The sequence below is a fragment of the Mytilus edulis genome, chromosome 7 (assembly GCF_963676685.1).
Source record: "Mytilus edulis chromosome 7, xbMytEdul2.2, whole genome shotgun sequence".
Lineage (NCBI taxonomy): Eukaryota > Metazoa > Mollusca > Bivalvia > Mytilida > Mytilidae > Mytilus > Mytilus edulis.
This window is the reverse complement of record NC_092350.1, coordinates 50773336-50912740: the sequence shown is the minus strand read 5'-3', so window position 1 is coordinate 50912740 and position 139405 is coordinate 50773336. Positions and strand designations below refer to the sequence as shown.

The 139405-nt window shown below is 32.2% G+C and overlaps 4 protein-coding genes, 2 long non-coding RNA genes and 1 pseudogene across 7 annotated transcripts; all 7 read left to right on the top strand.

Moving 5' to 3' along the window:
- The first annotated feature begins 19333 nt into the window (after positions 1 to 19333).
- LOC139482904 (uncharacterized) lies at positions 19334 to 20879 on the top strand. The gene is made up of 3 exons (XR_011654999.1): positions 19334 to 19464; positions 20068 to 20112; positions 20792 to 20879. It is a non-coding gene; the product is annotated as an uncharacterized lncRNA (long non-coding RNA).
- A 5906-nt stretch (positions 20880 to 26785) lies between these two features.
- LOC139483192 (neuronal acetylcholine receptor subunit beta-3-like) lies at positions 26786 to 30690 on the top strand (annotated as a pseudogene).
- A 16088-nt stretch (positions 30691 to 46778) lies between these two features.
- LOC139481729 (complement C1q-like protein 3) lies at positions 46779 to 48410 on the top strand. The gene is made up of 3 exons (XM_071265216.1): positions 46779 to 46918; positions 47564 to 47629; positions 47998 to 48410. Exons 1-3 carry the CDS (start codon positions 46834 to 46836, stop codon positions 48408 to 48410), a joined length of 564 nt encoding a protein of 187 aa, XP_071121317.1. The 5' UTR covers positions 46779 to 46833.
- Positions 48411 to 53868: 5458 nt separating this feature from the next.
- On the top strand, positions 53869 to 58445 carry LOC139481712 (uncharacterized). Its single transcript, XR_011654670.1, has 3 exons — positions 53869 to 54026; positions 55872 to 55920; positions 58300 to 58445. It is a non-coding gene; the product is annotated as an uncharacterized lncRNA (long non-coding RNA).
- Positions 58446 to 72047: 13602 nt separating this feature from the next.
- Positions 72048 to 84740, top strand: LOC139483191 (acetylcholine receptor subunit beta-like). The gene is made up of 5 exons (XM_071267225.1): positions 72048 to 72182; positions 72772 to 72816; positions 73500 to 73609; positions 74436 to 74572; positions 84589 to 84740. Exons 1-5 carry the CDS (start codon positions 72048 to 72050, stop codon positions 84738 to 84740), a joined length of 579 nt encoding a protein of 192 aa, XP_071123326.1.
- Positions 84741 to 96766: 12026 nt separating this feature from the next.
- LOC139483190 (acetylcholine receptor subunit alpha-1-A-like) lies at positions 96767 to 113986 on the top strand. Its single transcript, XM_071267224.1, has 7 exons — positions 96767 to 96792; positions 97383 to 97636; positions 110410 to 110555; positions 110999 to 111043; positions 111656 to 111765; positions 112250 to 112770; positions 113587 to 113986. The coding sequence occupies exons 1-7, from the start codon at positions 96767 to 96769 to the stop codon at positions 113982 to 113984; spliced, it is 1500 nt and encodes a 499-aa protein (XP_071123325.1). The 3' UTR covers positions 113985 to 113986.
- A 13189-nt stretch (positions 113987 to 127175) lies between these two features.
- On the top strand, positions 127176 to 132071 carry LOC139481711 (uncharacterized). 2 transcript variants are annotated; one of them, XM_071265181.1, is made up of 3 exons: positions 127176 to 127340; positions 130605 to 130767; positions 131776 to 132071. In XM_071265181.1, the coding sequence occupies exons 2-3, from the start codon at positions 130616 to 130618 to the stop codon at positions 131933 to 131935; spliced, it is 312 nt and encodes a 103-aa protein (XP_071121282.1). In that variant the 5' UTR covers positions 127176 to 127340; positions 130605 to 130615; the 3' UTR covers positions 131936 to 132071. The 2 variants fall into 2 exon arrangements, with proteins under 2 accessions (XP_071121282.1, XP_071121281.1); XM_071265180.1 differs by lacking the exon at positions 127176 to 127340 and adding an exon at positions 127934 to 128361.
- Positions 132072 to 139405: the final 7334 nt, after the last annotated feature.

Here is a 139405-nt window from a genome sequence, read left to right as displayed (position 1 = left end):
CGCGTATATTTTCAAACCTGATAAATAGTCTTATTCTATATGTCACATACGTAAGAAATGAACGGACTGTGGTCCCGACATAAGGAACATGTCCGATATCATCTATGAAACGGATATTCAATTACTGTCAATAAACTAGTTCGACCTTTACACAATCAAATGTTTCCATTCAGTTAAAAAAGTGGTAAAATTGATAATGTGTCTCCTTTTACATGCCATGTATTTTCAATTTGATTAAGTTATAATTGTTTGTATAAACACTGCACGACAAAAATATATGACGTGTACATTTTCTTACGTCAGACAGGCGAAGCAATAAATGTCTTTTCGATTTGATAGATGCTTTTGTGTTCTGTTAAATTGTGTCTTTTAAAATTGTAAAACGATGATGACTGCTGTACCCATATTATGTCTGTTTAGTTCATGCATCATTATAAATATAACTGAATTTGATGAGACTGTAGTACAAATTGCGGGGTTTAGCGATATAAAACATGGTTTAATCCACCATATTCTACATTTGAAAATGCCTGTACCACGGCAGGAATATGACAATTGTTGTCCATTCGTTTTTGATGTGTTTTGTCATTTGATTTTGGCATGTGATTAGGGACTTTCGGATTTGATTTTCCTCTGAGTTCAGTATTTTTGTGATTTTACTTTTCACTATTTATGTCAAAGAAACACTTTAACATGTTATATAAATTTCGTGGACAAACTTTTTCAAATAAGATTGTTATAACATTTAAAATAACTCTCGCCGAGATATAGACTTTTTATGTTAATCAGGCGTAAACGATCACGATCAATAAAATAAGATTTAAATTTTTTTATCAAAACATATTGACGGAAAATGTCTTTTGACTAATGAGTGGTAAGATTGTATATCCGACTGTCTTGTCTTAGTTTATGATTCAGATGACTAGTGGAGCAGATCGTTTCTTTGGACACCATTTATATGCTGTAAACATAAGTTATATTGATCTTAATGGTGTTTAAAATTACAATTGCATTTGTGTTATAACAGATCACGCCTACCAAAGAAACACACTCATGTTTTGTAATATCTTTATCAATTCTTGAGATTGAAGTTGATCGATCGCGCGCGAACAGAAACTTGTGTGACTTAATGTTCATAAATTTACGTAAAGAAAATCATAGATGAATTGATTGAACAAATTTTACGTCTTACAAAATTTCAAAATTGCTTCCTGGAATTGAACCCAATATGACACCTGGTTCTCATTCCAAGTTAACAATAGACGAGTACAATAAATCCCGGCAACATTTTTGTATTTAAATTTTGGAACTTTTTTTTTACTTTAACATTAACAAAAATGTATTCTTCTTTCGATGGCAGATTGTGAGCATAAAAGAACGGTGACCCCATTTTTTTTATTTCATTTTTCTATTAAGTATAAGATAAAGATCATTTATAGAAAAATATAGAGAAATCCTATATTAAATTAAAAAAAATTGATTTAGACGCGCGAGCCCCCTTAGGTCAATACTAGTACGTCTATTCACGTGTTTCAATCAAGCCAAATTTCCACAAGAAACATGATTGCAGAAAAGACATAAAATAAGACGACGCAAATAGAAGACAACAATCAAAAACAAAGTATATATAATCGGCATCATGATCTTAATTTTAATTTATAAATGCGAGATGAAAAAAAAGGTAAATGAAAATGATTTAATGATTGTTGTTTGCTTCACCTGAAATTACAAATACTTAAGGTTTGTGCAGGACGAGAAAAATAACAATCGATTTAATAGCAAGATGGAGCAATAAGGGTCGATTTGTATATCTTATATATTGGATAGGGGCACATGTTTAGTTTTAAAAATTACAAATGACGTGCACATAGCGTAACTTTGAATGAATCATAATTTGCACAGACATACTTTTGTTTTACTATCAGTCTCAGTATATGTAAACAAATCTCTTTTTGTATTTTTGTCTTTTCGACGATCAAATGTATTCGTTCAGTGCATGTTCACCTGTGTGAATATGTCTTTTGATTGAGTTAAGCCATTTCAATTGATATTTCAAACTTCTGTATATCTTTCTATGTTGTGATGTTACACTATAGTATCAGATAAGAGTGAATTTCTGGTACCATTAAAACGTTGAAACCATGCAATTGTTTGCACCTGTCCTAAGTCGGGAATCTGATGTTCCGTAGTTGTAGTTTGTTGATGTGGTTCATAAGTGTTTCCCGTTTCTCGTTTTTATATAGATTAGACCGTTGGTTTTCCCGTTTAAATTGTTTTACACTTTTTTTTCTAATTTTGGGGGTCCTATATAGCTGGCTGTCCGATGTGAGCCAAGGCTCCGTGTTGAAGACCACACTTAGACTTAAAATGTTTTACTTTTATCAATTATGACTTGGATGGAGAGTTGTCTCATTGGCACTCATACAACATCATTTTATATCTATACAATCAATGATTAGTAAAGAAGGCGAGTCATTTAAGCGTGTGCACTCTTTTTAATATATATACTAGAAAAGACAATTTTATACACTGGATAACCCGAGCAAAACATTTCAGCAAAAGTTTAAACTGAAGACAAATGTAATGTAAATAATGCTTTAAACAATATGTCTGAGAAAAAAAACTTGTAACTTACCCCCGATACAAATATTGTCATCAATACATTTCAGACAGTTCATACAACAAAAATCCACAAATAATAAAATAAACCGTCATAAACTAGTAGTCAATGAGGTGAGAGTTGTTTTATTTTGTTTGTTTCGTGTTTAAGGCCTAACTGTAATTTTGAGATGGAGAACAGCAAAACAAGCGCTGATCATTTGCTATGTGAGTTTGTTTTTCTTTTTGCTGTGTATTTACTAAATGTTTGACATGGATGGATCCCCAATGTTCTTTGATTTTCTATTAAATAAATTCAACTAGTACTAGTGAGTTTATAATTTATTCAGTATCAACACAGAAATACTTCTAATGCTACAAGTTTTACTGTCTGATTTGAAAAAAAATGTATTGAACTTAGAGAGTTGTAATGAGATATCCAGTAAATGTGCTATAGTCGCCACCAAGCACATGTTGTGTACCGATACCAGGATGGTGTTGAATCGTTACTATATCTCCTTTGTTTAGTTCCACAGTACCGCTCATTGAACCTGTATCAATTCTCTCATCGCTATACCCAATTCCTAATCGATTGTTATTTTTCATTAGTGCCAAATGGAGGCTTCCTTTCTGTGATAACTGCGTAGCAGAAAAGAAGTAGAGACCATTTACAGGGGCCTTAAAGTTTACGCTTTTATGATCATATCCGTTACCGTAATTTGTGTAAACTTTGTCGTATGTAACCGTCTGCGATCCAGATGGTGGCACGGTAGTATTTCCTGGCCCATAAGGGATAATGATAGCCTTTTTGGAATTTTCACCACTTTCTAACACTGCAAAAAATTCTACATTCACAGTTAACTGAAGTACTTTCATTTTACTATTCAGAAATTAATTTGAATATGTATCATGACCGTTTACCTTTTTTGCTATTTTTAAAAACCTAAGGCCACTAGTACTTTTAGGTATTTTATGGTGCAGTGAATACAAAATTTAAAAAAATTCTCAAAAATTCATTTTCATCTGTATGTAAAATTATTTCATATTTTTCTACACCTGATTCATCCCTCAGTTTGGGAAAGTATGTTCAGTATATACTGTATTTTTTGTCCAATCACACTGTTTAGATACATTTACCTAAGTAGGGTACACAAAAGAGCAACCTAAATTCAGGAATGCAAATACTACCGTGCCACCTTAACCAAGACATAACAAACTTGAAACCAGTCATGACACCTATGATTCATAGACTTCTTACTTTGGAACATATTACAATAAAGAATACTAGTCTGCACTCATTTCTTACCAAAAAAAAATGAAACATTACATCCCTACCCCATCTGGCAGATTTTCACTTTTTTTTCATTTTACCATTTTTACTTAAGGAGTGAACAAAACCCAAATATATTATGTTTCAAATCAACACAGAAGTCAAACATGGTGATTCAGGAGGAATTATTGGATTGCCAACTATGTTTATGGTTAATCTGACTAAAAGAAACAGTTTAAGCACCAAATCATGAAAACTGATATTAAAGTCCATTCCACATTTTACAGCATGCCTTATATTACTTTAAACATTTCCAGATTATGAGGACAATACAACAAGAGTCTTTAGATTGCAGTTAACTATTATTCCAAAATCTGTTTGACAATACATGTACTAGAATACATCTCTAAGTTGACTGTTTGTCTATTTCTCATGTATGCATTAAGTTAAATTATGTCCCCTTACATAATCAATTTGCCTTTATTGTGCTTTTCACTGTCAGAAAATATTAACAACTAATGGTATTTGCATAGAAAATGAATAAACCACTTAATCTTACTGATATAGCATCATAAATACATTCTTTGTCAAAAATAATGTCTAGTTAATGTACAGAAACCCCTATTTCTATCTCTTTTTCAGACCAATATGAGAGAAAAATGACTAAGTAAGAACCCCTTAACCATTTACTGGTTCCCCAAAAGCTCCTTCTGGTGTCATTTTACATTAGAACTACAAACTAAACCTCAAGAAAACTAGTATAGCTGTACTTGTGTTGAAAAAAATAAGAAATTATGCAATTTATTTATTTCGGTGAAAATAAAAGGATGTACATGCAACCGAAGAATGTCGCGTCTCAAATTACAGTGGTTGCACATGTGTCAGACACTGCGAAAAGTTAAAGCGAGCATTTATAATTAAAAATATTTTGCTAGTTACATAAAAATAATGAAGTTCTACTTTCTAGGTAAATTTTTACATTATTACCTACACATCAGCCAAAATTTGCTGAATCAGCAATTTTTACTCTCAGGGGTGGAATTTAAGGCTTGTTTTTATCATAGTTGCCCTTAATCAACTTTTTATTGATAAACTTACAAATTGCATGGGTAAAAAAAGTTCCTTTATTGATTTAGTGTAAAAATATATATCCCCCTTAAGGTGGCACGGTTGTATTTCCTGGCCCATAAGGGATAATGATAGCCTTTTTGGAATTTTCACCACTTTCTAACACTGCAAAAAATTCTACATTCACAGTTAACTGAAGTACTTTCATTTTACTATTCAGAAATTAATTTGAATATGTATCATGACCGTTTACTTTTTTTTTGCTATTTTTAAAAACCTAAGGCCACTAGTACTTTTAGGTATTTTATGGTGCAGTGAATACAAAATTAAAAACAATTCTCAAAAATTCATTTTCATCTGTATGTAAAATTATTTCATATTTTTCTACACCTGATTCATCCCTCAGTTTGGGAAAGTATGTTCAGTTGATACTGTATTTTTTGTCCAATCACACTGTTTAGATACATTTAATTAAGTAGGGTACACAAAAGAGCAACCTAAATTCTGGAATGCAAATACTACCGTGCCACCAGATAGCGTGATGTGTTTCGTCAATGCTGCATAGAAGGCGATTGGCATTTGGTGTCGTCCTCCAGAACCACCACCTTAAAACAATGGAAATACATATCATTTGTAAGGATGTATAGTTATCAAAGGTACCAGAATTATAATTTAGTACGCAAGACGCGCGTTTCGTCTACATAAGAGTCCTCAGTGACGCTCAATCTAAATATTTATAAAGCCAAACAAGTACAAAGTTGAACAGCATTGATGATCCGAAATTCTCCAAAAGTTGTGCCAAATACGGCTAAGGTAATATATGCCTGGAGTTAGAAAATCCTTAGTTTTTCGAAAATTCAAAGTTCTGTAAACAGGAAATTTTTAAAAATGACCACATTATTGATATTCATGTCAACACCGAAATGTTGACTACTGGGCTGGTGATGTTTAACTTTTTTCAGACAAAAATGTGATTCCGTACATCTATTTTGACAGTCTGATATTAAACTGCAAAAAGCGCGTATTGTTGCGAAATTAGTTTCAAAACACCATTAGCCAAGCAACACCAAAGAATTTAATATATATATATAAATCATTTATCATAATATCCATGTACAATTTTCAACAATTGAATTGAATTTAAAATATATAAATTCAAGATCAATCTCCCGTGCGCTTTTAAAAATCCACTAAAGATATTTGAAATAAATGTCGCGTTCACACTTGATAAATTTAATAAATGGTTTGATACTCACTGATTTCTTTGACAAGTTTTGACAAACTTTCCATTATAGTGGCAGTTTTGTCTGAAATGATATAGCAATACATCATTATGATAAGAAAAGCTTATGTTGGCCAGTTGTAGTATTAATAAATTAAAGATAAATGACTGAGCTCCCATTAAATAGAGATATGGCTGAAGGATGTCATATTTTAGAAAAAATAGAAAATAAAAATGTGTGTTACTTTTAGACTTCGTGTTGTATTTGTCTCTTTTTTGTTTTAAGGTTGGAACGTCATCGATGAGTCTGTTGTAAACGAAACTCACTAAATTTTTCTTGTTTGTATGATTAGTTTATTTATGTTAATTGCGTAAAGCGTTCAGATTTGTTTTCGGAAAGACTTATATACATCCACAGTCAAGTAATACCGAACCAGCCAATATGTGATTATTCCACAGTTAAAGATCAGATCGAATTCATTAAAGTTCGTGTTGGAGTAAGATCAATATATTTTTTATATTCCAATATCAATGCACATGTGCATGAAATGTATTTTCTGTGTCTTTTATGTTTTATTATTTGTATTGTGTATGATTATTATGTAAATGTATGTATTTGTAGGTTATAAAAGCTCAGAGAGCTTATGTTTATTTGTTATGTAACATGCCGACTATAGATAACGCTTTTAATTTGAATTGAATCTTAATGATAAACCAACCTAATATCTTTAGCAATTTTATATCGTTTAAGTACTCACCATTTGTAATACTTCTATGAGCCGAAACCAGAAATGGTGAATTCAGGGTGACCGTCAATGCACACAGGATTGTTGTAACAGAGGTAAACATTGTATGAAAATTTCCTAGAATAGTGAATCATTCAGTATGTACATGTATAATGAAAGTAAAAACACCTTCTAAATATTTCATTTTGTCATATGATAGTCTTGTTGATGGTTATATCGCGTGCCATAGAAAACATACATAAACAAACAAATATCATGTTTTCGTTTTAATTTCCCAACATGCAGAAGTTGTTGAATAGCGACAGACGATAGACAGGAACTGTACATAAAACTTCAGAAAGCACAGACACACAAATTACATTAAATTAATGTACCCGGCAACGTCCACACTGTTTTGTTTTACATGTATTTGTATCCATCTGATGAGTTAAGTCGTTTTCAACTGTTTTAATAGTTCATTATAATGTTGAACTGTTACACCAATGTCCCAGGTTAGGGGATTGTTGGAATAGCGTTAAAATGTTAAACCTCGCCACATTATGTATGCACACGACTGTTCCAGGTTGGGAGCATATTATCAATCGTAGTCGTTTGTAACTGTATATCATATTTCTCTTTCGTTCATGTTCTTTATAACATAAATCCGGTCGTTAGATTTTTCGTTTGGGTGGTTTTACATGTTTCGATTTCATTACAGGTCCTTTTAAAGCTGATTAACGGTTTTGGTTTTTGCATAATATTAAAGGCCATTAGTTGTTAAATTCTGTTTTATTTTGTTTCTTGAAGAAAGTTATCTCATTGCAATGATATCACATATAATTGTTATATTGGAGCGATACTACTAGTATATGGCACTTCGTATAATTATTTTTTTGGATTTGATAATGTGTGTGAAAAAATAGGGGAAATAAGTCCTACACCATTCCCCAGAATAAAACAAAAAAAGAAGCATTTCATCAGTGCTGTATTGTTTTAACATTTTAGCCTATATCTGTTTAATATCTCAACAAGTAATTGAATTTTTAGAACGACGTAAATTAATTATTTATCGGTATCATATATAACAAAAAGTGGACGAATAATATAACAATGTATAAGGTAAGTATAAAGCCTCAATAAAATATGTCCATGTAAATGTTTTGATATGTTGCTATGTACTGGTGATTTCATGGTAAAAGTAAATCAATAATATAAAAATTACTCATGCTAGCATATTATTTTACAGTCACTCTAGATCTCTGCATAATGACAAATGGTTTTGGTGATTTGTTTATTACAGTTAGTGGTTTATATACATGTAAATTATGTGTATCAGGATGGAAAGGATTATTGCAATGTCATTGATGAGATTAAAATTCAGATGAACAGACGCTTTATATACCTTTCGGAATCCTCTGAATGGTGTCGTAATAATACACATGAACTGTATTTTAATATCATTCGTATTATTATATCTTTCAATGCCTTTCAATAGTTTGACTTTCATACATAACTTACGAATACTAATCGTTCAAATATAAACTTATTGTCAAATTCTACTTTACAGCTCACCTGGCCCGAAGGGGTAAACTTTTTACATTTTGAGCTTCTTCTAGAAAACCTCTGAATGGAATGAAACCGAGCATAGTATGAATGTTCCTTATGAGGTGCTGAACAAGTGTTATTACTTTGTAGCCGATCCATAATCCAAGATGGCCGCAAGTGGGAGACTTAGTTAAACATAGGTCCCTAAGGGAAATGCATACAAATGATTTCTTTTTGAGAACCACTGAATGGAATGCAACCAAACATGGCATGAATGTTCCTTATGAGATGCTGACCAAGTGTTGTTACTTTATAGCCGATTCATCATCCAAGATGGCCGCCAGCGAGGGACTTAGTTTAACATAGGACCCAATGAGAAATACATATAAATGTCTTCTTTTAGAGAACCACTGAATGGAATGAAACCAAACATAGTATGAATGTTCCTTATGAGATGTCGATCAAGTGTTGTTACTTTGTCGCCGATCCATCATCCAAGATGACCGCAAGCAGGGGACTAAGTTTAACATAGAACCCTACGGGAAATGCATACAAATAACTTCTTTTAGAGAACCACTAAATGGAATGAAACCAAACATGGCATGAATGTTCCTTATGAGGTGCTGACCAAGTGTTGTTACTTTGTAGCCGATCCATCATTCAAGAATGCCGCCAGCGGGGGACTTAGTTTAACATAGGACCCTATGGGAAATGCTAAAAATGACTTCTTTTAGAGAACCACTGACTGGAATGAAACCAAAGATAGTATACATGTTCTTTTGAGATGCTGATCAAGTGTTGTTACTTTGTCACCGATCCATCATCCAAGATGGCCGCCAGCGAGGGACTAAGTTTAACATAGGACCCAATAGGAAATACATATAAATATCTTCTTTAAGAGAACCAATGAATGGAATGCAACATAGTATGAATGTTCCTTATGAGATGCTGACCAAGTGTTGTTACTTTGTAGCTTATCCATCATTCAAGATGGCCACCAGCGGGGGACTTAGTATAACATAGGACCCTACGGGAAATGCATACAAATGACTTCTTTTAGAGAACCACTAAATGGAATGAAACTAAAGATAGTATTAATGTTCCTTATGAGTTTCTGACCAAGTGTTGTTACTTTGTCGACGATATCATCAAAGATGGCAGACAGTGGGGGACTTAGTTTAACATAGGACTCTATGCGAAATGCATACAAATGACTTCTTTTAGAGAACCACTGAATGGAACGAAACCAAACATGGCATGAATTTTCCTTATGAGGTGCTGACCAAGTGTTGTTACTTTGTAGCTGATCCATCATCCAAGATGGCCGCCAACGGGGGACCTGGTTTAACACAGGACGCAATGAGAAATACATACAAAAGTCTTTTTTCTAGAGAACCACTGAATTGAATGAAAACAAACATAGTATGAACGCAGGTGCTGAGCAAGTGTTGTTAATTTTAGCCAAATTTTATCTTTTTTATATGATTTCAAAAACCCAAGTAGAATCAGGTGAGCGATACAGCCTCTTGAGAGCCTCTAGTTAGTTAAGATTATCAAATGCCCCCTTCCCCAAAGAATCACCATTGGACAGTGAACCATCACTGTATCGGTTTGTATGATGGTAATTTTATAATTGTATCAATATAAATAAGAAGTGTTATAGTGTCAATGAGACAACGCTCCACCCTAGTTACAATTTGTAAAGTAAACCTTTTTTAGTCAAAGTTCGGCCTTATACACTTAGCCATTAAGTCAATGTATATAAGGAGCATAAGAATGATTAGAGTAAAACAATTCAAACAGGTAATTTAACTGTCTAATCTATATACAACTAAAGAGGAACACTTATAAACCACGACAAGAAACAACAACAACTAAACGACAGGTTCCTGAATAAAAGTCTGATAAAGAACCAAAAAAGTTGCCATCAGTATAATTGGATCATGCCGTATAACACTGGTAAGAAATGCTCGTTAATTATAGTGATACTGAATTAATATCATTGTAGGCTGTCGGGTTGCCTTTTAATTAATTGCTTATTTTCATGTCATCTGAACTCTTGTTGAGGTTTGTTTATCGGCACCCATACACAATCTCCATATACAAAATAGATTATAGTGGTAAAATGCATTTTTGTATTATATTATATATCTTTAATACCATTACTAATATTATTGATAAACAGAACAGACTAACATGTGGACAATGTTTAGCTCTCTCTATAGTCTTAAGTTTTTTGCACCAAAACTGCCAGACAATAGGAGTAATTGTCCTTACAAATGACAATTTAATTATTTTTTAAGAACGTTTTTGTCTAAATAAGTATCCTATAAATTATAACAGGTAACCAGGACAGGAATTATTGCAAGAATGTGACTATTGCGAGCCAACGGTTAACATGAAATGATTACTGTTCAAATTACAATTCAATCGAACCTTGTTTCTTCTCTGTCGGTAAATCTCAGCAAGAAAACATGAAAGTTACTTACATGTAGCATAAAAAAAATCACAGAATAAAATAATTGTTGTCGATCATTCATATTTTGTAATGAATTAGTAATTCATGTGCAGAATCACGACTGTCTTTAGCCGATCTGTCTTCAGCATGTATACCTGTATAGGTTCAACAATTTTAAGAAACACGTTTCATATAATATTAACAAAAAGTAAAATCACAAAAATACTGAAATCAGAGGAAAATCAAATCGGAAAGTCCATAATCACATGGCAAAATCAAATAACAAAACACATTAAAAACGAATGGACAAGAATTATTACTGTAAATTCAGAAATTATTGCGTGCATTTATTATTGCGATTTTGTCATTTTAGACTTAAATGCGATTTTAATATTTACGATTTTGAGAAAAATCCTGTCAAATTCATATAAAATATTTCAAAATGCGAGTTTAAATTATTGCGTTTACAACTCAGTCGCATTTTTCGCAATAATAAAAACCTCGCATTAATTTCTGAATTTACAGTATTGATAAACAGAAAAAACTTAAAACTTAACTTTGTTGCACACTATTTGCTTTAGCATGTTTAGTAAAGCTCTTGCTAATATCTATATATACAAAATGTACATGTATTAAAACAAGTAAAATAAAACTAAGCTCAGAGAAAAATTCAGAACGGAAAGTCCCTATTCAAATGGCAAAATTATAAGCCCAAACACATCAAACGAATGGATAACAACATTCATATTCCGGATTTTGTCGTTTGTTTTCTCTTATTTTTGAGTGTAAATTGACATTGCGATAAGACGTGTCACGGTACTTGTCTATCCCAAATTCATGTATTTGGTTTTGATGTTATATTTGTTATTCTCGTTGAATTTTGTCTGATGCTTGGTCCGTTTCTGTGTGTGTTAGTTACATTGTAGTGTTGTGTCGTTGTTTTCCTCTTATATTTATGCGTTTCCCTCAGTTTTAGTTTGTTACCCCGATTTTGTTTTTTGTCCATGGATTTATGAGTTTGAACAGCGGTATACTACTGTTGCCTTTATTTATTGTGTCGATTGTAATTTGTTTTTTGAATTTCAAATTCAACAGTAAAAAGTGGCCTCTTCTTTTGTATTATTTACGATTTTGCTTGCTTCATTATTCACGGGATTTAAAATGTTGAAGGGGATATTTTTTATCCCGTTCTTAACAAAAATAAGGAAATTTATTACAATTGTCAATGAAACAACTGGCTCAATATCTTTAACTGTTTTTACATAGGCGGTAATGGTAACGTTTTTTCCTGTAGCTCAGTCCATATCATAAACTTGGATATGTATGATAGCTCGTTTCGAAGCTGTGACATTTTCACATATGTGGTTAAATTTTCGGGGTACGAAGTGAGATTACTTTTTCCGTAAATGAGCAAACTCCGAACATCCTTTTGTGATGCGGCTCCTTGTGGTAAAATATCCCCTTTTTAACACAATAAGTTCTTTGAAAATTTAATAATTTGAACACATTCAAAAGCTCCATAGTTTTTACACATTTATTCTATGTTCCTCTACTTTCCTAATCACCACAAATAATTAAGTTCAGTCATTTGTTAAAAATAGAAACATGTCCAATATCACTACACAGAGATTTTTCTTTACACGTGACTTTTGAGTTCCTCATTTCGAGGCGCATTAGGGATGTTGTCCAATATTGCAATCCATAGTTCTGATTTTTCCAAATATTTTTATGTGATCTTCATAGGTATGACATTTTGAATAAATCTGTGTATTTTTGTCCATTTCTGAAAAAAAATAAAGTTGTTTCAGCACTTTAAGGCAATGACACTTTTATCGCTATATTTATTTATTTTGAATACAAAGTGTATGCATAAATAATTTCTTCCAGTATACCTTCACTAGTCAAAAGAAGGACAAAACATCTGAATTTAACCTTAAATTACAACACACAGACCCTGTTAAAGCATTCAATAAAATTTTCTGGTGCCAAAAAGTGCATTTTGACAGAAAAATTATGCAAAAATGAAGATTTCATAAAAAAAACACCAAAATACTTAATTATTCTAGCCAGTGGAAACCTTGTATATTATACTGTAGAAACCGCTATAAACTACTGTAAAAGTCATTTGAATCATATAATTAGAGTGCAATGAAGTGCAAATTTTCAAAACTTGTTCTTTCACATAATTCTATTTGAGAAAAAATGTTTTTACATGTATTTCAGTGAAAATCTTTTATCAGTGAGATATCGGCATGAGGTTTTAAAGGAAACATTGTGGCATCACACGTAATATGGCGTCATTAACTAACGACATATCAAAATAATGCTAATTATAGTTTGCAGTGTTACATGAAGAACAGTTGCTGCAAGGTTTAACTTGAAATATGGAGTCGAAAAGATCAGTAACCAAGCATTTTCATTTAATGCCAAGACCATAGCAGCAGTTTTCATATCAGTATATTTTTAACATACCGACTGTAATTTGAATTGCATAAATACCATAAATAAACAATTGAGAGCTTGCCAAATAAAACAAAAAGCCTACCAGTTATTTAGGACTTTTTAAAACCTCTAGTTTGCCATCTCAGGTTAAAAAGTAATGATATGTCTGGAACTGAAATAAGACAAAAAATTACTCAGGCTGTGTTATTATTTGGTTTAGATACATAATTATTATTGAGAGAGCAAAACTCAAATTCTTGAAAGTTTTATCGCAAAGAAAGAAAAATGCTTCTCCCTTGTGGCTTATCAACCTTCATTTAAATCTTTTATATTAGCAGCAACGAGTGCTAGCTACCTAGCTTAATAGTTGAAAAGGTGCAGCAATATTGTTTTCAAAAGTTTTGTTGATCCTCCCCCTTTTTCACTGAGAAAAGACAATATCTTGTGATTTGCTAGTGTGCATTACAAATAATAATTCATGATTTCCTTAATACATGTACATGTTTGACTGTTATTAACTGCATATGATATCGACTGACCATGGGTCAAATTATTGGATAAAAGCACATGTGATGATGTATTTCACTTTACTTGTATGAAGTGTGTTATCTCCCTTGATTATCAGTTATTCCTGTAAACCGGAGTGATAATTACATAACAAAGACTATTGTGTCATGTTTACTTACAGCTATAACTATTATGTTAGTTCATGCCTTTTTCAATTCATAAACAAATTCCTTTCGGATCTCTCGGGGGTGTAAACAAAGTTAGAATTGTGCCTAAAAAAGTGTTCAGCCCCGTGCCAGTAATGCATTTTAAAAGCGAAAATTTCATTGAGTATTTGCTGGTATTTATCTATAATGGTTATCTAAAATCATCTGGGATATCTAGGTATAAATAAAAAAATACTAACCATCATCTTCACACTTTTTCCGGGTGTACAAGGTGAAATCATCCATAGATCACTCTGAAAACTACTGATTAATCTTTTTGTAAATTGGCTCAATATCTTTAATTGTTTTTACATAGGCGGTAATGGTAACGTTTTTTCCTGTAGCTCAGTCCATATCATAAACTTGGATATGTATGATAGCTCGTTTCGAAGCTGTGACATTTTCACATATGTGGTTAAATTTTCGGGGTACGAAGTGAGATTACTTTTTCCGTAAATTAGCAAACCCCGAACATCCTTTTGTGATGCGGCTCCTTGTGGTAAAATATCCCCTTTTTAACACAATAAGTTTTTTGAAAATTTAATAATTTGAACACATTCAAAAGCTCCATAGTTTTTACACATTTATTCTATGTTCCTCTACTTTCCTAATCACCACAAATAATTAAGTTCAGTCATTTGTTAAAAATAGAAACATGTCCAATATCACTACACAGAGATTTTTTCTTTACACGTGACTTTTGAGTTCCTCATTTTGAGGCGCATTAGGGATGTTTTCCCAACTATCCACCAGAGTTGAAATAAAGTAGATGTCAACAATTCAAAGCAACCGCATGGCCTTCAAGAATGAGACAACTCATACCATATAGTTGGCTATAAAAGAAAAACAAATATGACTGACATGAACCAACGACAATCACTGGACTAAATCTTGCATTTCTGGTAAACAACAGGTAGTAATATGAAAGTAAAAAAAGAATTTCATAAATGGATAATATTTCTTAAGTTTAAATATCCTATATTTGAATAAAGAAAAACACTATTGTATCTCTTGTTTGAAATGCAATAACTCTTATGTCATATTTTGATGGATATTGAAGTTATTCAAGCTGGTATACTTTGATGATTTTTGTAAATTATTACTGTTACTTCCAAATGTATAAGGTATATTAATAGTGTCTAAAGCATACATCAGGAACAAAATGTTATGGAAAGGTTGTAATCAGCCTTGTATTTCTACTCTTATTAACCTGAGTGTGGTTGTCTTAATGAACTTTTATCAAAATAGCTATGATAAACAAACATCCATGACAGTAACAATGATTCTGTATTGATCATAGCTTTCATCTGAAGTTACATAAATATTTCCTTTGCCCAAACCTTGTTTTGTTGAATTTCTGTTAATGGACGATCGAAAGTAAATAGAATAATAACAAAATCAACATAACAGTATTATTCGAATTTCTATGAATGCATTAATTGTAATCAATCTAAATAAAGATGACTATTTTGATGTTGATAAATAAGTATGGACAAATAGCTTGTTAAGCCTTTCAAAATGATTGTTTACTCGGTTGATTGCAAATTCCATAATATAAATTGTATATTTTTGATAGAAAAGCCATATTTGAATTGGGTTATAGTTTCAGATTGAAATCTATTAATACATTTTTTAATATTTTCCCCATTTGAAGTCTGATATAAATACCATATATTCGACAGACCAATTACTAGTAACAGAACCTCTGATCGATACAAATGAAAAACGTGTATATGCTGTACATCAAATGAATTCCTTTTGAACAAAAAAAATCGTACGATATATTACACGCTGCGCTTATAGCAATTAGTCAGTCAAATTACAAAACATAGAAAAGATAATAAAACAAACGAACAACACAAATTGAAGCAGTCAACAGCAAAAAGAAAAGAAAAGAAAGAAGACAGGCGCATAAAAAACCCTTTTGATATAAGGTAATAAAAATATATCAAGCAAAGACTTCGGAACAAAACGACCCACAAAAAATTGGACCGTTGAAGTTGCCCATTACACATACTGTGTATTCGTTGGATACCAATGTTCGTGGGTTTCGTTAGTATAGGTATACCACGAATTGAAATGTTCAACAAACTAATAAGATGTCTTCGATAGGTTTTGTATATAGAGATTAGCAAAACAACAAAATGAAATATCCACGAATATGCAAGTTTTCGGCAATCCAAAACATTTGATACCAACGAAAATAAATGAATCCACAGTACAAGGTATTATGTGATAACCTATCACAGATTTACATTAACTGTAGACTAAAACAAAATGTCATAAAATATATTCGTGATGCTGAATAAAATTACCATGGAAAACAATTACAGTCAAACCTGCTTTAAACATAAAACTTTGTTAAAGGATAATTAATTAGGTCCGTTTGTAATGCATTTCATATAGATTGAACCTGTATCAAAAGACCACCTGTATCATGAGACGACTTTTTTGCTCTCCCTTGAGTGGTCTCTTCAACAGGTTTCAATGTAGTTGCATTAAAATGATTACTTGTTATATATAACTTTCCATCATCGATGAAAATATACGTTGTATTGAATCAGACAGAAACGCTGATATGAGAGCCCACCAGCATTATGTGCATAACAGATTGAGAACGTAAAATCTAACATGCATACTAATAACTAAATACGTGTCAGCTTTAAAAACAGTTGGTATGATTAAAAATGAAACAACTCTCTACTAGAGATCAAATGACGAAGACGCTAGCAAAGTCAGCCAATTTTTGTTTTTTTTAAATTTCCGTGGATGAATTTTTAAATTAAAATAAAAAGTAAGATCACTTTAACCTGCAATTTTTGTTAGTACTGTATTATTTTAATTTTAGTTTCTTGTGTACAATTTGGAAATTAGTATGGCGTTCATTATCACTGAACTAGTATATATTTGTTTAGGGGTCAGCTGAAGGACGCCTCCGGGTGCGGGAATTTCTCGCTACATTGAAGACCTGTTGGTAACCTGCTGCTGTTGTTTTTTTTCTATGGTCGGGTTGTTGTCTCTTTGGCACATTCCCCATTTCCATTTTCAATTTTATTAATAAATGTGACGTTACATGGGTCTTGACACCTAATCTATTGGATGTTGGATGTGAACTGATCAGTAATAAGTTTTAGAAGCATAACTATTTATTATAGTTGTTATTGGCCTTGGACTAACTTTTAGTCACTGGGAGTACTTTCAGATCTGTTCTTAAGTGTGTTTTGTTGTTTTGGACGGACAAGTACTCAGGCACGTTGTAAATTATATCTCTATTTGCATCCATCTGATAAGTTAGGCCTTTTTAACTGATAACGGGGTGGTTGAACGCTAACTTACATATTTAACCCAGCCACTTTCTATATATTTGTGCCTGTCCAAAGTCAGGAGCCTGTGATTGAGTTCTTGTTGTTTAATGCTGTTGATCATAAGCGTTGTTTGTTAAATGTTTTTGTACAGTTCTTGTAGTGTTATGTTGAACCTCTGTCCCAGGATAAGAGAGCGTGTTAAGCGACCTTTAACATGTTCTACCCCACTACATTCTGTATGTGCCTGTCCAAAGTCATGATCATGTTATTCGGTTGTTGTCGTATTTTGATGTGTTACATATTTGGTTTTCGTTCATCATTTTGTACATTTTTAGACCGTTAGTTTTCTTGTTTGAAATGTTTTACATTTGCCGTTTCGGGGTCCTTTATAGCTGACTATTACGTATGGGACTTTTTTCATTGTTGAAGACCGTACGGTGACCTGAAATTGTTAATTTCTGTGTCATTTGGTCACTTGTAAAGAACTGTCATATTGGTAATCATACCACATCTACCTATTTATATTCACAGTTTGTGCAATTTTGGTTAAATAGATGTAGCTCCACAGTTCATGTATCAAACAGAGACCTGAGTTAATTTATACTGGGTAGTTGGGTTTGTACGTGTGTTTCTCGGTCTTATGTTTTCTATATAGTTTGTTAAAGACCGTTGTTTGTCTCTACCATTTTCCTATATTTTTCGTTCGTTGCATCGGCTGTGAGTGCCCCTTAATAATTTTTGACTATTTTTTAATGTATAAATGGTGTACAAATCGATTTTTACATGTACGTTTGCCCGAGAAATAGCATAATGTTACAAATAGGGTTTCACATTTGTTCTTTAAGGTCAAATAGATATTTTACAAAATAAAAAAAAGTTAAATATAATATAAGATAACTTTGAAGCTATATGAATGCAAAGAAAAAAAAACTATTTTTCAATATGCATCAGAAGACAATCAACCATTCTATACAAAGCTGAACGTCTGTGAAAATCGGAAATATTTATATGGAAAGTTGTGAATCACGTATTTATTCAATTGATTGATATCACATTATCGTAAAATATGAACAAATTGGATAAAGATTATAAAGAAGTTAATTTCATAGTCCAAACTTTCAGTGTAAATATATAAAATGTACAATAAAGATGTCAAACAATATTGACTTATAGAAATTAGTGCTAAATGTATTTAATCGATCTAACGGAATTATAAAACATCGAAACATACTAATTGTGAGTCACGTGACTTGACTATTTTTCGATACATCAAAACGCAATAATATAAAACTAGTTCTGTATGAAGGTTTTAAGCTCCAACTAGAAGTATGACGTCTGTATGGAAGACGTATATTTTGTCCTGTTTATCAATTTTCTGTAAAACTACATCTAGTAAGTATTAATTTGTTTCTTACGTTAATGATTAATCAATATAAAAAGGACGTGCATACATAGACAATAAAATTGACTTGATATATCAACGATATAAGGATGAGGCCTAGAAAAGCGCAGAAATATACAACACAATGAAATGTACATTACCTGTTGAAACCTACACTCGATGGTGAACAAATTTGTTTGGGAGTGGACTAAAATATCAACAATAAGCATAAAACATAATGATTTATAGTTTGTAAACCAAAGATATTAAGTTTGAGTCGTTGTATACATTGGAAAAAACAGGTTGAAGAGGTCGTATAAATAGTTAAATAAAATTTCGGCAATTTCTATTTAAATATTCATGAGAAAAAGTGTTATCAGGTCAGCGACAGCTGTATATGACATATAGAAATATGCAAAGTACTAGTTTATGAAGATTTGTATGTGCTTACCTTCCATGAGCATCTGCGATTATCCCAATTTGTGGTGGAGTTCGTGTTGGTCATCCTTATTTTCTCTGTTGTGTTTTATAAGCTTATAATTGTCTTTTTATTTTTTTCCCGCTTATAACTCTGTAACCTATTATTGTCAGGTTTAGAAACAATAAACCATGAGCTGATGCTGCGAAATGTTCTGTTCAACGAGTCCAGATATAGTTCCCAGGTTATTCCACGGAGGAACGTTACTGAAAATGTAGAAATTGTCATGAAGTGGAATTTTATAAGACTAGAAGGACTGGTATGTTTTATCATTTAAACGTAAATTTTCTTTGTCATTTTGGTCTCTTGTGGAGAGTTGTCTCATTGGCAATCATACCACATCGTCTCTTTTATATTTAATATTTTAGGGTTTGGTTTCGTAATGTAAGCGTGCTTACTCACTTTGTAAAAAAACATAAGCGTCTTTTATAGCCCTGCAATATTCAATTGACTGAATTTAGGTTAGGTTTTCACAGGGTTTGTACTTACATAAATAACACAACTGGTCTGCTTACCTAGAAATGTACTCCAGATCACACCCGTATTATTGTGAAGTTCGTATTGCACAGTTTTTTGTTTTCTATGTTTTGTTTTGTGAACTATTGTTTGTCCGTTTGTCACTTTGTTTTTTTTTCATCCATGGTGTTGTCAGGTTATTTACTACTTTTTGGTTTGAATATTCCTTTGGTATCTTTTACCTCTCTTTTTATGTAAACTTTACTTCGTTTATGTCCTTTCTCTCGAATATTGTAAAGATGCCTAAAAGAAATTTTGAAATTAGTTTATGTGGAGAAGATATCATTTAATTTTATAATATAGCTTTCATAGTTTGTGTATACATCATACATTTATTCTATTTCAGTTCGAAAAGGAAGCACGACTTTCCCAATCTATTGGAATGGATTTGGTACGACATTTATTAAATCAATCATTACAACGTATACATGTTATATCTGATAAAAGAAGTAGTACATGCATCTACATTTGTACAGTTAACACATTAACTATAATATGCATCAGAGGGGATTTGGAAATAGTCAATCGAAACAATAAGCCAGCGAAAACAAGTTTTAAAAAATTAAATAAAAAATCTACAGATACCAAAGAAAAAAAAATATATCAAAGACAGACATAAAACCCAATACAAGACCAACAATGAAAATATCACAAACGTTTTAACCATATCTGGATTTGATTCATCAGAATTCGGTTGTGATACGTGCTATGAAATGATAATCAGTTGTCGCTTAAATATTGGCCAAAATCATATTGCTTATGTGACGTGTAGTTATTTACAGTGTGTTCTTTTGTATTATTAGATGTTTCACAAATATGTAAACAGATATTCATTTCTCGTGAAATGTATAAATGTGTAGATATAGTGTTAGTATTTGCAAATATATACTTGACAATCGTACGACAATTGTCCCCTGTTGGTTTTTTTTTTAGGAAAGTCGGAAATCAATCCATTAATGAAAATAAAAACATTAACACGTTTAAAGCAAGACTAATAATAACTGAACGAGTTTATTGAATATGTTTAAAAAATAAATCATGAATTTTTGTTTTATTTCTTTTTGTCATAGACATGGAAAGACGACTATTTAGTTTGGGACCCCTCTTTATACGGAGGAAAAACCTACTTGACAGCAACAGGGAATGAAGTCTGGACACCTGATTTCACAATATTTAATCGGTTTGACAATTAATTTTATCATTTACATAGTTGTGTTTATTTATTTATTGCCAGTTGGTTCTATCATAAATATCTGTGATTTTTTGGATTTTTGATTTGATTTATTTAATAACTGGTTAACTGACACAATTTACTAATAAGACTTGTCATATTTGTCCTCTTTACCATAAAAGCTTACTGAGTAGGATAAAGCATTTTCAATAATTAACTCATGTAACCGAATCATGCATAGCATGTTGTTTACTTTCATATGCTAATTTGCATTTATATAATTATACTGTTTTTAGATTTGTAAATTTACATTAAAAGCTAAGGCTTTTATAGCTTAGAATTGGATTACCGTAGCTGTATTTGGCAAAACCTTTAAGAATGTTTGGCCCTCGATGCTCTTCTACTTCGAACTATTATTTGACCTTTTTAATTTTGTTTTATTTAAGCGACACTTATGAGTCTTTTCAGTACTAAGTTTCAATCCTTGTATATTGAGTTTATCTTAAAGAGGGACGAACGATACCAGAGTGATAGCAAACTCATAGATTGAAAACAAAAACTGACAGCGCCATGGCTAAAAACATAGAAAACTAAAGACCAAGCAACACGAACCCGGGTGATATCAAGTGCTCCGGAAGGGCAAGCTCATATATAAATATATCAATTCTAAATTATAACAACATTTTTTTCAGACTTCAATCAAGCTTTTTATCGGATGGACTTCAAGCTGAAAAACTTCTTGTCAAATACGATGGAACAATAAACGCCCAACCTTATGGGGAACTGAGCACTATATGCAACGCTGATACAGTATCATTTCCTGCCGATTGTACGAAATGTAATATAATTATTGGAGCATCCGGTGTAAGTCAACAACATATATTCATTTGGGACAAAAATGAATCGTTTACTGGATTTGAAGATAATAAAGATAGTCATGCGTTCTGGGAAATCTGGCGATTAGAGAAAATGCCTATATTTTCGTCTTTTGCTGAAATTCATATATATTTGCTGAGGTTACCCGCACATTACATTTATAACATCGTTATCCCTGCATCTGCACTATCCATACTTGCTGTTTTATCGTTCTTTATTCCAATAGAAGAAGGTGAACGTCTTGGCTTTGGAATGACGATTTTTCTATCGTTTATGGTCTTGATGCTGCAAGTAAGCAGTATTTTACCAGAAAACTCCAAAAGTGTATCCGCTGTAGGTAGGTATATTTGCTAAACAATTTCAACGTCTACTTAAATTTGATCGGCTGTGAATATGCACTATATACAAATTATCGGAAACATAAGATTGTTTTATAGTAGAATAAAATATATCATAGCTGACTATAATATAAGTCAATACGGTGTACATTGAATTCGGAAAGTTAACCCGAAATAAAGTTTGTAAATATAAATAAGGCCGTTTTAGTTTTTTGGTTTGTCATATCGGGGCCTATTATAGCTGACTATGCGGTATGGGCTTTGTTCATTGTTGAAGGCCGTACAGTGACCAATAGTTGTTTGAAAATTGCTGTGGCATTTGGCCTCTTGTGGAGAGTTGTCTCAATGGCAATATCACATCTTTTCTTATATAAAAAGAAGAAATGCAAAACAGGAAAATCTTGTTTACAATAATTTATCCCTTCTACAAATCACTCACGGGCTTTGTGAATACCTTGAATAAAGATTAAAACCCGATCTGTAGTATTGCTAAATGCTAAAATTAAAAGTGAACAGAACTGCAATATTAACCGTCAACATATAAAATGGCTATTTATCAACAAAATAGAAAATGATATATGTAACTTAATATAAATGTTTAGTTACCTTTCTTTATTTGAAACAGCCTGTGCCAAGTCAGGAATATGACAGTTCTTTTCCATTCGTTTTTGATGTGTTTTGCCATTTGATTTTGCCATGCAATTACGGACTTTCCGATTAGATTTTCCTCTGAGTTCAGTATTTTTTGTGATTTTACTTTTTAATAGCATTTTAGAAACTATTTTGCGTCACAAATAATGTAAACATGGGTCGTTTATTTATCAGCTAACCCGGACAATACAGCTTAGCGGTAAAAATTCGTATGTGAGACAGATTAAACATTTTTCTTTTATAAAAAGGAACACACGTACATGTAAAATTTAAAAGTTTAGTCATTCGATACACATTTGAACACACTTAATTACACAATAAAATATTTATATTAAAGCAACAAATATAATCATTACGTACCTAATTTGTTTATTTCGATTTCAGGGAAATACTTTTTACAGTTGATGTGCAGCAGTTTTGTAGCTGTTTGCAATTCTGTTGTTTTAAGTTATTTTGGCAGTAGATCAGAAATTCCAAAATGCAGATGTCCACTGCATTCGGTTCATCCCAATTCAGATGACAGTTTTTATAAAAGAGACCAAGTTATTGCTTTCAACGACCAACAAGTAGATACAGACGATACCAAACAGGAAACATTAGAGCAACACGATAACACAACAAATCACTGGAAGATTATTGCATATAGAAGGCTGAGGAAATATTTTAGACCTTTACAAATATTTGATTTGGTTACTTTACTCTCCTGTTTCATAACTACAATCTGTGCACATGTTGAGTTGTTTAATGTCATGAATAATAATACATGCGCTAATGTGGAATAGAAAAAGCAGAAAATGAGTTCCAGTAGTGCAATATTCAATGTTCAAAATAAACTTCAGTCTCCATGTGTGCATACATTTGATGACTCGTCCTTCTATGTAACATAAGCTGTTTATCGTGCATTTATTTTTTAGTTTATTTCCATTCTTTTTTTTTCTTTTTCTTTTTTAAACAGTTGACGAATGACGAAACATTTGTTCTCCAATTAGTGATAATGGATTTGGGTTTATTCTTCATATTTGATTTATAACTTACTATCAATTAAACATGTAGATCAGCCTTTCTTCCTGCATACAAAGCGTTTTTTGTTGGTTGATTCGAGTTCTGAAATGAAATGATCTGAAATGAGTTAACTTGGTCGTTCTCTTATTTCAATTTTCAATGTGTACATTCTTTTTCTAATACCTGAACACGTATGGCACAAGCGTAACCCATCTCCAGTAAAACTTAAGTTTTAGATGTCTGCGATATTAATGTATAAGTATAAAAAAAGAAGATGTGGTATGATTGCCAATGAGACAACTGTCCACAAGAGACCAAAATGACACAGACATTAACAACTATAGGTCACCGTACTGCCTTCAATAATGAGCACAGCCCATACCGCATAGTCAGCTATAAAAGGCCCCGATAAAACATTGTAAAACAATTCAAACGAGAAAACAAACGGCCTTATTTTAAATAAAAAAATTAACGAAAAACAAATATGTAACACAAAAACAAACGACAACCACTGAATTACGGGCTCCTTACTTGAAACAGGCACATACATAAATAATGTGGAGGGTTTAAACATGTCAGCGGGATCCCAACCCTCCCCTAACCTGGGACAGTGGTATAACAGTACAACATAAGAACGAACTATCAAAAGTGCTCACTTTGATTTGCGTTTCGTCAAAAGGTGAGCGGTATATTGCCATTTGTTCAACCTATCTCGAAGAGAGGTAAAACCACGATAAAATCACCTACAGGAAGCTGTACGTCTAAAAATATTGACAATTCTGGATATCGATGTCATAACGAAAATTGTTTACAAAAATAGAAAAAGTAATGAGATCTGGTTTTATTGCCAATAGAACATGTATACAAAAAACAAACAAAAAATACGTAGACATTAGCAACTAGTACTCAACGCATTGTCCTTAAAAATGAGCAAAACCCATACTTCTTACTCAACTATAACAATACCGAAATTACAAAAAGAAAACAGTAAAACAGAAAGATAACAACCTGAGTTTGTACAAAACAAGAAACGAAAAACGAACACGATACATGTGAACAGCAAAACAACAAACGACATCCAATGGATAATAGGTACATGTACATTGACACGGGACAATTCGTATAGTGGACATTGGTTGCACGGCGCACACCAGATTCGGTTGCAAAGGGTTTAACTCATGACATCGATACAAACAATAAAAAGTAACAAATGTTTAACATAGATAAATACTAGGATACTATAACTATAAATACCGGCAATTCTACACACTGGCATGAGAGTCGGAAATATGTTTGATTTGGAAAATGACTTAGATAAGAGCAGGAAAAATACTTTAAAACATAAATCAAATTAAACTTATATATTGATCATCTGTCTATTTTTATCAGATATATTGTTTGATCCTTATCATCTCTGTTCCTAATTGAAATTAAAATCCATATAACACTATACATAATTTTGATGAAGACAAAAAAATATAATTAATATATTACATATTAGACGACAGTTTTAGTAGAGAAGATCTAAGACTGCAAAAACATATGGTTGCGACACAGACCTTTATTGTCTGATGTCGGATAAACAAAACTAGCAGGAGGTTAACCCCCCCCCCACCCCCCACCCCCAAACTATTTGATTTAAGTTTTTTATCCTACATTGATCTTTTGATGTCGTCCCTTACAGAAGCCGGATATATTTGTCGCAAGCACTTATTTTCTAAATATCTTACACTGAAAACAACATAACCAACTTCATCTGCATATGGGAAATATGAAAAAAAAGTTAATAGGAATATACCAAGATCTTGTTGAAAATACATTCCGAATCATGTTTACAAATAATTCACGATGGTCTTTAAGTATAGACACAAGGTACTGACATTGTTTTTCATCGTTGATGCGAGTAAATTTGTTTTTTCGTTCATGTTCAAACTATATATATTCATCGCTAATTTGTTTTCCAGGCATACAAACAATTTTATGACACTACATGCTTTCACAATGGCTGATTCGAGCGCCACTGAACAATCATATGCGTCTGGTGTAACATATTATCAACCTGGTATTTTTGGTGAGGTTTTAAAATCTCAATCACGAATTGGATGGTGGATATATTAGGGACGACATCAAAAGATCAATGTAGGATAAAAAAAACTTAAATCAAATAGTTTGGGGGTGGGGGGGGGGGGGTAACCTCCTGCTAGTTTTGTTTATCCGACATTGATTTTTACATATATCCATATTGGTCAATCAATATTTCCCAAATTAAGTTAAGAGGGGGGTGGGGTTGTCAGTGAAAAAACTATGTGAATTAAGTTTTTTATCCTTCATTGAACTTTTGATGTTGTCCCTAAACGATAGCAACAAATGCGATAGGTTATTACTAAACTGGAGAAAATTTTGTTAATTTGTATTTATATAATTCCTCATTAAAGATAACACATTCTAATAATAATTGAACCTTTGTAGTTGTAAACTAGCTATCACGCGTCGTGAATATCATCGCCCTTAAGCGAAAGGACCATCGCACTTTGGTGTACCCATCGTTTGTCATCGCACCCATTTTACCGCTGTGACTAAAACATTTATCAATTAAGGTTTTAGAAATAACTTTATCATGTTTATAGATCGAGTCTATTTCCAGATATGAAGTTTGTTTCCTACTGTTACATATGTTAGAGAACTGAATTCAATGTCGACAATTTTAAGTCTGTATTTAAGTGACGTAGACTAATACTGATATTATATTACTTTTACTTCATCGATGAATGTGTTCCACTAATGTGTCTATTAAGGATTATGTCAATATACCCAATAGAAATACATATTTACTGTTACTTTAACGTAAATGGATACTAATGTAGTACGTATTGAAAAGTTGATTTAACGGAATTATAAACCATTGCAAACATAACAGTAAAAACCACATGGTAATCCACGTGACTGATTTGTAGACACAGAAGTTACAATATTATTAGAATGGAAAAGGTATAACAACACTGTGTGTTCCATGTATTCACGAGGACATGGCTTCTAGTTTGACTGTATTTGCTGTTGCGTATTTATCGTTTATTTATAAAGGTTTATCTTGTAAGTATAACGTATCTATTGTAGTTGCACTTTTTTTATATCGTGACCCGATGTTAATTTGCAAAATGTTTTTAGAGTTACATAAACATGTCTTAAATTTCAAACACAGTTGTAAAAGAAAAAAAAAACACTTCGAATACATCAAAAAAGTAAAGTGTACTTTTAAATGATTTAATTTCGTATTATATTTCTGTACGTTGTTTTACATTTCTTTTTTCCAAACAATTTACTGTTTGACTTATTATATTTTAATTGTTTAAATGAAATAAGAAGTGTGCCTTAATACTTCTGTTTACGTCATATGAAAAGACATTTTGTGATAATGATGTTAAAGAAATAGTAGGATCGAGGCAGGCGTATATATTTAAATAAGTCCTCTATAAATTCTTGTTTTCTAATTTGATACCAATCTATAACTTATTATAGAAACAAAATGTTTCATGCTGTTATTGTTGATCAAAGTGCTCATGAAATTGTGTGTTTCTGTTCCGAATAATAACAAATATGATCTTGATAAAAAAAAACACTGAATCATGGAGCGAATGATAAATTATAATTATAAATTAATTATATAAAGTATAAGTGAGATGAAAGAGTGACGTTAGTGATTATTTATTTAAGGAGTGACTTAAGTGTTTTTTTCTGTCTATGAAGAAATAACAAAAAAAAATTGGTGCACACTGAATAACGCGCGTAGCGGTTTTTTTAACAGTGTGCACCACATTTTTATGTTATTTTGAATAGACAGAAAAAAATATTACAGTCATTTCTTATAATTTAATTCTAAATTCCGTAGAAAACTATGAAAAAACGTTGATGACGCCACGGTCACATGACTAAATTATATATATGGGCTGATAACAAAATAACGTCAGCCATTCAGAAGACGCGTTACATAAAAATTAAATGATATTAAAATATTTTCTATGCAGACTAATTTGTATTTAAACATTGTAACAATCGTACGTGCATCGATGTATTAGTTTGTTTCTTTCAGAATCTTTTAAAAGTATCTCTCTTTTATGTTTGGTTACTCTTTTTGTCATCACAGCTTTTCCCTCTCACTTGTGTTCTGAGTACTTCTGTCTAGACGCCATCTAATTAACCAAACGAAGTGATAGCAGAAGACCATTGCGTTGACAGTTTGTTTTTGATATATGAGTTTAAATTTCCCTTAAGACAATGCAGCTGTATTTAATATTACCATTGTGCTTTAATGAAAGGGGGTAATGCAAACAGATATGTTTATATTTACATATCAATGTTATCTAAACAATTGTTTTGTTTATTGTCTACCGTATTCTATTTTCTTGAAATAATTTTTTAGACTACCATTTATTCGAAAATAAATTAACTACTGTTGTTCTCTGTTTAGAATTTATGCAACAGCAGTTTACCGATATTCAACCCTCAGTAATCTATCAAGGTAGAAAACAAATACTAAGGTAAACAATGTAATCACACTGCTGCCTGACAAAAACCTACATTGACAGCGTCGACAGACATTCGCGTATCGTGCGTTGTGAATACAAAACCTTGCCAAGTCAAAATGACACTTCCAAGAATAGGACGCAGCACGTAAATCTGACCAAAAATCCGCTTCGAAGAATAAATTATGATTTTACTTTATAGTTATATCGTTCTGTTGTAGGTTTAGAGAACGTTAATCAGGAAATCATACTACGGAGTGATCTGTTTAATGAATCCACATATAGTTCACAGGTTATCCCACGTCGAAATGTTACAGACACTGTTCAGATAAGCTTGAAGTGGAGTTTTTTAAGACTAGAAGGTCTGGTATGATATATACTTACAGATAAGGAAGTTCGATGCTCAGTTTCAAAATAAATAGCTTTCAATAACACTAGTATATATAGATAGGCGATTATTTGAGGAATCAAAAAAAGCAAAAAAAATATAGGGAGCAATGTGCTTGTTTTCGAGATATTAGCTATTGGAATATTGGTGGGAAAATGCTCTCTCTTGATTTTTCATAGTATTATCATTGACCAGTTAAAGTTCTCAAAATCTATTAAAAAATAAATCAGATTGCATAAGACTTTTACAAATGGCTTATAATTATACATATAAAAGATTTATTAAAAGAAAAATGGGGGTCCATGGGCAAATCTTTTTAAGGCATTCAAAAGGATAAAACCAGAAAATTTTGAAAATCTGACAAAAATTCCAAAAAATGACAAGCAAACATCCATAAATTTAGTACATTAACTTCAGGAAAAGTAGTTGGCTGAAGAAAATGTTTACATGTTATACTAATTACAAGGTATCGTTTGTAATCAAGCTTGAAATCACTGTCAAATACAATGCTGATTTCCCATTAAATTATACATAACGAATAACTTACCACCATTGTATATTGGTGACAAATGTCATTAAGGAACAAGTATGTTGAATTAGATCGAATGTGTTAAGCATCTTGGCAAACTTGGTGTAACTTACTTATACGTGTTGCATTGCTACTTTTGTACTATTATACAAAATACCATCTAATATCAGGTGTTTTTGTTCTCTAATATTTTTAGTCAGAAAAAGAAGCGAGACTGACACAGACTATAACAGTTGAATTGGTAAGCCGTTTTGTAATTTCAATAAATCTAATCAATTGAATACTAAAATTGAGAAAGGAAATTGGGAATGTGTCCAAGCGACAACAACCCGACCATAGAGCTGAAAACTGGCGAAGGCCACCAATGGGGTCTTAATGTAGCGAGAAACTCCCGCACCCGGAGGCGTCCTTCAGCTGGCCTCTTAAAAAATATGTACACTAGCGCAGTGATAAACGTTTACATAAAATCTAATCAATTGAATACTAGTACGTTAACATTGTCATTATTACCATACCAGATCTGTTTTAAACGAAATAACATTTAAAGGACAATAAAAATAATCGGATTGTGAAACTTAGTCTCATTAAAAATGGGAGATTTTAACGAAACAGTACATTCTTTCAACTACTTTTTTTGTACAATTTTTATTCTTAGAAATGGAAAGATGAATTCTTAGTTTGGGACCCTTCTTTATATGATGAAATATCCTATTTTACTGCAACAGGAAGAGAGGTGTGGACACCAGACTTCTTAATTTATAACAGGTTAGAATTGTTTGTTATCAAATACAATTGTAAATGTGTTCATTTCTTTCTTTAACTTGGTTGTTCGTACATTTGTATTAATGTTGTTAAATTAGACAATCGTGATGAGTTATTAAGATTTTGTTATCTTACATTTGGACAGTATCAATTGCTTTTGAATTAGACAGTGCATATACACATTTTTACTCCCATTTCAGACTTGAATCAAGTTTTTTGTCTGACGGACTGCAAGAAGAACAAGTTCTTGTTAAGTTTGATGGAACAGTTCGTGCACTGCCGTTCGGAGAGCTTAGTACTATATGTAGCGCCAATACCGAATTATTTCCAGCGGATTGCCAAAAATGTTCTATAGCTCTTGGTTCGACTGGAGTCAGTCAACAGCAAATATTTGTGTAGGACGACAATGTAGCAACCATCGGATATGATAAAAACAAAGAGGACCATGCATTTTGGAAGATCACGAATGTTGAGAACACATCATTTCCGTCATTTCTTAAATTAGACATATATTTGAAACGATTGCCTGCACATTATATCTACAACATAGTGTTTCCGGCCTCTGCCTTATCTATACTAGCAGTTCTATCCTTCTTTATCCCAATAGACGAAGGCGAACGTCTTAGTTTTGGAATAACGATATTCCTTTCTTTTATGGTATTGATGCTTCAAGTTGGTAGTGTATTACCAGAAAACTCCAAAAGTATTACCGCTGTTGGTATGTACATTTGAATGTCAATTTTAAATTGCTAGCGTTCTAAGATTATAATTTTCAGTTGACAATCGAAGTCATATTGAAATTTTATATAGAAATAAAAAGAGAGATAATATGCAAACATTAGCATCAATATTTTAAAAACAAACGGTTGTGATGAGAAATAAACAAAAAGAAAAAATGCATTTCAATTGTACTGTTTATGTTTAAGAGTAGGCAACTCTTTCTTTCACATCTATCCCATTAAACTTGAAAAATATACCACAACATCTGCTGTATATATATAGTAATTGACAATGCTCGTCGCTAAAAAGCTAAACAATACGACAATATTGATGATATAAATGTTCCCTATCGAACATTCCATTTATTAATCTATATCTAAGAAGCAAAACGATATAGATTTATAGCTCCTAATTTATCCGATAAAGCACACATTTGTAATTGTTTGGCTTTTTAACAATTTTGATCTGAGCGTCACTGGTGAGACAAAACACGCGTCTGATGTATTAGATTATAATCCTTGTACCTTTGATAACTATTTCATAATTCTTATCATAATTTCCTGACTACATGATGTCAGCGTACAAGAAAAGATTGGAACCAAGAAATCCTAAGCTTATTCCGCCGATGTTAAAGACATCATCAGATCAAATATGACACATCTGCATCACAGATGATTACAAATATATCATTTCGCGTTTGAATGGATTACCTTTTCAAAGATTCTTTTTTCTATTTCCACTTTTTTTATATTTACAAGACGATTGTTACAGAAGAACAGACAACGTCTTTCCTTCTGATATTTTTTTACACTACCTGTGCTAGAATTCGTTCTCCTTAATTTTAAGTTTAGTTTTGTTAAGTATGTGGTTTAGTTACCAGTATGATTTCTTTCCTTCAGATGAATGTATTTTTGTAAGTTTTAGTTTACTGTGTTTACCTATAAAGGAATGAAAATGTTTTAAGTATTTTGTGGTAAAATTCTCATATCACTTATGAGAAAACAATGCATTTGAACGACATTCAGTATTAGATCGCCAAGCAAACTCACACATGCAACATTTTGCGGCATAATGCAATTTTGATATCGTCCGAAATTTATCGCTAGCAATTACTTATTCAACGAAAATATTACTATATATGTCTTATGTTTATTGGACGATAGAATTGAGTTACTGTTATTTTTCTATTTTGTTTCAGGGAAATACTTTTTACAGATAATGTGTAGCAATCTTATAGTAATATTTAGCTCTGTTGTTCTGAGCTATTTTGAGAGAAAATCATACATTGATAAATGCACATGTCGACTGAATTCTGTTCATCCCAAATTACATGGCGGTGTATGCAAAAATGAACACAAAATTGCGTTCGACGAACAACAAAACTGTACTGACCATATCACGACCGGTATTAAAGAGCAGTCTGACAAGACTATGGACCGTTTAAAGATGTTGGGATACAGAAAACTGATGCGATATTTTAGGCCAATTAAGTTATTTGATTGGGTAACTTTACTTTCTTGTTTGATAGTTACTATTTACGGGCATATTGAACTTTATATGATTATGAATGATGAAACGTGTAGAATATCGGATTTATATTAATCGTAATGCTATACTATTTTGCTATACCGACGGATATATTAATAGGAACAACTACTGATTAAATATTATCGATTTGTTAAGTATCACTTTTAGTTTGTGACATCTTTAATACTATAGTGAGTTTATACAAAATAAACTGCGATTTAATTGATATTGGGTGAATCACTTGTTTTTGCGGGTTTTATTTTGGTGTTACATTAATATCATATTCTCCCTCTCATTCAATAGATATAACTGGATTCACTTACAGTCAATAAAAGAGGGACGAAAGATACCAAAGGGACAGTCAAACTCATAAATCTAAAACAAACTGACAACGCCATGGCTAAAAATAAAAAAGACAAACAGAAAAACAATAGTACACACGACACAACATAGAAAACTAAAGAATAAACAACACGAACCCCACCAAAAACTAGGGGTGATCTCAGGTGCTCCGGAAGGGTAAGCAGATCCTGCTCCACATGTGGCACCCGTCGTGTTGCTTAAGTGATTACAAATCCGGTAAATAGTCTAATTCGGTAGGTCATATTCATGAAAGGGAAGGGGATTGTAGTTACGACGTAAGGAACATATCCGATATCATTTGTGAAACGGTTATTCCATAACGGTCAACCAACTCGTGATGGCGTCCGTAAAATTTACGAAGGGATGATTTCAACTTCACCATTTGGAACTCTTGGTTTAATAGCTTCCTTGTGAGCAGCAAACCTCTATCAAGAAAATCATGATAGGAAATGCAAGCACGGGCATATCGTATCAATTGGGAGATATATACCCCGTATGCAGGTGCTGCTGGAATGTTGCTACTTAGAAATGGAAAGTTCACAATTGGAAAGCTGAAATCATCTCTTTTGTCGTAAAGTTTTGTTTTCAACCGACCCTCATTGTCAATTTCTAGATGTAAGTCAAGATATGAAGCCGACTTAACTGTATCTGTAGTATCCTTTATCTCTAGTTCGATTGGATAGATGCGTTCCACATAGTCACCAAATTTTGAATTGTTTAGTGAAAGAACATCATCTATATAGCGGAAAGTAGAGTTAAAGGATATTGCTAACTTCTTATCTTTCTTCCTAAGAAGTTCCTGCATGAAGTCAGCCTCATAATAATAAAGAAACAAGTCGGCGAGTAGAGGGGCACAGTTTGTTCCCATTGGAATGCCGACAGTCTGTTGAAAAACACGTCCTCCGAACGTAACAAATATGTTGTCAATCAAGAAATCAAGCATCTTGATAATATCAGTTTCAGAGAATTTTTTGTTTGAATCAGAGTGATTCTTTACAAAGTAGGATTTATCCCTCCCTAAGACAAGATACTTGTATCTACGTTGGCCATTCTTTTTTATGAAGCAAAGTAATATCAACTCTTTTAATTTGTCTTTTAGTTTGGAATGTGGAATACTTGTGTACAGGGTAGAAAAGTCAAATGTTTTAATACTGTTACAAGATGAAAGAGAGTTAGATTGTATGTACTCTAAAAGATCTTTTGAATTTTTAAGTATCCACATCTGATTCACGCCACCTCTAGAATAGGCAGTTTCACAATAACTTTGAAGCCCGTCTTTGATTGCTGATAAAATAGATGTTAATAATTTAGAAAGAGGTTTCGTGGAGCACTTGGAAGACCCAGCAATATACCGTTGTTTGTAAGGACACTTATGTAGTTTAGGTATCCAATACAGTGATGGAAGATCCAGTTCTTCATCTTTGGTTGAAATTCCAAAGGAACATAGAACAGACCTATGATTATCCAGGATTTCCTCTTTGGTAAGTGTCGTGAGGGTATATGTTGAGTTACCAAGTGAATTGTCAATACCTAATTCGTTTATCAAGCAGTTGATGTAGTGACTTTTACACACAAAAACGATGTTATTTGGGGCTTTATCTGCAGGGACAACAACATATTTGTCATGGAGGTCGGATAGGTGTTTTGCAACATTTGGGTCTTTAAAGATTGACGTAGCATGGGCATTGATGGACCCATTCAGTTTCTTAATTCTGATTTGTATCAACGACCTCACTGCCTTAATCCATTCGGAAAGAGTGTCTACGTCTTCCTTCTCGCGCTTAGCCCATTGCCTGGCATAATCCTCGACTGAATCCATCAAAATTTTAAAGTTGTATTTCCAATTGATGGATTTAGGCTCACGATATTTGGGACCTTTCGATAACACATTTCGTAGAGAAGTGTTATTAACAATGTTAAGGTCACCGGTAATAACGTGGCCAGCAGGATTATATGTGAATTTGGAACTAGCACAAGTGCAATCAGGAGGTTTAGACTTGAAGTCGTCAATATCGAGATCCTGCAAAACGCGTTTGTAATTGAAAATTTTAGTTGCAATAGGTTTGGTATAGGTATAAGAAATTATTGGTACAGACTGGTCTTTGAAATAAGGAGGTATTTTCGATTGCACTAATTTATGATGAAGGATATTGCCTAGGTTGACGCCATCGAGACCTTTGTTGGCAAAGGAAAGATTAAGAAAAGATCTTTTCTCTTTTTCATCTTTTCCAATGCGAACTGGCTTGAAAAGTCTGTGACTTGCAATATCCGAAATTATAGCTTCAAGTTTGTATTGGTTTGAATGAGGGTTTGTAACAGTGGATTCCAAACATAAACTGAACAGAGAATGAAGTTTCGAAAGGGGTAATGAATAAAGTTTCGTGCGAATGTGATGAATACCTAACGGCTTTTGTATGAATGGCAGCAAGTCATTAATAGAGACATCATGCAGAGAAGGTGATGTATAATGACGATGACCATGACTGCGTCTACGTCGAGGAGTCGAGTTGAAAATATTCATCACATTCACCGAGTTACACGAAGGACTAGATAGAATACCTATACCATCAATTTTGTCATTGCAGCCATAAGGTGTTGCAGTTCCCAATTGTCTAATCCAGTAGTCTTCTTTTTGTCTACGGAGAGTCGTTGAAAGATTAGGATTGTTAGAGCTATGGTATATCTTTTCGATAATGCGAACTGTCATAGAAACGATGGAATGATCGGGCTGATTGAAATGCTGGTATAGAATGTCGTTAGCATTAAGGTTAATGTCTGATCTATGACCGCACATACGTTTGTTAAGCCTTCCTTTCGTTTCACCGACGTATACCAATCCGCAAAGGTTGCACTCTAATCCGTAGACGACATTTATCGATTTACAATTCAGATCATCGTAACTTCTGGTAAAATATGACTTCTTGGTCAAATTGCTAGTGAATTCAGCATCTGTAATTAAAATAGCACAAGTTTTGCAGCCTTTGGTCTCACATTTTGAAATGCGACAGTGTTGTACTGTGTCAACAAACACCAAAATGTCTTTAAGGAGAACTGAACATGGCTGTATATGTGTAATATTGCTATTGTCACTAGGACGATGATCTGAATGAGTCGTGTTTGAGATATTTGTCATGTCTGGTGATGAGGGGACACCTGCCGTATCAGACGACACCGTGTCCATGGTGACGTCTGTTTCGGACCTTTTTATACTGGGCGACGTCCGAGCCAGTTTCCTGTTTAATCTTCGTAAGTTCATGCAATTGTAGTTTTGCTACTGGGCGGATGATGTCCTCGGGGACAAAATGTCCACCAGCAGAGACATCGACCCAGTGGTAATAAAAGAGGGACGAAAGATACCAAAGGGACAGTCAAACTCATAAATCTAAAACAAACTGACAACGCCATGGCTAAAAATAAAAAAGACAAACAGAAAAACAATAGTACACACGACACAACATAGAAAACTAAAGAATAAACAACACGAACCCCACCAAAAACTAGGGGTGATCTCAGGTGCTCCGGAAGGGTAAGCAGATCCTGCTCCACATGTGGCACCCGTCGTGTTGCTTAAGTGATTACAAATCCGGTAAATAGTCTAATTCGGTAGGTCATATTCATGAAAGGGAAGGGGATTGTAGTTACGACGTAAGGAACATATCCGATATCATTTGTGAAACGGTTATTCCATAACGGTCAACCAACTCGTGATGGCGTCCGTAAAATTTACGAAGGGATGATTTCAACTTCACCATTTGGAACTCTTGGTTTAATAGCTTCCTTGTGAGCAGCAAACCTCTATCAAGAAAATCATGATAGGAAATGCAAGCACGGGCATATCGTATCAATTGGGAGATATATACCCCGTATGCAGGTGCTGCTGGAATGTTGCTACTTAGAAATGGAAAGTTCACAATTGGAAAGCTGAAATCATCTCTTTTGTCGTAAAGTTTTGTTTTCAACCGACCCTCATTGTCAATTTCTAGATGTAAGTCAAGATATGAAGCCGACTTAACTGTATCTGTAGTATCCTTTATCTCTAGTTCGATTGGATAGATGCGTTCCACATAGTCACCAAATTTTGAATTGTTTAGTGAAAGAACATCATCTATATAGCGAAAAGTAGAGTTAAAGGATATTGCTAACTTCTTATCTTTCTTCCTAAGAAGTTCCTGCATGAAGTCAGCCTCATAATAATAAAGAAACAAGTCGGCGAGTAGAGGGGCACAGTTTGTTCCCATTGGAATGCCGACAGTCTGTTGAAAAACACGTCCTCCGAACGTAACAAATATGTTGTCAATCAAGAAATCAAGCATCTTGATAATATCAGTTTCAGAGAATTTTTTGTTTGAATCAGAGTGATTCTTTACAAAGTAGGATTTATCCCTCCCTAAGACAAGATACTTGTATCTACGTTGGCCATTCTTTTTTATGAAGCAAAGTAATATCAACTCTTTTAATTTGTCTTTTAGTTTGGAATGTGGAATACTTGTGTACAGGGTAGAAAAGTCAAATGTTTTAATACTGTTACAAGATGAAAGAGAGTTAGATTGTATGTACTCTAAAAGATCTTTTGAATTTTTAAGTATCCACATCTGATTCACGCCACCTCTAGAATAGGCAGTTTCACAATAACTTTGAAGCCCGTCTTTGATTGCTGATAAAATAGATGTTAATAATTTAGAAAGAGGTTTCGTGGAGCACTTGGAAGACCCAGCAATATACCGTTGTTTGTAAGGACACTTATGTAGTTTAGGTATCCAATACAGTGATGGAAGATCCAGTTCTTCATCTTTGGTTGAAATTCCAAAGGAACATAGAACAGACCTATGATTATCCAGGATTTCCTCTTTGGTAAGTGTCGTGAGGGTATATGTTGAGTTACCAAGTGAATTGTCAATACCTAATTCGTTTATCAAGCAGTTGATGTAGTGACTTTTACACACAAAAACGATGTTATTTGGGGCTTTATCTGCAGGGACAACAACATATTTGTCATGGAGGTCGGATAGGTGTTTTGCAACATTTGGGTCTTTAAAGATTGACGTAGCATGGGCATTGATGGACCCATTCAGTTTCTTAATTCTGATTTGTATCAACGACCTCACTGCCTTAATCCATTCGGAAAGAGTGTCTACGTCTTCCTTCTCGCGCTTAGCCCATTGCCTGGCATAATCCTCGACTGAATCCATCAAAATTTTAAAGTTGTATTTCCAATTGATGGATTTAGGCTCACGATATTTGGGACCTTTCGATAACACATTTCGTAGAGAAGTGTTATTAACAATGTTAAGGTCACCGGTAATAACGTGGCCAGCAGGATTATATGTGAATTTGGAACTAGCACAAGTGCAATCAGGAGGTTTAGACTTGAAGTCGTCAATATCGAGATCCTGGAAAACGCGTTTGTAATTGAAAATTTTAGTTGCAATAGGTTTGGTATAGGTATAAGAAATTATTGGTACAGACTGGTCTTTGAAATAAGGAGGTATTTTCGATTGCACTAATTTATGATGAAGGATATTGCCTAGGTTGACGCCATCGAGACCTTGTTGGCAAAGGAAAGATTAAGAAAAGATCTTTTCTCTTTTTCATCTTTTCCAATGCGAACTGGCTTGAAAAGTCTGTGACTTGCAATATCCGAAATTATAGCTTCAAGTTTGTATTGGTTTGAATGAGGGTTTGTAACAGTGGATTCCAAACATAAACTGAACAGAGAATGAAGTTTCGAAAGGGGTAATGAATAAAGTTTCGTGCGAATGTGATGAATACCTAACGGCTTTTGTATGAATGGCAGCAAGTCATTAATAGAGACATCATGCAGAGAAGGTGATGTATAATGACGATGACCATGACTGCGTCTACGTCGAGGAGTCGAGTTGAAAATATTCATCACATTCACCGAGTTACACGAAGGACTAGATAGAATACCTATACCATCAATTTTGTCATTGCAGCCATAAGGTGTTGCAGTTCCCAATTGTCTAATCCAGTAGTCTTCTTTTTGTCTACGGAGAGTCGTTGAAAGATTAGGATTGTTAGAGCTATGGTATATCTTTTCGATAATGCGAACTGTCATAGAAACGATGGAATGATCGGGCTGATTGAAATGCTGGTATAGAATGTCGTTAGCATTAAGGTTAATGTCTGATCTATGACCGCACATACGTTTGTTAAGCCTTCCTTTCGTTTCACCGACGTATACCAATCCGCAAAGGTTGCACTCTAATCCGTAGACGACATTTATCGATTTACAATTCAGATCATCGTAACTTCTGGTAAAATATGACTTCTTGGTCAAATTGCTAGTGAATTCAGCATCTGTAATTAAAATAGCACAAGTTTTGCAGCCTTTGGTCTCACATTTTGAAATGCGACAGTGTTGTACTGTGTCATCAAACACCAAAATGTCTTTAAGGAGAACTGAACATGGCTGTATATGTGTAATATTGCTATTGTCACTAGGACGATGATCTGAATGAGTCGTGTTTGAGATATTTGTCATGTCTGGTGATGAGGGGACACCTGCCGTATCAGACGACATCGTGTCCATGGTGACGTCTGTTTCGGACCTTTTTATACTGGGCGACGTCCGAGCCAGTTTCCTGTTTAATCTTCGTAAGTTCATGCAATTGTAGTTTTGCTACTGGGCGGATGATGTCCTCGGGGACAAAATGTCCACCAGCAGAGACATCGACCCAGTGGTAATAAAAGAGGGACGAAAGATACCAAAGGGACAGTCAAACTCATAAATCTAAAACAAACTGACAACGCCATGGCTAAAAATAAAAAAGACAAACAGAAAAACAATAGTACACACGACACAACATAGAAAACTAAAGAATAAACAACACGAACCCCACCAAAAACTAGGGGTGATCTCAGGTGCTCCGGAAGGGTAAGCAGATCCTGCTCCACATGTGGCACCCGTCGTGTTGCTTAAGTGATTACAAATCCGGTAAATAGTCTAATTCGGTAGGTCATATTCATGAAAGGGAAGGGGATTGTAGTTACGACGTAAGGAACATATCCGATATCATTTGTGAAACGGTTATTCCATAACGGTCAACCAACTCGTGATGGCGTCCGTAAAATTTACGAAGGGATGATTTCAACTTCACCATTTGGAACTCTTGGTTTAATCAATAAGGTGCATCTTTCTTACAAAAAGACAATAACATTAGTTTTCAATAAGTGTACAAATAAGATTTTTCATTGAACATGTGTTGAATAAAACTTGTTTCGAAGTTACGTCCTTTATTTGTGGGATAGCAATCTGTGGGGTCTTGGTGAGCCAATTAATTTGTGAAACAAAATAAGAAATTGCATAATTACTTTCAACCATTATCAAGTCTCAAAACAATGGAAATTGTCATGCTTATTCTTTTCCCTTTTAAAAAATACAAATTGAAGTCACATCACAACACTTACGTGAAGGGGAATACAGAAGAGAATGTGTACATGATCAAAATATAAACTCTGAGATAACGGTTCAAGTGATAACAAAAACACAATTTATAAACAACATTATCCTCTAATTTGTTGGTTAGATATTATATCGTTTTACCCTTTAATATTTATGAATGAAAACAAGTAGGTACAAATGTATCAAGTTACAACGTCAATAACAGACAAACTGTTAAACTGTTTTAAAAGTGGATTTGATCAAGAAGGTCATTAGACCGTGTTTGATGGAAGAAGCTTCCCTACTATGTATTGATATCAAATACAGAGATGTGGTACTTTTGCCAATTAGACAACTTCTAGTATATACCTGGCCTTGGAGTCATAAAACTTTGTTCAGTGCTCGGAGCACAAAAATTATGCTCAAAACATGAAATCCAGCACTGTGATTGCTTGATTTTGGAGTATGAGTACAAAAAACTGACTCGAAAGACTTATGACTTCAAGGCCAGAGCTCAAAGAAACTTTTGGTGAGCAAATATGTCATCTCAAAACCAACGGTCTAATCTATCAAATTAGGTATCAAATACAGAGATGTGGGACGATTGCCAATTAGACAACTTCTAGAAAACACCAGGATCCTCGGTCATAAAACTTTACTCAGAACTTGGAGTACAAAATTATTGCTCAAACCACCAAATCCAGTATTTTTATTGGTTGATTTTCGAGTCTGAGTACGAAAATCATGCTCAATAGTTTAATGACCGCAAGTTCAGAGCTCAATGAACATTTTGGTGCGCAACAATGGTTTCTCTGTTTTCTGGTCATTAGAAATATTTGAAATGGTGGCATTCACATTAATTTGACTAATCCTCAATCGATAAAATATCGTATCAGAGATAACTCTTATAATTTATATTTCTTTCCTGGTTTATACAAATACAACAAAGAGTATTTAAAAAGGGAGCAAACAGTTATATATATTTATTCTACTTACTATTCATTAGCTGACGTCCAATACATATAGGATATTTTCTGAAACCTTAATACTATATATGTTTCATCATTCTTTGGACCTTAATGTGGCCAATTATGCCTTCCTCTTTTAAAACCCATTCTATGAACTAAACAAACTTTTATAAGATATAACATACCGAACAAACTCCCGATGATAAAAAAAACTTTACTGAAAAAAGTAACAATTACTTTAAAAAAAAATCATTAACTTATAGATACAGTAAGGTGTGGTATTAGTGCCGATAAGACGACTCTCAATCCAAAATCACAATTTTTAAAAGACAATCATTATAGGTCAAAGTACGGTCTTCAACATAGTGACTTGGCTATTTATATTCAGTTTGATAATTGATTTGAAGACAATAGCAATCAAAACCAAGGAGTAAACAAAGACTCAAAAAACAAAAAGACATTTACATGAACTGTTACAAATAATAAATAAGAAACAACACTAAAAACCGGGAGTGAAATTGGCGCCATTCATTTCAACGATATGAATTATGTCTCAACTATCCCGTCATATATGAGCTGTCCCAAGTCAGGAGCCTGTAATTCAGTGGTTGTCGTTTGTTTATGTGTTAAATATTTGTTTTTCGTTCATTTTTTTTTACATAAATAAGGCCGTTAGTTTTCTCGTTTGAATTGTTTTACATTGTCTTATCGGGGCCTATTACAGCTGACTATGCGGTATGGTCTTAGCTCATTGTTGAAGGCCGTACGGTGACCTATAAGTGTTAATTTTTGTGTCATTTTGGTCTTTTGTGGATAGTTGTCTCATTGGCAATCATACCACATCTTCTTTTTTATATTTTGTATGTGTATAGAAAAATAATGTTAAGACAAGCTTATTATAAATTGACAATGATGAATTTTTAGCTATCACATCATGTTTGTTTACCTTTTGAATAGAACTATTATACACGATAAAATATCATGACACTCCACATGGTAATCTGCGTTACTTTTAATAGTTAGAAAACGAAAATGGTACACTATTATTGGTTGATACTTTCAAGATATTTATGATATCAGAATAGAAGGCATCTACGTGGATTTGACTTGTGTTTGTGTTTATCTTTCATCGATGAAAGTAACATCTTTCTTAAAGTATCGACTGTATTAGTTTTTTCCAGATTCTTATCAAACAACAAAATTTTTGATTGCCAAAGAAGGAGTTCACTGCTATATAAATGTATATTATTAAAAATCTGTATCCTGATGTTTCATCTTTTTTCATTTTAAAATATTTAAGTTTCCGTATTACTCTGATCAAAAATAGATAATTTGTTCATGTTTTATGATGAAATCCATCAACAGTGCTCATCAATGCTAACTTTGATAATAGCACTTGGTCTCCCTAGCAAACATACATGTAGGCAAGGTGTCCTTGATTAATTGATTCAATGTTTATAAGACCAATTGACTAACGATATTTCAAAGTTAAGTAGAATGGCATTAAACTCTAGAAAAGGGAAGTTGTATATATCAGGAGTATAATATAACTCACATCTGTGAAATTAGGTCAGAAGTTTTACTTTAAGTTAATATAATTCAACGGTACAGTAGTTTAACATAAAGAGATGCTCGGTTAAATATTTTTGTATGATCCACACACTCGTGATGCTGTCACTACAAACCAGTAAAAGTCTGAAATGGTCTATATCAGTACCCGACTGTAATGATTGGTACTCGACCAGTCTGAAATTTACTTGATAATGATTGACTGGTAGTCTGAACCATACTTAACAGTCTGAACTTGTACTCAATCAATGCTTAACCGTTTTATATGAGTCTGAACCATGCTGGACCTAGTCTGAACCATACTCGACCTAGTCTTAACCATACTTGACAAAGTCTTAACCAACCTAGACATATTCTTTGTATCTATCAACTGAATTTAACTAGTTTCGGAAAAAAATGAAGAAAATTACAATTGAACAACATTTTGAAATTAAAAATGTATTTAATATAGTATTGAAATTAAAATTCCACAATATTCAATCATAATATAACTTCAACACAGTATTCTTAATAATTATAGGCAATACTTTATACTGGTAAACGGACAAAAGGACAAAAGTCACAGGACATAAACATGATAAAGTCACAAATTTGATAGGACAAAAAGTCACAATAAATTTGTTGTCAATTGTTTGAATATATAACATGTATAAGAGAAATATCTTGAAATATTTACATTTTTATTCATATCTAAATACAAAGTTAAGGAACTGTGTCTTATATATATTTAAAAATAAATAAAGATTTATTTGATTTTAATCATGCAAAGGATATATTTCTTGGCACCATGAAGCCGTTGAAATTTTAAGTGCCAAGCTATTTATTTTTTTAACAATTATTGTGTCTGGTTTTTGTTGTTCGCGCATCATTGTCAAGATTATAAAATGTGATGCAACTGTCGTACAAGTAAAAGGTTTAGCGTTATAAAACCAGGTTCAATCCACCAATTTTTACATTTGAAAATGCCTATACCAAGTTAGGAATATGACAGTTGTTGTCCGTTCGTTTGATGTGATTGATCATTTGATTTTGCCATTTGATTAGGGACTTTACGTTTGGTATTATTGTGATTTTACTTTTTTTTTTATCATCATTGATACTTTTTTGATAAATTTTGTTTACAAAGTTGGTTTATTAGGTGTAATACCACCATTGATTTTCCCCTATTAGTCTTTGTTAAATTTGCACTTTTCAAAAAATTGTGCAGAATTTATCTTTGTTTCAAATTAAGAAATACTTGGCATGAGTAAAGTTTTATCCTGTCCAGTTCCATAGAAAAAGTTTCACATAACATTTCATTGCATATACGAAAATAACCATCATTGTAAGTTAACCAATCAAATTTATCTCCTTATTCTATCTGTGTACACGGTTTAGTCACCATGTAACCTCAAGATTACAAAATTTTCTATAGAAATCACAAATAAAAAATAATGGTGTTTTGAAATACCCAAGACATATGTTTATGACACAGAAATAGTTTTACTGCAATAAAATGTAGGATTAATTACCTACAATGGTCAAATTCAAGGGAATATTTTTTTAGACCTACTTTCGTATGCAACCGGATGTGACGTACCATGATTTGGTGGTATTACACCTAAAGAAGACCTTTTTGTTCAATAAACTGAATGTGACTTTTTCCCTTTGTTATACTGGTTATTTCAAGCATTTCTGTCAAGTTTTGTCATAATCAGTTCAATAGTTTGAGAAAAATCTAGTATATTGAAAGACGACATCTACAGCGATTCGAGCAAAATTTCTTCGACGAATCCAAACCAAGCCGCATCAAGATAGAATAGAGTGTGGACCAATAAATGATCAAATATCTATCTTATCTGCCTACAAACAGTTGAAAATGAAACACAAGATGATTTTAGGAACATAAAATACCACTAATAAACCTCTTTGTCTTCTTTATAAGGTCTCTTTGGGTCAATTTATACCTCTCATTTCCTCAAAATTTCAACTTTTCAGGCCAATAAATAAAAATATTAGGTAACTTTCAATCATTTATGGTGGAAATGTTATAAGAAATGAGAAATTGAAGCATTTTAGCAGAATGAACAATCCATATAAAAGTTTACTGTCTCCATGAAGGTTTCAATAAGTCCTTACGTAAAAATTAAATTTACGCTGCGTTCCAAAGAGGGACATAAAAGGTTTCTCTTTTAGTGAATAACTTGTCGTTACAACATTAAAAATAATTTCATCTACTTATAACTATATATTTATTTAAGTATTACCTAGGAAAATGTTATATCATAGCAAAATATAAGAAATAAGGAGAAAAAGCCCACCCCCCTCCAAAAAAATAAATATATGCACTTAGTATGGCTTGTTCTGTCAACTGAATATTCATGGTACAGTCCTATTTCAAGACAATTTTCTCATAAAATGTGTTTTGGAGACTCAATCCACTCAGAATATTTCATTTTTTGTATTATTTCACTTAAATAGCAAGAAATTTTAACACATGAGATTACTCACAAGGCCATAAGTGCATGTACAGCTTCCCATATTAGGTGTAATACCACCATTGATTTTCCCCTATTAGTCTTTGTTAAATTTGCACTTTTCAAAAAATTGTACAGAATTTATCTTTGTTTCAAATAAAGAAATACTTGGCATGAGTAAAGTTTTATCCTGTCCGGTTCTATAGAAAAAGTTTCACATAACATTTCATTGCATATAAGAAAATAACCATCATTGTAAGTTAACCAATCACATTTATCCCCTTATTCTATCTGTGTACAAGGTTAAGTCACCATGTAACCTCAAGATTACAAAATTTTCTATAGAAATCACAAATAAAAAATAATGGTGTTTTGAAATACCCAAGACATATGTTTATGACACAGAAATAGTTTTACTGCAATAAAATGTAGGATTAATTACCTACAATGGTCAAATTCAAGGGAATATTTTTTTAGATCTACTTTCGTATGCAACCGGATGTGACGAACCATGATTTGGTGGTATTACACCTATATACAACATGATAAAATAGTTTAAGAAAAACACAAATCTGTTTTTGTAAAATAAGAAAAATAATCAGACAAAATAAATTGTGACTTTTTGTCTGTTACTTTTTGTCCTGTGACTTTCTGTCCTACATTCTTTATTCTTCACCACTAATCAGAAGAACTTTTTTATAATTTCTTAAATTTTATCCCTTTTTTGATAGAAATCATATATATAAAAAAAATAATATCCAAAAGTATAATAATAGATATATTTCTAATATAAGGTTAAAAAAATCATTTATTTTTTTTAGTTAAAAAAAATTAACAGTTAAAAAAAGTAGAAGTTATTTGGTCCAGTATGGTTCAGATTGATTAAGCATTGTTCAGAACTTTTGTTAAGTTTCGACTGGAGAAATAGGTCGGGTACAGGTCGAGAATTGGTTAAGACTGTTTCAGTCTGGTTGAGTAATAGTTCTGACTATTTTCAATGACAAAGATAACGGTCAAGTACTATTCAGTACAGTCGCGTATGGTTCAGACTGGGGTCGAGTAATGTCAAGTAATAGTCACACCAATTCAGACTGGTCGAGTTAAAACCAATACAGTCGAGTACAGATATAGGCCATTTCAGACTTTTACTTGTAGTAGTGTGTTAACATCCCAAAATAACTACATGAACTAGTGTAGAACAAATCACATAGGAAAACCGTCCAATCTATTCTAAAAACTGGAAACGGCCCTTTAGTGTTTGCTGTTCAGTTTGAGCCATATGTCTGTGTAAAAATGACGCATCGACATAAACTAACTAACTTTTAAACATTGTAACTTGAACGGAGAGTTGTTTCATTGGCACTCATCACACTTTTTATTTTCTTATTGACATATTTAAAAGAAAACTTTGTATTGCACATGTTTAATTTTTTTCTGGGTCTGTATAATGCCTTATGAACATATTGCCAGTGTTTTGAATTTTACACTTCTTTTTTTGTTCGAATGGACTTTATCTTAATGGTGTTGGAGGATGCTATTTTAGGTTAAGTAATTTTTCAGTGTTTCACATATTTGATAGACTTGCGGACAGTAGAGTATGTGTTTTAGTATCAATCCTGGTTTTCTATCTGTTCTATTAGGGTTTTGAAAGAATCCTACCTATCAGATTTTTTAATTTTTTTGTCAATTTCAAACAAATGTTGCACAGGAAATATAATATTTTCATCAATACTTGCTAATTATTTTCGTCACGCAATATTTATGAACGAGATACATCATTACAATAGAAGCAATTGAAACAGTAAAGTTAATAGAAGTGCAAGATTCTTTTTACAAACAGAAACAAGTTGATTCGTCTACACACCAAACAATGCTGATATCAGTAATTTTCTGTATTATTTTTGTTTTTGTGGATCGTTCATTTTCGATAGAATCTAAAGAAATCTGTACAAATGGTAAGTAAATTTCAAGTTGGAGTATTGAATAAACGAAAAAGCTTATATTTTTCAAATTTCTTCTATGATAAAGATAATTGATTTAATTATTATTATCGTTAGTTTGAACATGTTGAACAAGAATTAAAACTTCATCTTTGTAAACAAATGATCCAGATATATTGTCCTCGTATTCAGATCAACATGTGGAATAGCAGATTTACTACACTGATATTGAGATGCAAATGTTTCAAACTAATCATCATGGTATGAACTAGATTTCCTAGTTCAGTGGTCAGTTCGATGTATAGGAATGTCCAAGAATTGATAAGTTGATATGGTTTCCATAAAGTTGTGTCTTGAATTAAATTTAACAAGATTGTACTATTTAAAACAGTTTTTCTTGTTTACTGGACAACCTTAATATTTATTGTAAATATATTTAAATTTGTAACGCCAAAGTTAGTTTCGCTTTGCACCGAAAGCATCTATTTAGTACTTTTTCATTGAAGAATGTTTCTTTTATAACTCCAAATTTTCAATTTGAACTATATATCCTTTTTCATGCATTTCATTTGTACATATTACTTTTTTAAGGTCGATCATCATGCCAAAGATTTTTTTTAAATGTAGAAATACTATAAATGGCAGTTTTTACTGTTTCAGACAAATCTGCAAGTATAATGGAAAATCTTCTTAAACTGGTGAAAGAAATACAACAACACAGTAAAGGTAAATCAAAGGATCGTTAAATCTGGTTTGTTAACCTACGTTTAAGAGTGCGATTAAACTTTTTAGAAATGTTATTTTGAATTGATATTAAATAAAAAAGTTTAATCGAAATTCGTTCATGGCGAATCACAAACAACTCATCTAAACAGCATGATCATTAACAAATTCTAAAAACTGAGATTTCGGAACATAAAAATGTGATTTTATTATGTTGAACCTTTTCGCGATTTGTCTTTTTCACAAAAACGAACGTTTACCCAATGTGATGTTCTGGAAAGTAAAATATATAGAGAAAACCATTCTCAAGATTAAAAAATGTAAGGAAATGATGAACACATGATTTTTTTCCATCTTTGATTATATTGCAGGTCGAAATTGTGATGACCGTAAAAAGAACCCTGTTGCCTTCTATGCAGCCCTGACCAAACATACTTCACTATCTGGGTCTCAGACGATTGTTTACGATAAAACGTACACAAACCTTGGTCAGGCCTATGACCCGAATAATGGTAAATTCCGTGCACCAGTCAACGGCATATACTACTTTGCTTGTTCTCAGTTGTCCTTTCGTAGTTCATTTCACTTCATATTAATAAAAAATAACACCCGACTTGGCCTTGGATATTGCGATGAAGGAGGTGATAGCGGATCAGTAACAGGAACGGTAATATTAAACAAAGGTGATGTGATGTCTGTCCAACATGATCCTGGAGGCGGATCACAGAGGGTCCATGGTGATGAGTTTAGCACCTTTACTGGGTATTTGATTACAGCTTTATAAATGGACAAAATGTAATAATTAAAGATAGTTCCAGCTTGTTATCTCTTGTTTGATTTACATTTGCAGACTTGCAGCACATATTTTCTTAAATTATCAAGGACGTACATATGTACATTTGATAGTCCTTTAAATCACCGTCATTTTCAAGAATCAATGTAGCACCTTCTACAATCCCCTTCCCTTTCATTAATGTGACCTTCCGAATAAGACTATTTACCGGATTTGTTATCACATAAACAACACGACGGATGTCACATGTAGAGCATGATCTGCTTCCCTTCCGGAGCATCTGAGTTCACCCCTAGTTTTTTGGTGGGGTTCGTGTTGTTTATTCTTTAGTTTTCTATGTTGTGTCGTGTGTGCTGTTGTTTGTTTGTCTTTTTCATTTTTAGCCATGGCGTTGTCAGTTGTTTTAGATTGATGAGTTTGACTGTCCCTTTGGTATCTTTCGTCCCTCTTCTATTCTATTGGTAATGTTTCAAAGATAAAGAAGCATTAACATTACATACGTATGCATCAATAATAATAAAGAATAAAAAGGAGCGAGTAGCATTGTGCCAAATTAACATTTAACTTGAATCACATGTGTCGTTCGTTTATTATTAATAACTATATAACAAACAATTCCTGCTGATTCTAATTCAAACTAGAACACACCTGTGATATCGTGGGTCCTTGACTGAATTAAAGTATATAACTAGGCGTAAGCCTCATTTTAATATTGGTATTGTCATCTTATAAAGTCTTGCCGATTATTAGATACACAGTTTTCTCTGCTTTCAAATATTTCTGTTTGAACACGTCGACTTGGATATTATCAATTTTTGGCAATATTAATTATTTGGAAAACAACCGGTCCTGAAATGGAGTCTTTTTTATTCAACTGCATGGTCCTATATCAGCTACAGAGACGTGCAAAAAGTATTCGGTCACAATGGCGTCATGTTTAAGTTTCAAAACGAAAGTTGTGAAGTTCATGCTTGCACTGTAAATAAATCAACCAATGAAATACAACAAAAATAAAAACTTACCTCTAATACTTTGTTAAGTGTCCTTTTAGCCTGATTACATTTAATAACCTTTTCGGAATCGACTTGTATAAGCACTGAATATAGGCAGGGGAAATACTGACCCAAATACGGTGAATTTCTTGGAATAATTCATTTTTAGATTTAATCATCCCAGTACGTGTTTGAAGTTTTCTTTTTACATGTAACCAAACGTTTTCGATTATATTCAAGTCGGGGGACTGTGCAGGCCAGCTCATACCGGTTATTCCGTTCCGAGCTACAAACTATTGGGTGGACCGTGCACGATGGACAGGGACGTTGTCATCCTGGAATAAATAATTTCCTCCCGGAAAATGCCGAGCTATCACTGGCCACAAATGTTCATCAAGTATTTCTTGATATTTGACAGCATTAATATTGCTTTCTACAGGAGTAAGTGTACCGACGCCATTCCAGCAAATACAACCCCATATCATGACTTGATATTTAGTTTGTGAAGTCCGCGGTTGCACAAGGTCCGGTCTCCACCCCTCGTCTCTTTTTCCTCTTTTTCGCCATACGTACACACGTTCATCATGTCCAATCATGATTTTACTTTCATCAGAGAAAATAACCTTTTTCCAGTTGTTATTAACCGTTAATTTTTTTCCGAGTCTTTTTTTCCGATTGACTTCCCGGATCACGATTTTTTTCTTATTTACACACCTGTGATACGCATGTTTATTTAAATGGTGCTGGATGGTACGTTTAGACACGGGAACACAATTTTCTTCATTAAACTTGTTTGTTATGTCACATAAAGAGCTCCTCCGACTTGTCTTTACAATGCGTTCAAGCTTGTGGTAGTCGCGTGGTTTTACAAACAATGGTCGGCCACTTCTGGGTTTATTCTCCACAGAACCCGTGTCTAAAATTTTTCGAACATTGTCAATAACTGTTGACTTGGGAATTCTAAGTATGTCAGCGATTTTTCGGCGAGAAAATCCATTCTGGAACATTTCCACAATCATGTTTTTGACATTTGTTGACAGTACCTGACCTTTTCTACCCATCTTTGTTATTTTACTTGTTTTAACGAAACTACAATGCCAGACGACAACAAACGTCACATGACAGTAGCCCATGTGATGCACAACGCTAAAAGACTAGTACAGTAATACTCAGTGACGTGATTGACGTGGGGCAAGGCCATTTAAAAGTCAGTCACCTGTACAAACGTAAACACGACGCCATTGTGACCGAATACTGTTTGCACGTCTCTGTATATATAAAGTTGAATTCTTTGATTTGTCGTTTTTACCCCATGACGGCCGACAAATTGGGAGATATAAAGAAACTAAAAGTAACAGTAATATACCCTGTTCAAAAGTCATAAATTGATTAAGAGAAAACAAATCCGGATTCACTCTTAAACCGACGAAACAAATTAACGATCAGAGGAATCCAACGGAACAACAGAAACACTAAAGTGCAACAACAGCAAAGACCAACTTACATAGATTTAAAACACCTTATAAAGGCTACTTATATAGATTTGAAACACTTTATAAAAGCTAACGATACGATTTGTTAAGCTAACCAATAAACAATCATTGTTAAACAATATTTAGAGCTTACATCTTCGACAAGAGTAAAAAGAAGAAAACTTTTAAATGGGTCAAATATCCACAATATGTAATGGAAATCAACAAATGAAGCACTTTTAAATTTTAGCAACTGAAGTATTTTTATGGAGTTATTACCCCATTCGTATATTAAAAATGTAAGGATTTACAACTGGCATAGTACCGAAAGAACACCAAAAACAATAGACACATCAATTTAAAGATGTTACAGTCAACCGTCTGAGGAAGTTGTAACATTAGTTTTTCAATCATTTTAAAAAAAAATAAAGAAAGGCTTGTTATGAATCAAATTAGTACCAAAATACTATAACAAAGTTAAACCACAGAACTATTGATATTGCGTGTCAACACGTTGTCTGTTTTCGGGCTGATTTTGTGAAAATGGAATTGCAGTACCTTGGTTTATGATATTCTGTATATGACAACGATAAAAAAGTGCATTGTTTCAAATAACAACCCGTCAAATGTTGTAAAAAAATCGAAGCATGATTCATATTGTGGACACCATATAGTCTTTAAATAATGTTAAAAGTACCAGAAAATATAAAAGTTAGCTTAAAAATAGTTCAAAACATTCGTGTTTAGTAGCCAACATTATATTGATTTCGACGGAATTATTATCCTCCTTCAATAATTGTTTGAAATTTAGGCTAGATTTAATACATACCTTTACTTCTACCAAAACACATGTACAAATATAGAACTGCAATCCTAAGAAATAAAAACCGATCCAATGATTTGCGCCATTTGTTAATTCCCAGCAATGTTATATAATTACAGATATTATGTGTAATTAAAACAGGTGTTGAAGCAATGAAAAAATGATTGGAAAAAATACGCTGACGCACATAGCGTACAAAACTGTATTTTAATTTGTACATGTCAGATTATGAAAAAATTTCGAATTCAAACATGTCATTTTCACTGAAATTTTCATTTGTTTATACTATTTTCAAACAAAACTCTGACACTACGTACTTTTAAATATATAGACAAAAGAAGACGTGGTATGAGTGCCATGATTTTTTAAGAGATTGTCCTATCTAAATATCATTTTGATATAAAGTAAACAAGCCAATGGTATATTTTAAAACTATCTAACAACGTGTAATTATGGGTAATTAAAACTATCTAACAACGTGTAATTATGGGTAATTAAAACTATCTAACAACGTGTAATTATGGGTAATTAAAACTATCGATAAATATTAAGACATTATGATTGGATCTTGATACATTTGTTACATATTTAAAAGTTGTAAGTTTTCAATCTAAACACTTTTGTTTTACATAACACGATGAAGATGTCAGGTTTCCTGGTTAGTATTTCAATGATTATCTTAACCACAGCACTTATTAATTGTACGGTGCATGCCGATTTTATAAAGAAGAAAACAAATAGTTTAACAGTCAAACGTGGAAATAGTATTATGTCATCACAACACACAACAGATGTTTATTCGAAATCACAATCTGCATGCGCAGCAATGTGTTTATTAGACAATACATGTTGTGTTGCCAGTTTTTCTAAAGAATCATCAATATGCCGTCTTGACAGAACATAAAACTGTTGTGTTGCCACCGACAGTGTCACAGGTTGGAACGTTATGACAAGAAACCAGTACAGTAAGTTTTTAAGACTTACTGAACATTCACATGTTATTACTCTCTAAATGTTAAAAAACAATCATTTTGCTCAGCCTGGTTTTCTCCAAGGTCGCTCATTAAGCAGATTTTATGTAATAGAAATAACGACAGGGGTTCTTAAGTTTATTGTTTGATATCATTAAGATATAATTTGATTTCATTACTTTATATTTTATAAGGATATGTTTCCTTTGAAAGTTTGTGTTTAATTTGTGTATTATATTTTTTATGTATTATAGTCATTATGTTCAAAAACATTTCAACAACATTTGATTTTATGACAATTAAACATTTGTTTTTTTTTAAATTCAACTTGGGGAACACCAGAAATTCACCTAAGGTATGAATAGCTATGTGGACACAAGACTAATAAATTAAGTTTTAAATATTGGAAATAAAATGATAAACAGTGTAACTGCTAATTCACAAATAAAAATCCATAGAAGCCTCCCCTGACTCATCTGTTTAGCTTGAAAGGAGTTGATTATATATTATCCGACACTGTATCTATATTTTACATTTTATGATATTGTGTGTATCGGCAATACGTAACCTTGAATAAACTTACTATAGCTTTTTAATCTGATAGATGACTTTTGAATTGACTTATTATTGTCAAATAATCACATGTGAAAATAAAATATACATTAAAAGAAAATGTATAAAACAAACTCATCACCCCAACACTTTTTACAGTCAATGTTTAATCTTTATTTGTGTTTTCAAGTGCCAGTGACATGTGCAGGATGCATTAACTTTGGCAATTCCAGGTATTCTATAATTGAAGATTTGACAGAATGGGAGAAGGCGAAAGTAAGTAAACATTTAATAAGTTAAAACTATTGATGTAAATCTATGATAAAGGTCATTACACCTATATATAGCATTTTGAAAAGTCCAAACATAATTGTGACATTTGATTTTGATGGATATATTGATGAAGACAAACAAATGAATACATCGTGACATTGCTAAAAATATGAGCCCCTTTTCCATTAAATCCATTATTTTTTTTTTTTTTTTTTTCAACTTCAGATACTTTATTTTACTATAATAGTTGTTAACAAATCTCCTTAATGTTACAACAATGGCATTAAGGTTCTGCCCTGTATGGTTAATTACCAATAAAACCAGGGGATTTTATTGGTAAACTTTTTATAATTTTACCTACATGTAGTATTGCGTGTTAGTTACAATTAACAGAGTAATAGCTGTCTACAACATGTACTTTACTTCACAATGAAAAGAAAAACGGAACTTTGACCGTCTTTTGTTTAGCTTTTAGTTTTGGATTAATCGAAAGTGAAAGAGCATGGTTTCGATCGGATTAAGAGGTCAGTATAATTGAATTATGGTAGTTTTTAGATAGTGTCTTATCTTTCAAGTACGCTAAACATTGAATGATATACTATATATGATAGTCAAACAAAAAAAGTAAAAGGCAATTTCGTTAGAAATTTGTCTTCTTTTTATTTCAATGACATTTTTGTGATTCTCAAAAATGTAGGTCAATTAACTATAAATATGACAGCCAAAGAATCAATTTTCTAAAATTTTTCTTTGAAATTTTCTCAAAAAGGAATTTTCCGGATGATATAAAATTTGTGTATCAATTTCGTTTTTTAGGACTGACATCATATTCACATATTTGGTTCTCTTTTCGGATAAATAAAAACATTTATAAATCACAAAGCAAACAATTGTTATAATATGATTAAGTACATGATAATCCACATCTTCAATTTTGTACCCTACTACAAGATTTTGTAGACAAAAAACATGTTGCCCAATATTAAGATACATAAATATTTTGTGTAGAAATGTCCAATAATTTTTTACCCATGTGCATTCAAAGAAAAAATGATTATAGCTATCAGATTTAGAACATAGTTCACAGTTTTCACTATTAACTACCTTCCAGCGATACAAATTATGGTTAATAGCTAAAATATTATGCAGTAATTTCCATCTAAACATTTTTAATCTATTATCTTTTAAAAAAAGAAAGGTGAAAGATAAATTTTTCTTAATGAAATATATAACATTTTCACCTGATAGTTGGTTTTTCCATGAGCAAAAACCTACTGGAAGCTCTTTATTTGACCTGCTAATAATATTATAAATTTCTTTAAACTTAATTTTGTCTAGATCGTAATACAATCCATTACTTAACATTTTAATGTCTTGTGTAATGTTGATTTTAGTATGTTTTGATATATTGCTCTTTAATTTTTGGATCCAACTTTTGGGTAAAGCTTTCCGAAGGGAACATATTTCGGAAATCCAATTTTGTTTCTTTTTAAGTTTATCTAATATTTTATGAGAAATTTCTCCTTTATCATCAATTACATCATTTACAAAAATTATGTTTTCCTTTACCCAATTACTATAATATAAACTTTTACCACCTGTTTTTATATATTGGTTTCCCCAAATAACTTGCTTTCTTATATCTCTATAATTATCAGGTACTTTCGTCTTTCCACCTCCATTTTTAATCCAACATTTCAAAATTTCAAAGTAAAATGTAGGTAAGTTTTTAAGGTTTTCTAGTGACTTATGAGTATTAAGATTCATTTTAAATATTAAATTATTTTCCCCAAACTCTCTAAAATAAAAAGTAGGTATGATTTTCCAGTTAGCACAAGTTTCATCAGTTAATCTTTTAACCCAATTTATTTTAATAGCCTCAATGTATGCGTCAATATCTGTCATTTTTAATCCCCCTTCAATATAATCTTTTCTTAACACTGAGCGTTTAACTTTCTCGCTACCACCCTCCCATAAAAAATTAAATAAGATTTTTTTAAATTGACTAATAATTTCACTGCTTAGATTTATCAATGAAGCAACGTATGTTATATTGGGAATAACTAGTGTTTTAATTATAGTTATTTTTCCTATCATACTCAATTTTCTTTTCTTCCAATCATTTAGTATCCTTTCTGATTTTTCAAACTGTCTTTCTATATTTATTATTTCACATTCTTTTTTGTTCAGGCCAAAATAAATGCCAAGACTTTTCACCGTATCTTTCCAATTGATACTTTCAAATTTGTCTTTGCAGTGTTTTAGTTTACCTAACCATATACCTTCTGTTTTATTTCTATTAAGTTTAAGCCCTGAAAAAGATCCAAAAGTTTCTATTAAATTAAGTGCATTTTTTATTTCATTTTTAGATCTTAGAAAGAGAGTTGTATCATCTGCTAGCTGCGAGATTTTTAGGCTGTGAGTATTTTTATCAATTTTTATTTGTATCCCTTTCAGATCATTATTATCCCTTATCCTACAAGCCAGTATTTCAACTGATAAAACAAACAATAACGCGCTTAAAGGGCATCCTTGTCGAATTCCCCGTTGAATCCCGAAGGTTTCAGAAATCCACCCGTTATTTAAAATACATCCTTTTATATCATGGTAAAGTGTTTTGACCCACTTTTGAAAAGACTTATTAAATCCAAATTTTTTTAATGATTCCAGCATAAAGTCCCATTCGAGTGAATCGAACGCTTTAGAAAAGTCAATAAATAGTATAGCTCCATCAATATTAAAGTTTTCAGCATAATCTATAATATCTTGAATTTGGCGTACGTTAAATCCTATATATCGATTTTTAACATAACCATTTTGATCTCTATGTATAATTAGGGGTAAGATTTTTTTTAGTCTTTGTGCTAAAGTATATGTAATAAGTTTTACATCAGTATTCAATAAAGTAATTGGACGGTAATTATCTAAGGACAAAGGGTCATTTTTTTTAAAAATCAATGATATTATCCCAATCTTTTGGGTCTCAGATAAAGTTTCATTATCATAACATGTATTAGAAACATTCAATACAATATGTTTTAAATTCGGCCAAAATTGTCGATAAAACTCAACTGTTAAGCCATCTTTGCCTGGAGTCTTATTTAGTTTCATATTATAAATAGAAGATGTTAGCTCTTCTAAAGTTAATTTACCATCCACTTGTTTGCTTTCACAAGGAGTTAAAGAATGATCAATGGGGGTATTTTCTATGTATGTCTTTAAAATTTCAGTTTCGGGACATGTACTTTTGTACAGAGATTTATAATACTCTTTACTTACATCTAAAATTTCACTTTGATCAACAGTAACCTCACCGGTTTTGGTCATTAATTTATTAATAGATTTTTTAGCCTGTCTATTTTTTTCTAGAGATAAAAAGTACTTAGTATTTTTTTCCCCTTCCTCTACCCATTTTATTCTTGATCTAACTTGGGCTCCTTTGGCTTTTAAAGAGTATATCTCTTCTAAATCTTTTTCTAAATTTTTTATTTGATTAAAAAGTTCATTATTTTTCCTATCAGGTAATTTGTCTAATCTTTCATTTAAAAGATTTAGTTTGTTTTCCATTATTAAAATATTATTTTTCCTTTCTCTGGCTTTTGATTTACAGTATTGGATAGTAGACTCTCTTATGTCAGTTTTTAGCAGGTCCCACTGATTTAGGACATTTGTAAGATTAAAATTTTGCTCATACTTTTCAATTAACTTATTTATTAGTTTATTGTACTGAGTATCAGTCAATATACTGTTATTCATTTTAAAATATCCTTTACCCCGATTATTTGCATAAATGTCTAATTTAAGCGAAATAGCCTGGTGGTCTGTGAATGAAATTTGTGCAGGCCTGATATCAGCAGATACAGTACTTAGGCGTGCTTGTGTGCATATTATAAAGAAGTCTATTCTACTAGCTTCATTTGTAGAATTTTTTCTTTTCCATGTGAATTGTTTTTTATCTTTATTTAATTGTCTCCAAATGTCTATCAATTTATGTGTTTTAATTAATTGTTTTAAACCATTGACTGGCTTTTTTAACTTTTTATGTAATTTATTGTTCTTTGTATCTAAAGCTGAGAGTAAATCATTCATATCTCCCCCTACTATTAGAGCACCACGAGTGTGTTCTTCAATTAATTTACTTACTTTTTTATAAAATTGGTTTCTTGCATGAACTTCATTAGGTGCATACAAGTTTACTAAGGTAAAAATCTTATCTTGAATTTCTATATTAATTATAATAATTCTCCCTTCTTTATCACAAAATTCATTAATTAATTTAAAGTCTAGTGATTTATTAATAAAGTAAGAAACTCCCCTTGAATTTGTTGTGCCTAGGCTGTGAAGATGTTTGCCATGGAATTCATTGTTAATTTGCTTTATCAAATCTTTTGACAAGTGAGTTTCTTGTGCCATTAAAATGTCGCATTTCTGCTGTTGAAACCAAGAGAATAATCTAAAGCGCTTTTCCTTTCTCGCTAAACCTTGACAATTAAGTGAGCAAATGTGGAAGTTTTTTGTTTTCATTATAGTATTAAAGAAGTTTAATTGTTGATCTCTTAAACGATTTATTTAAATCTAGCAAAATGTATAAACCTGTTCTATGTATCGTGACCCAGATAAACATGTAGTTATTTTTAGACCTATAAATAGCACAGGTAAAGTTAATTTCTATTTTTAGTTTCATTACTGACTTTCTGAAAACGTCTTGTATTTTGTAAACATTAGCATTGTCATTTACTGTAATTTTGATAGCGCGGGTGGTTCTTTTGTATTTACAACTTTTATATTTTTTTACAGATATGGAATTAATCGTGTCACAGAATGTTGTTAGCCAAATGACTTTACTAGAAGTGCTTAATTCTGGAAATATGTGCACAACAAAGAAGTGTGTGATATCTAAGTTCAAGAACAGTTGGATATTTTTGGCTGTTTCGTTAATGTTAATTAAATCCATTATTAACAGGCATATTTTCTGTCTTTTCTAAACGTAACGAAAAGCGATCATACCTTTAAATTGGATGAGAAGATATAAAGTTGTTTGGCAAGCTGTACACATTGGGATTCATGTGTATTTATGAATACTGATTAGTCTTAAGGAGACTGCAATATATAAACGTAAAGTTAATCGATAACACGAGTAAACAAAGGATTTTCTTATGTTGTACTGTAACACCACTGTCCAAGGTAAGGGACAGGATTGAGATATCGTAACATGTTAAACCCCGCCACATTATGTATGTATATGCCTATCACAAGTCAACAGCTTGTTATTCATTCGATGTCGTTTGTTTACGTGTTACATATTTGATTTTTGTTACTTTTTTCATAAATTAGGCCGTTAGTTTTTTTTTCAATTAAATTGTTTTTACATTGTTATTTCGGAGCCTTTTATAGCTGACCATGGGGTTTGACTTTGTCCATTGTTGAAAGCCGTAAAGTGACCTATAATTGTTTATTTCTGTGTCATTTGATCTCATTGGCAATCATACCAGATCTTCTTTTTTATGATTGCGTACAACAAAATATTTTCCCTTTCCAAGATAAAATAAACCCATAAGCTTACTGACAGGGTAATGTCTCAACGTTATTAAAACCTACAAAAGAGGGACAAAAGATAACAGAGGGACATTCAAACGCAAAGACCTGGAATAAACTGACAGCGCAATGAACATTACAAACAGACAAACAATAGTAGACAACATGTACAAGACACAACATATAACACAAAAGACTAACCAACACAAACCCAACCAAAAACTGGAGGTGATCTCAGGTGCTCTGCAATGGTAAATAGTTCTTGCGCCACATGTGCCTCCCGACGTAATGCTCATGTTTTAATAAACCCGGTAAATAGTCTAATCCGGGAGGTCACAATCATGTAAAGGGGACGGGATTATAGTAGAAATAAGGAACATATTCGATATCAACTGTGAAACCAACTCATGATGTAGTCCGTAAAATTTACCTAGAGATTATTTCAACTTCACTATATGCAACTCTTAGCACCTTTACATATTATCAACAATAATTATGGTACAAAAGAAAACTCCTCCGATAAAAATAGCTTGACATACTTTAAGGATTTATTTTTTTTAATCCTTAAAAATGTTATTATCTTTTTTTTACTTTTGTTAAAGTTAAAAAACGACGTTTTGTAATTAGCTTTATTTTTATTAAGGACAACTGTAAATGTCTGGGAGGTAAGCTGGTAGAATTGGAAACATCTGAGGAGAATGAGTATATCAAGGATAAAGTGAGGACTCTAAATACTGGAGGTAATTGATTTGCTAATGTAAATACAAATACAAAACAAATAAGCAAACAAAGCGCTGTTCTTTTTATTTTTGAGTTTTTTTCTGTGCATGTAATTAATTTGTGTGTGAGATAGACACCTATATACTTGTATATCTATTATAAGTAAAACAGAGATCACATGAACATACCATAACATACAGGACAAGGCACATTTTTCATCAAAATACACACGTGTATTCAATATTTTAAGCTATGAATCGTCTGCACAACGCACAATTCATATTAGCTAAATTTGAAAATAAATCAAAACTAAAGACACCAAATAATTGTCTTTTGTCTTGACTATTGTTTAACTTATTAAGCTGTTTAATATAAATGTAGAATAAATGTTCTTACACTCATTTGAAATTCCTGTTAAAAATTTGAAAAATAGCATTCAAGAAATTAATGTAATGTTGTAAACCGGACGAATCATAATCATAGACAAAAATAGGTATACACATAGAAGTTGGGTAATTTTGCCAAAACCTCAATAGTCTAAAAGGCTTTAAATTAGTGCGGTCAAGTGCCTTAATTGGACAGAACAATGCAAATAGTGATACGAGGATAGGATTAAGCATCTTCGTTTCTGAGGATGTGATTGGACATATTTAGGGGTTAGACAACCTTTTCTGTTTATATTACGGCGGCCATCATACATATAAATCAGGTTGCTAAAAACAGATCCACACCAATGTTAGCGTGATACAGATGAAGAATGGTGTTTGAAATTAAAAAAAGAAAAGAAATAACATTCTAATATGATATACATACCAAAGTTGTTCAAATAAATAACAACCTCAGGTTATGGTGGTAAAAGTTCATACAATCGAGTAAGGATATGTGATAAAATGTATGTTTGATATATAGGTCAATATTTAAGATAAGCTCGAAAGTAGAATGATGTATTATTCTACAATATTTTCCGAAATATATTGTTCTAACAACTATATTAGCATAATGCTGTATAGGTCAAACCAACTATATAACACAGATCGTTCATTGAGTATCATTTAAGTCAAATGCGATATGTACCCGATCCAGAGGAGTAAGCCTATTGTTTTTGGCTAGGATTTTCATAGTTTACACATCCTGTCAAATGAGATAAACTGAATCGATTCCATGACTTTATATTTTGGACAATCATGGACAATTTGGGAGCGATTTTATCTCAAAACGCTGATACTATTTCTCAGGCTAAAACAATCAGAAGTGAATTATACCATTGTGCCCTGGTAGCGCAAAGAAAACATTATTTGATATAGAATTGAGAATGGAAATGGGAATATATCTAATAAACAACATACCGACAAAAGAACAGATCACAGCTGACGGCATTCAATGGGTCTTCAACTCAGCGAGAAAAACCCGCACCCAGAGGCGGGGCTCGGTGGCCCTAAAGATGTGTTTTATTTCAGTGAAAATCGACGTCATTCTTATATCAAAAACTTAAGACATACAATACTAACTAAGGGTAGAGATTCCTGACTTGCGCCAAGTGGGGTTATACATGTTTTGTAAGATTTCATACCTAACCCCTTACCTCTAGCTAATGTAGAATAAAGAAACACACAGTAATACGCATAGTAAAACTCATTTATAAAAAAAGTCTAAGTCCGAAGTCAGAATAGGTAACAAAAGAGACTAAGAAAATATACAATGATACACATGTCGACAATGGACTACTAACATTTACTGTCATCCCATTTTTAATCTGATGGAAAAATATATCTTCATCATTCACAAATCAAAACAAGCACAATCCCTCTCGTTAGGGATTTTGTATTGTACCATCATACAATATATATAGCAGAAGGGCAGACCTGTATCATGCTCACTACTGGTTTTAGAAAAAGATATGTTTACTTCCGATGTGAAGACCCTTTTAGTGAATCAATATATAAACCAAAATGTACCATTTTGACTTACATGATAACAGTGTTGTAATTATAACACTTCTGACTAAGTCTGATCAAAAGTTTTGTTTGCATTTGCGTGAAAAAAAAATGATATTAAAAAGTTTAAGACTGGATATTAAATACCTGAATGAATAAGATGTCTACATGTTAAGGTTATCTTTGATAACTGTTTGGTATTACTTGACATTTTCACTTTTAAACTATGAACAACAACATTATTTATTTTGTAAAAAAAAATGTCCGTTCTTTATTATCAATTATTTTCTTTGAACTGTGTAAACTATTCTATTTGGCGGCATTATGTTCAAAGTTTACATGTTTTTATCATGTAAATGGTTGACTTTCTGAAATTGTTTATTATCTCTCCCCTTATCTCACTGATTTTGTATTACTTTGTGTTATAGATATAGTTTATTCGTTCAGCGTATATTCCCCTTTTTTGTTTTCATATGTCCTTTGATTAAGTGAAGCCATTTTAATTGACATTATATCGTGTGTCATTATATTGTCTATACTATTTTTCAGGTAAGGGTGACGGTTGGTCCCTTTTAAAACGTTTAAACTCGCTGCATTTGCTTACACTTGTTCTCAGTCAGGAACCTGATGTTCAGTGGTTGTCGTTTTTTGCTGTTTCATAAAGGTTACTCGTTTTTTTTTAAATAGATTAGACCGTTGGTTTTCCCGTTTGAATGTTTCCATACTAGTCATTTTAGGAGCCATTTATAGCTTACTGTTTGGTGTGAGCCAATTCTCCGTGTTGAAGACCATACTTTGACATATGATGGGGTACTTTTGAAAATTTGACTTGAATAGAGAGTTATCCGCGATCTTTCAAAAATAGCACGAACAGTTACTATAATCAACAAATTTTTACTTTCTGTTTTCTAAGTAACGGACAACTAGAAGAAGTAAAAAAAAACATAAAGTAGCTACACCTTTTGACAAGGGCACAATCACGGCAAATAATTGATAATTGTAAAATGATAACGCTTGTATTGCATTTACAGTGATGCGTATATTTGTTCTTTTAAGTTAACGGATACTGGACCGGTGGTTATAATTTCAACAATGATAGTACCCTGGAATGGCTAAGTAAACCAAACCAAGATATGCCATTTAGCGAACTGGAACCAGGAGAGCCCAACTACCCAGCGACACAGTCATGTATGCTGCTTTGGAGAATTTATGATTTTCGATGGGGTGATTTTTGGTGTGACCACTCAATGTCATATATATGTGAATTTGAGTTCCAATAAACTTGACCGGATCATACATGTACTTTAAATCAGTATGTTCCAAACGATGGAAGAGCGTGTGTTGGCATTGTATTTTTTTTAAAAGACTGGACATTCTTGAGACACACTATTTTTTGTGTCTTAAATTGTACGCATTTTTTTACTATTTGAAAGCAATTGTATATTGAATTGCACTAGAAAATAAAGTGACGAGGGGTAAAAATTCCGAAAATAAAAAAATTGAAATAATCACTTACATTTATTTTGTACACATTCAGTAAAATGAACAAATCAATCATATGAATAAATCACCGTTTTTAAATACATGTACCTAATGGGATCATACAGGTAATTTAAATAGTATGTTACTAATGATGAAAGTGTTTGTAAGATATATTTTTAGTAACTGTATAGTTTAAAACAAAACATTTGACTATTTGAAATGGAAAGGATAACACAATTTCATTCATCAAGATAAACTAAACACATCATTTAATTCATATATAAATAGATCACCGTAACTGAATCGACGGACAATCAATACTATGTTATTTAACTTCTCGTAACATTGTTATGGTGAAGATGTCAATTTCAAAATTTTCTTTTGTCGACGAGTTTAAGGATTAGACTAACTATTTACGCGTTTTTAAGAAAACTAACGAGTTTGTTTAGAGTTTTATGATGTTTTGCTTTGTCATTTTTTCTAAAATAGTAAACATTACGTAATGAATAACTCATAACTACGCTTTAAGTACTGGCAAAAAATTGAAAAGCAATCATAACATGACCTGAATAAAATCGCAACCCTCACATAAGATCTCGTAATTATCCGTTATCAAATCTTAAACTAACCGCAGCAAAATATTGTTTTTTATAAGTGTCAGACCACCAATTAACTTTCTCAAATTTAGAACATAAAAGTAGCCTTACACTGAAACTAAAAAAAGTGATTTTGATATCATTGATAACTTTAACTTACCAACAAATTTTGATAAAAGAGAAATATATTAAGACCATTTTGAGCCACAATATACTTGTTTACGAGTTTGCATTAAAAAATTGATTATTAATGCATTCCCTAGTATCTTATTCAAGGCATACATACAGACTCGTTCTTTCTCCTTTCTCGGGAAACCCTGGAATGGTTTTTGAACTTGTTTTGTTCTGGAAAACCAACAAGGTAATATCAAATGACTGATATGAAATTGGCTGTCGATTCGTCAGTGATATCAACCTTTTTGGTTTGCGGATGTTTGAACTGTTTAGTGTGTCTAATTAACTTTAAAAGCGATGTCAATATTTCAAACTTGTAACTTGTGTGTTATGGTCATATTTTCATATTGTGTACTTTAGGTTGAAACATCATTTACAATAAAAAGTTACAGCCTATGACGAATTATCTTTATACACAACCCTCCCTTAACCTTGGACAGTTGTGTAGCAATTTCAACGTAAACACAAACAATACAAATCTGTTGAACAAGGCATATCTCATTAGATCGATTAAAAGCACAAAATAAAAACCAAAATGACACAGTTACCTTGGGATAATACTTATACACCACTCCTACCCCGTAAAAACAACAACTAAGTACCAGAGTACTTTCAGTTATTCGAAGCTTATTTAAAGCTGACGCAAACTTTCTTTTTTCGCGTATATACATTTTCTTTAGAGTGTCTTTATTCCGTTTTGCTTTTCTTTGTTGAAATAGTGATTTGTTTTTGATGAGAAATGTAACACAGTGTTGACTTCTGTGCATACATTTTTTGATATTTTTATCTCTTGTTTGATGGTTTGCTTACACATTGTAGTCAATATAACCAGTGATGTAATTTAACATCGCCATAAAGTGTGACAATGTTAAAGCCTCAAAACCAGGTTCAACCCGCCAAGTTTTCTAAAAATGACCTGTACCAAGTCAGGATTATGTCAGTGGCTATTTAATAATTTGTTTCTATGTATGTTGCATTGTCGTTTTTTTTTGCATGTCAGTGCTTCGTTTTGTATTTCTTATGGTTTATGTGTTTACCTCGATTTTAGTTTTTAACACGGATTAGCTCTCTCTAGACCGATTTATGACTTTTGAAAATGGGTATACTACTGTTGCCTTTATTTAGATGGTACATTATGTGCGCACGTAAAAACAACTTTGTATGTAGTGAGATAACACCAATAGTACTATAAAATAGTTCTCCCTAATGAGTTTGCAACGATACAGATTATGCCGTAATTGTGACGTCATCGGATAAATGTTTTATGTTTTTCATTTATATGTAATGATCCTATGTATTTCAAACATAATGTTGCATGTCTTCTGTACTATCTGATGTTAAGTTATTGTCGTTTATGAGATCATAAGTGTTTCACGTTTCTCGTTTTTTAAATAGATTAAACTGGTAGTTTTCCCGTTTGAATGGCTTTACAATAATATTTTTGGGGCCCTTTATAGCTTGCCGTTCGTTGTGAGACTAGCCCTGTGTCAAAGACCGTACCTTGACCTATAATGGTTAACAGTAAAGTTTACTTTTATAAATTGTGACTTGGATGGGAGTTGTCTAATTGGCACACATAACCACATCTTCCTATATCTATATATTATTTGTCCATTTATTTTTTTCATTTGTAGCCATGGCGTTGTCAGTTTATTTTCAATTTATGAGTATGAAGATAACCAAATAAAATAAAACCGAGAAAATATGTCTATATGTACGTTTCCGAACAAATTAAAAAATCCAGACATATATGAAAAACAGAAACTATTTGTTTTAATCAATTACTTTGAAATGCCAGCAGAATCTGCTTACCCTTCCGTTGCACCTGATATCACCACCAGTGTTTGGTTGGGTTCTTGTTGCTTCTGTCACATAGAACTAATAAACATCGTTAGTAGCCAAAAGTATATTCGATTAAAACGCAATCTGTGCTTAGTCCTGTTGGTAGTACAAAATTAATTCCTACCTTATATTCTACCAAACATATAAAATTCAATAAAAAAGAACATATAAGTCTAAAAGAAACCGTTATCATGGATTACGCCTTCTACAAATTTACATAAAAATTGCATAAATTCAGATTTAATTAGCAGCATTGCATCAGTTGAAATACAAAATGGCCTAATACCCTGCATTTTATTTGTATAAAAATGCGTCGACATAAATAATTTTGGACACAAACTTGTAATTTTCACTAAAAATGTCATTCTTCACTGCAATAAAAGAAAGGTAAAAATGGATTCGATCGAAACATCAAATAACATATTTTGCAATATAACTATAATGTAGAGCAGATTCATATTTTGAAAATTCACAAGAACAGTATAAAAGGTGAACAATATTAATGTTTGTTTTGTTTTGTATACTCATTGAATTACAAGAAAAACAAAGGTGTAAATGATAGTAACAACTATTGAATATCAATTAATTTAGAAATAGGAGTTTTGTTAATCCTGTTTTATGTTTTCATAGCATTCGATACTAGTTCTGAAAAAACGTTACTCTTGTCCTTAATGATGCTGAACGTCGATAGTAAAAGAAGAGGGACGAAAGATATCAAAGGGACAGTCAAATGTCTAAAAATGAAAAATACAAACAGAAAAACAATAGTACATATGACACAACATAGAAAACTAAAGAATAAACAACACGAACCCCACCAAAAACTAGGGGTGATCTCAGGTGCTCCGGAAGGGTAAGCAGATCCTGCTCCACATGTGGCACCCGTCGTGTTGCTTATGTGATTACAAATCCAGTAAATAGTCGAATTCGGTAAATCACATTCATGAAAGGGAAGGGGATTGTAGTTACGACGTAAGGAACATATCCGATGTCTTTTGTGAAACGGTTATTCCATAACGGTCAACCAACTCGTGATGGCGTCCGTAAATAGTTATCAAAGGTACCAGGATTATAATTTAGTACGCCAGACGTGCGTTTCGTCTACATAAGACTCATCAGTGACGCTCATATCTAAATATTTATAAAGCCAAACAAGTACAAAGTTGAAGAGCATTGAGGATCCAAAATTCCAAAAAGTTGTACCAAATACGGCTAAGGTAATCTATGTCTTGGATAAGAAAATCCTTAGTTTTTCGAAAAATTCAAAAGTTAGTAAACAGGAAATTTATAAAAATTACCACATTATTGATATTCATGTCAACACCGGAGTGCTGACTACTTGACGAAGGGATGATTTCAACTTCACCATTTGGAACTCTTGGTTTAATAGCTTCCTTGTGAGCAGTAACCCTCTATCAAGAAAATCATGATAGGAAATGCAAGCACGGGAATATCGTATCAATTGGGAGATATATACCCCGTATGCAGGTGCTGCTGGAATGTTGCCACTTAGAAATGGAAAGTTCACAATTGAAAAGCTGAAATCATCTCTTTTGTCGTAAAGTTTTGTTTTCAACCGACCCTCATTGTCAATTTCTAGATGTAAGTCTAGATATGAAGCCGACTTAACTGTATCTGTAGTATCCTTTATCTCCAATTCTATGGGATAGATGCGTTCCACGTAGTCACCAACTTTTTAATTGTTTAGTGAAAGAACGTCATCTATATAGCGGAAAGTAGAGTTAAAGGATATTGCTAACTTCTTATCTTTCTTCCTAAAAAGTTTCTGCATGAAGTCAGCCTCATAAGATAGGTAATGTAGCTGATGTTTGTTTCTATAAACTACTATCAACAACTGTAAGATACGTTTTATTTGGAGTTCAGGCAAGTAATAAAACCAAAACTGTTATGCCCTCTGTTTCCTCTGGCAATGCATGGATGCCATATATGTATTGTACGGAGAGTTGTCTCATTAGCACTCATACCATATTTTCTAATAACCTTCGCTGTTGTTTGTCTTTCGTTTGGTTGGATGATAAATTATATAGTTCTATTTTATCACCGTTCCCCATTCCACGATAACTAAGTTATCTCTTTATTCAGTACGATATTCCTTTATATGTAATGGTCCTCTCAAAGGAAGAGCACCTTTTACATGTTACATGTATATACCACAGTTTGACTTGTTAATCAAATGTATTTATGGATGATGGAAAGTGTATTTTCAGTAATCGTTTTCGATATAATTATTCAAAGGGTAGATCTTTTAAGGATTTAGTGTCGTCACATAATTTGATATAATATAAGAAGTCCATGATATATACTGCAACTTTCCAACAGTATGTAATTAATTGTTGAATCCTGTATTGCATGTTGACAATAGAACGTCTTACATTCAGTGCAAAATATGAATTAATCTATATAGAGCCTCATGTAAGATCTTTTCATTGATAAATTGAAACATGCATTTAGATATTAGCAAATATTATGCAACACAGTTTGTTTTTAAGATGTTAATATCATACATGTATGAAACGAGTTTCTTGAAATCATAATATCGTCGAAAATGTTAACGAGAAATAATCAAAATGCAAAGTCCCTAACCAAATCGCAAAATCAAAAACTAAAATACATCAAACGAATATACAACAATTGTTATATTCCTGACTTGATACAGGCATTTTTTTTAATGTAAACAATGGTAAATTGAAACCATATATCAAATATAACAACCTCATTCATTGCTTTCTATTTTTTGAATTTTATTTAATATGTAGGTTTAATCTACCCATAAAGAAATTATTTTGTCGAAAAACAAATTCAAGGGTAAAAAAGTGGCTTGCCTCATCATTGACAGGGATTTAAAAATTTGAAGGGGATTATTCGTAATTTTTGTATTACTGTAAAGTATATTTGTTAAGTATATCAATTGAGTCTAAAGCATAAATTATGAATAACATATTCATGGAAAGGTTGTTATCGGCCCTGTATGATACTCTGATTAACCTGAGTGTGCTTGTTGTTATTAACTATAATCAAAATTGCTTTAAACAAACAAACATGACAGTAACGATTATTCTGTATTGATCACAGTTTTCATCTGAAGTTACATAAATATTTCCTTTGTCCCAACTTTGTTGTATTTATGTCAACGGACGATTAAAGTAAAGAAATTACAATAAAATCAGCAAAACAGTATAATTTAAATTTCTATGATTGTGTTAATTGTAATCAAACTGAATAAAGATGGATATTTTGATGTTGATAAACAGTCGTAATAAAGTGTAGCCTTTTAAAATGATTGTTTACTCAATTGATTGAAGTCATAGGTCACATACAGGATTGAAAGCAAAAGATTATAGACGCCTTCAAAACACTATTTCATTACTTTGGCAAACCTGTTTTCCATGACATAAAATGTAAATCTTGTATAGGAAGACCATAATTGAATTGGGTTTTCATTTCAGATTGGACTCCATTTATGCAAACATGATCTTATATCATCCTAGTTTGAAGTCTAATATAAAGACCATACATTCTGAATAATAATTAACAGAACCTCACATTAATACACCTAAAATAAGTGTATATGCTATACACCCAATGAATTCCAGTGCAACAAAACAGGCGATATAATATAGGCCTTCGCTTACAGGATTTACGCAAGAAAAAAAATAACAAAGTACAATGAAGAAGGACGAATAAACAAAAGCAACAGAAAAACACAAATGGAAGAAAAACAGACAACAGCAAAAAAAAAGAACAAGAAAAATGAGGTCAGGCGCATTAAGAACACAGTAAAAATATAAAGCAAAAACCCAGGAATAAAACGAACCATAAAAATGGAACCGTTAAAGTTGCCCATTATATAAACAAGGTATTAAGTGATAACATTTTAGAGATTTACATCAACTTTTTGACTAAAACTGCACATCATACAAAATAATCGTGATGCTGATTAAAATTACCATGAAAAGAGTTGCATTTGATTAATTGCTTATTTTATCGGACCTACTACAAAAATTGTATCATCAATACTAATGGTTTACTTTTTAAATTGTTATTTGTATGGAGAGTTGTCTCATTGGCACTCACACCACATCTTCCTATATCTAATATACGTTGTATTGAAACAGGAAGAAAAGCCTTAAACTTTTTTTATGAGAGTCCAATCAACATTATGTGCAAGATGTAGTATAGAACGTAACATCTAACATACTTACTAATAACTAAATGCGTGTCTGTTTAAAATAAAGATGACTTGATATAATTGAAATTTAAACAACTCTCTACTAGAGTTTGAATGACGAAGACGTTCAAGGTCAGATTTGTTTGGTATTTTAAATTTCCATTGATGAATTTGTAAAAACAAATAACAAATACGATCAATAATCCTTGCAAGAAAATTGATCTAAACATTTTTATGGGTCTTTGCACTAAATCCATTGGATGTTGGATGAGTACTGAGTAATAATTAAAGTAAGATATGCATGATTTTGTTTATTAGTTGTTCCTGGCTTTTAATTAGCGTTCAGTCAATGTGAGTACTCATAGAACTGTTCTTAAGTGTCTTTCAGTTGTTTGAACGTACAAGTATTTTTTTGTACATGGCCAACTAACTAACATATTATATAACTAACCCTGTCACTTTCTGTATGTGTCTGTCCCAAGTCAGAAGATTGAGTTCTTTTTGTGTTTTGCTGTTGATCATATGCGTTGTGTGTTAGTTGTTTTGTATAGTTCTTGTACTGTCCTGTTGCACCTCTGTCCCAGAATAAAGGAAAGTGTTGGGCGCTCACTATCATATTCAACCTCGCCACATTCTGTATGAGCCTGTCGCAAGTCAGGAACCTGTTATTCAGTTGTTGTAATGTGCATCTGTATTATATATTAGTTTTTCGTTCATTTGTTTGCACATACTTTAGGCCGTTGGATTTCTCGTTTAATTTGTTTTACATTATCCATTTCGGGGTCCGTTATTGCTGACCGTTCCGTATGACATTTGCTAATTATTGAAGACTGTAAGGTGACCTGAAGTTGTTAATTTCTGTTTCATTCGTCTCTTGTAAAGAACTGTCTCCTTGGCAGTCATATCGCATCTATATTTTTATATTGACAGTTTTAATACGTGCAATTTGGTTATATAAATGTAGCTCCACAATTAATTTGTTGAACAGAAACCTGAGCTGACTTACACTTGTTTGTTGGGTTTGTACGTGTGTTTCTCAGTCTTATGTGTTCTTTGTAGACTGTTGTTTGTCTTTACCATTTTTCTCTTTTTTTTGTCAGTTCTTTTTCGTTGCCTCCGCTGTGAGTTCCACCTTAATAACTTCTGACTACTTTTTGAATGTTTAAATGGTATAGAATATAGGTATGTCTCATAACAATTTTATAGAGATGTAAGTTAATTCAGGGAAATAGCTTTTTTTAAATCATTTTACAAATAGGGTTACACCTTTAGTATTTTAAGGTCAAACAGATTTGTTTTTTCTAAAGTAAGATAATTTATTAGGATAGTTTGCAACAATAGGAATGTTATTATTTATTTTTTAAATCTATTCTTCAATATGGATTTGAATATTTATATGAATTGTATATTTTTTAATCACGTATTAATGTAATGGAATAATATCAAATTATCAAAAAACATGAACAAATTGGATAAAGTTGATAACGCATCAATTTCCTAGTCTAAACGTCTAGTGTAAATATATAAAATGTACAGATAAAGATTCCAACCAATATTGACTTATAGAAATTAGTGCTAGATGTATTTAATCGATCTGACGGAATTATTAAACATTGAAACCTGATAATTGTAAGTCACGTGCCGTCAAACATCCATTTGAATATTTGTTCGGTACATCAAAATGCAATGTTGTAAAACTAATTCTGTATGATGGTTTCAAGCTTCAACTAAAGGATGACGTCTATATGGAAAACGTATATTTTGTTCTGTTTATCAATTTTCTGTAAAGCCACATCTAGTAAGTATTTATTTGTTTCTTACGTTAATGATTAATCAATATAAAACAGACGTGCATACATTCTGATATTACGGTTATAGAAGTATGCACATTACTAGTTTGTGAAGATTTGCATGTACTTACCTTCCCCGTGATGCTGTGATTATCCCGATTTCCGGTGGAGTTCGTGTTGCTCATTTTTATTTTATCTGTTGTGTTTTATAAGCTAATAATTGTCTTTTTTATCGTTGTTTCGCTTTTAACACTGATCTATATTTTTTTTAGGTTTAGAAACAATGAACCATGAGCTCATGCTGCGAAATGTCCTGTTTAATCAGTCCAGATATTGTTCCCAGGTTATTCCACGTAGGAACGTTACTGAAAATGTAGAAATTGTCATGAAGTGGAATTTTATAAGACTAGAAGGATTGGTATGTTTTAACATTTAAACGTACATTTTCTTTGTCACGTTGGTCTCTTGTGGAGAGTTGTCTCATTGGCAATCATACCACATCTTCTCTTTTATATTTGATATTTTAGGGTTTAGTTTCGTAATGTAGGCGTGCTTACTCACTTTGTAAAAAAAACATAAGCTTCTTTTACAGCCCTGCAATACTCAATTGACTGACTATAGGTTAGGTTTTCACAGGGTTTGTACTTACATAAATAACACAACTGGTCTGCTTACCTATAAAGGTACTTGAGATCACACCCGTTTTATTGTGAAGTTCGTGTTGCACAGTCTGTTGTTTTCTATGTTTTGTTTTGTGTACTATTGTGTCCGTTTGTCACTTTGTTTTTCAGCCATGGTGTTGTCAGGTTATTTTTGACTTTTTGGTTTGAATGTTCCTTTGGTATCTTTTACCTCTCTTTTTATGTAAACTTTACTACGTTTCTGTCGAATATTGTAAATATACCTAACAGAAATTTGGAAATTAGTTTATGTGGAGAAGATATTATTTAATTTTATAATATAGCTTTCTTAGTTTGTGTATACATCATACATTTATTCTATTTCAGTTCGAAAAGGAAGCACGACTTTCCCAATCTATTGGAATGGATTTGGTACGACATTTATTAAATCAATCATTACAACGTATACAGTGTATATCTGATAATAAAAGAAGTACATGCATCTTCATGTAGACAGTTAACACATTAATAATTATATGCATTAAAAGGAAATTGGAAACGTTTTGAATAGTCACCGAAAAAATAAGCCAGTGAAAACAAGTTAATAATTAGAAAATCTACAAATACCAAAGAAAAAAAATTTATATCAAAGACAGGCATAAAACCCAATTTAAGACCAATAATGAAAATATCACAAACGTTAAGACCATTTTCGGATCTAATTCATCAGAATCTGGTTATAACAGGTGCTATGAAATAATAAGCAGTTACCTCTTAAATACTGGCCCTTATCATATTTCTAATGTGACATGCAATTATTTACAGTGTGTTCTTTGTATTATTAGATGTTTCACAAATATGTAAACAGATATCCATTTCTCGTGAAATGTATGAATGTGTAGATATAGTGTTAGTATTTGCAAATATATATATGACAATCGAACGACAATTGTTCCCGTTTTTTTTTTTTTTAGGAAAGTCTGAAATAACAATCTATTAATGAAAATAAAATCATTATCATGTTTAAAACAAGACTAATAATTACTGAACGGGTTTATTGAATATGTTTTAAAAATAAATCATGATTTTTTGTTTTATTTCTTTTTTTTTTACAGAAATGGAAAGATGACTATTTAGTTTGGGACCCCTCTTTATACGGAGGAAAATCATACTTGACAGCATCAGGGAAGGAAGTTTGGACACCTGATTTCACAATATTTAATCGGTTTGACAATTAATTTTATCATTTACATCATTATACTTGTGTTTATTTATTTATTGCCAGTTAGTTCTATTTTAAATATCTATGATTTATTTATTTATTTATAAAAGGTAAACTAACACAATATTTACCAACACGTTTTGTTCTTTCTTTTTATTATATTGAACATTTTAAATCCTCTTTTAGATAAACGCTTACTGAATACGATTAATCATTTTTCAATAATTTATTCTTGTATCCAAATTAGAATCATTTTCAAAACAGTGTGGCTGTGGCCATTGATTGACGACCTAAATTATCCCATTGACTGGGACAGATTATGTGAACGTTTGTCTGTAACGACCACTGCTCACTATGTACCTGTTAAAGGCACTTAAACTGTGGGGTCACCAAAGGTTCTCAACACCTAAATGAAGTTATTCGAAAAATTAATCAGGAATAACACGATGTTATGATTTATATCAATAATATATATCAAAACATAAAGATTATTCCTGATTAATTTTTCGAATTATTTTATTATTGAAGGCGTTAAGAACCTTAGTTTACCCCATAGTTTAAATGCTACAATAAGAAAATAGTGAGCAGTGGTCGTTACAGACACACGTTCACCTAATCTGTCCCAGTCAATGGGATAATTAAGGTCGTCAATCAATGGCCACAGCCACACTGTTTTGATTATGATTCTATACACAGAAAATTGTTTACTCTTATATAATAAGTTGCAATGCATATTGTTTAGGTAAACTTGATAAATACATCTTTGAAAATGCTTAATGTTTAGGTAAACCTATATACATCTATTCTAAATTCTAACCATTTTTTTCAGACTTGAATCAAGCTTTTTATCAGATGGACTTCAAGCTGAAAAAGTTCTTGTCAAATACGATGGAACAATTAACGCTCAACCTTATGGGGAACTGAACACTATATGCAACGCTGATACAGCATCATTTCCTGCCGATTGTACGAAATGTAACATAATTATCGGAGCGTCTGTTGTCAGCCAACAACATATATTCGTTTGGGACGAAAATGAATCGTTTACTGGATTTGAAGATAATAAAGATAGCCATGCGTTTTGGGAAATCTGGCGTTTTGAGAAATTGCCTATCGTTGCGTCTTTTGCTGAAATTCATATCTATTTGCTGAGGTTACCTGCACATTACATTAACAACATTGTTATCCCTGCATCTGCACTATCCATACTTGCTGTTTTAGCGTTCTTTATTCCGATAGAAGAAGGTGAACGTCTTGGTTTTGGAATGACAATTTTTTTTATCGTTTATGGTCTTGATGCTGCAAGTAAGCAGTATTTTACCAGAAAACTCCAAAAGCGTTTCCGCTGTAGGTAGGTTTATTTGTTAAACAATTTCAAAGTCTACTAAAATTTGATCTGCTGTAAGTATACATCATATCCAAAATATCGTAAAAATAAAAAAAAAATGTTTTATAGCAACAAAAATATATGATATCTGTCTTCAATATAAGTCAATAAGATGTACATTGAATTGGGGAAGTTAACCCGAAATAGTTTTCTCGTTTGAATTGTATCACATTGTCATGTCGGGGCCTGTTAAAGCTGACTATGCGGTATGGGCTTTGCTCATTGTTGAAGGCCGTACCGTGACCTAGAGCTGTTAATTGCTGTGTCATTTTGGTCTCTTGTTGAGAGTTATCTCAATGGCAATCTTGCCACATCTTCTTTTTTACATGAAAAGAAGAAAAGCAATACAGGTCAACCAAACGTTTAGTAACATCTCGTTAACAATAAGTTATCCCTACTTAAAATCACGCCGGTTTTTGTGAATACCTCAAATAAAGATGAATAACAGATCTGAAGTATTGCTTAATGCCAAATTAAATGTAAACAGAATTGAAATACTATCCATCAACAGTTAAAATACCTATCTATCAACAAAATAATTTTTTGTATCTAACTTAATATAAATGTTTAACTACTTTGAATAGCATTTCAGTAACTAGCTTGCGTCAAAAACAATCTAGATATTAGTAGTTTATTTATTAATTAGCAGGAACAATACAATTTAGTGGTCAACAATTGTATGCGAAACGGATTAAACATTTATCCTTTTTAACTGATAGAAACACATATACAATTAAATAATTCTTTAACTACACAAATTTGAACACACTTTTTTTTTTTTTGCACATCAACATCGTCATACAAATACAAAACAGAAGATCATTACGCACCTAATATTTTTAATCTGTTTCAGGTAAATACTTTTTACAGTTGACGTGCAGCAGCTTTGTAGCTGTTTTCAATTCTGTTGTTTTAAGTTATTTTGGCAGTAGATCAGAAATTCCCAAATACACATGTCCACCGACTTCTATTCAACCCACTTCAGATGACAGTTTTTGCAAAAGAGATCAAGTCATTGCTTTGAACAACCAACAAGTAGATACAGGCGATACCAAACCGGAAACATTACAGCAACACGATAACGCAAGAAATAAATGGAAGATTATTGCATATAAAAGGCTGAGGAAATATTTTAGACCTCTACTAATATTTGATTGGGTTACTTTACTCTCCTGTTTTATAACTACAGTCTGTGCACATGTTGAGCTGTTGAGTGTCATGAATAATAGTACATGCTCTAATGTCGAATAGAAAAAGCAGAAAACGAGTTTCAGTAGTGCACTATTCAATGTTCAAGATAAACTTCTTCAGTCTCCATGTGTGCATAAACTTGAAGACCTACTATATAACATGAGCTGTTTATCATGCATTTTTTGGGTAGTTTATTTCCATTCTTTTAGAAAGAAATCAGTTGACGACGCATTTGTTCTCAAATTAGTGATCATGGATTTGGGTTTATTTTTCATATTTGATTTACAACCTTCTATCAATTAAACATGTAGATCAGCCTTTTTTTACTATGTAGAAACATTTTTTGTTGGTTGATTCGAGTTCTGAAATGATTTAACTTGGTCGTTCTCTTATTTCAATTTAAAATGTATACATTCTTTTCTTTAATAACTGAACACGCATGGCACAAGCGTAACACATATCCAGTAAAAACTTAAAAGAGTAGGTCCAGTAAGGACCGATTTTAGCCTCAAATTTCAGGTTCATCTGACGAAAGACTTTGACCACTTTTTAAACACTCAAGTGTCTATTTTATTTGAATTAACTAGTTTATGTGGAAGATTTCAACATATTTAGTCATTAAAAACCATCCGATTCAAGCTCAAATATGAAATATCTACCAAATATGCCGAAAAATGTCATTTTTCAGTTGGTTTTTGGTAAAAATGAAAGTGGCCGCATCCGTGTTCATGCTCAACCTTAATATATGTTATGTATTATCATCAAATACAACTTACGTTTTAATATTAAGGATGAACACGAATGCGGCCACTTTCGTTTTACACGAAAACCGTCTAAAATTTAATTAAAATGCTAGAATTATGAAGATTTCAGTAATTTAGCATGACTTAATGGTGCTAGTACCGGATAAATTTGCATTGTATTGTCAAAAACAGCCCATATTTGTGTAGCAGAAGCATTCTACTGTCTAATGAATAACTAAAAGTTTACATTTTAACAATTTTGTAAAACTGCTATATTTGGGGCCAAAAAGGGGTCTTACTGAACCTACTCCTTTAAGGTTCCTGCGATATTATTGATTTGCGATTCGTTAAAACGAGAGTGGTAAATTGTCACTTGTTCAATCTTTCACGAAGAGAGGTAAAACCACGATAAAAACACCTGCAGGAAGCTGTACGTCTAAAAATATTGATAATTCTAGATGAACATATCGATGTCACAACGAAAATGGTTTACAAAAATAGAAAAAAAAGTAATGAGATGTGGTTGTATTGCCAATAGAACATCCGTAAAAAACAACAAAAAAATACGTAAACATTAGTAACTATTATATGCACTTCAACAATGAGCAAAACTTATGCTTGTTTCCCCAACTATAACAATCCCGAAATTACAAATAGAAAACAGAAAAACAGAAAGATAACAACTTTATTTCGTACAAAACAAGGAACGAAAAACGAACACGATACATGTGAATAGCACAACGACAACGACATCAAATTGATAAAAGGTACATTGACAAGGGACAAATTCGTATAGTGGACAGTTGTTGCACGGCGCACACCACATTCAGTTGAAAAGGGTTTGACTTATCACATCGCTATAAAGCAATAACAACTAACAAATGTATTACATAGATATATGCTAGGATACTTTAATTATAAATACCGGGAATTTCTACACACTGGAATGAGAATTGAAAAATATTTTAAATTTCGAAAATGACTTAAATAAGTGCAGGAATTAGAATACTACTTTTTCTTTAAAAATACTTTTAAAATATAAATCAAATCAAACGTATATGTATTGATCATCTGTCTTTTTTTTATCTTGTTATAAAAAAGAAGATGAGGTATGATTGCCAATGAGACAACTATCGACAAAGTTATATTGTTTGATCCTTATCATCTCTGTTCCTAATTGAAATTAAAGCGTTCAATATCAATAACACACTATACATAATTTCGACAAAGACAAAACAAAAACACAATTTATATATTTCAATTTGGACGACAGTTTTGGTGAAGAAGATGCAAAAACATATCGTTGCGACACAGACCTTTATTTTAATGTATTGACCAAACAATTCGTGATTGAGATTTTAAAACCTCACCAAAATACCAGGTTGATAATATGTTACGCCAGACGCATATGATTTTTCAGTGGCGCTGGAATCAGCCATTGTGAAAGCATCTAGTGTCAGTTTATTTCATTATTGATGACTCTGTAAATTGCTTGTATCAGTCTATGGAAGAAGCGAATCGATATAAACTTTTCTTATATCAACGAGCGATATTGTCTTATATCAACGAGTTGCATTGTTGGAAATTTCAGACGAATATTAGCATTTGTACGAAGAAAGGCAGATTTCTCGGTATAAAGTAATGACTCTTTTCTTAAAACAGAGTGACATTTAACACGATATAAGTTTGCTGTATAATTTCCATGAATTATTTTATGTAATAACAAGCAAGGTGTATTTAAACGAGAAAATTGAATTGTTGAATAAATGAAACATAAATGCACGATTTATCATTTGTAGATGTACACATTCAATAAATATCATGTAGCAAATTCAGTGGAATGCAATTGAGATGAATTCAATTGTTTGCTAAGCCAAAATCGCCTATGAGTCAAAGATACTGCTATATTGTATTAAATCAATGCGATGTTTGTCTTATATCATAGCGATGTTTATTTTAATATAAAAAAAATTATGAATGCTATACTTTTCTAATATAACTGCTATAGTTTTCTAATATAAAATGAATACGATGACACGTCACAATGCATGTCAAGAGAACCGCACACATAATTCACAAACTGAGTTCATGACCGGCTCCGTGTCCGATCAATGCATTTGAATGGGGACATACGGTTGAAACCCCCCCCCCCTTTGGAAAACGGATGGATCTGCCCTTGAGGGCACACTGCTATAGCGTATCCACATGGGTAATATCGAAATAGACAAAAAAAATATCATTACTTAAAACAAAAACAAAACATTCATTCAAACAATCCAATCCAATACAGCTCCAAATTACAATGAATATTCAAATGGTAAAATAAATATTCCAAACAAATTAAAATGTACAAATGCTGATGTCCCGAACTTTGAAGATACCAACTGAGTAGCCTCAGACTATAAATTGAACAACTTCAGATAAAACGAAAATCAAAAATCTTGTCACACAGAAAATGTATTTGTTATTAACATAGACAAAAAATATTGAGAAGGAAAACAGTTCTTTTTGGATATCAAAGACTTTTCCCGTTGGTAAATCGATATCTCTATTAACATAATCAGCTCGCCGCGTGGAGGCTGTTTTACATCGCGATGACCGTGAGGGCATTCCGATGTATTGTTGCCACATAGGTTTGACTTTCGTTTTTGACTGGTAACCGATCGTATAAATACGCGAACATTTCTTAGTGCAAAATAACAATACGTATCGCTTGTCATAAATTCATTTCTTCAATGAATACTAATTAAATGTTTAGAAAACAAATAAATAAGATGTAAATTTCTGTTGACGTTAGAAATGTGTATATATCTTTTCTATATTTATACATTAAGATCGTTCAGTGCTGTTTTTTTGGTATTTTGATTGACGTAATCGTGCTTGTACCATCATAACTGTCGTTACCGTTAAAACTTTAGAAGTGTGCTAATTCATATTGCACTTTACAAAAGATTAAGCACCCAAATGACGTTTTTGGAGGACTGGAAAGCAGTTATTTATAAATAAATAAATAAATAAATAAATAATCTTTATTTCAAGAGGATGATCCCATTAGTTAAAACTAATCTTCCTGAGAGTCCTCAAAAATAATAATAACATATTTATAAGTACATAGAGTATTATAAAGTTATAATATACACAATATACAATTTTATTTAAATATAAGGGGAAATTTTAAAGATTTATAGATATAAGAAGATGGTGCATGAGTTCGAATGAGACAACTTTCCATCAAAGTAATAATTTGTTTCAAGTAAACCGTTATAGATCAAAATAGGGCCTTAAACACGGAGCCTTGACTCACAACGAACACCACGCTATATAAGAACCAAAAAAATACTAGTGTTGAACCATTGAAACAGGAAAACTAACGGTCTAATGTGTATAAAAAAAGGAGATTCAAAAGTACAGGTAAGATTTTGTCGGATCAATCTGAGCGAGGACAGCATGATTAATCTTTGTCACACGTTAGTTTCATTGTTATCAATAAAGAAAGTCTTCCATGCGTGCATTCGTTGCGAGCATATCAGATATACATTATTACGGTGCGTTCATTATAAAATTTGCTAAATGTTTATATGTGAGCAATAATTTTGATACTTAGCCATTTGATTACGACATTGTTTATTAAACCCCATCGGTACTTGCATTTTCAAGAGAGCCGTGGTGTAGTGGTAAGTGCATTAGACTACTAACGCAAAGGCTCCTGGTACGATTCCCGTTCGGGATGAAAATTTCAGGAACTCAATTTTCGGCTCTCCCTTGACACCATTTGCGAGTATGGTCTTGAGGACACAATGATAGTCCGTCGAAAGGGGACGATAAATGGCTGACCCGTGTTAAGAGAGATCCATATCTCTTGCACGTTAAAGACACCCTTGTAGATTTCGAAAAAAAAGTAGGCTAATGCCGCCTACAAGGCAGCACTCGCACCCGCAAAGTAGAAAGTGATTAATATAAGTTGCAAAACTTGTTTCCCGATCCACTATAAATAAATATGTTTAAACTAACTGGCATTTTCAAATTTTGAAAATGGCGGATTGAACCTGGTTTTATAGCGCTAACTCTCTCACGTGTATGACAGTCTCATCAAATTCTGTCATATTTACAACGATGCGTGAACAAAACAGACATAACAGGTAAAATTGTCAAAATATGAGTACAGCAGTCAAATATTAATACTAACAATCACTAATATTGATATAACAAAAACAACGCTATGATATTTTAAAAGTATCGCATTGATATTAGAACTAATAGCATTTGTATATTTATGTATGTAAGAAAAACACAGCACTTCAAATTTTACACGGACATAAACGTTTACTTCTAACTACATTTTCATCATGGAATGTCTGCATATTTACAATTGATATAAGACAATATCGCTATGTGATATAAGAAAAGTTTTTATCGATTCGCTTCTTCCATGGACTGTGTATGCAAGAAAAACAAACTAGCGATGAAGTCTATATAGTGTGAACATGAACGAAAGAACACATTTACTCGCATTAACGATGACAAACAATGTCAGTACCTTGTGTCTATACTTAAAGACCATCGTGTATTATTTGTAAAGATGATCCAGAATGTATTTTTCAACAAGATCTTGGTATATTCCTATTAACTTTTTTTTAAAAGGACAAGATGTTATTTGAGGTAACCCTGGTTCAATAACTTTCTGCTTAAACACTGGTGACGTTTTACAAAGTCTGATCAACAACTGCAAGCTTATGAATACCTAATGAGTTGGGAAATGTATTTCCCATTTGCAGATGAAGTTTGTTATTTTGTTTTTAGTGTAAAACTTTAGAATATTATCGTTTGCGACAAATGTATCCGGCTTCTGTAAACGATAGCAACACATGTGATAGGTTATTACTGCAACTGGAGAACATTGTTTTAACTTGTATTTATATAATTCCTCATTAAAAATAACGCATTCTCATAATAATTGAACATTTGTAGTTGTAAACTAGCTATCACGCGTCGTGAATATCATCACCCTTAAGCGAAAGGACCATCGCACTTTTGTGTGCCCATCGTATTTCATCGTCCCCATTTTACCTCAGTGACTTAATTTATTAAAGGAAAATTTGAAAAATAACTTTATCATGTTTATAGATCGAGTCTTTTTCCAGATATGAAGGTATTTTCGTACTGTTAGAGAACATGAATGAACTTAATTTGAAATGTTTTAACTGAATTCAATGTCGACAATGTATGGCAAAAGCGTTACCCATTTTCAGTAAAACTTAAGTTTAAGGTTCCTGCAATATTGATTTATAAGTGCTCACTTTGATTTGCGTTTCGTCAAAAGGTGAGCGGTACATTGCCATTTGTTCAACCTATCTCAAAGAGAGGTAAAACCGCGATAAAAACACATACAGGAAGCTGTACGTCTAAAAATATTGATAATTCTAGATGAACATTTCGGTTTCATAACGAAAATTGTTTACAAAAATAGAAAAATAATGAGATGTGGTTTTATTGCCAAAAGAACATATATCCAAAAAACAAACAAAAGAATACGTAGACATTATCAACTAGTACTCAACGCATTGTCTTCAACAGTGAGCAAAACTCATACTTCTTATCAAACTATAACAATGTTAGAGAACATGAATGTACTTAATTTGAAATGTTTTAACTGAATTCAATGTCGACAATTTTAAGTCTGTATATTATATTACTTTTACTTCATCGATGAAAGTGTTCCACTAATGTGTATTTTAAGAGTTATGTCAATACAACTAATGGAAATACAAATTTACTGTTAATTTAACGTATATGGATGCAAATGTAGTATGTATTGAAAAGTTGATTTAACTGAATTATAAAGCATTGCAAACATAACTGTAAAATTCACATGGTAATCCACGTGACTGATTTGTGGACAAAGTAATTACAATAGATATTAACAAAACGGAAAAGGTATAACAACACTGTTTTTACATGTATTCACGATCGAAGAGGACATGACTTCTAGTGTTACTGTATTAACTGTTGCGTATTTATCGTTTATTTATCAATGTATATCTTGTAAGTATTACGTATTTATTGTAGTTGCGCTTCATTTTTTTTATATCTTGACCAAATGTTAGTTTGCAAAATGTTTTAGAGTTACATAAACATGCATTGAATTTCAAACACATTTTAAAAAGCAAAACGCTTCGAGTGAATCAAATAAGTAAAGTGTACTTGTAAATTTTTCAATGATTTTATTTCGTATCATATTTTGTATGTTGTTTCACTATATTTTTTGGCGAAACCGTTATGCATTTGTTTGTTCACCCATCACGTTGTAATTGTTTATTTAATTGGTTTCATACACTTGTTTCTTTTAAATGAGAATCAAAAGAAGTATGCCTTAATTCGGCTGTTTACTTCATATAAAACGGCTTCTTGTGGTGATGTTATAGAATTTGAGGAGTAAGAAAGGCGTATATTTTATTCTTTTTTTTTCAATTTGATACCAATTTATAACGTATAATAGATTCAAAATGTTTCATTCGTTATATCGATCAAACTACACTGAATCATGGAGCTAATGATAAATTATATGTGAGATAAAAGAGTCACTGTGGTGTCTATGCAAACTATTTGTATTTAAACATTGAAACAATCGTGCGAGCTTCTGTGTTTTAGTGTGTTTCTTTTATATTTGTGAACTCTTTCTATCATCACAGCTTTTCCTTCTTATTTGTGTTTTGCGGTTTTCAAATTTTTATGTAGAGGAGTCATGACTGTTGTCACTATAAACGGTAAAGCAGTTGCCAATCTGAGTACAGGAAAACAATTGTGATTGAAGCTGTCGTATTCATGTTCTAATTCGCCTCTTTGACTCAAGTACTCATATTTTATTAAAAGCATACTAAGGCATATAACTCTAAATTATTAAAAGTCTAAAATAAGCAATTTCCGACGAATTGACTCGATGATGCATATAACTATTTCGTAAATAATTTAGTCTAGACGTCATCTAATTCACCACCGAGATGACATCAAAAGACTACCGAAAGTCATATAACCCAATATACAGATTAAAAAGATAAGCATAGACCGCGAGCACGTGTAATTTGATTTTTTTTTATTTGATATTAAAGGTGAAAAAATATGAGTGTTGTGTACTGCGATTGTAACTGATTAAGAGAATCGTACAATACGTAAGGTATTACAGTGCTTTGCCATGGTGTTGACAGTTTGTTTTTAATATATGAGTTTGAAATTCTCTTAAAAGTCAATGCAGTTGTATTGGATATTACCCTTGTGCTTTGATAAAAATTTGATAATTCAAAAAGATGTATTTATTTTAATATATCAATTGTATCTAAAAACAAATGTTGTGTTTATTGTCTATCGTAAAACATTCTTGAATAAACACTACCAGTTATTCGAAATAACTACATTTGTTCTGTTTAAAATTTATGGAACGGCAGTTTACCAATATTGAACTATCATAAATCATGTCAGAAGATATCAATCAAGGGAGAAAACAAATACTAATTAAGGTAATCACACGACGGCCTTAAAAAACGAAACAGACAACGTCAATACCATGCATTGTGAAATCAAAACCTGACACGGGAATAGGAAGCAGCACGTAAATCTGAACAAAAAACAATGTGAGTTTTCCTTATAGTTTTATCGTTCTGTTGTAGGTTTACAGAACGTTAATCCGGAAATCGTATTACGTAGTGCCCTATTTAACGAATCCACGTATAATGCACAGGTTATCCCACGTCGAAATGTTACAGATACTGTTCAGATAAGCTTGAAGTGGAATTTTGTAAGACTAAAAGATCTGGTATGATATATACTTAAATTTAGTACATTAATTACAAGAAAACCAGTTAGCTGTTTTACTAATTACAAGCAAGGAGCAGCAAGTATCGTTTGTTATCAAGCTTGAAATCGCTGTCAAATACAATGTTTATATCCCATTGAATTATACATATCGAATACCTTACCACTCATTGTATATTGGTGACAAATGTCATTAAGGAACACGTATGTTGAATAAGATCGAATGTGTTAAGCATCTCAGCAAACCTTTTGTAACTTACTTGTTGCATTGCTACTTTTGTACTATTATACAAAATACCATCTAATATCAACGGTGTTTGTTCTCTTATATTTTTAGTCAGATAAAGAAGCGAGACTTACACAGACTATAACAGTTGAATTGGTGAGTCGTTTTGTAATACCAATCAATCTAATCAATTGAATACCAGTACGTTAACATTGCTATTATTACCCTAGCAGATCTGGTTTAAACGAAATAACATTTAAAGGACAATAAAAATAACCAGATTGTGAAACCTAGTCTCATTAAAAATTGGAGATTTTAACGAAAACAATAATACCTTTCATCAACAACAACAATATGCGCTACTTGAAAATGTTATGAAATAAAGAAATTCGTATTGTAATACATTCTATTCAATTCAATTTTTATTTTTAGAAATGGAAAGACGAATTCTTAGTTTGGGATCCCTCTTTATATGATGGAATATCCTATTTTACTGCAACAGGAAGAGAGGTGTGGACACCAGAATTCTTAATATATAACAGGTTAGATTTGTTTGTTATCAGATACATTTGCAAATGTGTACTATTTCATTCTTTTACTTGTTTGTTCGTGCATTTGTATTAATGTTGTTAATTAAGACAATCGTAATAAGTTATTAATATTTTGTTATCTTTCATTTGGACAGCATCAAATGCTTTTGAATTAAACAGTACGTATACAAAGTCTTACTCCCATTTCAGGCTAGAATCAAGTTTTTTGTCTGATGGACTGCAAGCAGAACAAGTACTTGTTCAGAACGATGGAACAATTCTTGCACTGCCATTTGGAGAGCTTAGTACTATATGTATTGCCAATACCGAATTATTTCCAGCGGATTGCCAAAAATGTTCTATAGCTCTTGGGTCGACCGGAGTCAGTCAACAGCAAATGTTTGTCTGGGACGACAATGTAGCAACCATCGGATATGATAAAAACAAAGATGACCATGCATTTTGGAAGATCACGAATGTGGAGAACACATCATTTCCGTCATTTCTCAAATTAGAAATATATTTGAAACGATTGCCTGCACATTATATCTACAACATAGTGTTTCCGGCCTCTGCCTTATCTATACTAGCAGTTCTATCCTTCTTTATCCCAATAGACGAAGGCGAACGTCTTAGTTTTGGAATAACGATATTCCTTTCTTTTATGGTATTGATGCTTCAAGTTAGTAGTGTTTTACCAGAAAACTCTAAAAGTATAACCGCTGTTGGTATGTACATTTGAATGTCAATTTTAAATTGCTAGCTTTCTAAGATTATTATTTTAAGATGACAATCGAAGTCATATTGAAATTTTATATAGAAATAAAAAGAGAGATAATATGCAAACATTAGCATCAATATCTTAAAAACAAACGATTGTGATGAGAAATAAATAAAAAGAAAAAATGCAATTCAATTGTACTGTTTATTTTTAAAAGAAGGCAACTATTTCTTTCACATCTATCCCATTAAACTTGAAAAATATACCACAATATCTGCTGTATATATATATATATTGTATGAGCCTAGATGGTCGTGTGGTCTGGCGGGACGACGGAACGGCTACACTGCAGTCGTATTTGGTGTCACGATATCTTAGTAGTATGGGTTCGTATCCCAGCGAGGGAAGAAAAAAAAATTTGCGAAAACAAATTTACAGATCTAACCTTGTTGGGTTGATGTTTAGACGAGTTATATATATAGTAATTGGCAATGCTCATCGCTAAAAAGCTAAAAAAAAAAATACGACAATATTGATGATATAAATGTTCCCTTTCGAACATTCCATTTATTAATATATATCTAAAAAGCAAACGATATAGATTTACAGCTCCTAATCTATTCGATAAAGCACACATTTTTAATTGTTTGGTTTTATAACTATTTTGATCTGAGCGTCACTGGTGAGACAAAACAAGCGTCTGATGTATTAAATTATAATCCTTGTACCTTTGATAACTATTTCATAATTATTATCATAATTTCCTGAATACATGATGTCAGCGTACAAGAAAAGATTTGAACCAAGATTTCCTTACTGCCAAGTTAAGCTTATTACACCGATGTTAAAGACATCAACAGATGAAATACGACACATCTTCATCACAGATGAATACAAATATATCATTCCGCGTTTGAATGGATTGCCTTTTCAAAGTTTCTTTTTTCTATTTCCACTTTTTATATTTACAAGACGATTGCCACAGAAATACAGACGACGCCTTTCCTTCTGATATTTTTTTACACTACCTGTGCTATAATTCGTTCTCCTTAATCTTTAGTTTAGGTATGTGGTTTAGCTACCAGTATGATTTCTTTCCTTCAGATGAATGTATTTTTATTAGTTTTAGTTTACTGTGTTTACCTGTAAAGGAATAAAAGTGTTTTAAGTATTTTGTGGTAAAATTCTCATATCACTTAATATGAAAACAATGCATTTGAACGACATTCAGTATTAGATCGCCAAGCAAACTCACACAGGCAACATTTTGCGGCATAATGCAATTTTGATATTGTCCGAAATTTATCGCTATCAATTACTTATTCTACGAAAAATTACTATATATGTCTTATGTTTTATTGGACGATAGAATTGAGTTACTGTTATTTTTCTATTTTGTTTCAGGGAAATACTTTTTACAGATAACGTGTAGCAGTCTCATAGTAATATTTAGCTCTGTTGTTCTGAGCTATTTTGAGAGAAAATCAGACATTGATAAATGCACATGTCGACTGAATTCTGTTCATCCCAAATTACATGGCGGTGTATGCAAAAATGAACACAAAATTGCGTTCGAAGAACAACAAAACTGTACTAACCATATCAAGACCGATTTTAAAGAGCAGTCTGACAAGACTATGGACCGTTTTAAGATGTGGGGGTACAGAAAGCTGATGCGATATTTTAGGCCAATTAAGGTTTTTAATTGGGTAACTTTACTTTCTTGTTTGATAGTTACTATTTACGGGCATATTGAACTTTATATGATTATGAATGATGAAACGTGTAGGATATCGGATTTATATTAATCGTAATGCTATACTATTTTACTATAAAGACGGATATATTAATAGGATATTACTGATTTAATATTATCGATTTGTTAAGTATCACTTTTAGTTTGTGACATCTTTAATACTATAGTGAATTTATACAAAATAAAATGCGATTTAATTAATATCGGGGGAATCACTTGTTTTTTCGTTTTTTTGGTGTTGCATTAATATTATATTCTCCCTCTCATTCAATAGATATAACTGGATTCACTTACAGGCAGTAAGGTAAATCTTTCTTAAATAAAGACAATAGCATTAGTTTTCAATAAGTGTAAAAATGAGATTTTTCATTGAACATGTGTTGAATAAAACTTGTTTCTAAGTTACGTCCTTTATTTGTGGGATAGCAATCTGTGGGGTCTTGGTGAGCCAATTAATTTGTGAAACAAAATAAGAAATTGCATAATTACTTCCTACCATTATCAAGTCTCAAAACAATCTGTATCTGTATGTATACGTTGAAGATACCAATTCTGGCTTTTACTCAACGGGAGAGAGAGACACCTATTGGCGGTGTTGGAGAGCAGCCTTGAAGCTCTCAACTGTATCTGCGCATACAATACGATCCTCTAGTTGGTTCCAATGTAGTACACTCTTGACGAAGAAAGAGTTCTTATATGGATCGGTGTTGCTTGGAATAGTATCTAGTGCCTTAGAATTGTTCTTCACTGAATTTGTCACGATATTTGCACATACAAAATTGTCAAATGTGTTGGGTTTGATTTTCCTCTTAGGTTTACTTTTTACAAGAAAATCGTCGGGATTAATAGCTGGGACCAACCCCTCAACCACTTTGTACAGAAATACTAGCCGTTGACTTGTTCTTCTTGTTTGTAGGTTGTCTAGTTCTAACTCGGCTAGCATTTTGGTGACCGACCCCTCTTCTCTAGACCTATAGTCGCCTGTGATGAATCTAGCTGCTCTGCGTTGTATTCTTTCCAATTGATTTATATCATGTTGTGTATATGGGTCCCATATTATGGCACCATATTCCATAGTTGATCGTACTAATGATATATATGCGGTCTTTTTGCAATCTTTTGGGCAGAAGCGTAGATTTCTTCTTAGAAAGCCGAGTGTCGAATTGGCTTTCTTGGCAACATTTGAGATGTGCGTGGTCCATTTTAGGTCTTCTGATATTTGTAAGCCTAGATATGGGTTGTGTTGGACTTGTTGTAGTACATGTCCGTCTAGGCTGTACATCTTCTGGCTTTTATTCTTAATGCTAAGTATATAGCACTTCTTTGCATTGAAGCGCATGCCCCAGTTTGTGGCCCATACTTCTAGGTTTTGGAGGTCTCGTTGTAGGAGTGTGTGGTCATGTTGACTATTTATGTTCCTGTACAGGAGGCAGTCATCTGCGAAAAGTCTGACAGATGATTGTACTGAATCTGGAAGGTCGTTTATGTGGCAGAGGAAGACAAGGGGTCCTAGAACTGTACCTTGTGGTACACCGGAGTCAACTGAAGCTTCTTCGGATTCCTCCCCATCTACGACAGCTTTCATTTTCCTTTGGGTTAGGAACATCTCCAACCATTTGTTTAGTGGTCCTCTTATACCGTATTCGTTCATTTTGTACAGTAGTTTGTTGTGTGGCACAGTGTCAAACGCTTTGGAGAAGTCCAGTATAGCTACATCAATTTGTTTTCCTGCGTCGAAGGCTTTCATGAAGTCGTGTAGTGTGACTAGCAGTTGGGTTTCACAGGAATAGCCTGACCTGAAGCCATGGTTTAGTGATGTAAGTACTCTGTGCTTCTCTAGATGTTTAAGTATATGTCTACAGATTATATGTTCCAGTAGCTTGCATGGTACAGATGTTAAGGATACTGGTCTGTAGTTTTCTGGTGCATGTTTGTCTCCCTTTTTGAAGACACTTGATATGTTTGCATTTAGCCAGTCTCTTGGTAATGTACCAGTGTTGATGGATTTTTGGAATATCATTGTAAGTCCAGGTGCTAGTTGTTTTGAGCATTCTTTCAATATACGGTTTGGTATGCCGTCTGGTCCTGATGCCTTTGATGTATTCAGTTTTTTCAGCAGCTTTTCGACTCCATCTGTATTTATGTATAAAGGAGGTATTGTGCTTTTTATGTGCTTTGATGTTGTTGGCAGAGTTTTGTCTTTATTTCTTGTAAATACTGAGCTGAATTGTTTTATCAGTAATTCTGCTTTCCCTTTGCTGTCATTGATTAGGTGGCCGTTGCATTTAAGGGGTGCTATTCCTATGTTGTCCTGTTTCCTTGATTTTACATATTTCCAAAATGGTTTTGAGTTGTTGTTTTCTAGCCCTTCTAGGATTGTGGTATTAATGTAGTTATACTCAGCTTTTCTGATTTGCCGCTTACATTCTTTTTGGAAGTGCCTGTAGTTGGTCCAGTTGTTGGTTTTCTTTACCTGTTGGTATAGCCTTGTTTTCTTTTTAAACATTTTCCTGATTTTATGATTGATCCAGGGTAGACTGGTTTTAGATCGGATGAGTTTTGATGGTATATGGTTGTCAAGGTTAGAATAAAGGTCTGTCTTGAACTTGTCCCATAATTCCTGTACTGTGGCACCTGAATGATACATTTCAATGATGTTGGTTGAAAGGATAGTCAGGTCTTTGTGTAGATCTTCCCATTTTGCTTTGGAGTATATGTAGCATTTGCGTGGCTTCTTACTCTGATAATGTGGTTTTGTGTCGCAGTCTGTTACAATCATATCGTGGTCAGATATTCCTGGAGCATTAGAGGATGTTTTGATGAGTGACAATGGAAACCGTCATGCTTATTCTCTTCCCTTTTAAAAAATACAAATTGAACAGTCATATAACAACACTTACGTGAAGGGGATTACAGGAGAGAATGTGTACATGATCAAAACATAAACTCTGAGATAACGGTTCAAGGGATAACAAAAACACAATTTATAAACAACATTATCTTCTAATGTGTTGATTAGATATTACATTGTATATCGTTTTACCCTTTAATATTTATGAATAAAAAAAGTAGGTATAAATGTATCAAGTTACAACGTCAATAACAGACCGACCGTTGCACTATTTTAAAAGCGGATTTATCAAGAAGGTCATTAGACCGTGTTTGATGGAAAAAGCTTTTCTACTATGCATTGATATCAAATACAGAGATGTGGTACTTTTTCAAATTAGACAGCTTCTAGTATACACCTTGTCTTGAAGTCATAAAACTTTGCTCAGTGCTCGGAGCACAAAAATCATGCTAAAAACATGAAATCCAGCACTGTGATTGCTTGATTTTGAAGTATGAGTTCAAAAAACTGACTCGAAAGACTGATGACTTCAAGGCCAGAGCTCAAAGAACATTTTGGTGATCAAATATGTCGTCTCAAAACCACCGGTCTAATCTATATAAAATTAGGTATCAAATACAGAGATGTGGTACGATTGCCAATTAGACAACTTCTAGAAAACACCAATCAACTTGAAACTTACTACACATGTTCCCTATGATATAATCTTTTTAACTTTAATGCCAAACTAAGAGTTTTTACTTCAAGGCCAGAGCTCAAAGAACAGTTTGGTGCGCAAATATGGCGTCTCTTTTTTTTTGGTCATTAGAAATATCTGAAATGGTGGCATTTACATTAATTTGACTAATTCTTAATCGATAAAATATCGTAGCTAAATTAACTCTTATAATTTACATTTCTTTCCTGGTTCAAACAAATACAACAAAGACTATTTAAAAAGGGAGCGCACAGTTTTATATATTTATTCTACTTACTTTTCATTAGCTGACGTCCAGTACATATAGGATATTTTCTAAAACGTTAATACATTATTTTGTTATGCCCCACCTACGATAGTAGAGGGGCATAATATTTTCTGGTCTGTGGCTCCGTTCGTTCGTCCGTCCGTTCGTTCGTTGTTCGTCCCGCTTCAGGTTAAAGTTTTTGGTCAAGGTAGTTTTTGATGAAGCTGAAGTCCAATCAACTTGAAACTTAGTACACTTGTTGCCTATGATATGATCTTTCTGATTTTAATGCCAAATTAGACTTTTGACCCCAATTTCACGGTCAACTGAACATAGAAAATGAATGTTGCAGTTTCAGATTAAAGTTTTTGGTCAAGGTAGTTTTTGATGAAGCTGAAGTCCAACCAACTTGAACCTTAGTACACGTGTTGCTTATGATATGATCTTTCTAATTTTAATGCCAAATTAGATATTTACCCAATTTCAAAGTCAATTGAACATGAAAAAAGATAGTGCGAGTGGGGCATCCGTGTACTTTGGACACATTCTTGTTTATAATACTTTGTACCTTAATGTGGTCAATTATGCCGTCCTCTTTTAAAACCCATTCTATGAACTAAACAAACTTTTATAAGATATAACATAACGAACAAACTCCCGATGATAAAAAAAACTTTACTGAAAAAAAGTAACAATTACTTTAAAAAAAATCATTAACTTATAGATATAGCAAGGAGTGGTATGAGTGCCGATAAGACCACTCTCCATCCAAAATCACAATCTTTAAAAGACAATCATTATAGGACAAAGTACTGTCCTCAACATAGTGACTTGGCTATTCATATTCATTTGAAGACAATAGCAATCAAAACCAAGGAGTAAACAGACTCAAAAAACAAAAACACATTTACATCAACATTTACAAATAATAAAATTAGAAACGACAGTAAAAACCGGGAGTACAATTTACGCCATTCAGAGTTATGTCTCAACTATCCCTTCATATATGAGCTTTTGTATGTGTATAGAAAAATAATGTTAAGATAAGCTTATTATAAATTTACAATAATAAATTTTTAGCTAGCACATCATGTTTGTTTACCTACTGAATAAAACTTTTATACACGATAAAATATCATGACACTCCACATGGTAATCTGCGTTACTATTAAAAGTTAGAAAACGAAAATGATACACTAGTATCGGTTGATACATTCAAGATATTTATGATATCAGAATAGAAGGCATCTACTTAGATTTGACTTGTGTTTGTGTTTATCTTTCATCGATGGAAGTTACATCTTTCTCAAAGTATCGACTTTATTATATTTTTCCAAATTCTTATCATACAACAAAATTTTTAATTGACAAAGAAGGAGTTCACTGCTATATAAATGTATATTATTTAAAATCTTTATCCTGATGTTTTATCTTTTTTTTCATTTTAAAATATTTAAGTTTCAGCATTACTCTGATCAAAAATAGATAATTTGTTCATGTTTTATTATGAAATCAATCAACAGTGCTCATCAATGCTAACTTTGAGGATAGTACTTGGTCTCCCTAGCAAACATACATGTACGCAAGGTGTCCTTGATTAATTGGTTCAATGTTCATTGAACAATTGACTAACGATATTTCAAAGTTAAGTAGAATGGCATTAATTTCTAGAAAAAGGAAGTTTTATATATCAGGAGTATAATATAACATGTATAACTCACATCTGTGGGAGTAGGACAGAAGTTTTACTTTAAGTTAATACACATTTAACGGTACAGTAGTTTAACATAAAGAGATGCCCGGGTAAATATGTTTGTATGATCCACACACTCGTGATGCTGTCACTACAAACCAGTAAAAGTCTTAAATGGCCTATATCAGTACCCGACTGTACTGATTTGTACTCGACCAGTCTGAGATTTACTTGATAATGCTTGACTGGTAGTCTGAACCATACTTAACAGTCTGAACTTGTACTCGACCAATGCTTAACCATTTTATATGAGTCTGAACCATGCTGGACCTAATCTGAACCATGCTGGACCTAGTCTGAACCATCCTCGACCTAGTCTGAACCATACTCGACCTTGTTTTAATCAAACTTGACCAAGTCTTAACCAACCTACACATATTCTTTGTATCTTTCAACTGAATTTAACCAATATCATAATATAACACCAACACAGTATTCTTATTATAGGTAATACTTTATACTGGTAAACGGACAAAAGGACAAAAGTCACAGGACATAAACATGATAAAGTCACAAATGTGATAGGACAAAAAGTCACAATTAATTTGTGGTCAATTGTTTGAATATATAACATGTATAAGAGAAATATCTTGAAATATTTACATTTTTATTCATATTTAAATACAAAGTTAAGGAAATGTGTATTATACTTAAAACAAATAAAGATTTATTTGATTTTAATCATGCAAAGGATATATTTCTTTGCACCATGAAGCCGTTAAGATTTTAAGTGTCTAGCCATTTTGACATACTTATTTTTTTTAACAATTATTGTGTCTGGTTTTTGATGTTCGCCCATCATTGTCAAGATTATAAAATGGAATGCAACTGTCATACAAATGAAAGGTTAAGCGCTATCAAACCAGGTTCAATCCACCAATTTCTACATTTGAAAATGCCTATACCAAGTAAGGAATATGACAGTTGCTGTCCGTTCGTTTTATTTGATTGATCATTTGATTTTGCCATTTGATTAGGGACTTTACGTTTGGTATTATTGTGATTTTACTTTTTTTTTTATCATCATTGATACTTTTTTCATAAATTTTGTTTACAAAATTGGTTTATATACCATAGTTCAAGAAAAACACAAAACTGTTTTTGTAAAATAAGAAAAATAATCAGAAAAAATTAATTATAACTTGTTGTCCTGTTACCTTTTGTCCGTGAATTTCGGCTGTTCCTTTTTGTCTTGTGACTTTCTGTCCGACATTCTTTATACTTCAACACTAATCAGAAGAATTTTTGTTATTAATTTCTTTAATTTTATCCCTTATTTGATATAAATCATATATGTAAAAAAAAAATATCCCAAAGTATAATAATAGATATATTTCTAATATAAGGTTAAAAAAACATTTATTTTTTTCAGTGAACAAAAATTAACAGTTAAAAGAAAGTAGAGGTTATTTGGTCCAGTATGGTTCAGACTGATTGAGCATTGTTCAGAACTTTTTTAAGTATGGTTTAGACTGCAGAAATAGGTCGAGTACAGGTCAAGAGTGGGTTAAGACTATTTCAGTCTGGTTGAGTAATAGTTCTGACTATTGTCAATGGCAATGATAAGGGTCAAGTACTATTCAGTACAGTCGTGTATGGTTCAGACTGGGTCAAGTAATGTCAAGTAATAGTCAGACCAATTCAGACTGGTCGAGTTAAACCAATACAGTCGAGTACAGATATAGGCCATTTCAGACTTTTACTTGTTTGTAGTTTGTTAACATCCCAAAATAACTAGTGTAGAACAAATCAAATAGGAAAATCGTTCAATCTATTCTAAAAAATGGAAACGGCCCTTCAGTGTTTGCTGTTCAGTTTGAGCCATATGTCTGTGTAAAAATGACGCATCGACATAAACTAACTAACTTTTAAACATTGTAACTTGAACGGAGAGTTGTTTCATTGGCACTCATCACACTTCTTATTTTCTTATTGATATTTATAATTTCCTGACAACATATTTAAAAGAAAACTTTGTATTGCACTTGTTTAATTTTTTTTTCTGGGTCTGTATAATCCCTTATGGACATGTTGCCAGTGTTTTGAATTTTACACTTGTTTTTTTTTGTTCGAATGGACTTTATCTTAATAATAGAAATAAATATTTGACTCTTCATGGTTTCCCATGCGCGAAAATGTAACAAAACTCACACATAAACATTTGAACTATTTACTATTTACTTGGTGCTTTTCGATTTTTAATGATATTATGAATTGGTTTGAAAAAATTATTTAAGGTTATGAAATAAATGCGTTTATCAATTTTGCGCATGCGCAAACTATTTATAGACATACAGAGCGATTTACACCAATTACCAGGGCACACTGATGTAAATCATAGTTCATGTAACAGAGGAGGATTTGAATTTCGTAAACATATCTTGGTCGTCATTTCATTCCTCTTACAAATTACACTCGTCAAGTAACTGTAACTTCTATGATGCCAGTGTTTGAAAACACGCATACTCAATTGATCAATCATACAATGGATAGGTGAAAAAAGTGGTTAAACTTTTAAAATCTCGGCCAAGCATCAATTATAGCTGCAGATCAACCACTTTTTGTATTGCGTAGGTAAGTTCAGTATGAATGGCCAGATTTGTACGGAGAATATATGTTTATCGTTATATTTGGTGGAAAGTACATTAAAATGGCTTGTTTTAAAAATCATGGGCTTATATTGCCTGAAAGTGGATGGACTTGTGCTCTCACTGAAGCCGACATTGGAACACCTAGAACGTCATATTATTTTCATATATATTCAAATGAACCTAGGTCTAGACATGCGAATCAGATAACTGAGTGTATTTTGCTGAACAATTAATGTCTAAACGCAGAAAATATATGTCATGACTCTGTATTGTTCGATTATTTGATAGACTGGTGCAAGGAAAGAGAGTCATCTCGACCACAGTTTAATATCTGTTGTTCAATTATATGAGTTCAGAAATTTTGTTCTTTCGGCGGTATGCCCATTTTATGAGTCAGATATCGTACCTCACATACAGTCCAAATAAAGCATGATACCGTATTTTTTTGGTCCAGATCATAAAAATTATGTTCGACAGTTACGGATCCATCTCCAAAATATGACTTCCCTTCACGAGCAGCACCAGCAAGGTGCCAATGGTTATTTCACTGTAAGTAAGACCAGCAAGTTATTTTTCTTATATCACAATTGATCAGGCACAAACACAGAATAATGCAATTGTGAAGGGCGATGTTTGTGCCACCGAAGATTCCCTTGAGACGATGGATGGATGGATGTCAGTAGACTGGTAGAGGAATTTGAACGAAATAGTGGTTTTAGTCATTCTAAAACAGATGGACGAGGACGAAGACTCTACGAAAACACAAAAGGAATTTTTTGAAAAGAGTTAAAGGCTTTCTAAAGTGATGACCGAGTTTGGCAATCCATCTTCTGATTTTACTTTTTTCTAGAACAGTCGTTTGATTTGTACATAATTGATTTTTTAAGGAAATTATTGACTCGATGGCAGGTGAGATATGTATGCGATCTCTTTTCTATACTTTTCATTTCCTGAAAATGTAGACAGTTTGACTTGGAAGATGAATTTATCCATGAAAACAAACGTGCTTCTCTGTTTTTGTCTAAGGATGTCACTTTAAACAGTGTTATTAAATCCCAGCAAATGGGTTTACTTGAAACCTTGTGAAATTTGCGGCCAACTGATGCAAATTCTGACACGCGTTTTGGGGGGCATTAATGGTCAATTCCAAGCCACCACGTGCTAAACTATTTGATGATTATGCAATCGATGTCATACTGATTCACATAAAATCTTGCATCGAAAAGTATTGACGAGTAGACATTGTATTTGATGTTTACTAAATGAATAATTTAAAGGCTGGACCGAGAAAAAGGCAAGGTGCTGGTGCTAGACGGAAACTTGTTGGTTCTGATAGAACGCCAAGAATTTGGAATCGTTTTCTTTGTGAAGATCATGGCAACACAACGGAATGATTCAAGTTTGTTGCCGACAGAGTTGCTTCTTTGGAGACTTGTAAAAACGTTTATGTTACTCAAGGTGAAATATTCTTTGCAATTTCAATACGGATACTTCCCAGCTATACCTTATAACCGAGAACAAGCAGATACACGTATGTGTGTCAATGAAAAGCTTGTTGCTTTTCTTATCACATCGTTGTCTGTTTTGTTGGATTTGATTATGTTGTCCCCCAGTGTATTTGTTCTCTCTCTTTACTTTTTTAAACATATTTAGTTGTTAAAAAATGGCAACTGCACCAGACACAAGGTTTTTAACTTAGTAACGTCTTCTTCAAAACTGCGATATGTTAACATCGAAATACAGTCAAATAGAATTAAGAAAAGCATTCCATAGGTATTTCACAATATAATACATTGACCTAGATACATACAAAAAAGAAGATGTGGTAACATTGCCAATGAAACAACTCCACACAGGAGCCCAAATGACACAGAAATTTACAACTTTAGGTCATCGTACGGTCTTCAGCAATGAGCAAAACCCAAACCGCATATTCAGATATAAAAGGCGCCTAAATGACAAATGTAAAAAAAATTCAAACAAGAAAACAAACGGCCTAATTCAGGTACAAAATGAACGAAACAACAAATATGTAACACATAAACAAAAGACAACCACTGAATTGCAGGCTCCTAATTTAGAACAGACACATTCATACATAATGTGGCGGGGTTAAACATGTTAACGGGATCCAAAATATCCTCTATCCTTAGACAGTAGTGTAACATTACAACATAAGAACAAAGTATTAAAATCAGTTAAAAAAGACTTAATTTATCAGATTGAAACAAATGGAAATAATAATACACAGAATGGACGCGCCAATTATATGCACAATAGTAAAATACCATGTCTGTTCAGTTGCCGATATCGAAAGAACATTATAGAGATAGGTGTATCATGTGCATAGTGTTCATTGTATTTTAGCTGCGACCCTAATGATAAGGCTATATATATAAGAGTCCACATACCACAATTTAGTTTACGATTTAAGTCTGATTTTCAGCTCATGGTTCTTTTCTCAATAATATTCGACAAACAAAGAGTTGTAAGATACCAAAATAGTATTTAGATTCATAAGTCGATAACAAACTGACAACTCCTTGGCTTAGAAAGTTCAAGACCACAAGATAAACAAAGGACATTGAACATAGCATTGAAATTAAAGTCTAAGCAATGATTACCCCACAAAAACTTAAATGACACTATCCTACCACATCTCCCCACTTTTATAAAGTACTCCAGAAGAGAATATGGCATACATTACAAGTAACACTAATCATCATTCTTATTTTAGTAATTACTTTTGTATCATTTCTTATTCCGATGGAAGATTTTAAACGGTATAGAACGAACTTCATATATATTAAAGTTTGAATTCCAGAGATATGTTTATGTAAAGATTATAAAGTGACAATACAAAACTTCGGATAAAAATATCTCTCAACTTTCGACTCAATTCGTCTAATATCGTTCCTTAGATTTAAAAATTTATACGAATATTTTTGTTTATATCAAACCATTGCATGAATGATTAAAAACCAATTCATCAGAGAACAATTGAAGGTCTTTCCATATCAATATTATCGATTATTGATGAGAAGCCACTTTCGATTTACTCAAATCATGGTTATACTGATTCGATAAATAAATGTTTCCTTATATTTCTGACTGCAATAAGGGAGATAAATGTCAACTTCAGGTCTCACATGATAGCTTAATTTACACTGATTCCAAAAATATATGGTTTCTATCTCCTTGTGCCAGTCATTATTCTCAGAAAGAGAATTTCCCTACTGAAAATGGACTTGGATGCAAATATAAGTCATTATAGTTTGTTAAAACTTTTGAAAATTATAGTATAGTTCGAACAGATGAAAACTATTGCGATTTAATTTCGTTTAAAGATCTATAAATTTGTTTTAAGACACTCACATGTCAAACATATGATATTTTTCATGAATTATAAAATAACTATATTTTTTCAACTATATTATTGTGGTAGTTGATAACTATATAACATAGCTAGTAGTATTCCTTCTGAAAACATACCCAAACATATTACTCAATCAAAATCTATTCACCCTTTTTAAACAAATCCATTAACTGTGCCAGTAATTTAATTGATTTAAAGTCATTCCTTTTCCGGAAATGATGGTTATTTAATAAAGCTTCAAACTATAAAGTGGAGTTAGATCACTGAAAATAAATCTCATGTATATACAAATGAATTGTAAATATTTAACTATTACAATTAGGCATTGTGTATGATGTTCATTTGACTATAAGTTCGAACAATCAAAGTTTTTTTTTTAAACAACAGAAACCACATGGTAATCCACGTGAATGTATTTCGCACACGTGTTTCAGAACATAACTTACACCATCAATAATTTATACATTTCTAGCCATCAAATATATCAGATAAGACAGCGTCTACTTTATTTCCTCCTTTCATCCTTTGTTCATAGAAGTTAAATGTTATAGGAATATGTTTTAAATGTGTTAGAATTCTTTTATTTATAACTCATCCTATTTGGTGAGGTTTTAGATTTTTTAAGTTACGTACCACAACTCCAACAAAACTTCAAGAATATGTCCTTGTATTAATTTATATGAAATCGACAGTTATAATCAATGCTCACTTTATACAGGATATCACTTGATCTTTCTTTTTATGATTTTTTTATTTACAATATAGATTTACTCTATCTTAAAGCTGATCAAAATGGAAACAAAAACAAATGAAGGTCAATGGTCTATAAAGTACTTCCTCTGTGTTGTTTAGTGTACTCAATGAGTACATGCATGATATTTATGAGTGCAATGTACCACATGTTGCTTATTTTGTAAGCTGAAAATGTAACTGTTTGTGCAAAAATTAAAAGCACAACAATACTGAACTCTGAGGTAAATTCAAAACGGAGAGTTCCTAATTAAATGGAAAAATCAAATGATAAAACACATCAGGAAAATGGACAACCACTGTCATATTTCTGACTTGGTAAAGGTATTTTCAAATGTAGAAAAAGGTGGATTGAACCTGGTAGTTTAGCTCTAAACCTCTCAGTGTGTATACAATTGGGTGATAATAGTATTGTATTTTAAACTCCGACGGTATCAATTGGTTATTTGGTTATTGCAAAATTCAGTTTACTGGCGACGCGTTTGCAGAGTAAGTAAACGGGTATTTGCAATCATCGAATCACGAATTGATTCCGTCGCACCTTAAAAGACAATAATGTTATCTTTATTCTAATGAAACTGACAGAAAATAACGCTAAAACATGCATTTTAGGTAATTCATACGTCGTTGTGAATTGTTGATTGATGTATTGAAAATTGGATAAGTTATCCTCATCCAAATGTACGACAAACGATCATGCAGTAGAATTTAGTTTGAACTTCAATGTGGTACATGTAGAATAGCAGAGTATACACAATGTGCAATTGTGAATTACAATAGATCTATAATCTAACCTTCAAATTGCGTACGCACCTGGATACAATTTCCTATAAGTGAATTATATGTGTATATTTACAATGTACATTGAACATTGGATAACGCCAACTAGTAAATTATAGCTAAAAACAAGATTTTCTCAGTTGGCACAGAAACTGTATTAACATTTTGTTCTGAGGCGTTTATAACTTTCAATTGATTTGGTTTTATACTTGGTTCACCAAGCGTGGGGTCAAACCAATGAGCTCTAGCGTTTGGTGTTAATATGATACCAGAAGTCGGCTTAGAAAATTTTAAAAACTTAAGCAAATAATTAGAACAATGTCATTTGCACCTTCTACTTAAGGTTTACTGTGAGCAAGGATATATTGTAAAATTATATAAATATTAATTGAGTATCTGTAAATTCTAATTCTGTAATCAATTATTTCCAATCGAAAAGTAGCGGAACATTATTGCATAAACAGCTCTTATTGAAATATTTTTTTTTTAATTTTTGTATAACACGTGCTTTAATCTCTATCACATTAATTGCAATTTTTTAAAGAACAAAAACAAGAAGGAAAATCTTAAAACATTTCGAAATTTACGCCTTCTATCAATTTCTCTCTCGATATTTGAAGAAGGCAACATTATTAGAAGACAGTAGAATACTGATGTTCTAAAACAATTGTATTACGATTCAGAAAAGACAAATCAAGCTAACAAAGTTATTATTACCGTTTTGTATTGCTATTTCAGGGTCTTGAATGAACACCTTACTTGCTTTTTTCCAACACTCGTTCTTGAGGGGGTTCTCGGGTCTAAATCAACTTTTTTTTCTAATATAGGATTTTGCTATTTTTTTCTATGATTAAACTTTATCTTATACCTAATAGAAATATAAAATAAAAATATGGGATCGCCGTTCATTTAAGATCACAATCTACCTTCGAAAGAAGCATACATTTTTGTTAATGTCCTTTTTTTTGTTGAACTAATAGGAGAAATATTGGTAATATCGAAATAAAAAAAGAACTAAATTACAAAAATCGCTTTAATTTTACAATTATTTAGTTCATGTACAGCCTGTTTGAAAACAATAATAAAAACTATAGGTCACCGATGAGCTAAATAAGGTATTTCAATATAAACGTTAAAAAATGACATTTTTGCACCAAAGGGAGATAATTTGTAGCTTTTTCAATGATATAAACATTTTTAAAGTCATATGCAGCCAAACCAAATCGATTTTTCCGGGTGATTTTTGTACCATATTATGAAGTAATAACTAATAGTGTAATAAATAAAATGTGTAATGAAAATACAAATGTTTAATTTTTTCCTTAATTGTTCATACCCGCGAGCTTCCTTAAAACTATACAACTTGATAAAGATATGAACTAACTGATAAAATTCCTGATGAAGTAAAAAAACACACCAAAACATGTAACTTAAATAAGGTTAAATTCATTTGTAAATTAATTTTATTTTCAATTTAATTGATTTAAAGTCATTCATTAACCGGAATTGGTGGTTATCCACCAACGTCTTTAACTTGAATGTGCTTTTAATCAGTGTAAATAAAACAAATGTACGTACAGAAGCATTGTAAGTATATCATTATTAATATCAATCATTGCGTATTCAGTTCATTTGCATATGATATCGAGAAATCAAATATTTTTCAAATAACAACAGACTCCACATGGTAATCCACATGAATGTATTTCATGTTACAAAATAAAGAACGTACAAATTCAATGGTTAAACCATTTGTCGTCAATAAAGATACCAGACGAGACAGCATTCACGTCACTTGCTTTTTATCCTTTGTCAATACAAGATAGATGGTATAGATTTTTCTTGTGATAATATGTTATGAATCGGACATTATATAATGCACTTAACTATTAGGGTACAGTGTTAAGGTAGCACAATACAATGATTTTTTTCACTCCCAATCAGATAATTTTAAACTGATGTAATTCAGTTCATCCTTCTTTATATTTTATAAATGAGGTACCAAAAGAAATAAGAAAGCTTAATCGTTCAAATTTTCAAATTTCAAAATTTCAAACTAACCCTTCTATCTAATCAATTTATCAAATATGGTGAGGTTGTGAGACATTAACGTTGCTGAAGGATTTGAATTTCTTAGATCTGACACCAAAACTAACTAAATATATAAAGTACACCAAGGAAAACTTAGATTATTTCCAAAACATTCCATTTTATTCGAATGCGGTGTAACATAGCAACACTTTTCCGATAATTACATGACAATATTACACTGTTACAGTCATGACATCGTTTTAAATTTGCTACAAAGAGACAAATTGCTTTCTCTTGGTTACTCTAATGTTCGTATAAAGTGATATTTTATTGTATAATACTTTCTCATTCAATTCGGCCAATTTATATCTACAATATGTTTATTATTCTTGAGATATCCCCCTCCATCAATAGAACAATGTCCCGAATATCAGTCAAAAAAGTTGTTGATATTTAAGAAGCACAGTTTGTTCAGAAGGAAACAATTGCAAATAGAGCATAAAAGCTCCATATATGGTTTAAACACACGTGCAACATATATTATTTTTCATGAAATATGAAAAATAGCTATGATTATTCAAATATTCACTATTGAATTGAGCCAAACGACTACATGTTTTATCTGTAATTCATTCTTTCAAAAGATGATAACCGTTTTGTATCTTTTATTTCATGGTCCTAAATAATCACATAACTAGCCTTTGAAAACGAACAACAAGAAAAAATATGTTTTAAGCAATACAATTTAATTAAGTTATAAAACAACTGGTAATATTCCTAATAGAAAAAAAAAACATAACACGTAAATAAAGTGAACATCATCCTGTTTAATCAATTCCATTAACGGTACTAAAAATTTAATAGATTTAAAGTCACTCATTTCCTGGAAATGAGGATTATTTATCAAAGCCTTCAACTAGAATGGGTATTTTAATCAGTGTCAATAAATCTAAATGAACTGTAGATATATGATCAATAATATTAAGCGATGCTCATTCAATTCATTTGCATATAACATCTGACAATTAAACATTTTAAAAATAATAACCGACTCCACATGGTAATCCACGTGAACATATTTTATGTTATAAAACAAAATTTATACCATCAATAATTTATACATTTCAAGTCAGCAAATATCAGACGGGGCAGCATCAACTTGTTTGCTTATCATGCTTATGTATCCTTTGTTTATAAAAGTTAAATGTTATAGAATTTTTTGACAAGATGTAAGTGTTATGATTCGGACAATATAACATACACTTTATTAACAGATGGGTTATAATAATGTTAAATACATTGTTAATGTACGTTCAGATAAATATGTTTTATCTCTCCACTAGATGTATGACTTCGCGAACAAAGTTTTATAACAATTTCATTCATACGTACAATTGCAAGGTGTCAAACCACCAATTTCTTCCTCCAATTTAGAACGTATGGGAAAGCAGGCCTACTCGAACACAAAATAGTGCATTTGATGTCACTGTTTACTTAAACTAAACACCAAATTGGCATAAATGAAACTTTTAGTGAAAGAGAAATATATTAAGACCATTTTGAGCAAAAATTTACTTGTCTTTGAGTTTGCATTCAAAATTGAGGATTAATGCACTCCAATGTATACTAATTTAAGATTTCCAGAAAACCAGGGATTATTTTTAGTGGTATCTCTATTCGGAAGGCCTCTTCTTTCTGATATGATTTTAAACATATGTTGAAAATTGGCATGTAGAAAGCTAATACATGTACAATTCGGGTTATACCTGGTTTCTATAAAGTTAAACTTAAGGTAAAATATTTAGAAAGCTGTGAAAATTGCAAAATTTGGTTGAACAGATAGGGACTTTTAATTGGTGGTCCGACACCTACAATGTAGAATACAGCATGCAAATATTGGTGTCAAAGATCTGGCGAGGGAATGATTTCAGTTTATTATTATTATTTTTTGATTTGTTTATATTCCTTTAAACATGTGCAACGGATGAATGATCAAATAATTTGTATCAACTCTTTCTAATTTAATTCGGTCAATAAATGTTACATTAGAACGACCTATATCTAAAATATGTACAGTACTCTCAAATCGAGACCTCCCATAGTTTAAAGGAATGTTGATACAGATATAAGTCACTATAGTTTGATAAAACTTTTGAAATTTGAAGAAAAAGGTAAAATCACAAAAATAGTGAGCTCCGAGGAAAATTCAAAACGAGAAGTCCCAAAATCAAATTATAAAGACATCAAACGAATGGACAACAACTGTCATATTCCTGACTTGGTACAGGCATTTTTAAATGTTAAAAATTGTGGATTGAACTTGGTTGTATGGCGCTAAAAATTTTACTTGTACGACAAGTATAGTTTGAACAGATGAAAAATATTGCTTTTTGATTTAACAGCTTTAACTTTGTTTTATGACAATAACATGTCCAAATTATGACATTTTTCATGAATTATGAAAAATATTTTTTCAAATATTTTACTATGCAAATGTTAACTATATGACATAGCTGGCGGGATTCCTTATGAAAGCAAACCTAAACATATCACTTAAATAAAGCCACATTCACCTTTTTTAATCGAATCAAATAATTTTGCCAGTAGTATAATTGATTCAAAGCCATTCATTTCCCGGAAATGATGGTTATTTATCAAAGCCTTCAAGTAAAATGTGTATTTTAATCAGTGTAAATAAATCTAATGTATATTCAAAAGCATTGTAATTATATGATTATTAATATAACGCAATGCGTGATTAAGTTCATTTGCATCTAAAATAGAACAATCCAAAATATTTGAAAAATAACAGACTCCACATGGTAATCCACGTGAAAATATTTAATGTAACAAATCAAAACATACACAAAAAATAGTTTATACATTTCTAGTGAGTAAATATATTAGATCGAGCAGCATCGACTGTTTTGCTTATTTATCCTTTGTCTAAACAAAACACTAACAGTTAATAAATATACTTTAAGTCTATAATTCAAAGTTATAATCTACATGTATACAATTTGTTTTTTAGCCTTTTTGTTTATATACCTCTATATACATTTACCTCCGACATGTCCGACAAGCCATATTTTGATTTGGTTTTGAGTCTTACATTTAGCATGCTTTCAAACATTACACAGACCAAAAACAGAAATCGAAAAGTTGACAGAAGATAATGTGCAAAATGATTCATTGCCAAGTGAACTTGTCGTTAGGAAGATGTGATATGAGTGCAAATGATACAACTCTCCGTCCAAAAAAAAAACAATTTATGAAAGTCAATCTTTAGATCAAATACTAGAAAATAAACTACAGCAATATTTTTTGACTACTTTTTTCCAATTGTTTACTTTTTTTATTATGCACAATGGATGATAAATTGAAAGATTTATTAATACTCTATCTCATTCAATTTATGTTAACATAAGTAAGATTTTTATCTTGAATATGTTCATAATTCTCGAGAATCTCATTTGAAAAGTTTACAAGGCTTAGCAGAGTTTGAACTGAAGAAACAATTCCAATTAATAACGATTAAAGCATATAAGCTCTATATATTTCTAGACACCGACATGACCAACTTGTGCAACATACAACATGTTTCATGAAATATAAAATTATCTGTAACCATTCAGATATAGTACTATTGAATTGAGCTAATAACTCCCTGTTTTATCTGAGATTTATTTTATCAAAAGATTATTTCCGTTTTGATTGTTATATTTCAGGGTCCTGCATGATCACCTTTCTTGCTTTTTATTTCAAAATAAAAAAAAATCTATCAACTATACAACTTGTTTAAGATATAACATAGCTTGTGATATTCCTGATGAAAATGTAAACTACAAATATATCACTTAAATAAAGTCACATTCATCCTTTTTAATCAATTCCATTAATGCTGCTAGTGATTTAATTGATTTAGAGTCATTCATTTCCCGGAAATGATGGTTATTTATCAAAGCCTTCAACTAGAATGAGTATTTTAATCAGTGTAAATAAATCTAAATAATGAATTGTAAATATATGATTATTAATATTAAGCAATGCTTATTCAGTTCATTTGCATATAACATTAAAAATCAAACATTTTAGAAATAACAACCGATACCACATGGTAATCCACGTGAACATACTTAATGTTATAAATCAAAAATTACATCATCAATAATTTATACATTTCAAGTCGGCAAATATATCAGACAAGTCAGCATTTACTTCACTTGCTTATTCGCCCTTTGTTCAAACAAGTTGAATGTTGAAGGATGTTTTTTTAAATGTGTTATCATTCGGACAATATAACGTGAACTTGACAAGCAGATGGTGTATAGTGTAATTTTATTTATAATACATCTTGTTAATGTTTTAGCTTATCTAAGTTATTTAAAAATTCTCCAACAAACTTTTATATATACATAAAGTCAAAAGTTATAACATGTATAATCAATGCTCACTTACAGGATATGTCTACGATTTAATCTTTCTTCTTATGAATCATTATTTTTACATATACGATATAGTATTACTCGATATTAAAGCTGATTGGAATGAGGAAAAAAACAATTGTATGCCAATGGTCTATAAGTAACTACTAAATAATATCTACGTGTTGTTTGGTGTATACAATGTGTACATGCATTATATTTATATGTGCAATGAATCAAATGTTACTTTTTTGTAAGCTGAAAAAAGGAAACGGTCAGTGCAATTGGTAGATAATAGTATTAATTAGCATCAATTGGTGATATGATTGTTTCAAATTGAGTTTACTGGCGACGCGTTCCCGGAAGTCGGTTTAGAGAATTTTGAAAACTTAAGCAAACAATTAGTACGATGATTTTTGCACCTTTATCTCGAGTTTCACTGTGAGCAAGGATACATTGCAATTATAATTGTTATTATATGGGTTTTTTTTTTTGTTGTTGTTGTTTTTTTGTTATATAAGACGTGATTTGATCTTTATCTTATTAATCGGTATCTTTCAAAGAACAAATACACAGAAAAATCTTAAACCATTTCAAATCTCCATCCTTTCTCACTTTTCTCGATATATTTCAATATAACAACATAATAAGGCGACAGTAGTTTACTTATTTCCCAATAAAAAAAAATGAAAAACGATTTAGGAAAAGTATTCAGGAGGCGCTGAAGTTACCAGACGGACTTTCAAAGACATAGATCGAAAATAAACTGACAACCCTACGACACATGACACAAAAGAGGAACGAAAGATACCAAAGGGACAGTCAAACTCATAAATCGAAAATAAATTGACAACGCCATTGCTAAAAATGAAGAACACAAACAGACAAACAATAGTACACATTACACAACATAGAAAACTAAAGAATAAACCCTACGAACCCCATAAAAAACTAGGGGGAGTCTCAAGTGCTCCGGAAGGGTAAGCAGATTATGCTCCACATGTGGTACCCGTCGTGTTGCTTATGTGATGACAAATCCGGTAAAAAGTCTAATTCGGTAGGTCACATTCATGAAAGGGAAGGGGATTGTAGTTACGACGTAGGGAACATATCCGATATCATTTGTGAAACGGTTAATCCATAACGGTCAACCAACTCGTGATGGCGTTCGTAAAATTTACGAAGAGATGATTTCAACTTCACCATTTGGAACTCTTGGTTTAATAGCTTCCTAGCTATAGTGAGCAGCAATCCTCTATCAAGAAAACCATGATAGGAAATGCAAGCACGGGAATATCGTATCAATTTGGAGATATATACTCCGTTTGCAGGTGCTGCTGGAATGTTGCTACTTAGAAATGGAAAGTTCACAATTGGAAAGCTGAAATCATCTCTTTTGTCGTAAAGTTTTGTTTTCAACCGACCCGCATTGTCAATTTCTAGATGTAAGTCAAGATATGAAGCTGACTTAACTGTATCTGTAGTATCCTTTATCTCCAGTTCGATGGGATAGATGCGTTCCACAAAGTCACCAATTATTTAGTGACAGAACATCATCTATGTAGTGGAAAGTAGAGTTAAAGGATATCGCTAACTTCTTATCTTTCTCCCTAAGAAGTTCCTGCATGAAGTCATCCTCATAATAATAAAGAATCTAGTCGGTAAGTAGAGAGCACAATTTGTTCCCATTGGAATGGCGACAGTCGGTTGAAAAACACGTCCTCCAAACGTAACAAATATGATGTCAATCAAGAAATCAAGCATCTTGATAATACAAGTTTCAGAGAATTTTTTGTTTGAATCACAGTGATCCTTTACAAAGTATGATTTATACCTCCCTAAGACAAAATACTTGTATCAAACAAGACACAACATAGAAAACTAAAAACAAAGCAACACGAACCCCACCAAAAACTGGGGTTGATAGCAGATGACTTATTACATCATTTCCTTGGAGTTCGAAACTTGTGTTGCACTTTTTTACACTGCAATATTTTTAACGTTATAACAAATCTCTGATTGTTTTTAACTATCGGTTTTTGTTTACGAAGTTTTGCGATCGTACGTTTTATACTCAAACTAAATAAAAGCATACAACTCGTTAACAAATTAAATTAAATGAGACGGTATGGTTATGTATAATTTTGTTTATATATTACCCGTACGTTTTCATTTTTAATCAAACTTTGTCAAACATTGTCAAAGTAATTGTAATATAATTGTGTCTATCAGAATCAATTAACACAATCTATCAACGTTCATTTGCATTTCTCTCTTCGCGGGTTTTCCCCAGCAAAAGCGTGTATCAAATATCGAGGTATACAGAGATGCTTTGTGGTTAAGGTAATTCTAAACGCAAAAAGCTATCAGCACATTATAGTTCGGGAGTGCTATATAATGACTTCTAAGATTGAACCTTAAAGTTAGGTTTATTGAAAGTAAATGAGATTATGTTCAATACAATCATTTGATACAAAATATAGGATAAACAAAGCTAATGTAAAGACAAATGTATTGTACATGTGCTATCATCGATGCTATTTCATGACGTATTTAATCGATCTTTATTTAACGGCGTTATACAACATTTTAAAAATGATAATACACTCCGCATGGTAATCCACGTGACTGCGTGATGGTAACAAAACGACAGGAGTATTAAATCATCAGTTTCTTCATTTCTGGTTATTTAAAATAACGGATAGAATGGCATCTATTTCTATTATATTTTACTTTGTCTTCTTATCATTAATTGATAATATTTCATTATGTAAGTATTATTTACTTTACTTGGTCTGTATAGTTCGTTAATTTTATAATATTTTAACATGAAAGTCACCATCAATCAAATTTTGAACAAATCTACCATGATCGTAACAGATCTTTTACGTTTTAAAGGCAACTGAAACTAATGTTAAACTAGTATAACTGTTTATGTTACAGCTTTTGGAAATGTAAATCACGAACTGCTTCTGCGGAGTGTTCTGTTTAATGAGTCAACATATAGTTATCAAGTGATTCCACGGCGAAACCTTACAGAAACTGTTAAGATAAACCTGAAGTGGACTTTTATCAGACTAGAGGGACTGGTATGTTTGATTTAATAAAAGTATAAAAGTAGAAAATAAAAATTTCTATCCAATGATTTAGATAAAAAAAAAATTGGTGTTCTTTTAAATATCAAATACAATATAGAAGAATCAGATATATCATATTTGAATAATTTTTGAAATTACTACTTTTTTCAGCATTTCATTAATCATGTTATAGAATGTCTGCCTCGTGATCATAATATTGTGCAGGGCTCGTCTTGATAATAAGTATAATAATGAATTGCACAAAATGTTGAAGGATAATAATTGTAAAGATGTTTCATATTTCGTAACTTGAAGAATATATGTATATGCAATATAATGTGTTTGTTCTTCAATTAAATCCTAGTGTTTATTAATTGACATCTAACAGTTTTTACCCTGCTACTGTACATGCTTTGAAACACAGTTTTGCTATAGTCGGTTCTTTCTTTTCTCAGTCAGAAAAAGACGCAAAACTTACACAGTCCATAGTTGCTGAGTTGGTAAGATATTTTATATCAAATTATTTATAACAAGTCGAACATTACAATAATAATTGATTATCTGGCCACCATATTTTCTGAGATAATGACAAATAGCAATCAGTAACACAATTTCTAGAATCACTGCGTATGTCTCAACTATTTAGTGCTTTCATAGAACTGAGACGTATCTAAATATTCATAAATTATGTTTAAAACTGTTTCGTTTAATAATTCTGATATGATATACATTATTATTACCCAAAACAACTTTGATTAGGATCAATCCATAGAAAATTTACAGCATATAAAAAATATTTTAACTATAAGATGGCGTCTTTCTTGTGATGTCTGTTGAAGATAAAAAAAATAATGGATAAAGGAGGTACTAGGAGAAACCGCAATAGACCAATGGGGCCATGTCTACAAACGACAACGAACAAACAAAGACAGAAAAAATGCAACATGTTAAAACTATAAAGAATTAGCTAAGCAAACCCACTCAACATCTATGGATGAAAGCTAAACTATACAAATGTATCAAAAGCAGTTAAAACATAGACTACTGAAAGCTTCAGGTGACATGAACATTTGGTTTATTTTCTATTGAATAAAGTTTTATTTTACTTTTAGACATGGAAAGACGACTATCTAGTTTGGGATCCATCTCAATATGGAGGAAAGTCTTATATAACTGCATCTGGAAAAGAGGTGTGGACACCTGATGTCAGAGTATTTAATAAGTAAGATTTGTGCTTGCTCTACAAATGAACATATATATACATATATATATATATATATATATGATATATCCATCTATCTATTATGCTTTATTTATCCTATATTCTTACATAGATATTAAAAGAAGTGTTATGAGTACCCATGAGACAACTCTCCGTCTAAGTCACAATTTGTTAAAGTAAACCTTAATAGGTCAAAATACGGTCTTCAACACGGAGCCTTGGCATCAGGTTTAAACGTTTTAAAAGTAACTAACATCACAAAGTAGAAAAACACACTATAAATTCTGAAAAAATTAAGGCAACATTGTTATACCGCTGTTAATGAGTCATCATTCGATTAAGCAAAATGAAAAGCTACCCAAAAACACATTTATCATATACTGTTACTGATCACGACTCCAGTCGATACAGCGTTAGTTTACCATAATTTTCAGTCATTGCTATAAAATTGAACAATGCATTCATCAATCTTGATTCATTTCAGACTTGCATCAAGCTTTTTGTCTGATGGATTGCAAGCTGAAAGAGTTCTTGTTAAGTACGATGGAACAATTATGACACAACCCTCTGGAGACTTAAGTACAATATGTAATGCAAATATCGAATTATTTCCAGCAGATTGCCAGGAATGTAGTATAATTCTTGGAACGACCGCAGTAAATCTGCGACAGATGCTTGTATGGGATCAAAATGAATCAATAAACGGATATGAAGAACATGAAGATGATCATGTGTTTTGGAAAATTTTGAAAGTAGAAAAAAGACCAGTATTTTCGTCAACTATTATCTTTTATATTCATATGCAACGGTTGCCTTCCCATTATATCTACAACATAGTTTTTCCTGCCTGTGCCTTATCCATACTTGCCATCTTAGCGTTCTTTATTCCAATAGATGCAGGTGAACGTATTAGCTTTGGAATAACGATATTCCTATCATTTATGGTTTTGATGCTTCAAGTTAGTAGTGTTTTACCAGAAAACTCCAAAAGTATTTCAGCTATTGGTATGTTTATTTAATAATGAATTATGGGTGCTTACTTTTTATGTTATCATTATAAGTGACTAATTAACATAAAAGGGCAATACAATAATACAAGTGTTTAATAAATTATGGTGTGAAAAGAACTTTTTGTTAAATTTAATTAAACTGCATATTTTGAAATTTCGTAGCAACGATGATTTCTGTAATTAACAACGATGAAGTTCCAATATTAACGTTTTCCGTTTTATTTTATGTATAAGAAGTATCAGACGCTTTTGCATAAAATACATAAACAAAAATATTTCTTTTTTTGCGTCCGAAGTAATTTTCTTGATTTGCTCTTTTACGCAACAACCTGAACATTGTCAAAAGAAGACAAAAGACTGAAATGACTGCATTAAACTTGAAGGCAAATACCAAAAGTAATGTTATAAACTTAAGAAATCTTTCATAGATCAATTTCGACTTAACTGACTATTTTATGCCACTTTAACCGTTGAAATGGGATAGTAATTGCGAAAATCTGCTCTTTCTTGTTTTAATATAAAATGAAGGAATAGATACAAGAGGGACATTCAATCTCATAAATCGAAAATAAACTTACAACGACGTAGCTAAAAATAAAACGAAAAACAGACACACAATAGTAAATAAAACGGAAAACTAAAGAAAACAAAAGCATTGAGACATATTAATGGACGATACAATGACTGTATGAAAAAGGCGTTTATTATTCTGAATTTATTTTTTATCACTTACTGGCTCACCAAGACAAGTATATATAATTCAATAGTTCACAATAGCATCATTGATCTAAACTGTCTCTATCGATTTCAGGAAAATACTTTTTACTGTTGATGTGCAGCAGTCTTGTAGCAGTATTTAGTTCTGTTGTTCTAAGTTATTACGACAGAAAACCGGAAAAAGAAAAATGCAAATGTCGTAGGAATTCTGTTCATCCCATAATGGAAGATAGTATAGGTAAAGATGACCATGTCATTGCCTTCAACGACAATCACATAGATACTAACGACGACAAAAATAGGATATTTGTGCATTCTAGAAACACTGTTACATGGTGGAAGATTATAGGATATAAAAAGGTTATGAATTATCTAAGACCTGTGAAGATCTTCGATTTAGTGACTTTGCTTTCCTGTTTAATAGCTAGTATTCATGCACATATTGAACTGTATAACATTATGACTGATACAACATGTTCTAGTGGGACATAACATTAAAAGAATGCAATGTTTTCTCTAAATTTTCTTTAAATTGATGATTCGTTTAAATCGTTAGCTTGTCTTTTTTTTTAGAGTAACTACGATTATAACACGTATTGACTGCTATACCCCTAATTTTACCTAAATGTGTACCAATTATGTCTGTTCGTTTTGTGCACATATCGTTGTCATTCAAGTGAGAAATTTAGCTAGCTATAAATCCAGATTTAAACCACCATTTTTTACATACGAAAATGCCTGTACGAAGTCAGTAATATGACGGTTGTTGTATATTCGTTTGATACATATGTGTTTGAACTTTGATATTGCCATTTGCTTAGGGACTTTCCGTTTAGAATTTTCATGTCATAACAGATCAATTTCCTGTATCAACCGGTGTCGGGCAAGGATGCTTTTTCCTCTGAGCTCGGTATGTTTGTTATTTTCCTTTTTAATGCGTATGTCTGGTCTTTTTTACAGTAAATAATTAAGTCTCCGTTTTTTAGATCCAAAGACTCATGACAATACTCCTGACAAACCTGAAACTATGCATAGTAATTCTTATAGTAAGTATGTAAAAAAAATGTTCAAGTTATGTGTAATGCCTTCCAAACTTAATAAAGCTCGCGCAAAGAAGATATGACAATGTAAACATGTAAACTGCAATCAAATGAGACAAAATAGTAATCTGTAGACGATTTCCCGTATGATACCAGGTCAACTTACACTATGAAAAAAGTATTGGAAAGGAAGTATTGTCTTTTCGATGAGTAGTCAATTTGGGTGAATTAAACTTGTCATGATGTGTAAAGTAAAGTTATATGATTTAATAAAATAACTTTTCTAACTATACGATTTAATATAACTTTAACAAATGTGAGTTCAGAACGAAGCCATGTAAGAGAGTCAAAGCAATACAAAGGACGTGTATTATGACTTACTTCACTTTATCCACTTCGTCCCATGGGGACATAGGGCGAAAACAGTGGTTGTCCATCTTTTCCCGTCTTTGTCTAGTTTCTTTGCTGATCTTCATGTTTTCCGAATTTTCTGTAGATCAGATGTTAGATTTCTGCGATCTAATGTGGTTTTTGGTCTCCCCTCTTTTACGATGGCTCTGAGGATTCCAATCTGCGTCTGTCTAGTTACATTTTTGTTGTTTTTGCGTCAAGTTTTTCCAATCCATTTCCACTTGCGTGTTTGGATCGTTCTTTGTATTGGTTCTTGTTCTGTCCTTTTCCGTAATTCCTTGTTGCTAATGGTGTTTGACCACTTGATTCTAATGATGTTTCTTATACATGTTTTCATGAATACTTGTAATGTTTTTGTAGACGCAACTGTTAGTCACCTAGTTTCTGACCCTTATAGACATATAGATTTTACATTTGTGTTGAAAGATCCTGATGTTGGTGTTTGTTCGCGGTGCTCTAGGCTTGTTTACGGATAGCAAAAGCTTCTTGTGCTTTTCTTTTTCTAGATTGGATGTCTTCATCTGTCCCTCTTGATGTACATTTTTACTAATGACACTTCCAAGATATGTAAATTCTCGGACATCTTCGGCATCTCTCACTTTGTTTTTGTTAAGTTGTTTTGCGTTTACTCTCATAGATTTGTCTTTTTTGCATTTACGTACATTCTAACTTGTTTTACATGTTGTTTCAAGGTTGGTTGCTTCGATTGGTGAGTCTTTGTTGCGATTGGAGAGCTGGCAAATATCGTCTGCAAAGTCAAGGTCTGTAATGTCCATTTAAAACCCAGAGGAGTATTGTATGATTTCCGTCTCTTCTAATCTATAACTATCAGAAAAAAAGCAGAGGGGATAATTAACATCCTTGCCTGACACCGGTTGATACAGGAAATTGATTTGTCATACTTGGTAGTCTCTAAATGACTCACTTTAAAATGTTAAATCGTCAGAGAGCTGATTTGTTTGCAGTTATTCCATATTATCTAAAGATGTTCCACAGAACTTGATGGTCTATACTATCAAAGGCTCTCTAAAAATCTACAAATGTTAGGTATTTAGATGTCTGTTATTCAATGGTTTGCTAAAGAATGATTCTTAATGTGGCAATTTGGTCAATATATGATCTGTCTTGTCTGAAACCGCCCTGTTCATCTTTCAGTAACATATCAACTTCTTTCTTTAACCTCTGTAGGATTATGTGACATAGGAAAAATAATACCTCTCCATTTGCTACAGATTGATTTGTCGCCTTTCTTTGGTATATGTCATTCAGTAACAAAATAGAGCTTTTGTGCTCTACATGTCCGTAAAGCCTTCGTTAACGGATTAATGTATGTACGAAACGACCTTCAAACACATATCAAAAAATCTAGTTAATCTGTTATGACTATTATATCGTAAATTGAGGGTATATTGTATCAACCTTATCTATCCGTCTGTTGCTGCGTTCGTCCAAACAAAAATTCGTTTTTTATGTACTATTATATTTTTGTGTGTATTTTGCCTTTACCGTTGCATATACCTAACAGAATTTTTATCATCCAACGTCAAATAATTCTATTTCTTGAAATTCGTATGACTTGTTGTCCTGGCTGTTATATTTGTGTTCAACGAACATAAGAATTTATGCACTTTTGTTATTAAATTATTGGTCCTCGGTTTAATGCATTTGTTTCCTTCCAAAACATGCAACCATGGGACATATGGCAAAGCCAATTAAATTGTTCAAGCTATAGTTTTTGTGTTATTTTTCATTTTGACATAGTGCAATGGTTTTTTTTTTATTGTTTGCATCACTTTCAGAAAGTCAAGTTGCCTCATACAAGGTATAAAGAAAATGAGACAATAAATTTTCAACATCAAAATTGTTATGTGTATTTGCTTAATCTTATGAATTCTGCATAGTTGCTTGTTCCAGTTGACGGGTTGCTTTTAATACGACTGACAAATGAAGAATTGTCCGATTTCGGCAATCATTGTTACCTCTACAATTTCTTCAAACGACATTTTTTTAGTAGAGAAAGCATGACATCTTCTTCGTAATGGCCTTTTTTTGGAAATGTATATACATTGTACTCCAGTAAGTCCATTGGGTTAAAAAAAAGGACAAACTTGCAACCTTGAACAATTCGTCATTCATAATTCGTAAACAATATACAATAACAATGGACAATGAGCTTTTACTGATCATCAACGTCATCTAGGGATGAACTTTTGTGTCTTTTGTTTAGATTTAATGGAATTGATATAAAGATAAAACACGGAGATTTAAAGTAAATAATACATTGAATCGTTTTTAGATTAGCATACAAGTTCCATTAATTTTGATTGTACGAAACGATCAATTAATATTCTGGAGGACATTTTGGTGCAAATTAACTAATACTTATAGTACCAGTTATTAGATACCACAGTAAAAACATTATCAATATTTTTCATTTTTTTATACTTAGTATTGTTTGAACATTCAACATTCATAAACACTATATTCATACATGTGACTGCATCTCCTCCTTATTAAACAAGAGCCAGTGATATTTGTGTTGTTAGTCTCTCTTGATAGCTTTTTATGCAAATATTATGATTTTGAAAGAACAGCAACACATACAAAAACATTAACAATCAACATCAATGGAGCAGCAATCCGAAAGAGGTAGTCCAAATTTTGTTGATAATTTTCCAGGTATTTATGTGTCTTTTCATGTTGATAATTTTAGCAATTTAGAATAACATTTACAACATAGCTTCTATCAAAAACTGCAAAAATTGGAAAAAATAAAAATTCTAGAGGTAACAGTTCATTATTAGAATAAACTCATCATCAATACCAGGATTGAAACTTTATATTCTAGTTTATCTTTTGTTCCCCCCCCCCCCCCACACCAACCCTTAATTACTGCAGTTTTTAAAACGACTGTCATACAAATGGGAGTTTTATATAGCTTTTAACAAATCATTTGTCCCAGTCATTGCATGTTACACGTCGGTAAAATGACAGTTGTTTTTCAACAGCTGTTTGTCCCTTATGTGCTATTGTTCTACTCAACGGCCATTTGTTGAAAAACATGGACAAATATTAAAGCAGATTTTGTATAAATCTTTTTTTTTAGAAATTTTACGGACGCTAGCTGAATGAACGGTTAAATGACAGATTCAAAATGATGTCAATAGATCACATTGCTGTTCACAATACAGTTACAATCCGAAATCTGATGCGCACATCATATGTGTATTCGCTAATTCATAAAAACTGATATATACGTAAGTAAGTATTGAATTATCTTGCTGGTTGAATCTTTCATATACAAAAGAAGATGTGGTATGATTGCCAATGAGACAACTCTCCACAAGAGACCAAATTGTCACAGAAATTAAAAAAATATAGGTCACCGTACGGCCTACAAAAATGAGCAAAGCCCATACCGCATAGTCAGCTATATAAGGCCCCAAAATGACAATATAAAACAATTCAAACGAGAAAACTAACTTCCCAATTTATGTACAAAAAGTACAAGAAATGAACGAAAAACAAATATGCAAAACAAAAACAAACGACAACCACTGAACTACAGGCTTCTGACTTCGGTCAGGCACATACATAGAGAATGTGGCGCATACATTTTTAAAGATCTACAACTTTGTATTTGAATTGGCCTTCCACTTGTCTTACGGAAAACACCATTTACGAGTCTTATGTAGACAAAATGCGCAACTGGCGTACAAAGTTAAAAGCCTGGTATCAAAATATAAATGCTGTACATGCAATTGAATTTTAAACAGGATAATTAATGATGTCTGTTCATCAGCCACCAGGACATTTAATGCATATTCAAGACGATATGTTTATGTATTATGAATTTTAGACCCAGACGCTGGATTTCTAACGTGCTATATTATACACAAGGTATCAGACAACAAGAACACATGGTATTCTACCAGTACACATAAGTTTGACTCAAAGCTGACCGAGCTTTCCTTAATGTCGCGTGCCTAGCGGATACGCAGCAGATGCCAACTTTAAAGCCTTTGGTTAGGCCAGTCGTATTGATTGGAACTCGCGACTTCCCGCACTAATGTCGAACCAGTATAGAATTAACGCTTAGGATAAAATTCGAATACTGTAAATTCAGAAATTATTGCGTGCATTTATTATTACGATTTTGTCATTTTAGACTAAAATGCGACTTGAATTTTGTTGCTTTATTGAGAAAAATCCTGTTCAATCCATATAAAACTTTTCAAAATGCTAAGTTAAAATTATTGCGATTATAATCCTGTCGCATTTTTTGCAATAATAAAAACATCGCAATAATTTCTGAATTTAAAGTATCACGGCCCATGCCATGTGAAAATTTCCAACAATCTATGGCTTCCATGAATTATTTCGATTCTAATAGGACAAATACGGTCATTAAAATACAGAAGCTATGGTTGGTTTGGTTTGTGTTTGGCTGATCTTTTTAACTCCCTGTTAGATAAAGCTCAAATATCTTTAAAAAAATCGTAGCTTAGATGGGTTATTTCGTGAATAACTGCTAGAAAAAAAACTGTTTAATTCTTCTTATTCTCAAACCCAACATTTGCCATTTTTAATTTACATCATTTTCTCGCAACTTCCGTCAAATCCAAGGTTGACATTTCGTTACTAAGGAGCCGCCAGGTTGACTTGCTGGAATTAGTAAATATGTAAATACTGCAATAGAATAGAAAATAAAACAAAACCTACATCAAATATCAGTTTTTAATACAATATCATACGAATTCCGATGGTTCATGTAAAAGAAAACTTTCAACTTTTGCGGTTTCATTTGTATGACGTTTTGAAATGACTTGAATGCGCCAAAAAATTAATAGACTTTTGCGGAATTTTATTTTATTTTTATTTTGTTGATTTCTCCCAGCTCTTGTGCATTACTGCTTTATAATTATGCATCCGAATGAGAATAACAGCTATTTTGTCATTTTTTAATTGCACTTTTTAAATCAATAAAATCGGCAAAGGGTCTGCAATAGATTCCAATACATGTAGATTTACGTGGGAAGTATATTGTAACAGCCATTATTATGTATATCTCTGAGTCTGCGCTAAGTATAGATTTATCGAGAATTTTATCACAGTGTTGTTTACAAAGCGAAAGAAGCACGTCATATTAGAATATATTATTCAAACTGGACCCAACTGTACACACATATACAAGAACACATTATGAACATGCACATGCATTATATATTCATGTAACACACTTACACTTATAGGTGAAAAGTTTAAATCTATACAACAGTTTCTTCAAATGCAATACTTGAAACATGATTTTTAAATATTTTTATGTTCTATACTCTGATTCACTCAGTAATAAAACTGTTGTATTCATAGTTTTTGTCTTGATAGGCATGGTTACATCATCATTTGGAAAAGAGACAGATATGTTAAATCTCTTCTCAGAAATTAGTATGTCTTCATATTTTAGTTGCACTCGTTTTGTTCCTAAAGTGAATGATGATAGTTAGTTGCTTAACGTCCAGTGGCAAATATTTCGTGTATGTTCAAGACGATTGTTTCTATTTGTTACACACTATTACGTGTCATGCAACGTTTTGAGTATCAACTCACTTACACATTACTAGAACAGACAAAGTTGATCTCCGAAGGATTTGGCTATTTATGAATTTGTAATTTTTGGTTGTATGGCTCTTCTATACATCCCGGGCTTTCACATGTTCGGCGTTGAGCGTTCCTGATGAAAGTAAATCCAGAAAAGCGCTTCGAAAACATTGGATTTTAGAAAGTGGTTTTCTGAAGAAAAAAAATACACATTATAATATGGTGACATCCCATTATTCCGACAGCCCATTACTCCGACAGCCCACTACTCCGACAGTCCATTACTCCGACAGCCCATTATTCCGACAACCCATTACTCCGACAGCCCATTATTCCGACAATGCGTTTTTCTTATGTGAATGGGAAAATTTTCTCTAAAAAGACCAACTCCGCTCTCTTTAATATTTGCGGTTGTCCGTTATGATTCCAATTATTCTTCCGGTGCGGGATATTTGTCTCAGTATACTGGAGTTGATTCACATGCTAATAGCAACTGATCAGTCCTTACCCTCGTCCCTCTTTCGTTTTACGTGTCTAGGTACTTTATTTATCTTTATATATCGTTGTTTGTGTGACCACTATATATCAGTATGTGCTGTTCTAGTTCGCTATTTTTTTGCATGTGTGTCTTGATCTACCTTCTTTCACTAGATCTTCGGTTCCGCCTTTTCGCGTATCAGGGGAGTGAGATTTGCCCACTATTAACTACTTAAATAAATATATCGGAGCTGGATAACACTACCCGCCCTCTTTGGTTGCAACACTTTCTCTACTTGTATCACTCATCTGAGTTTATTTAAATTAATTTTGTCGCAGAAGTAATGGACTAATCTAGCGTCAGTCGAAATGAGAAAAACAAAGAGACAAATACATATCCAGATCCTTAAAAATAAGAAGACAAATCGGACGAAATATGTGCTCAGAAAAGATGAGCAATTCCAATTATGAATACGGTATCATGTTCGGGAATGTGAATCCACGAAATACGGAGACAGTACACAGCACTTCCAATAGCGATCGAACAGACATAGTCTGAGAGATGACACTCAATATATTTGTAAGGATACCGATTTTACATACTGAGCTTATTTTAAGATCTAGAAAAATATGCCACTTTTATAATGGTTGGTAGAGATGCAGAACTGACGATTTACAACAAAACTTATTACGAAAAACAATTATGACGGACATGAATATTTCGGCAACTTCTGTCTAAATTTTCATAAGGAAAAGTGATATCGGGTCAGGGACTGTATATGTCATAGAAATATACAGTCAACGTATTTTGAATGCTCAAATAGAACGAGTGCAGTATAAAAGCCAATAACAAACTAGTAAAAAATCTAAGACAATGTTTGACATTCTTGTCCCGCTTGTATCTTTGTCAAATGTTCTTATGTAAAAACATAGTACATTAAGTTTTTTGTGGGAAACTTGACACTTATTTTAGGTAGGTCATATGTTAATTCAGAATCGGTGCTCTTCCATTATATTAAGAATTGAAAATGCTAAATACTCAGCAAATCGTATGGTACAGCTGATAAAGTTGAGGATGAGAGTCATTTTCAATCGAATGCTCACTTTATAGTAATTTGAGGGAGGAACTCGTTCACCATATTTCTAGCACATGTCAGAACTTTGAAAAGTTAGATAAATATGATAAATTTTCGATGTTAACACAAGAAAACTTTACTATTATGGAGAAAAAATTATGATCATATTGTTAGTTCTTTTGAATTAAGTAGTACATGTCTTGATACTGACTGTTATTTGTTATCAATGTGTTCGTTGTTTTTAATTTTTCTTTTTTGTCTTGGCTCCGATTGTGACTGAGGCTTATAGTGCTATAAAGATAATTATATCATTTAAGTATTGTAATGTCTTAATGTTTATCCAATCATTAGACCGCCGCTTCGAAAACGTGGGGATATACTGTTTTACCTCTGTATGTCCGTCCGTCCGTTTGTCCTATAAATATTTTCGTTGCATCTTTTTCATGAACTTCATTACAATGATTTCTGAAAGGTTTATTGAAGTCGGCTATATCGTGTGATGTGTTTTCAAATTCATTCCTCATTAAATGACAGCCAAGTTGAAAATTTTCGTCACATTTTTCTCAGGAACTACAATACAATGATTTCTGAAATTTGAAGGTTTGTATAAGTCAGTTATACTGTGTGCTGCTTTTTCAGATTCACAACTCAAAAACTTCCTGTCTACCGAAGTATTTGGGCGGGTGTAGCTCGCACTGATGATGGTTCGGTTTTCTTGATTTATATGCTCTTTAGAGATCCTTTAATTTGGAAAATGAAATATTCTTTTCTGTTATATTCTATATACAGATTTCGAATTGAGTATATAGAAAGTATTTGAACTACCTTAGCCTTATTTTATATATATATATACGGAATTATTTCTTAAAATATGTTATTGCATGTATATCTACACGTAATAATACAGACAGACACATTTTTACTTTATCCTGATACTTGACTTGATAAGTGTCGGACTTATATAGGTTGTCGGAGTATTGGGCTGTCGGAGCAATGGGTTGTCCGACTAATTTGTTGTCGGACTAATGGGTGCCAGACTCATTTGAAGATATTCCAATACTGATACAAAACATTACAGAATATGTTTTTATTTAATAAATTTGCGATAAAAATTAACATTAGATTATATATAATTAAGAGTTTAAGTTCAAAGGGAAGTAATCCATTTCAAATATAAACTTCTTACATGCTACTTTAAGTGTTCAAAAATTAATATAAGTAGCTTAGGAACATCAACAGTTCATTTAGGATAACAAAACTTAATTCATATAGTTTTTTCACTGACCCCCCTACCACCCCTTCTAACTTAATTTGGGAAAAATTGATTGGTCAATAAGTACATGTATATATAAAAAATCGATTTGAATTAAACAAAACTTGCAGCAATGTTGATCCGCCCACCCCCAAACTATTTGAATTACGTTTTTTTTTTTATCCTTCATTGAATTTTTGATGTCGTCCCTTACTGTTATTCAATTTTAAGTTTCAAATGAAAAATCAGAAAATATGTCAGCCACTTTAATTCATTTTTTTCCCCACATATTAGTTTGTTTCGAACAGATCGAGAGTATATTTTTTTTTTGGTGAAAATTTTTGCAAACACCAAAAGATCGTGAAGTAGTGTATTTAGGAGGATCATTTTTAATATTGGTTTCCTTTAATTCTAGCCTTTGATTTGAACTTTAGAGACTCTAAACCTTAGATCATAATAGAAATAGATTTCATAAATTGTGATTTTGATATAGAGTTTAAAAATAGCTATCATATATGATTCCTTTTTAAATGTTATTGATTCTGAAAAAAAATACTTAAAATACTTTGTATATGTTGTATGGATTAATTAATGCAAATTTTCATTGTTATTTATTGAAATCAAATAGCTGAAACGTGATATCAACTATCATATACTATACATGCCATTGTGGAATAATAATTATGATTCATATAGGAAGTGAATATATGACAGCCGATAGATCACTCGTTGGCCCTTCATTGGGCATTGGTATCAATTAAATAGGTTTAAATTTGGTAAAATATGATTTTAATTTATTTACTTTCAAAAAAGTTTTAATTTCAGTTTGGTATGTAATATCAGATTTGGAATAACTCAACATTATAAAAAAAATTGTCTTTAAATGATTATCATTCTAAGGATTTTAAAACACCTGCCATGAACAGATTGGAGAACTCTACTAGAACAGTCTGTCTGTCTCAGGACGCCCGTAGACATGGAAGAACTGTTCTAATGGAAGTAGTACTACCCGTGAGTAGTTTGTGAAATATTAACAAGACAGGAAATACAGTATCATTGCAATGGGGAACTATTGATTAGATAAAAGGGTGTGAATGCACGCTATTGTGGATCACCGTACGGCATTCAGCCATCAGCAAAACCCATAGCATAAAGTAAGCTTTAACGACCATGACAGGACAAAACCAATGTTTTTATTAGATAATATACGACATAAAAAATATGACAAACAGTAACCAACGACAACCACTGTAGCATAGGCTCCTGATGTAGACAAGGCACACATACATGTTGTATAATGTGACAAGGTAAAGCATGTGTCCGTTTGCTAATCCTACTTTAACCTTAGACACTAGTGATACAACAAATTATAAGAACAAACAGTAAACATATTTTAAATAAGTTCAAAAAAGCTTGTGGAACCTATATGTATAATTATTGTTTTTCTTCTAATGTAATCTCATTCTGAATATGCATGAAATATTTTCCACTGGACGTTGATATGCAAATAATAAGTAATAATTGTTGTATCTTTTAATTTTATGTAAATAATATATTACATGTTGTTCAGTGGTAGTCGTGTTTGTGTGGTTCATAAGTGTTTCTCGTTCCTCATTTTTATATAGATTAGACCGTTGGTTTTCCCTTTTCAATGGTTCTACACTAGTGATTTTATGGCCCTTTATAGCATGCTGTTGGGTGTGAGCCAAGGTTCGGTTTGAAGGCCGTACCTTGACCTATAATGGTTTACTTTTACAAATTGTTGCTTGGATGGAGAGTTATCTCATTGGCTTTTATATCTATTTACAATTGAAAATGATAAGGGAAAAAAACGATATTCGATCATTAAACATATTAAAATTGCTCATACAGACGTAAACTGTGTTATTCAACACACTCGGGAACCAGAAAAATATGTCGGATTAAGTAGGGTGTCATATACATCCGTTTTTTTTGCAATGATAGTCACATTTTGGAACCATGAAAAATTGTCGGTTAAAAAGGGCGTTGGAATACTCGGGTGTCGGATTAGTTTATTTAATCCATTTAAAAAAATGAATGTACAATTACAGACGCATCCGGCGACAAATATTATTCATAACCCAATAAAGGGACATATGCTGCCCTTGACAATATTAAACATTACACATTACTTAATCAAATCTCAATGCATCAATACATGTACAGTTTGTAGTCCATGTGATATACAGCCAAAAATCTCTCCAGTAAACATCGAATAATATTCATCTATTTTTTGTCATTCTCACTTTTGAGGCGACCCCTTTGAAAAAGTAAAGATTAAGGTGTTTTTTTTAAATATCACTAAAGTTACATTTACACTTAAGTAAAACGGACCAACTTGAAGGTTAGATTTTCTACCTCAAGGCATAGTTTGTCCAGTCATATAATGCTTGCACAACCTTTTGGATTTTTCTATTTTTAATACTCTCTTACATTGTATTTGATTGAATCCCCCTGTATAGGTTGCACTTTGTAAATACAGCTGTTTCTCAAAACACGCCTCTTTTGGGGAGATCTTGAATATTCATAGAAAATTAATTTTGTTTACATACTGGTTCCCAGGTATGCTCTCTGTGTTCCACCTCACAGAGACATAACTTGGGAATGTTACCAGTAAATAAACATGTGCATATTGTTTACATTGAAATCTGTGGTAACCTTTCATTCGAAGTAGGGGTAGTTAACAAAATTAGTGTTAGTTTAAACTTTGAGAAGTTCAGGGCATATAAACGTTGAAAATATGCCGCACAGCCCTATATTTTGGCCTTTGAAAAAAATTGTGGTGCATATGAACTTTCAATATGAACTTTCAATTCTACCTTTGAAATGCAACCTTTAGATTCCAGCGCTAGTTATGAGGATATACATGTATAAACAAAACTCCATTGATTGATTGCTTGCTTGTTACTTAACGTCCAGTGGCCAATATATCATGCATGTTCAGGACTATGAACGAAACTTGAGTCTGTCATACTAAATCATAAGCCTGATGTATTTGGTGATTTTACTGTTCTCGTTTGGTGAATATATTTTTTTAACAAAGTATAATTTAGAAAAAAAAAATGAAATATAACATTATTCAAATGATTAATTATGTATGATGGCGTTACATGAGCTGATCCAAATTGAATATTCTTTTGGTTTTAAATGGTGTTAAATAAATGCAATTATTGTACGTATTATACTAATTGTTTGGTGCTACCCAAAGGAATGTTACGGTAGACCTCTGAGTCCGTAAATCAACAACAAACAAAACATTGTATTTATGCAAGCCTACACAAGCAGTTTGATAACAATAAACACAAATGGTTATTTATATTGAAACATTATAGCGGGTTATAAAATAAAATAGAAATATAGTTCATGTCAATTTTTCAATTCTTTAAGCAAATATTGCTCATCAGCACATTGACATCTAAAATAATAGTGTCATTTATTAATTGAATTTATAGGTTAAAAAGTCATTTAATTAATTAGTATCATATTAATATGACAGTATGATAAACGTTTTTCAATTATCTTTAAAATGACTTTTAATCTAAAAAGCAACAAGTCGGATCATGTTTATTTTTTTCAATTAAATCTTTTGAATAAAATTGACAAAGTGTCAATATATTCAATTCAATTCAACGTTTTATCAAAAATAATTTAATTTTTTGTAATAAATTGTTCGGTTAATTACTTCTGCATTTAAACCTGACATTCTAAATATAGCTAGCGGAACGATCCAATATGTTATTCTTTAAAAGATATATGAAGTATAAGTGTTGATCCTTTATTTGAGTAAATATTGAAAGGTGATTTAATATACTACAATACACAAAGAATTTAAATCAGTTTTTGTTTGGACAGGATTAAAGTTCCGTGATATAGGTAAAATTGTATACGTATAGAAGAAGGTTGTTTGTCATTTAAAGGAATTTGTGTTATTAAGTTTTAGCAACATAAGACGTAAACAAGGAATTTGAATCAGGCAAGTTTTATTTTTATTTCATGAACGTTTTATGTGATATAGTATATATACAAAATACTTATTTATCAATTGATGTACATTAGTAATGTTAGGCTACATGTATATACTTTATGTTATGTCTTCAAATAACTTTAATCGTTTTAAATGCTACATAATACTCCATATCTAATTGTGTTTGAAGTAGAAAATGACATAATAATTGAATAATACTTTAATTATAAAACAAATGAATATTACCATGAACAGTGTGAAGGGTACATGTAGGATAGGACAATAAATCATCAATGGGTTTAATAGTATAAGTCAATATAAAGGAAAATATTCAAAGTAAGCGTCAACGAGACAGCAACAAAACGACCTAAAAAAAGCATTCTCGAGATCGAGATAATATCTCCAAAAACGACAACTTCACATTGTTTTGTCGATATTAAATAGGTAAAATTATAAATAAACTGAAGTCTAGACGATTGTTAATGACTTAAATTAAATTTCCTACTGCTTTCCTGAAGATGGAGGTGGTAGGACTACATAATTATAGACTTGATATTCACCTGTCCCCCCTCCTCCGCTCAATGGGATGGTTGGGCGACGCATACTTGTTTAACTCCGACACATCCTGTTTTTGCCCGTCCAAACGGTCAATGTCGTGTAATTTAGTGGCTGTCGTTTGACATTGATGTGTTACTGTTCACCATTTTTTGTTTTTGTGTATTGTTTTGTACAAAATCAGACCCCATGCATTCATGCATTTTGCGCCTGGCCCAAGTCAGGAGCCTCTTGCCTTTGTTAGTCTTGTATTATTTTAACTTTTAGTTTCTTGTGTATAATTTGGAGTTTAGTATAGCGTTCATTATCTCTGAACTAGTATATATATTTGTTTAGGGGCCAGCTGAAGGACGCCTCCGGGTGCGGGGATTTCTCGCTGCATTGAAGACCTGTTGGTGACCTTCTGCTGTTGTCTGCTTCATGGTCGGGTTGTTGTCTCTTTGACACATTCTCCATTTCCATTCTAAATTTTTATGTAAGGACTTTTTATAGCTAGCTTTGTGTTATGGTATTTGCTCATTGTCAAAGGCTGTACATACTGTCACTTATAGTTGACAACTTCCTACGTCATATTTTGAATGCTATCCCGTTGGTCAATATATCACATTATATTTTCTTCATTTTGAGGAAAAGAATATTTATTTTCATCCTTATTTATCATTATAACTTGATTTTGATTTTTCTTAAAATGCCAGTATAATCAATTTCAAAATCTGCCGGACGTTGTTTTCTTACATTTATGTTTGATGTACTGCAACTGATATACGAATGAAGTTTCTTAACATATTATAGAATTACGTCGATCTTCTTTTCCGAATTCTTCTTTTCTCGTTCTCTATTACATTATACAAACCATGATGCATTCATCCATCTATTTTCAAATCTTATGAAAATAAATATCCAATTATACATATTCTAAGTTTCGCCTTTTAATCATTTCAGCATAATATTGTAGGCATCGTGTGCAATTGCAGATCTAACCAATATTGACACAACAAAAAATGAACAAAAATCTAAATTTTAATTTTGATACCACAAGTTCGATATGTTCAATTAGATTTGTTTTCAACAATGACTGTGGTATAAGTTATTGATTAGAAAAAGAACCAAACATGATATTTGGGTTACTTCTAGGTATAATTTTATTTCATAAAATATCTAGTCCTTGAATTCCAATAAAATAAAATTAATAAATTATGTTTTAGTGAATAGGTAGTTCTTGGAGCACAGTTTAGTTAACACAAGAAAATATGTCAGATTGTTATATAAACATGTTTTTTTTTAAATACAAACTACAGAAAAATCCAGTCTATGGGGATGATGTAGATGATTAAGCTATAAATATTCATTCGGGAAAATATTCTAGTTTAAAAACAACTTAAGATGATTGTACATAATATCACACAAGATTAAATGTTCCAAAGGTTACAATGTAGCTTTAGATTTATGAGTAGAACCAATCTTTGAGAAATATGTAAGAAATACTTTATACATTTTAATATATAAATCACTGACAACTGCTCGTTATATGTAATTATAATTACATTAGATGTATGTTAACTTTCATTGTAATATTTTATTCTGATTGGCTAACTGCACATCACATGTTATTTCGTAAGCAGTTGCATTGCTCAATACAACTTTTCATTCATGATAACACGTGCTCCAACAATAAAGTGCACAGGTGAATTAAATAATAAAATATATAAAATTCGTGTTTTCATAATCATAGCTAAAAAATGTAATTATAAGTATTGAATGCTTCTTTTTGTAACTTTATAGGGTTGTAAAAGCGTTGACCGTGCGTACATTTTTAGAATGAAGCGCTTCCGCGCTTCATACAAAATGTACTTCGGTCAACGCTTTTACACCCCAATAAATTTACAAAAAGAAGCATTCAATTCTTAAATAAACAGTAAAATCAGTGTATTGTTGTTTTTTTTATATATTAATACATAATTTACACGTGCATTGGAGGGATAGCCAAAATGTCGACTTTTCATTTGCCTAAATGTAACATATTTTAAGCCCAAATAACACATCAAGAAGCTCAAACATACATCTTCCTTTGTAAAAAAAAACAATAAATATATAAAAATCTAAACCATTTTTTATTAACAAATATTAAAAGTACAGATACCACATACCCCGCGTCCATATTTCTCACTTGGAGTAGGCCTAAAAAATGAAATATTCTGTTTCTACGTACTAATATACTAGCTTAAATTGTTCCGTATCCTCAAATTATACATATTTAAAAGTAGATACTGTAAATTCCCATATCATGGCTTAAATAAATTGAACTGATATCTCAAATCCACAAAACGTCATAATAGAGCTAATGCGTAAAATGAAAATAAAAAATTCACAAGACAAAAATCAGTTTTTGAAGTTAATAACTTTATCCGATCCATGGTCTACTTGCACACAGAGACCATTTTTTTTTAAATCATATACAATTTGTGTGTTCAATCCGCTAGAAAACAGCTATAATTTATCTTGTAAAATCTAAGCAAGGCGTTCCTTTTCCTCTTTATTAGTTTTCTCATGTGTATTACATAATATGAAATCCGACTTGCATAGTAAGGGTTGTTTTTGGGTATAGTAAGACATGGTATCTACTCATCATACTGTGGTTTTATCTATTATCAAATGGCTACATATTGAACTTTTCAAATATAATTAAATATAAATTTATTTTATATTTTATGATCATAGGGTTTTTTGCAATGAAACTGACTGAAAGAATGGCGACTTTTCTAGATGAAAAAGACGAATTACTAAGTCCTCAGGAAATTGAAGAAGAAAAGAAATGGGAAACAGAATTTCAAAAACGTAGAAAAGAACTAGAAAGAGAAAAACTCAAACTAGAAGAGAGAAAGTAAGCAAGTTTTTATAAGTGAATTTGATATACAATAAATACTGTAACAATGAAATAATAAAAATATTATTGCATATAGATGTACACACACTACACTTCTTCTTATGCCTATTACAGAGTGTTTAAAAAAATAGTTATTATATACTGCAATGAAACAGAAACCCACCATTACACAATATATCAAACCTGGAATTCTGTGGGTCAGCATTGTAAATGTGGTCTTCAGTCTATAGTTTAAAAAAGTACATAACTTCACAATCTGATACCAACAATTCTGTCTAGTGAATCATTTCGTTTCTAATAACTAGGACTCTTTGAATTGTGGTTTTACAAATAGTATAATATGCAATTACAAGTGATTTATCACTCTCTTTTCTTGCATTTTACGTTGATAAAGGAGTAGGTACGGTAAGGACTGATTTTGGCCTCAAATTTCAGGTTCATCTGACGAAAGATTTTGACCACTTTTTAAACACTTAAGTGTCTATTATATTTGAATTAATTAGTTTATGTGAAAGATTTTAACAGATTTAGTCATTAAAAACGATCCGATTCAAGCTCAAATATGAAAAATCTACCTAATATGCCGAAAAATGTCACTTTTCAGATGGTTTTTGGTAAAAATGAAAGTGGCCGCATCCGTGTTCATCCTTAACCTTTATATATGTTATGTATTATCATAAAATACAACTTACATTTCAATACTAAGGATGAACACGAATGCGGCCACTTTCGTTTTACACGAAAACCGTCTAAAATTTAACTAAAATGCTAGAATTATGAGGATTTCAGTAATTTAGCATGACTTAATGGTGCTAGTACCGGATATATGTGCATTGTATTGTCAAAAACAGCCCATATTTATGTAGCAGAAGCATTATACTGTCCAATAAATAACTAAAGGTTTACATTTTAACAATTTTGTAAAACTGCTATATTTTGGGGCCAAAAAGGGGTCTTACTGAACCTACTCCTTTGTGTTGTTACTTTTATTTCATTAATTTTCAGACGACAATCTTGTTCCCGCCTTGAGGAATTGAATAATAGATGGCGAAATATAGAACAAAGAAGAACCTCGCGGAGTAATATGCGACGAACAGCGACAACTCTATCATCTGATGAAACCACAGCTCCTGCACTTCCGGAAAGGGGTAGTACCGTTCTTTAAGACCATTAGTATTACTATTTTCCGAAGCCACACATATGTGTTCAATTTGTTATTCGATATGATGATTGTGTTAAAATCCTTAAAAGCTATCTGTGATCAACCATGTGTTTATTAAATAAAAGATATACTATGTTGATATTTTTTCTTATTCACCTGAAACTTCTACATAAGATTGAACCCTAGACGACATACAATGTAATTGACATATAGACCGGCTTACACCAAACGTACAGAGAAAATTGACAAAGTGAATGAATGAATGAATGAATATTTTATTTGCGAAAGCATAAATAATATGCTATGGCAATACACAAGTATATACAATGTGACAAAACAACAGATAGCAGAGAACAATACATAAACAAGTATATACAATGTGACAAAACAACAGATAGCAGAGAACAATACATAAACAAGTATATACAATGTGACAAAACAACAGATAGCAGAGAACAATACATAAACAAGTATATACAATGTGACAAAACAACAGATAGCAGAGAACAATACATAAACAAGTATATACAATGTGACAAAACAACAGATAGCAGAGAACAATACATAAACAAGTATATACAATGTGACAAAACAACAGATAGCAGAGAACAATACATAAACAAGTATATGCAATGTGACAAAACAACAGATAGCAGAGAACAATACATAAACAAGTATATACAATGTGACAAAACAACAGATAGCAGAGAACAATACATAAACAAGTATATACAATGTGACAAAACAACAGATAGCAGAGAACAATACATAAACAAGTATATACAATGTGACAAAACAACAGATAGCAGAGAACAATACATAATACAATAAAGATACAATTAATTCACAATACATGATCTAATTTTCCAAGCATATTTTAGATAGTTACAAAGTTTAATTGTGATTGATTTTGATTTTGCTTGAAGTAAATGAAAAAGTTAAAATTATTTGGCCAAGAACAATAATATTTTGGCAAATGTTCTTGTCGCACAGTTCTGTAGGCTGGACATACAAGTACGAAGTGGTATTCATTTTCAATACAAGCCATGATATTACAGCATTCACATAGACGCATATGTCTAGGAATATTTTTATATCGCCCTAATTCCAAATTCAGTTTCAAAGTACCACTTCTCAATTTTGTAATGCCCGCGTCACACTGTCCCGATTTTTATATACGATGGACACCCGAATGCGAAAATTGTAAGTTCGTACGAAGTTGGTCCCGATCTCGTTAAAATACCAAAAAGTGACCGAAGCAAGTACGATGAATAATGAAGTCTATACGATGGTGCCGAAATTATATACGATAGCAAAAGATGGACATACGAAGGTTAACAGAAGACGGGTATTTAAGCTTCATATCTCAGCCGAAGCCTACACGATGGATCACGAAGGCTACACGATGGATTACGAAAGCTACACGATGGAATACGATGATGGCGCGATGGCCATACGATGTCTAAAAGACGTCACGTGTACACAGAAAATTGGTTGCTCATTTTTTTACCTGCTGGTTCTAAAGACAATATTAAAGGTATTTCCAGTTACTGAATGTTTTGGTTGATTTCTAAAAATAATAGTTTATGTATCAAATGTGCATATTCAATTTACCATTTTCTGCATGTGTCATATACAAATATAGTGTCCATATTTGTCCCCAATATGTTACATACGAGGGGGTGCCACGCTCGGCATTGCCTTGTTTGAACTGTAAAATGTTTGCACTAGTCTTAATAATCACCCATAATTATGCCCATGTTTACTGATCTATCTTAAAGGTAAGGTAATGGGTTCGTTGATCCCTTTTATTCAAAAAGAGCTCTAGACAAAAGGAAGGGTGTAGGGAAAGCAACAAATGCGGCAAAATATGACATATAGGAAACAAAATGGTTATGGAGTAAAGTTGGTTTCCCTATATACGTGTACCTGCAGTGTTGGTGTACGAGGCGCGTTTATGATTTTATGTTACTTGATATGATAAATTGACAAAAAATAATATTTTACTTGTAAAAGTAAGTACTGAGCCTGTAATAGCTGTTCTTCTTGTTCCATTTGAATTTATAGAAACAACGCTGTTGTCTTTCTTGTTCTCATAGAATCATATGATATGAGCTCCATGTTTTGTGAACGTCTTTCTTAACTGTCGTATTAGACTGACCAGTGCATATCGCGCATGGCACTTTTAATGTATTTTAGCGCGAAAATTAACTTACATCTAGCTGGATTTATTGCCGTCGTAGTTCCATCTTGTCGCCTTCGTACTTTTATTCGATGGCAACACGACGGGATTACGAGGTCTTCACGAAGTCGTGTTGCCATCGTAAGACCTTCAGATAGCTTCGTGATTCATTCGTGTAGACATCGTAATGTTAAAACTGCCCATTGGAAACGATGGAAACACGAATGCAATACGATGTTCAAAGATGCATTCCCGGTGACATTACGATGGTGAGGATGGTTATACGAACTCAATACGAACCCTCAACATCGGACGCACCTTCGGGGATTTTTGAACATGTTAAAAAATTTAGAACCCTTCCCGAAGTTGTCCCCGAAGGCTTGAAAAAGTGGCCGATGGTTAAGGATGGTTAAAGATGGCACTACGAATAGCCCGATCTGGATACGATCAGTCCCGATTTTGAAAATTTCCATAATCGTGTTGCCATCGGCGTAAAAATCGGGACAGTGTGACGCGGGCATAAGTAAGTTACTATTAATAAAAAAATCTAAATAATTCTCTATTACAAAGTCTGTTTTGAGGTGTTTATAAATACACAGTTTTTCACAATCATTTATTGATGCATACAAAGTTTGTAAATACTGGTCCTTTATACGAGTTTTTATAACATCTAACTGTATATTTACATAATTCTGTGCAGTCCAAACATAGTTCAAACCAAGATTAAACAATAAATCACGAACACTAGACGCCCAGTTCTTTTTACCATTGTTTGCATCTTCTAATAAAAGTTGATAAACATCATAAACAATAGGTGGCTTATTTACAATAATATGAAGCCAATATTTCAAAATAATTTGTTTTCTTGAGACATACATAGGCAAATGACTTAGTTCACCACATAAAAAACTTAAAGGAACATTTTTACCTAGTTTTAAAACAAATCTACAGAAACGGTTGTGTATTTGCTCTATATCATTTGCACGGTGAAAACCCCATATTTCAGATGCATAGTTCAATACGAAACCAACCATACTATCAAACAGTAGACATTCTTGACTTGTGGATAAAAACACATGTTTTAAAGAGTTCAGAAGTGACGAAAGCGCTCTTGATCCATGTTGAGATAATCTTTTTTGGGTATGTAAGAATTTTCCATTATAATGAAGTAGCATACCCAAATACACGTAAGAGTCCACTATCTGTAGTTCTTTACCTTCATACATGAAACTGAAGTTAGCTGGCTGCCATCCATTTCTAAAAACAACAATTTTGGTTTTGTCTGTATTTACCTCAATGTTCCATTTCTTACAATAGATTGATAGATTATCTAGTAATTTTTGTAACATTTCGAAAGACTTAATAAACAATACAGTGTCATCAGCGAAAAGAATTAAGTATATTAGAAAACCATTGAGTTGTACAACGTCATCACTAGCATTTACGGACATATCTTTTATAATATCATTGATGAAGAACAAAAATAATAAGGGAGACAATGGGTCCCCTTGTTTCACACCAAGTAAATTGTTAATTGCGTCCGAAAGTAAGCCACCAGATCTAACTCGTAGCCGGACAGACGAATAAATAGATTTGATCATATTAACGAATTTGCTACTGACACACCATTTTGTAGAAGTTTATATAATAAGATCCGTCTGCTTAGTTTATCAAATGCTTTACGGAAATCCACAAAGGTACAAAACAGTTTCATTTTATGTTGCAGGACATGCGTAATAATTCCATGGATAACAACAATTGCATCTATAGTTGAACGGCCTGGTCGGAATCGAAATTGGTTATCAATTAATTTTTCCTCGTCTTCTGACCACGCCAGTAAGCGACTTGTTAATATAGACGTAAATAGTTTAGATAAGACACTTACTAATATAATAGGTCTATAGTTGTTTGGGTCCGTTAAATCACCACTTTTCGGAACTGCAATAACAAGTCCTTCTGTCCAGAGTTCAGGAAAAATCCCACTTTCAAATACATTATTAAATAGTGTTTTTAAGATCGGCGCAAAAAATAGTGGACCTGCTGAGAACATTTCACCAATAATTTTGTCGTTACCCGCACTTTTTCCGGATTTCAATTTGTGTATTGCTTTAATAACTTCTTCATCAGTAATTTCAGAATCTAAAAAGTCAACGTGGGATTCACTTATTTGTATATTATTTAGTAAGTCTAATACTTCGTTGCAGATATCTGGTGGGCTGTCCCAAAGATGAGTTTCAAAATGGTTAAGCAGTACATCATTGTCTCTTACACAGCGTGATTTAGTCTTAGGTTTTATGGTTGACCAAAATTGCTTAGGGTCCGTTTTGGCAGTTGCACATAATTCAATTCCTTTCCGACGCTTAAACCTTGCCCTGGCTTGTCGTTTCGCTTTGTTAAATGAATTTCTGGATGAAATATAGAATTTTCTGACATTCTAGTGAGAGCAATCTGTCTTGTTGATTATGTACATTAGTAATTGGATATAATCAGTGTTTTTATTGTTATCCCATTTAATAAACGTGTGATCTTTTTGTATATTGTGTGACGGACGATTGTTCGTAAAATCTAGTTCAAAATAAAGTGGCGAGTGGTCTGAGAACTCGTTCAACTGTAACACTTCAAAATTACCAATTAACTCATAATCACAAGGAGAAAAAAGTAAATAATCATTAACACTTCTTCCGTTAGAAGTACAGAAAGTGAAATTACCGTGTTTGTCGTTTCCGAGTCTTCCATTGGCTACCGTGAGACCAGTGTCATAACACAACTGTAAAAGTTTACGACCAATTTGAAAGGAATTGACGAATTTGTCCATAGAGCACCTATTTGAAATAATGGGGTTTTGCACCTGCTCAACACTCTCAACATATTTATCTAGATTATCATTAGTCAAAAAGTCGTTGGCTTCACCTATACGACTATTCAAATCACCACATACAAATACTGTCCCTTTTTCTTTTAAATCTACAACAATACTTTCAATTACTTCATGAAAATCATGTTCACATGTTTGATAAAAATTAGATTTTTCATGAGGAATATACGAGAAACACATATAAATATCATTATTTATAGCAAAAAAATCTCTTTTTAGTTTAATGACAACAATTCCATAATTCAATTCTGTTTCAATAGAAATACCATCACACAAGTAATTTTTACAAAAAACAGCTATACCTCCTTCATTTCTAGTACCTATATTTTTACAACGATCAATACAAGAAAAAGTGGGTATACGTTACATTGTAGTTGCACGCCAGAGGAACTTAAGCAACCGTTAAACGCGCGCTGCATAAGCTTTGAGTACGTCGAAATACAAAGGTATACGCTTGGTGGACGCTACAACTCGTGGAATTTGTTATGCAGCATAAAAGTTTTCATCCAGCTTAAAAAAATTGAGAATGGAAATGGGGAATGTGTCAAAGAGACAACAACCCGATCAAATAAAAAACAACAGCAGAGGGTCACCAACAGGTCTTCAATGTAGCGAGAAATTCCCGCACCCGGAGGCGTCCTTCAGCTGGCCCCTAAACAAATATATACTAGTCCAGTGATAATGAACGCCATACTAATTTCCAAATTGTACACAAGAAACTAAAATTAAAATAATACAAGACTAACAAAGGCTAACAAAAAATGCGGCGGGGTTAAACATGTTTGCGAGATCTCAACCGTCCCCCTATACCTCTAAGCATGTGTCAAGCCCATACATGTACTCTACACGCACGTTATACATACGCTACAAGCGCCTTTAACGCGCTACAGATAAGTTTGAGACACGTTTAAGGCACGTTGTATACACTTCAAGATAATAGAACGTCCAAAACACGACCGGGACGCGTTTCAAATACGTTCATGAAACCTTTTTTTCCTTTGTAGCGCGTATTCCGTCTACTTGAACCCCCGATAAACGCTTATATAAACGATATTATTGACAGGTTGAATGCATCCAAAATTACTAGCGTATTGGCAGCGTACATGATTTTTTACGCGATTGGCGTACGTCGGAGCTATACGCTGATGTGTGACGCCGGTATGATGCTGATATTACGTCGACTTTATATGCTTAAGGGTTTGTGTTTGTCGTATGTTTTTTTGTTGTTGTACGCTGACAGTATCCTCTGTTTTGTGTATTCATTTTGATGATCTTATCATGCTAATTGTATAATTGGTTTATATAGGCTTGCTCCTTTCCTATAAACAGTATGAAGTATATATGTCACGTTTAATATCAGGAAGAGTTGTCTCGCTTTGAAGGACAAGATGCTTTTAGTTTTATCTTCATTTAATTTACTACAAGTATTATCGTTTATATTAATATACAAAGTTGATTTCCGTAGCTTTATGGACCTTATATCTTTGATTTCATGTTTGTCAGATAATTTCCTCAAATAAACAGGTCTAATATAAAAAGTAAATTAAATTAAAAAACCAGAAACAGACTTTTACTCTAAGGGCCATCATTTCACTATGTTTATATTTAGAAAGGAATATACTCAAAAACATATGCAAGTTTGCCCATATTGTCTGGGATTATTATTTAAATGATTTTTTTAAAAGTTAATGGAGAGGAGATTCTAAAATTGAGAATAGAAATTGAGAATGTGTTAAGGAGACAATAACCAGACCATAAAACAGACAACAGCCGAAGGCCGCCTGACCTTTTCTACTTTAATTTTTTACTAGAACACACCCGCGAAATCGCGGGCATATACAGCTTGTGAACTGTTGTAGGATGATTTTTTGTAAAAGATATTATGTATGGAGAATTTTATAAAAGGTATCAAAAGCCCTCTCCCTTTTTCGTATTTCTGGCCTCAGACCACAATTATTCTTCTCCTTTGCTACAATGCTTCTTTTGGTAAATAAACTCATCATAGATACCAGGAATAAAATTTTACACTTACGCCAGAAGCGCGTTTCGTCTACAAAAGACTCATCCGTGACGCTCGAATCAAAAAAGTCAAATCAAATTAAAAATTTGCTCCGTTTCAAACATCAAATAAATGTAACTGCTTATATTTATAGACCATTATAAGTCTAATAAAGTATGCTTCAAGGACAATCCATCAGTGCTTTTTCTTTTGAGAGCATTAACATGCCAATGGTAGGATATGAATCTTGTATAAGTGACCAAGACTGACTAAGGGTAATTTGAGGGGTGGTCGGAAGGGTCCTGATCCAGAAATCCCGAGATGCAGAATTTGAAAAATTAATATACTGAAATCCCGAAATCGAAAAATATATTCCCGGATCCCGTAAGGACCAATCCAGAAATCCCGCGCTTAAAA

Bases quoted from the DNA above. Each gene is read 5' to 3' on its own strand.
- LOC139483191 (XM_071267225.1), top strand. From the start codon at position 72,048: ATGAACCATGAGCTCATGCTGCGAAATGTCCTGTTTAATCAGTCCAGA. The intron at 72,183-72,771 runs GTATGTTTTAAC...ATTCTATTTCAG, and splicing joins TTATAAGACTAGAAGGATTG to TTCGAAAAGGAAGCACGACT. The intron at 72,817-73,499 runs GTACGACATTTA...TTTTTTTTACAG, and splicing joins AATCTATTGGAATGGATTTG to AAATGGAAAGATGACTATTT.
- LOC139481729 (XM_071265216.1), top strand. From the start codon at position 46,834: ATGCTGATATCAGTAATTTTCTGTATTATTTTTGTTTTTGTGGATCGT. The intron at 46,919-47,563 runs GTAAGTAAATTT...TTACTGTTTCAG, and splicing joins TAAAGAAATCTGTACAAATG to ACAAATCTGCAAGTATAATG. The intron at 47,630-47,997 runs GTAAATCAAAGG...ATTATATTGCAG, and splicing joins AATACAACAACACAGTAAAG to GTCGAAATTGTGATGACCGT.
- LOC139481711 (XM_071265181.1), top strand. From the start codon at position 130,616: ATGAAACTGACTGAAAGAATGGCGACTTTTCTAGATGAAAAAGACGAA. The intron at 130,768-131,775 runs GTAAGCAAGTTT...ATTAATTTTCAG, and splicing joins CTCAAACTAGAAGAGAGAAA to ACGACAATCTTGTTCCCGCC.
- LOC139483190 (XM_071267224.1), top strand. From the start codon at position 96,767: ATGGATGGATGGATGTCAGTAGACTG. The intron at 97,637-110,409 runs GTATGTGTGTCA...TTTATGTTACAG, and splicing joins CCGAGAACAAGCAGATACAC to CTTTTGGAAATGTAAATCAC. The intron at 111,766-112,249 runs GTAAGATTTGTG...GATTCATTTCAG, and splicing joins GATGTCAGAGTATTTAATAA to ACTTGCATCAAGCTTTTTGT.